The sequence below is a fragment of the Anopheles funestus genome, chromosome 2RL (assembly GCF_943734845.2).
Source record: "Anopheles funestus chromosome 2RL, idAnoFuneDA-416_04, whole genome shotgun sequence".
NCBI classification, from domain to species: domain Eukaryota; kingdom Metazoa; phylum Arthropoda; class Insecta; order Diptera; family Culicidae; genus Anopheles; species Anopheles funestus.
The window spans coordinates 7,017,925-7,125,278 of NC_064598.1; the positions used below are offsets into that span (position 1 = coordinate 7,017,925).

Genomic DNA, 107,354 nt, shown 5'->3' on the forward strand with positions numbered 1-107,354 from the left:
CGCGTTGCTATGAGTCATTTTTGTGTTGAAGCCAAAAGTCACAACACTCACAGCCAGTCACAGCACCACAGTTTATCGACATCAATTTTCAATGAAAGAGAGCGCGCGTCCATGCAAACGTGGGTGCAAGTCGGGTCGGTCCGGTGTCGATGGGATCCATTTTTTGTTGTGCGCCGTGCTCCTTTTTGTACAGGTTGTTGCCAGTCATTTTGCACTGCCACCTTCCACAACCAGGACGAGCCTTTTTTTTCGAGTTCGAGTGGAAAATTATCGGTGCATTTGTGATGCGATGCGGTGTGCCTTTTTGAAATCGACTTTTGTGGTTTGTATGTTGCGGCGTGGTGAATGGCAGAGGGTTTTGTGAAATATTTAACACCGGTGTAACCGGTGGGGCTAAACATTTATATCGCATGTTACGGTATTGTATGTTTTATTTGATACTAGTAAAACTTTTAAAAACGCATGCCGTTGTGCGTGGAATAGTTTGTTTAATGATGAGAAACTGGTGAATGAATGCGTGGTTTTATTATTTTGTCAAATTTATATTGAATTCTATTCATTCATCCATGAATACTATGTTTACATAAGCTACAGGATTATAGTAATTTAAACTAGATAATTAATTAATTCAGACTAACTACAGCTGTTATACGCCAAAAACCGCCTGAAAGTATACAATTCGTTTAACATCATTTCGTTTCGTTGGGTGTCTTTCGATTATTAGGTAACAAAACATTAAAACACAAGACGAAATATTGATGTTAATATAGATTTTTAAACTACCAATATCTAGAGTTCAGAATATCCGAAATAAAATAGTTTAATTTGATTAGTTTGTAGTTTGATTACTGGAATCAAACTTAATTGAATGCAAAACAACCGCATTAGTATTGTTTAATTAAAACTGTCTTTATCACACTTCAAAAATGTATCAAAGCTCAGCTGCATTTGATGTTAGCCATAATGGAGCCCGGCCCAAGAGGTACTAACCGAACCTTAACCTTGGCAAACGTGCGCACACCGTCTCCACAATGTCCAGGAGACTCTGAATAGATGGAACCAAACCTCAAAACCCGTAAACTGTGAACTCGCTCGGTAAAAGTCCTCACTAGACGAGTGGAAAACCTTCGAAGAATAGTGTTCTACATTATTCAACCAGCAACCAAGATTTATGTCCACACTCAAAACCTAACCTTCTTCATCAGGTTGTTGGTGTTGAAACCGGTGAAACGACTGTACGACCAATGGTCGATGATTTTTCACCTGGGCCGGTTCGCTCCCTCGTCCTTTCGCCCCTTTTCTAGTCCAGGGCTTGGGCTGGAATTCCTCTGGCAGTAACATTACTTTGGCAATTGCAAGACAACCAGCCGGGCCGGTTGGTGTACCGGGTGTCCCGATGGTCGTCTCGCAGCCGCTAAACCGGAAGGTGCCCGAAGCTGGTACCGGGATCGCCCGGCAGCTAGCAGAAAATATGTTTCCTGTTGAAATGGATATTTCCACTCATAAACAAATCACTTTGCCCCCGAAACGTGGCGCTTGTACAGGACCCTACGCCGGGTAACGTCAAATACGCACCGTGCGCTACTCCGTTTCTGCGACATTCGTCTTCGTGGCCCCGAGCTCCATTTCCTGGACGGTGAAAGGATTTTCAGGTGCAAACCCATAGCGGAAATGGTAAAGTGAGAGTGGTCCTGCTGGTAGAACAAAAACAAGAAAAAACGCATGCTTCCTGTCTGGCTAGCAGATCGCATGATGACGACGGTGATGGCGACGGTGTGGCGTCATAATTCTTTCCGTTTCCGTTCCAACCGCTGGGCTGCTAGTGTGCGAATGTTAGCCGTCCTGTGGCACTGTATGTATGTGTTGACGCGTCTGTATTAATTTTCCTTTTTCATTGGACACTTTTTTTCCCTTCGCGACGGAAAGAGCTACGATACGAGCATGACCGAACAGATTGGTCTGTACCGTGTGTTTCATGGTATGGAAAATGGAATGAATAAAAAAACAACCGAACCGAACCTGCGAGGCTCTAATCGAAACAGGAAACGGCAATTCCACCTACCTCTTGTGCTTTCACCCAGTTCCCCTGTCAGTATCACTTCACCTGGGACTACAGGAAGTCTAATGACAAAAAATAGGGCTCCAAAAAAAAATACAAATCGACCTAAAGCGGGTTGCATCGTGTGCATGCCGGTTCTAGTATTTTTTAAAAGGTTTTCCCTGTTTCGAAACTAATTTCCCGCAGCGTTTTGGAACTTTGCCGTGAAAGAAAAAGGGAGACGGAAGAACCGAAATGGAAACGAGTTTGGACATAAATACTCACCAAACAGCATGGCAAAGGAAGGGCTCCATACATTGTTGGTAGCGTACGAGAAGGAGAAAGAGGAAGCAGGATATGTTTACGAAACAGCGCGTCCACATGATGGAAATGGTTGGTACGCGTGTAACAGTGTATACGTAGGTGTGTCCATCCGTGTGTGCTAATATACGCCTGCCCGGCCATCGTACATGCGGGCATTTTGGGGACAGCTTGCGAGAAGAAAGGTGGGAAAATTTTTCACTCACAATGCAGGAACAGCTTTTTTTGTTTGTTTGTGCTGAAACTGTTTTTTTTTTTGCAACATAAAAGCTACCAGAGTTTTCCTACCATATGACCGGTCAGAAGTAAATTTTGTAATGAAACAACTTTTGCAAAGCTAGATGAATGCTGCTAGCAGCAGTGAAAGAGCCAACCGGTGACCGAAACTACAGGGAAACATATTAACCCCATGATGCCAATTAGCAGGCGGCGCGCATAATAAATGCTTTGTTGTTGGCAACTTTGTTCATTTGATTTATTCCTGCCACTGTGAACCGAGTCGCTACCGTTCCGCTCATTAATGGTTCGGTTCAGCGGTTCTGGTCTGGCACACCAAACCAACACCCTAGCGCACCGAAACGGCGCGTAAGCTTTTTGAGGCTTTGGTTTTGTTGTAAGTTTGTGGCCGTAAATTAGGTAAATCTAATAATGTTTATCGATTTTAATGAGTACTTGTCTGCGCTTATGAACAGCTTTAAAGTATAATGTAATTAATTGTGGCAAAATATGTTACCTCAGATCTACTGGTGGAGGATATCATTTCCAAGCGCACAAACAAATGTAAATTGCCTTCTTTCAAACCATTTTGTTGGGCAGATTGCATACTTTGAGGGTAAATGTTCGTTTTGCCTTCGTAATGGCTTCCCCACTGTCGTGTAATGAAGCTTATCAATAGCGGCATGGTTCGTTAACATTCCGCTATCCTCGACAAGAATCAATTAGATGCTTATTTCCACACAAAAAGCCTATCGCTTCGCTAGAGCCTAAATTGATCGAAAAACAATTCTTACTCAAGCAAACACACGAAATCTATTTGTACTAATCGGTCTGTAATTAACAGTTCCTTCGCTGGACTAGTGTATCGCAAACGTTGTATCGCTTCTTGTCGCCCGTATCGCGAGCCGAACTGGCACGCAAAAACAATTGAATCGTCACGCTGCACCCTGAACAGCACAATGTGCGAAATGAAGCATCCAAATGTTCCATACGGACGGTTCGCGGGACATCTAGCTGAGATGTCACACATCCAGGCCGGTGGATGGTGGATACAGGAAGAGTTAGGGTAATTTAATCTGCATGACTGATGGGGAAGAATGAACGCTGTGTGTATGTGTACTTGAATTGGTTTCATCCACTAGCTGGAAGCTATTTGTTCCCATCGTTCACCTTCAAGATGTTCCCTGTTGCTGGATGTTATTTCCATCACAAAGCACACACACACACACATATCCAACAGGATACGCATTGCGTTCCGGGCATTCAGCAAGAGCATCAGTTTTCCGGAAGGTAGCACTCTGGAAACGGCAATTCAATTCAGCTATAATAATTCATCCATAACTCAATCTATCGAAGTTACTCCCGCACGTACGTACATGGGTCGAAACATCCAATGTGCGACGGTGATACTGCCCTGAGGCAGGATCTTTCACAGCATCCTAGGAAGCAATTACAGCCGTCCATATGCAAATGACACTGGCTTTGCTGGTTAGACTTGTGGATTTTGCCTGCACCGTGTGATGTCAGCAGAAATGCAGTGGTCCAATTGATCGAATGGTCAGAAGTTTGAACGGTTAATGACCATACCGAGGAAGTTTATGGGCAGCTCTTTGAGTGCTTTCAATGTGTTTTGCGGTATTGCAGAAAATGAAATGATCGATCGTACAGCGATGGAGTTAGTTATAGTTATGTGAGTTAAATTTAGAAATTGAAAATTTTATTGCAAATTCATTTATTGTATCATTATATTTTATGACTCAAGCATCAAACTGTCATGAAACCTGAAAAAGGTAATTTTCAATCAAATTAAATTATTTTCGTAGAAGAATGAATATTTGATTAGAATTAACGTGAAGTTTTTTTGACAATTTGTAGAAATTAATTTTGATTTTTTTACTGTTTTTTGCCTTAAAAATTTCGTTTTAAAATTTTTATTTTGATTAAAAATGGCATCTATTCACAGAAATGCATCGAGCAAAATGCATGTTCGTTGCGGTCCAAATCGTATCGATCGTGAGATCCACTCAACTCTCGCACACACACACAATCGTACACAAACACGAACCCTAGACTGGCGTCAGAGTGGGCACTAATTTAGATTGCGCTAGAATGGAATCCATCATTTATTCATCCTAATGAAGGATAATTGAGATATCGACAACAGTTGGCGCTTTTCTAATGTCTTGGTGCTTTGCGTGTTACCAGTTGCAAGAAAGGATTACCAATACAAAACACTCACATTTTGACTCGTATGAGGTAATCGGACGATTTCATTTGAAAAATCCTGGTAGAGTTTACGCTGCCTGGTGGAGATTAGTTAATGGAAAAGAGTCAAGTTTGGCCATGCGCTGGCATAAAGCAGAAACTAACTGCAGGTTGGTGTTAAAAATAACTAAAATCTTCTTTATAGCACTTTGTTTAGTAACGTAAGGTAATTTTGTTTTGCAGGTTAGCCTGCCTTTAGGCGCATACTTCAAAAGACTCCATATTTAAATAACGATTTTGTTGCTTTTTACAGGTTCCCTATCGAAGGGAATGTTCAATATTGGATGCCCAAAAATTGCAAAATGCTTTATTATTTCTGGCACCTTTAACGAACCCTAATTCCAGCTTTACAATCCGTTAAATCGAACGAACGAATTGATTACCTTTTCATAGCGCTTGCTGTAAGTAAAGTGCAACCGTTTTACTCACACGAAACCACTTCGAATGTTAGCCTCCGAACAGAACAGACCATTAAAACACCTAATTTAGAGCAAACGCTAACCGTTTTCCACCCGCTTCAGCCCGCTGGTGCCAGAAGGACGAGGCGGTTATCAAAAAAATCGTTCGATCGTCCCTCAAATGAACATCTAAACGGGGTGCACGAAACGATGGAATGTTTTATCCTTCCATTTTGCTTTCCCCACCCCCACAAACGTGCCCCACTGGGAATGGATGACGCGGCCAATCCATTAAGATAACAGTCCAACGAACTGATGCCCCCCCAACTACTGCTGTTAACCGGGGCATTGGATGTGTCCCGCAGGAAATACCGTCCCGTATCACGCACGCCATCACGTGTTACTCCAACACAAACACGAGCGCATATATACACACACAGAGAGGAAACCTTCAGGACCTCCAAAAACATCGCTAATAATAATCATCTAAAACTATTATGAAGGAATGTCGCCGTACTGCCAGACCCTGATCCTTCGGCGCCTTCTACTGCTGACCTTATGTTTTCTTTGGCACATGTTTTAGAGTTTCCAGAGTTTTTGTGAGCCTTGTTTTATCGAATAGTTAGAACAAAACATAAAACTGACTTCACCACTACTTCATTCTTCTTGTAGTTAGCTGCCAGTGCGAGGCAAACAGGTAGGAAAAGGTTAACCCTTGGCACTACAAATTGATAGTGAACTATTTTGAGGACATCTCGTCCACTCCATAAAAGCTGCCCTAGTTAGAGGAACTACACTAAACGGAGCTAAACGGAGCAATACACATACCCCTGCTGGCTTGATTCTTGCCGTACATAAACATAATACACAAGCGCTCCTAATGTGTGCGTATTAGAAACACTTCACTACCAACGATGACATAATCGCATAATCATTCCAAATACTCCGTATTCTATTTCTGGGGCCCCTCAAGCCACACTAGCCACCCATCCGGGCCAACCTTCACCATTATCGACCGGCGGGTTGCGTATCCTTCCGGGATACGCAAAACAGGGGCATTGGTCTGGCAAGGTGGGCAGGGTGGTTACGATGGCGGGTGGTACATCATAAGACCACAAGACGGTAAAAGTTTTGCCGTTGTTTTTCGGCTACGTAACTTCCCGGCCCGGCCCGATGATGACGCCGATGATCATGATGCTCCTCTCTGGTAGCATGTTCCCCAGCCGTACGCATAGCATGACTCACTCGGAATGGTCCCCTTCTTCCCCAGCAAAGGCTAACGAGAAAACGGGAAACGATGAGGTTTGGTCGAAAATGAGCATTTTATGACGATTATTACCGTCAGGTTTTATGGGCTTTAATGGAGTTGTGTCAATGTTTTCCTCGAACGATTGGAACGAGGGGAAGACAGGGTCTGTTGGATAGGGGAAACGGAAAGGAGTAGAATTGTCGAAGAAAGAACATCCCCTCCGTTAGTGTGTTAGTTTGGGTTTTGATTTCGATTTAACGTTCGCTTTCGAGCGGCTTGCGGCCACAGCGGGATGGCCGTACGTGATGATTTCGATTTTCCGTACACAAGCACCATGTTTTTCCGCACCATGAGGGGTGAAGGTTCATGTTCGGGCAATGTTTTAAGAATTATTTCTTTTACTTCGTTTCATTCGCTTTGTTTTTGACTCACTTTTAGTTCGACCGTTTGTTAGTGAGAGTTAGATGAGGTCGTTCAACAGGGTTAGACATCAGCGTTTTGTTGATTTTGGAAGGGGTAACTGAGCGATCGGCGATGCCGATGATAAGAAGTCGATGCAAGATGGAACCCTTACAACCTTGTTCCGGGCTACGGGCTACTCGTTAGGCACTTCGGAATCAACAGTTTGTAGTTTCGAGTCAAAGTTCAAGGTGAGCGAAGGTAGGTCCTATGAGGATTATGGTATCTTTTATAGTCAACATTATTGAAGGATCTTTATGAAATTGGCTGATCTTAGGGAGATTTTTTTTAATATCGTTCGTGCCCCTTGAAGAGATAAAATTAAGTTAAGCAAAGAATTGCATAGTTTTAGGCTCAATCTAAAGAATCTGCTTGTTTTTTTTAAGAACTTTGTGTTAGACTTCGTTTGCTATGAATATTCTCATGGTGATTCACTTCAAATTACCTTGATAAAAGAAGATGTTATGAAGCCAAAAATTATGATGATGAAAAAACCAATAAAAATAAAAACCTTCTACAAAAAAACACAATCATGGGTTTCACTGGCTGATTGATTTTTGATATTCCCTGCAATAACAAACTACATCCATGGTTCTGCGTTGCGAAATCAATAAGCTGCCATAAAATATAATAACACGGTCAAAAGATTCCTTTCGATCGTCTTCCCACGGATGCTGTAAGGATATTTTTTTCTTTCTTTTCTTCTTCTGGGTCGTTCTGGGTAGAACAAGTGCAACATCACCAAAGAGAAAGAAATGGATCAAACGAAAAGCGAAAATATCAATCGCTCCGGTCCGGACCATTCCTCTTTCGGTCCAATCAATTGAATCTTTCATCGCGAAACCAACCAGCGCATCGAGCGCCGAAAGGATTTTCGAAAGGGAAAAGTTTGAGATATGGGAAAAAAGAAGGAAAAACAGCATCCCATTGAAAGATAGCAATCATAAACCATTTTTCTTCATTCGGGGTTTTGGATTTCACAAAGCGCCCACCGTTTTGTTCGTGGAACACGCTGAAGATGAGATGAAAATGCCCGAATGCCTCCGTATGCAAGGGAAATCAGAGAGAAGAACAATGCAAAATAGAAGAAGAAAAAACTCCCCAAAAACCTCGAAACGGGCGAAACAAGCAACAAGTGCCGGTTAACATAAATCAAACAGTTGTGCAACGGGCTTTCCGTATCCGTTATTTTGTTCCTTTTTTTTGTAGTTCCCATTACCATTGAGAGTTTCGTCTGGAATTTGGTCCCCCACCCGAAAACGATCCCATAAACAGTCAATCGGACTCGCGGAAGATTGATTGCGTGTTCGTAGCTTAGCTCCTTCTGTATGTTTTTCTGTTTTTTTGCTGCTGTTGTACTCATCTCATAAAAGGCGTATGCAAAGGATGAAGTCATACGAATGGCACCGAGTGATTGTAAATCGTTCTGGAAAATATTTCCACCCTCTCTCACCCCCCGGGGTGGGGCGATTTATTTTGGACAGCGCACGGCGTACTGGAAACATCTTGTCCATTTTATCACTGGTTCACTGTGGGCACGCTTAACAGGAGTTTATAAATAAATAAAATTCGACATTCAAAAAACCGAAAGCGAAATCGAATCGTTTCCATCACCATGGAAGCAAACAGAATCAATATTTCGTGTGGGATATAGTGGGCCACCTTACTGACAGCAAAGGATTCGACACGATCAATCCTTCACGCCCGGCGTCAGCTGTACCGGAAGTGAAGGTTTCCGTCCATTTTGCTTAACCCGCAGAAAAGGAAACTTTTGCCGCTTCCTGCTGTTGATGGGGATAGATATCATTCTTTGGCAACTGTTTCTACAGAATTTTATCATGTTTAAACACAATAGTAATATGTAAATAAAAATCACAACCAATTTCTTTCTTTTTTTGTATGACACTGTTTTTCCTGACATCAGCACACATTTACTTACTTACTTTAAAATTTTATTTCTATTTTTCTCACCTTCTTCACACTTTATTCACATTGCGACACGGCTTTTACAGTGGATTTTCGGGATTTTCTTTACTGTTGGTTTGTTAAATGCATTCCCCTTTTACGTTTCCTTACATATCGTAACGTATCTCACGTTGCACTTTCCTATTGGTGTACAGTTCCGTTTTCTTTAAATGCCGATGCTTCAAACTGTGGTTTCACTGTCTTTTGGTTTGTTTCGCTTGGTTTATTGACTTATTAGTTTTAGTTTTTTTTTTTGTTCTCTTTTTTATGTTTCTTTACCCATCTCTCTTGTTTCTTATATCGTATCAGTTGCAAGGGGTTTCGTCTTCCAGTGTTTTCTCTCTATCTTAAAATCTATTTATATGTTTTCTGATTTGTTTGTTTGTTTTTTATTATAAAAAAGAAAAAAATGTTACCCTTGTCAGATTTACTGTACTGTTTCTACAGCATGGTGAAACAGCTGCCTTATCGAACCATACTTTTCATACAGTGCCCAACCAGTAAACGTGGATGCTGCACAATCGATCAATCTTCGGAGTATCTTTTGGGGAGGAAGGAGTTTTATCATTGTGACAAATGAAGAACAAGAAAAACAATCATCAAATGCAGCGCTTCATGGGTTTAGGTATGTGATTTTGTGATTGTATGATTGAGAGTGAGCATGAATTGACCCACGGTTGACTAAAATCTACCAGAAAATTTCAAAAGGAAAACATACATTCCGTCCCCTCTAATGACCGATACACACTACTTATCTATCGTGTTCTGCTAAAACGCTACGAAATAGGTTGGCAAAATTGTCCCTCACTTTCGCTATATATTACATTCACGGTGTAGGGTGTTTCGCTTCCGCTCTCCACGATGTGTGCGTGTGTGTACTTGTGTGTTTTGTCGAAAAAATGTATTAAGGATTGTATGGGGAGGAGGGGTGTACTGAGCGGTGATGGGGATGTGTGGAGAGTGAAAGCGTTTTAGTAAAGGCCGAAGGATGCTCAATGTTGCTCGACGTGTGAATAGTGATCATCCAAAAATGGGTGGGTGAAAAATAACCGAACGAGAAAGAAACACGCACCCTCACTACGAAAATAAGTTATTTCCTCTCCTCGCACTTAACAGCTAAGCGTTCTACGTACTACACCGAGGCCGGCGGTCACTATCGCTAACAGCACTATACTACTGCTGCCGATGCTGCCACCATATCGATCACCGGCTGCCGAACTGTTCCAGGACAGATTGAACAAACCTTTGGATTCACGTGGATTCGGATCACCGGTCGGTCCGGCCAATTCCTCCGGACAGGGCAGTTCTTCGCGGCCCAGCTTTAGCACGTTGACGGTTTGCGGTGCCTCCTTAGCGAGTGCATCATTCTCGCTGGCCGAGTCATCGATGTATTCACCGTTCTCGTCCAGCTGGCCGAAATCGTACGAGCTGGCCAGCGGTGAACGGGTCGGTTCCTCGGGCGTTTGGCCGAGGATGCAATCGATTCCCTTGAGACTTTCGCGCAGCTCCTCGTTACGCGTACTATCGCTCAGGTCGTACATCCACGAGAGCCGGCAGTCGCAGATCAAACGATTATCTAGAGAAGGGTGCAAAAAACGTTGGAAATAAATTTTTAGTATGTTTAAGGATGTTTTTTAAAGACGTATTCAAATAAAGATTTTATGAAAAAAAATTAATTAATTTGTTGAAGTTTTAATTTTTCAAAAAGTCGACATAAGTTTGAAACCAATCAATCGTAATAAGCAGTCCTAAATAAACTTTGCACTACTTGCAATAAAATTGAATAGAATAGAAAATAGTTTTGCTACGAAAAATCGCAATCAAAATCAATTTGTTTGCCGGAAGTATGCACGCAATACATTTACACCACATTTCATCAAACAATTCAACAATTCAAGCTAAATCATCAATCCGCACAATCTGTTAATAAAACTAAATCCACAAACATCTCTTTCGCTATCTGTTTTGCACACACCGGTATACTGCATAGACTCACTTTTATTGGTAAACGATAAACAAAAAAAAATCAATCAATCGTTCGAAAAATGCATCATATTTGGTTTGATTTTGCCTCGTCCAATTTTCCGGTGCTTCTTAGCAACACGCTGACATGTTGAAAAGCACTGTGAAAACATGCTATTCTGTTAAAATAGGTATCCCAGGAAAAAACAAGGGAAGGGACCAGCATGCTGTAATACTGGGCACAAGTATCAGCCTTCCCGTCCGTTCCAAAACATTCCAATCCACCGGACCTTGTGGCTGAATGTTTGAAAAGAATCTAAAATACCGTTCACCGGCTTCGTCCCTTGAAGCCCACAAAAATGTATACAGGATGAAGATACCTTCCTGCACGGTACACCCACACGTAAGCTGTAAAACCTTTTCATGTGTCAGCTGTCAGCGACAGTACCGACGAGACCAGCGTCGAACTGACTGGTGAAATCAACCTTTCATCATACACATATACACTTGGTCCCGGTGAACAAAAACCACCCCAAAAACATCCACTACGGCAACAGTTGTCGAACGATGGCCGGAGATGAGCTTCGTTGAACCGATCGACTGTGGACGGAAGGACCATTTGCCGAGCCATGATTTCCATTTCGGCTCCCATCGGACAACAGAACTGTACGGCAAGAAGGATGGGTGGAAAACTGATCAGACAGAGCAAGAAAGGAATCATGTATCCATTTCGGGGTAAAATTTGCCATCAGTTTCGAAAGAAATCACTCGGTATCAGTTACGTTGCAAACTTCGCACACGAGTCTCAGAGACTCGGTGACCAACGTTAAAGCATGTGCGACATGCAAAATCCTTACACACACGCACGAATTCGTCGATAGATGTGACCGACGAGGATGTGTATCGAAAATCCAATCATATTTCGGTTAATCCACCGTACTGGGTGAGGGAAGTTTACGACCGTTTACCCGATGAATGGACGATAAAATGTTTCGTTTAAAGTTGGCACCGATCCGTACCAGTTTGATGATGGTGCAGACCCCTTTGACAAGTTTGCTTCAACCATTCGTTACGGTTCAATTTTTTTTTTTGCTGATCTGGTTTTGCTTCGTTTCCGAAAATATAAGACGGAGTTGAGTTTCAAAACGATAAACGATTTTTTTTTTGTACGTAGGAAGATACTTACCACGCAGTGACAGTAGCGCACTGTTGTTCACCAGATTGTCCATCAGCGGAACGATGTGACCGTACGTCATGGTGGTCAGACGGTTAGAGTCCAGATTGAGCAGCTGGAGTGCCGACACGCTGGTAAACGTGGCACTGTCGATGGTGGTGATGCGATTGTTTTCCAGATGCAGATAGTTCAGGCTGGTCAGTCCGTCAAAGGCACGTTCGTCGATTTTCTATGACAAAAACCAAAGCGTTTTGATCAAATCGCTTTTACTAAGCAACGTTTTTGCATACCAAAGCTCGTCTATTCGCTTCAACTCACCTCAATTCGATTGCTGTCCAGGAAAAGCATCTGTAAGCTCCACAGATCAGCAAACACGAACGCACCCAGATATTCCACATCGTTGTACGACAGCTTCAGGATCTTCAAATTCTCCAACCCCTTAAAGTACTCCCGGGCCAGCACAGCGATCTGGTTCGACTCGAGGCGCAACTCTTCCAACTTTGTCAGCTCCTCAAATCCATTGTCATGCAGGTTGAAGATGCTGTTGTTCGCCAGGTTCAGCTTGATCAGCTTCGGCACATCCACAAACGCGTCCCGATCGATCTTCTTGATGTAGTTGTTTTCCAGCATCAACTCCTCGAGGGATTTGTGATGCGCGAATGCGTTACCGTGTAGCGTTACGATCTGATTGTTCGGCAGATTGATAACCCGCAGCTCCGTCAGGTTGCCGAATGCGAACGGATAGATGTCACCGATGATACCGTACTCGATCGTGAGCGTACGCAGCTTGTACAGCGTTGCGATCACGTCCGACGGGATGTACGTTAGGTTGCCCGATTTACGCACGGTAAATTTCAAATGCTCCAGCTCGGTTTGCGTGTGAAACGCGAGCCAGTTGTAATCTTTGCGCGGCAACTCACCGTCAAAGATGGAGCAGGAAGCTTTCTGCGCTTTGGCGTGACTTTCTGGCGAACAGTGACAGGCAAGCTTCATGTTGATGTCTTCCGAGCAAAGGTCCATCAGTGGCGTTGTGATCGTCGGTGCGGACGATATAATCTGTGCCGATTTGCCCTTGCGCACGGTTTGCTTTTCATAGCTTCGGGCAACGGTTGTGCAGGGCAGTGTTGCCAGCAGTACCAGCATCAGCCCTGTCAGGGTTCGGTCTATGTTTATCGTCCTCATGGTGTAGATCCAGAGAGAACCCTTTCCGATTCGTTGAATGTTATAATTCTGAAAGAAACAATAAATTACACAAAAAAGAGAATTAGTACTTTAATAAAGCTGATTGCATAGCGATACGGCCAGGCCGTTCTTTATGAATAAAGAAAAAAAATAACTGTAGAACCATTAATTAATTTCACCCAACGTCAGAAGATGTTAAGCAAATCGTAATCGTAATCTCTCTCTGTGTGTTGCAATTCCTCTCCCAGCATATGCGAAACGCCCCAGTGTGCCTGGTAAAATCAAGAATCTGTAGAGTTTCAATTAAAATAAACAAGATTTGTCGCATTTGTTTACCGACTTTCCTTTCGAACGCAGCACTAACCGAATCTCATTTTCGACTTTGTTAGCATTATTTTTCACCCCTTCCTTCACCCCTTAAAATTTAGATCGCAACCTTCTCCCTCCCTCTCATTAATGTCACCCAGCGGGATTGCCATACCGGTACCGAACGCTCGGTGACAGTGAGCGATGCCAAATGCAAATAGACAAACATTTTAATATCCCTCGGCGAGCGTGAATACGTACCGTAGGAAGCTTTCAATTTACAATCCACCCCCTTAAGAAGTTTCAAGTGAAAATGGCCGCTCGGAAAGGGTGCCGGTTTGGTACCGGCGAATAAAAGCGGCAAAAAAACAAAAGCCATTTTACGCTGGTTCGTACTCTCGGGAGGAGAATGTGAAGGAATAAAAAAAAAATACGCCAAGAAAGGTTCTTTCTTTTTATCTTTGATTGTGGTGCGTCGCGATTCGATTACGCCCTATTCCGGTTATCTCTGTTGATTCAGACCGGCTGCCAGCTCGAATGTCTGTGAAAGGTACGGTTACCGCCCGGAGCATTAGTACGCCGTCGGTACGAGTTTTTGGGTTGAGGATGCGTTTTACGGGCAAAATATTTCGCTTCCCTTTTTAGGGATTTATTTATTTTTTCATTTGTTACCACCCTCGTTCGATTCAATCCTATCAAATTAGCATCTGATTTACTTAAGCAATTTAGCGCGCTTGTGTCAAGCGAATTTCCGATAGCAGCTTGTGGAAGGTAGGAGATAATGGGAATTAGTTGCAACCCTCCATTTGTCGGTGGCAGGTTTTGCCGTTTTGCTGGTTTAAAAGCATTTCCATTTCATCTTCACCGGAGCGTTCCATGAAGAGTTAAGAGTGTAAGAGGGTTTGTGTTTTTTTGGTAAATAAAAAAAAAACACAAATTAAAATAGTGAAAATTGTAACAGGCGACATTACCAGTGACATGTGTTCATTTCTGTAAACGATTCGTTCCAAATAAAAATTGGCTACAAGCAGCACACTCGACAAACATTTCCCATTTACAGCTGCTGCAAATTTTACTAGTTCCAGTAAAATGGTTCCTCATCAACTATTGATTCATCTGCGCAGCATGGCCACTCGCTCCCTTCCCATCATCGATCGTTTGCTGATTAACGAAACCTGCATCATTGATCGGTGACATTTTCCCAGCTCGTTCGGGTAGCTTCCAGTTTCTCATTGCATTTTCCGAATGCACATGGTTCACACACCGTTCGTGCGAATATTTACACACACAGCTGGCAGTTTTGTTGGGCCGTTAAATTTCCTCTACTTTGTTGGTCCTTTTCTGCAACGCAACACGGTCGTGTGTCAGCGTCCCCTTTCTGATCATGATTTTTGCCCTAAAATTCACCCCCCCCCTGGTGAGCGCATCATTTTTCATTCAATTAACTGCATTGCCAATTTTAGGTCTGGCGTCCACCGGTGGACTGGACAAAGGGTCAGAGCATGAACATAAGGTCGGGAAACGGGAAGTCATATTTCATGTGCGCCACTGTCCCGGTGTTATGTTTCTATTAAGAAATTAAAACGAACCAAACCTACGGACCACCGTGGCTGTGTTTTCCTGATACGCACGTACAGCCACATTCGGCCTAGCATAAACGATTAAGAACCCTGCCGGTAAAGATAGTGTATTTTTATACTTTTATTTTCTCACACGCTGCAATCCTGCGGTGCAGCCTGACGCCATTTATATTGGGCCACGGTGATGGGAATTGCGATAATGGAAATACGGCAAATAATAAAACAAAAAGTACAACTTTACCGTAAAACGTTTTCCTTTCTACTTTTTGATGCAATATTTTTATGACGAGCTTTTAAAACATTTCTCTCTATTTATCGTTTTTCATTATGAGCAATTTTATTCGTGGCCATTAACGGGAATTGTTCTCTACTCTGTAGAGGAACGATTTTTGTTCGCAACCGCTGATAAGATTGTATCGATTTTTATTATTGCATTCAATTTTTACTTCATTTGTTAAGGGGGGAATTGAAAGTCAATAAATAAACCTTACAAAAAAGCTATACAGTACACGCATGCACACAAAAAGCGTGATCGAAACTGAAGGTAATTCGGGTTAAACGAAGGTAAAAAGGATATTAATCATACTAGCATGCGGCATTTGTTTGCCCGAGAGTGATGAGGAGATGAGGGTTTTTTGGGCATGATGGGATATAGTTGCATCGACATGCATTTTACATTTTGCTTCCCCGCTACGATGCATTCTGCTGCCCATTACCGTACATTTGCCGTGTAACATCAGGCAAATGTCGCGCTAAAGTCACTTTCGTTTAGTGCATATGTTTCGATTTTGTAAGGCAAAAAGCACTTCCCGTCATGAAAGCATTTTTGGTGAAGGGAAAATATAATCCAACGACGACAAAAAAAAAATCCATGGGAAAAGTTTCAAAACGCTTCAAGTCGTTGCAATTTTATCCCTTTTTTGCGTGCTCGTTCATGCTCGTCAAACAACAGCAAGAGAAAAAAAACTAATGCTTTGATCGAATTTTCATCGATCCAACAGCATGTGCGCATTAATTCTTGTATATCCGATGCAGGAAGCCTAGAGCAATAGCAACAAAAAACTGATACCAAAAAAAAGTGTAATAATAATGCAACTTCTCGGCAACTGCTGAACTGTCGACAGCAGCTTTAATTGTATTTTGATACCCACTTTGCGAAACTGTACACCCGTAACTGGCCGGAAGTGTGCAGATGAAGATGCTTGATGCCGAGCTGCATAAAAGAAGCAGGAAGATTGTTGTTGCATCAACAGCTCATTACATGCAAGTGCGCCGGAGTCTCCTTTTTGGCCACTGGGTAGGGAACGATTGTGCAAAAGTAGAGAAAGGATAAAGAACCCCTACTTGAGAAATAACTCACCTCTTGAGTGTCTTAAAGAGAGGAGTGGCATATTTCTTTCTGTTGAATAGAACGCACCGGGGTAATGCAATTTTCCCCCTCTTCATATTTCTTACTGCAAAGCGAAGTTTGAATTCAGGACCCAGGACCCAGCCAGACCCCTCTATTTGCTGCAGATGGTAAAGGGAACTGTTGTGTCACTTCCGTTTCTCCGTCCGTGTTATTTTAATGAACAGGCTTTTTTGTTGTTGCTGTTGCTGGTATTGCATCTTGTTTCTACGATTCTTCCACGAGCATGGAAACGTTCGAAGCGACGGCCCCCGGTGTCAGAAACAAATAGGCACTTCAGCCGGGCTTCTCAACGGTAGCTTCATAGCTTCTTGATTGGAAAGCAATAGACAGCTCAGCTGTACCGGCCGTGATGTACCGCCAGCTTGTCAAGGGGTCCTCGAGAGCCAATTCTACGCAGCAACAGTTACCGATGAGGTTCAGGCTGGGAAGAACGGTGAGAATGGGTCGACCGGGAGAATGGGAAGAATGAAGTATAAAAGGGAATAAAACCCCTCGCGTGTTCATTCATCACCATCTCATTCTCATCAGCATCATGCCATTACGACCGAGTCAAAACAGCCGCGAGTGATGAAGTGAGAAGGATCCCGAAAGTGCTATTCATGGGAAAGGGAATGTTATCTAAAGGCCGATGAGATCATCGAGTGACGTTCCGAGCGCTTGTACCGATATGATTGGGAAATTAATGATCTAGTAAAGGATGGTGCTTTGTTCGTGTTTTTCTCCATCGGGTTGAGTTTATTTTATTTGAATGAGTTGCACTTCATGATATTAATTTTGTTTTAATGAAGAATTTTATGCGAGTTCTTTTAATTAATTGTAACTGTTCGTTGGAAAATAAATCAAATCAAAGATCTTACTCGTTAGACAATATGGTTGAAAGTATTAGAAAAAGAGATTGGAAAACATTTTCTAACTTTCATGGCCAAGATGATGTGACATTGCATACTTTCCGGCTGTTACAAATAATTTTCATACATATTATATAGCTTCATGGAAATTAACAGGGAATTTTGGTAAGGCCAATTAAATTAGAATAGAGATTGTAAATTAGGATAATAACTACTAGAAAACAATACTCGTTTGAAAGGTTTGTATTGACAACTGTAATTTCACAGGCAATCAAGCGTATCGGAACGAGATGTTTCTTATAAGAATTTAAGCTATTTTTACCCTCTTTAACCACATGAAAGCACTTTGAGATGAAATTGAAAAAGATTTTAAAACGGTATAAAAACAGAAACCTAGCAAAAGGAAACGTAAAACACGTCATGATCTAATGGATGGATGCTCAGGCATGCTTACCGGCTGACATTTCTTCGCCCTTTTTTTTGCCAATTCTAAACTTTCTAACCGTGCCTTTGCTTCCTTTGCCAATTAGCCAAACCGTGTGTTCCTTTTTTTTGCCTTCTATCGAACACTGACTGTCGATGCGGATTTTTCGTGATTGCTAAGTATTTCGCTCCTTCTCCGTTGCGAAAACTTTTTGCTTCGCTACGATTTGTTGTTGCGAAACAAATTTACAGCTCGTGAGAATCGGTCCAACGGTGGTGGACGTGGATTGGAACAGCGAAGAAAAAAAAACGATATTTCGCGACCATGGCACCGGAACGACAAAGCGTACCAAATAAAAGCAAAGCAGCAAGACCGAGGGTGGAACGATGAAGAAAAAAAAACATTCACTCCAATCCTGGCTTTTCCACCAGACGTACCCCATTCCCCGCGAAAGGAACTCTTTCAAGCAACAATCAACGCGGAAGTGTGTATTCAATTTGTACAAGCGAATCCTCCCGCTCCCGGTGGACCGATTTCACCATCGCCGTGTAGCACCGGTAAAAGAAGTTGCGATGGAAAACCAGATTGAGGTAATTTTTTTAACGCTACTCTTTTGGCTTCTGTCGCAGCCCGGTGAGTGGCGAGATGTGGGTGAGCTTGCTGGCCCAACCACAGCTGCTACCAAAATGCCATCGGCCGTATCGTGTAGGCTTTCGTCGATTGTTAGAATGCGTCCTTCGGGGGGACCGCGTACGCTCCAATCTCTTGATTTCCTAACGAAATTTCTAAATTCAATAATACGCTATCGGGGACGGGACAAGCCAACATTGGCAGCGGCACAACACAATCGCACACGCAGCGGTGAAAAAAAAGGAACAAAATGGAAGAAAAATCCTACAGCACAAAAGTGCACAGAAAAGCGAGCGCGCTTACGGTAAAACTGGCTACCCAAACCCCTCGGAAATTGGGTTGGGCTGAAGTTGATTACCGTCGAATGGTGCAAGACAACGCTCGAACACTGGCAGACGTTGGCAAGGACAGTGGAAAGTCCTTTCGGACGGCTGACGAAGGCAGTGGCTCGAGAGGTGGTGATGATTGAATTAAGCTTTCGAAATGATTGACTTTTGCCAGTCAATTGTTGACTTCGATTATGTAGATCAGTGAAAAGCTGCTTTCAGCCCTGTGGTCCACCAGTCAAAAGGGAGTGTGGTGAATCCTTGATGGTTTTTGTAGTTGCTGCCTTTTTTGTCGCTGGTCTGCCCTTTTACAAGGTTTAGACATCTTGGACGGATTAGTGCTCGTATGCCACTTACGTGTTGAGTTGCCTTTTGTCGAATTTGCCATTCCAGCGCACCTGATGTTCGATTTAATCCGCGGAAAAGCGTACTCAACATTGAAGTGCTGGCACAAGTGAACAGGGGGGTGGAAAGAATGATAGCCTTCTAACGTGGCTGTACGTCGTGTGTCTAGGGTGTAAGACTAATGCATGAACATGTGAATCTTAAGCCAATTAGGTGATATTACTTTGATCAATCATTAAGCTAGGTTCTTCTAAGGTATCGGAATATCAGTCAATGACATTCTTCTAATTGGCAGTGATCATCAAAATAGATAATCTAATTAAGTTTATCAACATATGCGATAGAGAGGAACGAATAACTGTATTTTTATTCGATTGACAAGATTTTTGTCATTTCTCGTTATTCCGTTAGAAAAGTCGTATTTCTAAAACACAGTTTCACTATCTTCAATACCTTGCTGTGAAACAAAATTTCACTATCTTCAATATCTTGCTATAGATAATAGAACAAAATAATGAACTTCCTTCAAATACGCCTAAATGTATGCAAACTGAAAAAATTGTGTATAATGAATTTGAAAATAAAATTTCTATAATGATTCTATCTAGCGTAGGAGACAAAACACGCGAACTACATATAAGTTCAATGAACCAACACTCTTAGTAACCCCTATGTCCAGTACGAACAAACAAACGCAATGGTCAACGATCAAGAAATGAGCACGTCCGACAATGAAGAAATGAGTACGTATAGAAAAAAAAATCCCCAATATTAATACAAACCGCTTCATAGCACTCTAAACCACATCATGATGATTTATTTATGTTCCTGTGAGAAACTTGACACCGCTTGAAATATGACCTCCCGAGGCAGGATCCCTTGTCCACCACACCTTCCGCCACACAGGGGCGCAATCAAAAGCGCACTTGAGACAGAAACCGCAGAACGGGCTGAATGCAACGCGAATGCAACCGCAGCACCATTAACCACCGAAGTCTTAACCGCTTTGGTCGAAATGGATGGAATTGTGTTCTTTATTTTATTTTAGTTTTTGGTCCGTGAAAAACATTCAACATCATGTCAGGCTCGTACAATCTAGTTGAACAACGATCGGACACGCTCGTTTTGACAGATGGATGGATATGAAAGAATTCAATAACGAATCGGAAATTCGATACCGTTCGTAATATGATGGTGAGCCAGGGAACAAAAAGGGGGGGATAGACAAGTGAAGAACGAAGGTAAATCTTTGTAAACTTCATGGTCTTATTCCTTAGCGGTCTTTGAAGCTCGTTCGGCTTCAATAACGAGAAATCCTCCGTATCCTGTCTTTGATTTTCAAAGGAATTGATTAGATATAGCAAGAGCACTCTCCACTCCGTGACTGCTTTCTATCTACCTTCCGTGTACTGCCCTTCGCACTTCAATGGTACAGCTTCATCAATGACGTAGTTATAAATTATGGCATTAATTTTCGAACAGCGAGCTGAGCTCGAGAATTAAATCATTCGCATCACTAGCCACTGCTACAAAGAATGCGAATAAAAAAGTGAACTGGAACGAACTGGTTCGCAAGCTTAAATAAATATCACATAAAAACGGCGCATGCTAAACTGGGGAAATGGATTCACCCTAACGTCCACAGCAGCACCCCACAAAGAATGATGTTTGATTAGATTGTGTCTTCCCCGCTGAAGAATATTTTCTTCCGAAGGAAACGCTTCATGACTTTGCAAAAACCGTGACCGATTACGATTATCTCGGCCGGCCACAGCCGACTCCTTCCTTCACATCCTGGCATGCCGGTTTCGGCATGATCAGTGTTCAATGTTACGATGGTAAGAATAGAAAATGAATGGTATTAAACGCTTGTTAAAGCCAACAGCAGCAACGGAAGGTTCAATTTTTCACGCACTGTACATGGTTTTGGTCGGCAGGATTGAATGCAACATAACCGACCGTTCTGATTCCAGATTCTCATTCTACAACTACACCAGACGTCTTAGTGTTGCCTTTTCTTCCCTTAGAGAATGCTCCGACGGGAAGGAATGTTTGATTCATGATTCTGTTTTTCCTGAAGTTTTCCTTCTTCTGCTCGAGAAAAAACAGTGAACGAAACGAGCAGACGAATGAAGTTCTGTTCTCCTTCTTCCCGTTGGCAATTTTGTACGGCTTTGAATCGTTTCCTTGCACACGCGGGGGTGATGGCTGGCATGCTACATCCAACAGTACACCCCGAAGGCGATTGTTTATTTATTTTTATTTCATTCGATTAGGCTTTCAACAACACTGCCACCGGATAGCGCCATCCAAATGATGATGTATGAACAGATTATGGATCCGCATGATAGATCGAGCATCGAGGAAGAGAATGTCCCCTTTCCACTGGGCAAAATACGACTGGCAGGATAGTCTTCGATGACGATGGTACGATTGCTTACGGTTGCTCACCAATCGTGACAGCAAGATGTGCGAGATGAAATGTTATAAATTTTGAGTGATGCCCGGATGAAGCGTTCCTGGAATTGTTGATACCGAGGGCAACAATGTCTCCATCCAGGGTAAGCGAATCCTTGCTAAGTCCTTTAACATCATCCGATGAAGCTCAAACGATTTGCCCCAAGACGTCAACAGTTCGGGGCAATCTTAAATGATGGACATTCATTGACGGCAATGGAAGGTTGGAGACGACACACAGTCGATTACGCAGTTTCATCTGGGCTCGAACATTGCTGGACAAATTCTCGACGATTGGAACCGTTTGTCTATTCACTCAATTAAATTGATAATGAACCATCGTGAAGGTTGTGGAAGGAATTGAAATTTACATTTTAATTGAGCGATCATCAATTGCTGCTGTTACTTCGGACGGAGCACAGACTTGTGTTGGCGAATTGGTTCATCCTCTATGTTTATGAGTGTCACATTCGTCTTGCATCTTGTGTCCTTTGTAAGACGAGGTTCGTTTTCCTATCATGTTGATTGCAGAAAACATCCCACCATTGTGTGTTGGAAGATGACAACCTACTCTATACCTTGTGTTCGATCCATTCCAAACGATGTCCTTTCAAGATGGGATGGAGAAACGTGCACGAAGACATACCATCCCGCAGTAAATAGTTAATTGTACCTGGACCTTTTCAAACCCGTTGGCAATTGTATCAAGCTCAATAAAGACATCATCGAAACAGTACGAAAGATGTTAACCGATGGAAGAACATCTTTCGTGTCTTCTACCCACAAACAACACAAACATGGGAATCAATTCTCCAACCAATTTATCCTTGAAGCACCATCCCAGGGTCAGAATTAATTTCTTTCAGTTTAATTGCACACTTTCCAACATTCCAGCAGACGTGGTATGGGGCTAACTGTGTTGTAAAACATCGCCCATCGCTCATGCGTTCCCGGGAGAGTAGCCCATAAATTGCCCTCCTCATGCAGGGTGGCATGGGCCGTGCCACAACCCAACCAATTGACTTCGGACGTCGCAGAAAACTGGCCCCAAACCCCGTTCGGGAAGGTTGTAGAATTTTCGGGCACATTATTTGCGGATCGAAGACAAACAATTTTCGTCCCTTTTGCGGAAGCGTATCGTAATGCGAATTGAATTCCCCGCGTTGTGTATTTGGTCGTGTACCGGTTGGTACCGTCTGTTTAAATATCATGCTCAATGTCAACAGACATTACCGAACCATCGTCGTGGTATGGTTTTTCGGCAAAATCTCATCAAAAAACTTTTCCGTTTTCATGCGTATGTGTCCCAGCGGTTGACACGTGGCAGATGTACGCTGAAATATGAGCGACGATGTCACCCAGGTGGGTGAGCAGCACCGGGGTTTTCTAAATGCTGTGCGACAGTTCATGCAAACAGACCGTTAAAACCTGGATCCGTAACGGAGCTAATGGTGCAATAAAGAAAACAAAACTAAACGAAGCCCCGAGCGATGAAACCGCGCGCCGGTGTGCCATTTAATCAACGTTACGTCACACCGACCGAAGGAAAAGGGAAAGGGCTTTTGTTTCGCGGAAACATCTTTTTTTGTTTTGGGAATGTTTTTTGGTGGAAAACTCGGGCAGTAATTCCAGTGTGTGACGGCCTGTTGCGCACAGGAACGGGATGCGTGCGTACTTACCTAATTGTGTTTAAATGTCAGCCGTGTTTCGGTTCCTGGGAGATCTGTTGTGTACGATCTGGTGGTGAAGGGAAGATAAGAGTGGAGGGGGAAAAAGTTAATTAATACATAATTCACAAATTATTGAGCGTTTCATTTTGATGGTTTATTAAAAACGGGAAATTAAAGAAGGAATGTTTCCTTACGCGAACAATCATGTGCACGATAGAGAACAATGCTCAAAACAGTGTTCCGCGGTGTTTGACGTCATGCTGTTAATGTTTCATATGTTCGGTGTTTGTACACACACATTTAAATATTTATGCATTTGAAGGACACATCGTTAACGCCTTTTGATTGAGAATTGATTGAGAACTATGTTAATGATATAATTTGATTTTATCAACTTGTTTCTTATTAAATGATCAAAATCGTTGTACAATTTAAATTACTTATACGTGTAATTTTGCGTTTTGCGTTGGATAGTTATTTTCCCAAAAACATTCGTATTAAAGCCCCACGTGTATTGAAACTTCTAATACGGCATATTCATTCATGCATTGTATCACGATTTTCCACTCAGTAATTGAGTATCACCTATCAACAATGTTTGACTGCTTTAAATCCCCAAAAATGTACTACTCTAATTTGATTATGAAGCAGTTCACAACTATCCACAACCATTTCACTCTCAATGCCATATCTGAAATCGTCATCGATACGCACATTCTAGTTCGATTGACGGAATTAGGATAATGCATGAAAATTAGCTTCATCGAACGTTTCGAAACGTGGTCTGTATGGCCCTTTTTGCCGTCCCGTTCCAAGGTTCTTGCGAGGTAACATACATTTAACCATCGCATAATCGATAGATTACATATCAAAAGCCACACTAATTACCAACCTTCCAGCACCGGGCGGTGCGTGGTTTAATTATTCAGTAGTTCTGCCCACCCGACACAACACTGCCGACTGTCGGCTCGACGCAAGCAAATACACGCACGCGCCCATCCATCCGAAACAATCATTAAATGTCTCCTGCAGGCGTAAATGGAATCGAGTCGTGAATTGGCATCGATTTGTATCATGTTGCAACTCCGATTCCTTTTTTCGTGCAGTTTGTGCCGCTGTAATTATGTGGCGCACTGTTTACATTCGTTTGCGACAGGCGATTCGTGTAAAATGTACTATTCAATATCAAAATCTGCTTCAATATCAAAATTGGAAACAAGCTGACGGGTGGGAAAACAAAGGAGGAAAACCACATTAGATGCAGGTAATCAGTGCGGGAGTAACGGACTCCTCCGGCACAGTCTGATCGATTCCTTTGGCTCATATTGCACTCTTTACCCATACATCAAAACATAGCGTATGCTATTTTACATTCAAACAAACCTTCTGCTCGAATCAAGACAAGGCTTCGCTACGGTTTCATTCGCCATTCCCTGCGGCACCCGTAGATGAAGGAATACCCGCAAAACCTTTACCTCGACTTGCTACTGACAGCTCGCAGGCACAAGTTCAAAGGCAATGGATTTTAATCCGATCTGACAGCTTCAAGTGGTGTACCGCCCGGAGGCATCATTTTCCCTTTCGATCAGCAGCAGCAGCAACAGCAGTAGTAGAAGCGAAAAGGGTACCATCGGGGTCGCATTACGTCGATGTCACAACAGAGCGAGCGTTCAATTCCTTTCTTCTGTCCCAGCTCTGGCAGCTCGGTGAACCCCTTTTGGCTCGTTCTGCCCATTAGCATCGGCGACATATGTATGCATTTGGTACTGTTGCCTACGGTTGTGCTCGAGGCATCTCTCGGTTGTTCTTTTACACTCTCACCCTTTGTACTGAAAGTAGTATGTCTTAGTATATTTGTTTTTCCCTCCCATCCATTCTCTGATTAAGCTTGTTTTGGGTGCAATTCGAAGCTTATTAAATATTTGATGTCGTTCGTGTTTTATTCTGCTTGTAAAATGCGCTTTGACACGGCATCAAATTGCTCTACCCTCTAATCGTGGCAAACAGTTCACCATACGTCACCGTATAATACAGGGTAGTACTTTAGAGTTCTTAAAAATAGACAGTTAAAGAAAGAAGTTTTCTTTTTCCTTTCTTGTTTCCAAAATCAACCTTTTGGCATTAGAATATTTCTCTGAAAACGAAACGAGAGCATCAAGATTAGGCCATCCATAGCAGGGCAATAAGAAACTGGATGCTACCGTCATCGGTGAATTCTCACAACACGTGATGAGTCTTTTTCCACCTTGCTCGCATATCCTTCTGTATCTTCAGGTAGCTGATAGCTGGGCTGAAAAACAACTGATGCTGACCCATCCGAGACGTTAAGTAATTTTTAATTAACGTTCCAAAACGCTTGCTCCATCACGAGTTAAGTGGAAAACGTGCGGAACGAAACCCAGGCAACGGCTGGCCTGGGACAAAATGGTTGATATGCACAGGTACTGCTAATTATGGCCGACATTTAAGTTAAGCAGCATTCCACCGAATCCACCAGTAGATCCTGTATCCAGTGCCCGATGCTGGATGATTGCTGCAGAAGATTGTTGTACCCTGCCGGTAGGTTAAGATCTAGACCGAGAGATTCCATTATAGTTCGCTGCTTAGCATGTCGTCAGATGGTTTTGATGGAGCGCCAGTGGAACGGAATGAGATAACGATTAACAAACAGCTGAGAAAACGGGTCCCATCCCCACCGGTACGATTAGGGCTGTTCTCAATCGTGCTAGAGTTTAAGCAAATGGATGTTCTTCGGTCAATTAACTGACAAAAAAACTGGTTCTAGCAAATCGCACGTTGGAATGTAAATTTCAAGGTCGTGTAGAATAGACATTAAACGAATCTCTTCAGAACGGTCCGTAGTCATCTTTAAGGGATGGCTCGGATTCCCATCAGACCGATGCCGGTGTTTGTTCATTAGATGAAGAAAATCACATTCTGAAAATCAAACTAAGGGTCGGCTGGTGCTGCTGCTGCTTCAACTTTAATGCGATTCGAGACCCACTACCCACTCGGGACATTTCCCTTGAGGTAGGCTCTAAATCTAATTGACACCAACCTCACCTTAGTAGATGGAGTAGAAAATTGTGAAACAAACAAACAAAAAACACAACCTAGCACGTGTGATCCTCATCACGTAGGTTTGTTAAATATTTCACAAGGCGTCCAAGCTTCCGAAGTCCGACGATTCGGTCAGCTGACCGGATATTCACCGAGCATCGTGGGAACCTTAACCGAGTTGGACTTCTGTCGTGTGTTTAATGTTTAATGCTACAAACAGATGGCGCTCTGGTGATGCTCCGGTTTTAATTCCTGAGCTGACCCAATGGACGAGAAATATGAGATCGTATTTTTGTATCCCAACGTGTTTTTTTTTTGTTGAACCTCTTTGGAACCCTTAGAAATTGGTTGACATCTTTAACCAGTGAGCTATAGCTGGGAACTCTTTCTTTCCCCGCTGCTCGGACGCACCGGACACTATTTCCGGTGTAGAAAATCGATCGACTTTAAGCGTCGAGTGAGCGTTGCTGAACTAAACCAATTTTAGGCCTTTTGCTGTCTGCATCTTAAGACAACCATCCACAGCGATGTTGGATGAATGTGGGCAAGGCGAAACATAAAACACCGAATCTACCGTGTGCAAGATTATCGATTCTCGTTAGGCCATATGGTGGACGCTTCTTAACGGTTCAATTAACGTTTAACGTTTCTCCGGGCGCCCAAAATTGTGTTACCGGAGTAGCCGAACCGAGCTTTCCCTTGATCTTCCGGCACCCGATGGTGCGAGTGGTTGAGGTAAATCGAAAATGAAAAGCACTTTGTTTACACGACGTACGGCTTTTACACTCGAGCCGTGGAGCGGAAGCATCTGGAAAAGAGGAAGAGAGTACGAGAGAGAGGGAGAAACAGAGGGTAATCGGAGGAAGCCACCTTTAGGTGACGGATAAATCCCTACCCGGTGCACGAAACGCAAAGCTGGAATTGGAACTGAGGTGAACTATTCCGCCCAGAACTAGCCGGGCTTGGTGTGGCTGGATGGATCGTTTCGGGCCGTAGCTACAATCTAATTTATCGGATTAGTTGTGGCCAGAATGGGCCGGGTCGAATTGATCCCGCAGACTGGAAAAACGAACCGAATGATCCGGACGCAGTTTGGGACGCGTCTGAGCTGTTCGACTTGATGTGGAGTGCGGTCTATGGAATCAGCTTTGGATCAAGCGATTTCCTATGGTTTCACAGAGCCGATTCGATACGATTCGACGGTGGGAATAGATTGATTTTGGGGTAAAAAGACTGCTGAACGGTAACTAACTATTGGTACGAGGATAAAACGACGACGCTTGGAACATAAGCGCCCTGGACTGGAGCAGAGGAAATCGGGTGTATCAGGTGGGTAATGCAAGTTAAATTTAATTTCGAGCATAAATTTAATGTGCTTTTAATCATTTTTTCGAATTGTATAAATACTATTTCGTTGTATTTGTGTAATATAATTAAGGAGACAGTTTTCGAGAAGACAGTTGAAATGCCTAAAAGTATGCAATGTATTTGTTTTTGACTCAGTTTTAATTATGCAATTGGTGCAACTGGTTTAATTTTCCATTAAGTTCAGAAATTTGCATACTTTTAGGAAAGGATCAGGAAATGAAATCTATACTATTGAATCAACAAATAGATAATTTTAAAATGCATGCTTCAAAGGGAAATTTGGATGCTTCAAATAAAACATTAATTAACTACTGCTATTACTAACTGTTTGCACTGCAATAATCTGCTGATAAAACGATTTAATCTGTATGGCATTACACCTGACCAGTACAAAACGATACGGCCACGAATAGAATCCACCTGTCGGCAAACGATACTATCTTATCGCACTGTTTGCATCTTGATTTCCACCTCTCGATTCGTGCTCTGTTGCCATTTAAAATCATCACGTACCTGCTGGGGTAAGTGGGGTAAGAACGCCGGGGATGATTTACATCGGCTCTTCCTACTAACAACTGTCAATTGGTTTGAAAACGAATACGAGAGACAGCGCAAGAGAGAGCGAGCGACTGAGGGAAAAAATACAAAACAACGAGCTAAACTAAACCAAACGTCAAAGCTTGTCCACGCCGGGCAGAAGCCGGCACGGGCACAATTGGATAATGCCACAAGCTGTCATCATTAGCGTCAGAGCGTCGTGTGGCACCGTTCTGCCACCACCTTGCCACGGCTTATTCGCAATTCGGTATCCTCATGATGTTGGTGGCGCTTCATTAGAATGAAACCTCACGCGCAAATGTCACACACGATGACACGCGGCGATCTCCCCTCGAACAACCCCCATCCAACCTTCTTCTAGTGTCAGAGCACGTAATGTGTGATGGTGGGCATCGGGGCTGCTTGGGTACGCCACAGCGGGAAAGGAAATCGTTCGAGACACGATGTTGAATGCATGTTTTACGCGCCTCTCAATCATCCATTGCTTGCCGCTGGATCATTTTGAGGGACGTTGAACCTTACGCAAAGTGTACCGGGTATTGCTACAGTAGGTTACAAACGAGAAACAAGCGTGGAAAGATGATGGCGATTGATCCGATGCTTTGAATAAATTTGCTTCAGATGAATTGCGTGTAATTATAAAATTAATCTACTTACAAAGGTTACATATGTTTAACTTACCGGCAAAAGCGGTATTCAAACATTTAAAGATGATTCGAGTATGTATTCTGACGCCTAAAAATATGCAATATCTAGTTTGAATTACCTTATTAAATTCGTTTTGTTTTTATTTTAAAAATTAAATAAGGAACTACTACATACACTTCTCAAATCAAACCAGATCTTTAAGGTTTTGCAGATGTATTAGAAGATATATATTTTTCCTCCTCAAGAGCAATGAAAACATCACCTAAAAGTGGATATTTTCCCTGTACCGCACTGTGCGTACAACCTTTTAACTGTGTCGCGAGAGAGAGATTTGATAATGTCGCTTCTATTTGTCCTTTAAGTGCTTCATCGGTGGCCGCCTGCGGGTGAGTACCCCTAGCCACACTAACCCCCCAACCGTCCTTCCACTTGCTCCATAATTAAAAACGGTCACGTACGCAACTGAGCCACGTTGATCTCCTCGTTCGGATGGAAGCGTTTACGCAGCGACGTGGGTTGCATTTGCCATTTTGCAAAACACCACTCACAGCCAATTGGTTTTGGGGTTGTTTTTGTTTTGTTTTGTGTTTTTTTTTCTGTTTTGTTGCTTTTTCTCGTTTTCTTCTGATATCATTCGCGGATGTTAATGATCCTTTTTGTTTGTTGTCACTCAATAACGTCGTACAAAACGCATCAGCAAACACATTCGCTTTCGAATGATCTGCAATTAAATGTAGCCACCTTCACCGTCACCGAACGTTGCGGATGCATTCACCAATCGTCGTATCAGTAGTAGCTCAAAAATTCATCAAACTACGTACGACATAAAAATGATAGAATCGCATGAATCATGGTTTTGATGGGGAATGAGCCCACGGATACGATTACGTGTTGATTGCCATCCGGTACATTTGGCCTTTCGGATTTTCCACTACCGAAAACCCAAACCGTAATGGCGCTAATGAGTTCTGGCAGCAAACATGACACACTTCTGCCCGGGGCGTGTGTGCATGTTGCACGCGATTTCACGTCCCGTAAACTAGCAAAAGGATACGGCGCCAAGGTAGGTCACGACAAGATGCATAAATTAACAAGGCTCGCGCGAGAACTGCAGAACATTTTTTCCTGCTTTCCTTTTGTGACAGTTGGTTGGTGTTCATTTAACACAACAAAAAGAAAGGAGTGAAAAATTGTAAACCACAATCGTTGAGTACATTTGCATCGAACAAAAGATAGATTTTCTGTCCGTCTGTCGATTAATGGTAACTCTACCGAACGATGGTTGACATATGATGGACAGAAGATAACGGTCGACAGTAGCACGTAGTAGCCGAATTTCTGCCTGGATCGTCTGTGGCCATGATAACGAAACGTAAGTTCATAAGCTGTCCACACATTTTACCAGTGCTGTCAAAAATGTTGACTTTCATATTTTCCGTACGCATGTCATGAACCATGCATGATGGCGATAAAACCATCAAAATGGGCGCATTTCCAGGAAACGGTTTTCGGGCCAATGGACCAATTCTCCCCGAGGGACACCATTGTTTTGCTGCTCATATGGTTTGTCAAAACGTCTTGTCATGATTTTACCATCATTTGCATCATACTAAACATAAAACGACTGCACACGGTCCAGTAGCCGCACACACGCGCGCACGCACGATCGTCTGGCTGACGCAGTTTTGCAACTGCTCATGCCGACCACGATTGTTTGCGTTCCATTATTTATAATTATTAATAGTTAACCGGGTTTAATTGTTTACCGATCCGTTCAAACGTAACGGAACGTAGGGCACAAAAATAAAACCATGGAAAGGGAAGGTAAAATGAGTTACCACCCTGTTAATGTGTGTGCATCCTTCCTATGGGGGCCCGTTCGGGATGATTGCACAAAATGGGCGGCAGAGCTGTTGAATGCGAAACAGACGGTGAGAAGGCTCGTTTTGTGGGGGTTGTTGGCAGTAGCCCTCGGGCGGGCGGTTATTGGGTTTGGTTTGTTGGGTTTTTGACTTTGACTTTGCATGGGTGCAGCCTCATCGGTGGGGTCGAAGCATTATATTTTTAACATTAAATTAAATGCCTATATAGGCATTCGGTAATCGAACGATGCTAAAATTTACTCAAACAGTAAACGTTGATGAAAGTCACTAAAGTGAATTTTATGTGTGCAATTACGTCGCACACAACGCAACGGAACTCGCGTTTATGCCTTCCGGTGTTCTGCACTCCAAACATGTTAATGTTCATGCTTTGGTACAAAATTTTGAAATGACCCATCCCGTCCCAGTAAAAACATAAACCGCCCCAAGGGAGACATTTTCGACATTCGTGATGTTTTGATTTCCTCCCCCTTCACTCGCCTCCCTCACTGACCATGCCGTTACGCTGCAGCGTACCGGGAGTTTTGTCGCTATTCGGAAAAGTAAAAACATTTCGTCAGCCCCATAAACGCATCTCCGTTGTTGCAGGCGGTGCAGCATAACCGTTGTTTTTACTGCCAACCAACAAAATGGGAAAAAAGGGGCAGCCCCGATAAACATTTGTAATTGAAACAATTGAACCACGACATGGCTGGCCACGTGTTCGGTTTTGCCGTCTGCCCTCCTGCCAGTGTACGCAAACAATACGCACTGGAAGCCCTCTAAAGGCATACCAAAAACAACACGAAAACCCGCCCGTAAGCCAATGAATGAATCAAAAACCTCCCTTTTCCAAAAAAAACAAAGCAAAACAAGCGTCTGATCGAGCGAAACCAACGTCCTCGTCCTGCTTCCTACTCTTTAAAACCTTCGGACCGATCGGACCAATGAGTCAAGCATAACAGAAGCAAGTCAACAATAAACACAAAACGCACCCATTTTTCCGAAACGCATCGGCCGGCCAACGACACGTAAAATATGCGCTCGATAAAACGGTAGATTTATTGTTCGCTTCCGGGTTGTATATACATCTTGTTTTTTTTTGTTTTGTTTGGTGTTTTGGATGCCTCGTACACTCCAAACGCACCCACGTCCTTTCAGTAGTGGCTTTCAGAAAAAACGGTGTCGGGATTTAATGTAACGTAGTTGTTTTTTATGACTCGTTTGCATGTCACCACAAGGCAACGAGTTGTTTGAGTTTGGCTCACCGTATGGTCAGTTTGGTGTTTCTCCATTATACCTTCGAATAGGTGGATTCAATCAATATTCGTTTTGTTAAACGAAAGGTTTAAGCTCTAACTGCAGGTAAGGTAAAGTGCAATAAAAAATGAACCTGAACATTGAAGGAACTTAAAGTGCGGCATTAGCTAGCTTGAAAAGCTCGCCCATTGGTTGCCATCTTGGAGGAACTTAAACTTAAACTTAAAAGTTAGTGATTTCTTATTGAAGCATATTCTATAGTAATCTAGAAAGTTACTGGATCAGTAATTTAAAGAGTGTATTTTATTTAGAAATAGCATTTTAAATTACTAACCCCAAAAAACCTTGAACGTATAATTCCGTTAATAAGATTTTTAGTTCTTTTTTTGATATGTGCATGGCATTTAGGATATTTACCCTTGAAGTTTGAATATAAATCTTTCATCAGAAAAAAAATGACCTGGAAATAAGTTTTCAATTCCATTTCCAACACTAAATTGGATCCGTTCTTCCAAAAAGACTCTCAAAGCGGTTTTCACTCTTCTATTGATCTAAGCCCGTGAGATCAAACCACGTGTTGAAAATCCGCTCCGTTCCCACAAAACTACCCAAAACGCGACGAGCACTCGTTTTAACGTCAAGTTTAGTGATTTGTTTATTTTTCGTACGTTTGACATCAACCACCCGGTACTTTAGTAGTGCGCACCTGTCAAAGCAATATCGTGTGGCACTGTCACCGTTAAGTCGTCGAAAATTCCAGCATCATCCGTTGGGAACGAGAACGGAACGCAAAAAGGGTTAAAAGGCAGGTTGGAGGTAGGTGAAAATCACTAGCAAAAGCATTTTATTGAACACCCATTGGCGGCGTATTTACGGTTGACTTTAGCACCTCATTTTGGGTTGGGATCGGAGTACCATTCGCACGTTTTTCAATAGTACGCAGCGATTTTCCCGGTGGCTGTCGATCGAGGTGGGTCGAACGCCTAATGCTTTTCCACGGTGTGAATTTGGTGGATGAATTTATTTGTGTTTGTCCATCCAAACTGTTGGCCACCACGGACACAAGGATACTCTCGCGGTCTCCCCAACCACCTTCAACTCAGTCGTCCTCCACCGCCACATATTTGTTTGCATCGCAGCAATGTAGGAGCCAGCACGCAACCAAAATGTATGGCCGGAACGACCAAATGTTGTATGGAAAATGTTGCCTTTTATAATCTTCCCCGTTCTTCCCCATTCACACACACACACACCATTTCCCTTCCCAACGCGGTCGGTCAAACGCATAACCATCGCCACACACACACAAATACACGCTTGCCGAGACGCCACACCGATGCGTGCGCGAGTCCCCGCGTGCGTGTTTATTATTATTATTTTCACTATTTATGTTACTGGAAAAACATAGCCATTTATAAACGCGTTTTTCCAGTACGCGGGGCGTGTGTGAGAACCGAAACCCATCTCCCTTTTCCTCACGTAAATACTCCAACAATGCTTCACGCTGGGGGAAAAAAACCCTTGCTGCTGTTGGAATGTTTCCGATTCATTTTTCTAAATAAAAAGGCACCTCACATGCGGACGGAAAATTGCTAACGGTTGGAGTTTTATTCGTTTAAATGAAGACGAAAGAGGAAAAAAACCTTGCGCTCCATCAAATGCTTCAAAACACACTCGAATCGGAAGCGCACGGATAAGGAACCTGAAAGATACCTTTCCACCCAGGTGGATGGAATCGAAATTGTGCGTGAAAATGTGATCTTATTTTGATGCGATTCCATTTATGCCTTCCCGTGTGTTTGAACGCCCATTCCCTGGGTGGAAATGTGCTGTCGTATATCCCACATGGGCAATTTTGTGTTTTTTTGGTTGTTGTTTGTTTTTTGCTAAAAGCAGCCACGGAATCGACCGAAGGGGAAAATAATTAAATGATGAAACCGATGATACGCGTCATATTAACTGGTAGGTTGAATTTATTTTAATTAAATAAATGAGCCTTTTAATTTAGTTGCGATCGTAACGTTTTGGTTTCATCGCTCTGCTTACCGAACCTGCCGTTGGCGTTACGTTTCCTAGTCACATTTGTCTAGTGGCGTGTGTATGCGTAGGAATTTCGAAAGGAAAAGTTTTTATTTTGCAATAAATTTTTCCCTACGCACAGGCCGGCTCCCCCTACCCTAGACGTAGTTTATTATGCACTACATCATACTAATAGGAAACGTAAAAAGCCACACGTTATTCTACTCTCGGCCTGGCAGCATTTTCTTCCTGACGCAACGATACCGAACACAAACACACACACGTGCTTCGCATAATGTCTCGCGGGAAATTTGGGAAAGTGTGTTCTGGTTATAGAAACAATTATCGACCTGCGAGGAATCATCGTGGGTTTTGGGGGTGGGGGTGGGGGGGCGTTCCATTTTCCCACTGAATCCGCACGAGCATTATTGATATGCATGCGAATGATGAAGCATAGAGTCAGTCGTACTGAAAATGGCATTTCTATTTCCCGTTTGCTGTTCGGGTTTTGCGATCTCAACCTCACTCACGGTGGCTCACAAGTCATCCCGGTTTGGAGCATTTGTTTCTCTTCTTTTTTTTTGTTTTGTTCTACTGAAAACCATACACAACACTATTTTTGGAATTGTGTTTTTCTTTTCCCGTGAAAACATTCCCATTTGCAAGGAAAAACAAAAGCAAGCGGTTCACGCGAGTGGCCCGTGCAGAAATAGCAACCGACCAAACCGGCAGCTCCAGATACTTATCGGGGGTTTATGTGCGCTGTTGAGCCTGCAGCTGCTTCCACTTTGCCGTGGGTGAGTGTATGTGTGTCTGTGTGTGTTTTCCGATTGTGCATGTAATGCACCAAGCGATAATTACCTCCATCTTTGGCGCACAATCGACTAAATTATTCATTATTACTGCATCATCTGCATCTTTCGTACTCGCGGCTCCCTTCGTACGGAGGGTTTGGTTTTGCATTTGCACCGAAGCACGGAGCACGGAGCACAGTTTTGCAGCAGAACTCGAAAGCACGAAGTGGCCGTATGGAAAACTAAAGGGAAAATGAATGGAACATAATTCTATTGCAATGACCTCCTGCACCTACTGCACACTTGAAAGTCAAGGGGTGGAAGAATGAAATGAAAACGAAAATGCATCACATTCGTGCTCTCTTTTACGTTATCTCACCATCTTCCTTCTACACGAAATGGCAGTATTTATGGATGGAGTTCTTGATCAGAAGACATGGTGTTGGGTGATGCGAAGTCTGCGAAAAGGTTCCGTGAGTAAAAATGCTACCCACGATATGCGATGGTAAAGCTAACGTTTTTTTTCGAACGCGTATGCTCACTTCTCGCACAAGTGAAGCTGCTTTAAGCGAAGAAGCAAACTTTTGTGGAATTTATGGATCGTGATTACTTTAATGAACGAGCGCATAAAAACAAGTTCGGTTGCGAGGGTTCATTTAGAACAATTAAAAATGGTCAACTGGTAGGAGTTTGTTTGCTCGGGCGGTTTGGGTTTTCGGTGGTCGCTTATTGAATGCGATTAATAATTGTACGATCGTGTCTTGCAGTTTTGTCGCTTTCGTACTCACGCAGTTTCGAGTATTCTATTTTTGCTTTTATAAAAGGTGGTTGATGTTGAGCTACCACTTTTGTCATTGCTAAAAATGTTAAAATAAAGAATTTTTACAAACTATCTTTATGTTTAAAGATATGAGGGGAAAATCATTAAAATAAATGCTAAAGTTTTAATAACCAAAAAATTACAGGCGTATTGCATATATTTAGGCGCATAGTTTTAAGAGCTTATTGCGAATGTTCCAGGTAAATAGGAACATGTTTTGACAAATCTGGCGAGCATCTTATTTATTAAAAAAATTGGAATTGATCGGAAAGCTTCTGTAACATTTATCATCATCTAAGATATTTATAAATTAAATCAATTAAATAGCAAAGCTTTCAGAATCCAATAACTTATAATCATGAAATCCTCTTCTTCACAGTTATCTCTACTGTAATGGAAAATAAGTCGACATAACTTTCAACTACGTCCAATGCGTCTCCATCCTGCTCCTGATATCCAATTAGTTCATTTCATTTGTGTGTGTCTCTAGCTTAAACACACCTTACGTAAAGTAATCCTATAGAATCCTTTAGCCATGCTAACCATGGTTCTATGGTTTAGTTTAAAGCACATTTGCTCTACACATGAACGGTAGCACGAACAAACTTGCCTTGTGACATTTCTACGGTCATTCGTTTAAATCTAGCAGCACATTTTAAATATCATTCCACCATATCATTTGATCAGATGTAACGATTTGGTTCCTTCCAAGAAAATCTCAACATCAACCCCCGTGGGTGTTATGTCAAATCGGTTTACTTTACCTCTTGAACTGGACTGAACTGGACCACCTTTAACCGGGTCTTTAAGAATAGCAAAGCAAAGCAAACAAACTAAAAAACCACAAGATAGAACTCTCCGTTTGCTATCCTTATTTTTAGTATCCTTCGATTCGAGGCTAGGAAGTGTTCTTCACAGGCAACTTTTTCACTCGCTTCTCACACACTATCACACTTTACTTAGTGAAATTTTAACTAGCTTTGTTCAAACGGGCACGTGCACACATACACGAAGCACTACATAAGCACTCACATAATCATCACAGCAAAAGTAAAGTGAAACATTTTACCACCGATAAAACGAAAAGTAAAATAGGAAGATTGGTGGTGATTTATGCTGCCTCACAAACGGCCTTTATGGACACCAATATTTTGCACACACTTTCGGTTTAACATTTGTTGTTGTTTCTTTTCTTCCCTCTATTCTCTTCTCTTTGTCACGCGATCGATAACTTCTACTAGCGGAATATCATTTACGCCACAATTCACGCACGTGTACGAGTTAGCCACGAGGAATTAAGTTGTTTCTTTTGTTGGTTGTAAATAAATTTCAAATCAACTTGAACTAGGTTTGCTGTTGCACTGTTGAATAAAGCAAGGATTAAAACTACACTTTACACTACAAGCAAAAGTTAAACCAAAACAAAAAATGGCCTGGAAAAACCATCCGTCACTGATCGTATATCACGATATCCTTGCTTAGCACAAGCGAGCGGAGTGCAAATTTGCCGCGGAAAAGCGTTCGTCCTCACGTTGAACGCACGGAAAAACAACACACGGGCTGCTCGGAAAAACGTTCGAACGCTCCACACGCACAGCTTCTTCGGAACTGAACGCTGTTTACCGCGCACCAGGACGCGTACACATTGTTCGGCAAAGGTTCCCAAGAAGGCTACGACTATCCTCTCCCGCTCTCGCCATATGTCTATCTCATTTTTGCCGCATGCTTTAGCATATCATTTCTTGCGCTCTCTCGTACAAGGCTCTCAGCGCAATGCAGTTGATGGAAGCATTTATTTAGCTGCCTCCCTTTTCTCTCCCATTGCAAGGCACGCAACATAAGTTTTGTTTTCTCGCTTACGCTTTTTCATTCTTTTGATATGATTTCCAAGAAAATGATGCTATCAAAGCATTTTCTCTTGCAGCATAGTTTCAGCATTCTCGATCGCTCTCGCTTTTTGGCGGTATATCTCCAATGTTTGCATTCTCGCCTTCTCTATCAAGCGCGGGCTCGTAGCGCAACACTATGAACCTTTCGCTCTTTCCCATCCACCAGGGCACCAGTTTCGGTTAGTTTTATGTTGAGGAAAAAGGTATTTTGTTACTTAAAAAAACTATTTTCACGCATTTTACAAAGTGGAACAAGGGAGTTGCTGCGCTAGCAGGGTTTTAGCAGGGAAGAGTCATTGCTGCCCAGGTAGTGCAGGAATTAATTTCCTTCCAGTTGTGGTTTTCTTCTTGCGAGGAATGTGTTTTCTTACACTGCCAAGTGCAACCACCTTCATTATTATCCTTCCCAGGTACAACCTGAAGCGTACAAAGGTTAGCATTTCAAAGATACGGGGTAAGGTGAAGAAGTACATATAAAACGTTAAGAACTGTCGGAACAGTCGGTTCGGAACGCGCCTTGCAGACAAAATGAAAAGACATCCCTTTCGTTTGCCGCACCACAAAGGCGTAAAGGTTGGAGAGATATTGCAATTTAAGCGTGCGATTAAGCGAACCATCATTTGCATTTCGGTGGCCCGGGAACCGTTCGTTTCGGAATCGTTTCAGTGTGATGCTGTGCTCGTTCATCAGATGAAAATGATGCGCAAACCTACAACTTTCAGCTCTCCCGCCGCTGTTCACGATGGTGGCCATTCATTACCTGAAGTCCGGCTATGGTGTAAAGTAGGGATTCGGAGATTTCGTTTTTCAAGGATCTGCCCTCATCATCAAGCCATTCTTCCCTTTTTCTACTGCTCACACAGCCAAACGCACTGTAGCACCTGTACGAGTTGGACAGGTAACCTTCAAAATTGCCACCATTCTCCGAAGCAACCAGCAAAACCCATAAAGGAGGATCAGCAAGGAGAAGACAAAAAAACTCCTCCTAAACATAGAACTCACGGTCACAAAGGACGCAACCGTTGGGTTTGAAAGTCGGTTTTAGATGAGGCGGATGGGCTTTCGAACCGTGCCACACTGGGATGGGAATAAAACGTAAAATAAAATATCTAACACTTAGTTTGTGAAGAAATGTGTTCTGCTGCTGCTGCTGCTGGCCGGAGGTTAACCGCTCAAGAAACGCCCTGCCGAAATGGACCGGCGCGCAGTCCATTTTGGAGCAGTTCACTTAGGGCTTCGACTGCGGTTAAACTGGCGAATGCGCTGCGGTTATGGGATGTGGGCGTGCATGTGTTTGTGTATGTTTTTCTGCTCAAGAATCAAACCCAATGCTTAACCCCCACCCGGCCGTGCTAAACGAGGCTTTGCGACACGTGAAAAGTTTTTGGCGGAGTATGGGAAAAAGCAAAGACGGAATAGGCGAATGAATTTTTCCTCCTTCGAGTGGAAGTTGTTTTGCGGGCAAGTTTCCACTGCGACGGAAGTAGTTTTTTAAAGGTATGAAATTATTTACGAGCTAAGATGGTTGGATTCGGTTTTTTGGTGGAAATGAAACTGGTGCTGCAGCAGGGCAGAAAAGGTGGGGGGAAGGGGGACATCTTTTGCAGACATTTTTATATCTACAACACATATTTTCGTTTTAAATTGAACAAATGACATATCTTTATTTCAGTATTTTATTAAATCACAACCAGCAAAACGGGTGGCTCTAGGGTCCGTTGAATGTTGAATTAAAATCACCAGGAAGCGCAACCATTTCGTTGTTTTGTGGAATTGTTTCAATTTAAAATCTGCCATCTTCACCGGGTTTGGAAAATTTCATTTCCTTACTCTCGTGCCAAGACAACAGAAGAAAATACAATAACGGAAAAAAGTGGTACCCCGCTAACATCGAGTGCAATTTAACTCACTTCAGCAAAACACGAATTCGCTTCCTGCTTATGCTTTGAAATCGAAATTTATTCTCGAAAAATTCGACTGATACAACCGCAACCCTCACAGTGAGGGAAATTTAATTCGTTGTGCATCGTTCGCCGCTGGTGGACCCCCCTTTGCCCGTTGCCGAAGCGAGAACCGGGTATGGCTGGGCAGGACTTTAAAGGGATTTTGGCGTCAGCGATGTCGCTGCCGTTGTTTGAAAATCTCACCACAGCCACATACCGACCGAGCGGACGTAACAATGTGTGTCTTTTGTGTGCTTGTGCGCGGTGATAAACCGAAATAAGGGAGAGGCAGAAGTAAAGGGAAAACTAATAATTCCTAACAAGACCATTCACTGTTCGTACTGCTCCTCCCGGCAGCATAACTGTGACCCGGTTGCCATTGGAAGCACTCGACAAGTGCTGGCCGGGATGCTGTACTTGGAATTGCGGTTTTATGGTGACTAGGCGAAGGAAGGATGGTACGCGGCTAGGGAACATGAAGCAGTTTATCGTTTCTTTGACCTCCCTAAGCATTCCTCTCTCAACGGAGCATGGAAAATTATCAATTATTGCTTTTTAGCAGTGATGTATATAAAAATTATTTAACGATTTTCCCGCTTGGCGAGTTTGGAATTCAGAAGCGCACTGAAGGCACCAAACTCGACGGACATACTCACAAACCAAACCGTAAGCACGATATTATAAAGAGACGCACGTTTTGGGAGGGAAAAAGAATGGAAATCTTTATCGCTTAAACATGCCTTCACAGCCAAGTCTTCGTGACGCGCGCGTCCGAAGTCGTTTAACTTACTTCGAACAATCGCTTTCCGTTGTTAGGGCGTAACAGGCACCGTGTTGGTGTCATAATTTCATGCTCAGCATCAGTTCATGAGTTTCACCGACCGTTGTATGTGTGTCACCATCCATGCACGACCGCGTTCCTTCTAATCTTCAAATGAAGCGTAAAATTAGTCGTCCGAACTAATTACTGTGGCCCGGGTTTTCCGCATCGAGTGAACCGTTGCTACGGCAAGAGAAAACATGAGAAAATGACCGTTTAGCTGATGTTCGACCGATTCTGCGGGTTTCGTTGGAATGGTTTGAGCCCCTTTACCCGGCCAGGGGCTAGTTTCGCTAGGGCGATTAATTGAAAGCAGCTCTGATTGGAGGCTTCCGAAAACCGAAGGAAGTTTCTTCGTTGCGTAACAACGGTGGTCTGTCACATGCAACGATGCACACATTCCCTTCCCGCGTAGGGAAAGCATTTCCAGTGAAAGTGTGCTGGTACTGGCCAAGTCCAATCTAGTTGGTTAAAGATGGTGTGTGGTAAGAGTATTGATATATGTTATGTTTGTTGATTGGTTAATGTAGTTGGTTTTATACTTTTCTCCGAAAACTTGTCACCAAAAATAATGTTAATATTTTGCTGAATTAGAATTTAGTTTTCCTGCAACAAAGAGTGGTCAATTTCATGGTGATTATCTATCAAATATCCTAATAAAGACAAAATCCTAACAAAAACAATAACATTTCAAGCGTTTGACAAACGGATCTTACCAGTCTATTTTGTGATACTCTTTGCATACTTTTAGGCTGAACTAAATCATAACTTAGTAAAATGTTTTTATGGCTTATTTTTGTAAAATGATGCATATAAATTTCCTTTTAATAACTAGAAAATAATCTTATCCTTCAGGGGTTAATAAAAGTTGTGATATTTCGAAAACATTTATTATAATTTGTATCGGATGTCCTAAAGCACTCCTTCCACAAAACAGACCTAATTTTGTCCTTCTGGTCTCTTTCAACGGTACCACTATCCATACGCTAACGCACAATCTCGAAGGAATCGAATGCGTCATCCGTCAGCAGTGTGCATCCGACTGCAATTTCCCACTTTCCACCCACATCCCAGAAGAACCCTTACCATCAACCACCGTACCAGATGGCGGTCACATTTTCCATCCCCTTTCGCTTCGTTTGCTTCGAACATATGTAAATGATTTTCCGCGTTAATTGATAATGAATTATGAGTGCATTGTGTCAGTTCTTTTATGATCCTGCGGGTGCACACGCTGCGCTCTCGGTGCACACTCATTGTGTGTGCGGATGGGTTGTGGTTGGGTGGGTGGATTGGATTGGATAGATGACAATAATGATGAGTACGTGTGTGCGTGTACGGTGGTGGGTTTATTATTTCGATGCAGTCACCAGTGCTGTGGGACGCGTGTCCGTCTGGTACTGGTGTGGATATCATGTAACAGCATAATTTCCGCTGTTCGGTGTGATTCCCTACCTTCATCTGCATCGGCCCCGGGCGTCATAAAATCTTCCCCAGATTGATGCCTTGCCGCACGAGATACGCTTAGGTGGGCTGTTTGCGCATTCAAACACGGCAGCAAGAAGATACGCGATGATACAGGCATTATCACATAATGTTGTACATGTATGCCCCGTTTGCAGAGGCCGTGCGGAAGCTTTCAGCTCGTACCCAATGTCACTCAATCCTTTATCGAGTCTGGTGGGTCGGATTCCTCCTACTCCTCCGCACACCTTTTCAGAAGTTTTAGGCTGCACATCCGACCGGGGGGACCGCTGTCATATGCCACTCAAGCCGTAGTCTATCGAATTTGCCTGTACCGAATTGTCCGCTGCCAATTGTTTGATTGATTTGTGGCCTCTCTTTCTCTTACCGGATTGTGCCGGGTTAGCTGATGATGCTGGATGCAAGGGAAGCCATGGAAAAAGGAGGAGCGGAAGGAGGTTCACGTGTACTACCACCGATCTCGAGAACAATGCGGCATCATTAATCCAGCTGTCAATGTTAATTTGATAGCCATTTTAGATCCGAGGCAAAGCGCAAGCAATCAACTTGTGACGCGCCAAGCGGGATTTAATTAAACCGGTCCAATGCTATACTCCTGGCCCCGGACCTTTAGACCCAAAACCCACTGACGAGCTGCCGCTCTCTTTGGAACGGTGTTTAGGGGCCGGATTTTCTAAGTGCGGAGGGGTTACACACACCAAAAAGGCACAAAACCATCCAGAATCAAGGTCTTTTTTATTGGTACGTTCCTTCGAGAAAATCAATAAATAAAAATCAGGATTTGTCATAAAAATATGTTCTCTTAGGGGAGTTGATGAAGAGCACGACAAAGAAATACAAAAAAAAGCGAGGGAGAGAGAGAGTGAAAAAAGTGTCTCTTAAGATATACCCTTGAGATTTGTGCTGTTGTTTTTCACCCTCCGATAGACCTTTGACCCGGCAGAGCCACTTCCATGTGGCGCATTTGCAGGAAGCTGTATCGCAGTGACACAAATCATTAGCTTCCTTAACCTAGTGGGCTATTTGTCAGAGCTCCCTGGAGGTGACCCAACTGAACCGTGCTTTGACACTTCACCATACCTGTGCTGTTGGTGTTTTGCATTCCAAAACTTCCCTGTCCTCATGCCGACTACTCGTTTCCAAGCCTAGGTTTGGTGTGTTATTTGCGATGTTCAATATTTACCCGTCGGCTGGAGGGTCCCTTGGAGGGTTCCGCTTCGGTGCGGCAGTGAGTAGGGTGTTACACACCTGTGTTCCACCCATCAGGGCAGGTGTATCTGGCCAACAAACAAAAAAAAGGCCGACCCATTCGTTTTAGGATCGCCTTAAAGATTTATTGCTGCAGGCATGCAAAATAGAAGCAGCGAGTCAACCAACGCGGAAAGAAGAGAAGCCCTACAAAAAGGGACACAGATCCGGCAGGCTGTGCTCCTGGTCGAGATTTTTGCATATTGGAACACCGTAACTCAGGTAACGCTGTCGAAGCGAAACCCCCGTGAACTTTAAAATCGGTGAAAAATTTCGTCTCAACTAAAGGAAGACGACACCAAGGCCTCGCCTTGTGTAACCTTAAGGTGGAATGGATGGACCAACACGGACGGTCATACGTCAAGGATCGTACGGCAACATCCTGACAAAATCCATCAAGCAGAACAAAAGGGCTGCGTAAATGGTCCAACAGTGAAGGGAAGGTAGAATTATGCCGAAAAAAAAAATGCGAGAGAAAGGATCGACACAGAACCAACACGAAAGGATGTCATCTTTGGCTAGTGTAGCGTGAAAAGTGTTCTTGCTCTCTGTTCTTCCATACACCTCCACAGTCAAACACTCTGTTTAAAACTAACGAATTTATCCCGAACACGTCAGGCTGGTATTGTACGGAGACACACACACACGGTCGAAGATGTTCCGGCTCGTAAAATGATGCTGGTAAATCAAACACACCCGAACCTGCAGGACCCCGGAGGAGTTTGCTGTGTTTGCTTCGCCCTAGACATCACCGAACGGCCACCAGTGGGTTGAAGGTTGGTGTTTAGAATGAGATCGTTTGAAAAACCAACACAGCACCGTGTGTCCGTGGGTAGCTGTGGGCGGAAGGAACCGGTGGACCGTTTATGGTGTGGTCTATAAACAATTTTAAATCACACCAACTGGTGTAACATAAACGTCAAACGTAACGTACGGATTGATGGGTGTATTAAATGCTTGAATGCTGGTTTTTGGCCGGTGGACTAATGCAGTGGCCACCGTAAGAATGTTTGATGTATAAAAGCCCAGTAAATAGAGAAGCACGCTAGGTGCACGAGGAAGACGTTAATAAGATTGTTTAATCGTTGATCGCAGCCATTGCGTCGGTGCGGTTGTGGATGGATCAGTCGTAAAAATGGACCCTTGTTGATTAGTTCTCCGAAAGGAATGGTTTTATGAACTTTCCTCAGGAAACTGGAAAATATTTTGTGTAATGTCTTTTATGGGCTGACATCTTGTATGGGCTGAATTGTTTCAAAATTTAAGGAATTTCATTTAGAAAAATTTGTTGATTTTGTACTCTATTATTTTAGTTTTTTTTCTTGTATCTATTTCATTTTTTTTCTTAATTTTTTACAACGAATTGGTTGTTTTTGTCCCACTCTAATTGTCACTGAAATTTACACTCTCGACCCGAAGAAACTTGACACCAAACTTTGCACCAAACGATGCTAATTAGGGTCTGCCTTACGCGTCCGGTTATCGAATCTAATTGTGGGATTAAAAGATCCTTTTTGCGTACAGATGAAGCCGTGGATTTGTGGAAGGTCAAATAACAGAAAGGAAATAAAACTCCTACCGCGAGAATCAATGGTGCTGGTGGTAGACATTTATGTGAAAAATGAACCAGTTTTAGTTAATTATTTCGAATGCTAATAAAGGTTAAGTTGCTGTGAGAGAGGGGTATATTATCGACTGACTTTTGTTTGGGTTTTTTTTTTCAAAGAATTTGAAAGAATAAATTCCATACCAATTATGCAAATCCGTATACTTTGTTTGGTTATTGTTGCTTAGAAATAATATGATTGAAATGCATAATTTATATTTTTTAACTCTAAAATTTCTAACTTGAAATTTATATGAATTCATCTAGAGTTTTTTTCCATGCAGAATCAACTCAGATCACCGTTGCCGGAATGCGTTCATTGAAATTCAACACACAGAAGCTCGTTCTGTCAAGCGTCATTCACCGGTTAAACTTTCATGCAAACTTCTCAACCAGATGACACCAATCCGGTCCCACACCCGGAAGTATGGAAACGCGTCCCAGAATCCTTTTCCACCCCCTCTCGAACCTTACAGCTCCACAGCTTGGGGAGCATTTTTTTGTCGGTTTTTTTTGTTTCTATCTTTCGCTTTTCAGTTAAATATCCTCGCCTCGGACCACCCGTAAGAAGAAGCATTGCCACAGCTGACACTATCCTGCCAATGAGTATGAAAAGTTATCACTTTTCGCAAACTGTAAACAGGCGAACACTGGTTTGTGCTCACACCGAGAGGCGTAGAAAACGGGGTAGGGACGAGTCGCCATTGTCGGGTTTCGATTCGTACACTACTGTACGCTCCGTGACACTGGCAAAGGTTGTGACTTTTGCGAAACGAACGCTAAGCAAACAACACCGATGACACTGATCCACTTCCGGGTCGGAAGTCATTTGATGCGAACCTTCGTTTTTTTTGCGCTTCGATCAGAGGATCATGAAGCGTTCTGCCTTTACCTCACTAACTAATTTAGCTCGTTCACGTTCCACATATTTCCAACTATGGTGGGGTTGTGCCAGTGACGCAAGTGCTGTTTACCCGCCCAGTGTGGGGCATCGAATCAAAGGTAGTCGCAAACAACTTATCCCGGATAATGTCATTCCTTTGCTGCTTTTTTTCTTTTTTGCTTAACAGGATTTCTTTCGTGCGTGGGAAACTGCTTTGGGAAGATGTGTCGAAGAGAAATCAAATAAATTTAACCGTCACGAGCGCAGGAAAATGTCAGGAACTTTTCCGATTTAGCTGACCCGTTCCCGTTTGGTCGTATGAATTTTTGCGCAGCGCACTGTTACGTCGGTGGAAAAGTGTGAGAGCAAAGTTGGGCATCATTATTGACATAACAAAAAATGTTGGTCATATCATGGGGAAGATATGTACAGGGGTTTTACAGAATAGTTATGCTTGTATTTCGATGTGTAAAAATTACTATAAATTTTAAATTGAATTTAATATTTTTGTTTCATGTTTTCATGTTCACACCAAGACACCATCCGTTAAAAAAAAATAAATAAATTCATTATACTTTGAGAAGATGTATTAGTAAGGAATCTTATTTTGTTATGCTTTTAAAATGCAAATTAAATAGTTAGGATATTTAGTTAAACACAATTAATTCCTCTTCAATCACAGCACAGCGAGAAACCCTTTAAAAGACAATCACTAAGTGAAGGTGCAAAACGGAGAAGCAAAATATTAGTGAAGAGTGTTTTTTTACACTTGGTCGACTGCACTTCGGTGTGATGCAAAGTTCACCGTACGGCAGAGTTGAAGCAGATTGCTGCTAAACGCATATTGCACGTCTCGGTGCGTTTGTTTGTGTGCATTTTATGCACGTGAAAAAAAAGGAAACCCCCCGACTCCCAAACAACAATAAAGCAAAAAGTCAAAGAAAACGCCAAAGTGCATCGCACTCTCTGAAGCATCGCACTCCATCAGTAAGTTTATGCGTTTTTGTGTGTTAGTTTTTGTCCGCTTTTGGTGGCTCATCACGGCACGGTTGAATGGGGCCGAAGTTGGAAGTAACACAAATATTTATGATGTTATTAGCATCAGCATTAGGCGCCAGCCAACGGGTAGAGGTATGTTTGAAGTACGGATAATGAAATGTTGTTCGTAGTGGTGTTGATTTATTCAAGGTTTCATATATTGGCTTTTCTTCTCTTGACCTTTTCCTCGGAGGTGGGCGTAAATTTCCACCCAAGTGATAATGTGTTTTTGTTTGAGTTTTCCCGGGATATTCATTCTGCGAGATGCAGTTTTATCCGAACCCCTTTTCACGAAACGCGTTACAAGAACGGGATAAAAGGTAAAGTGTATGTACACAGACGACCAGCAAAAGCTTGCAAATCATCGCTCCGGTAGCGTTCTTCTCAATCATTGCTACGGAATTTAAATCTCCCGCTGGTTTATCCCATGTTACGGACAAGCATCGTTTTTTTTTTTGTTGCTACGTCTTTTGTAACATGAATGGAAGCTTTTGTAAGGGACACTTTCGTTGTGTAAAGAGAAACGGCTTTTTTACTACACAGCGAATTTCGGATAAGACGAATGAAGCCGATCTATAACGGAAGATCGTAAAGCACAAACATAGTATAACAAAGCAAAAAAAAAACTGTAAAAATAAATAAGTAGAAAAAACACGAGAATCCATAACTGGTAAAGGAAACTGACCGAAACATTCCCATAATGTTGAGAATAAAGCCAAGAAAATGGTAAAATAAAACCAACGTGCAGAGAACGAAAATAGGATCGTAAAGTTGACCGGGTGATACGATACAGATCCGATCCGTTGTCCCTGCAACCGATGGGTTTCGGGGTCATCCTTGACGGAAGGAAAATCGCAAAAAGAAAACGTAAAAAACGCACAAGGATCAACGAAACAAGAGTGACCCACCGTCCGGTGGACTGGTCAAAAGAATATTATTTTCCTGTCACTTTCAATCCTTGCTTGGCGTTTACTTCGTGCATGGGGTGCGGAAGTGACAGATAGGGGTTCTATTCTCACCTTTCCTGGACCGGATGGAGAAAAACAGGGCAAAGGATGATTCGTTTCCGGGTGTGGAAGGCGCTATTTCGAAGATGATTCATCGCATATAATTCACCCGGTTTGGTTTGGGATTGTTATTTTTTGTGTGGAGGTTATATACAAAAATTCAACAAAAAAAAAATATATTTTTCACTTATTTTGAAACACTTTTCCAGTTTAGCTTTTTGTTGTTGCTTCGATTGTATGTATCACGTTTTAATCGCTTCCTAAATTATTCAACTGCTGTTTGTTCGGCCGGCTGAACCTTTGGAGACAAATAATAAATATTTGAACCCACCTTGGGATGCTACCGTTTGCAGAATTTTCGATTCCCCATCCAACACCGTCTCACCCAATATAATGTGTTTGTCGAGTCGGCAGCACCGAAGAAACAGGTAAATATGGCTAAAATATTTCTTGGGACGTGCAGGAATTTGTTTAATGCATGAAAACGCTGACACTGCCTTCGAAAGTGAAACCGAAGGCGTTGTGGAAAGGATATCCTCTTTCATAAAAGCATTATGGAAAGATATGAAAGACCAGCCCAGTGCTGAGATTTCGGGGATGCTCTGGGCCCATGGCTTCAATAATCATTGATAGCTTCTTTGATTTGCGTGAGGACAAACACCCTCGGGTTATCGAGGGTCTTTTGTGACCTTTCATCCCGTATCGGACAAGGATAGTAACCGGGCATAATTTTTGCATCTGGATACTCAAACAAAAAAAAACTTAAGAAATACACAGAAGTACCAAAAGGACATCACCGAAAAGGGTGGCGCGATTTTCGAAAAAGTGTTTTTAAAAACGATGATTCTCAAACAAGAATCACAGAACGACTTTGGATTGTATCCGTTCCGTTAGCTTTTTGGGGAAGAATGGTTTTGGGGTTGTCGTTTGGGAGGAGGTTTGAATTATTTAGCATGTTTACAATTCAACGTTTAAGTCACTGTGTAAGACCTTTTGGGAACAGGGCGCATCTTCGATGTTATGGAGAGTGATACTAAAGAGTTGAATTTATTTTGAAAGTACTTTATGAAAGTAGCAATTGCCACTACTTTGAAGCGGGTACACGTGACTTACGGATTAAAGGCACCAAAGAAGAGCATAAGATAACATTTTATGATTAAAGGGTTGACGTGTTTTTATAGTTTTTGGGGTTCGTTTTTATTTGCTGTTATAAGTTTTTGCAATTTCCTTATATTTTAAAGGATTTTTTCATGAAGAGATGCTGTATATCATGAGATGACCTATTATTGACCTGTAATTGAAATGTTGTCTCACTGGAGCATAATAACTCTTTATAAAATGGCGTAAACAACAATCATAGATCCATCAGATCCACTATGAATCTATGGTTAATGAATGTCGGACATCATGCGATCGTAAAGGTTTGTCTAATAAATCTGTATCCCTGTTTTTCTTCACATCAGGTTCACAAAAACCTTTCTTCGTTTGGAGTAGCAAAACCTGGTTCAATACAAGACAAGTGACACTGGCTTTGAAGCAAATCCAAATTCGAGTGACAGCAAACACACACCCACGATAAAGCGTGCACATTTGTTAGCGAACTTCTTCCCGGGGTGGTCAGGGATAGTGGGTGAAGAAGAAAGACGTAAAACCCACAACCTAAATCTAAGCAAATCCTGGGACCTGCTTTCGACAAACGCGTGTACCATCCGTTAGGTTTGTCATTCCGCACGTTAACAACTGAACGAAAGAAAAACTGCGTCATCTTCAACCGAAATGAAGGAAGTGGCTGCAAAGAATGTTGGAAGACTTTTCTTGTTCCTTACACTCCCAACAGAAAGCGAAGAAAAACTTCAACCGAACAGCAAGGCTAACCTGCAATCCGGTTCATGTGTTTTCTTCACACTTTTCTTCTCTCGAGCACGTTGGTACGTAGGAGTTTTGGGATGTTGGGATGTTCCTCCAACACCACCACCATGGCCGTGCCTCGATGCCGGGTGAAATATGTTGAAATGCGAGATTCGTGCAAGAGTTTTTCGCTGTAGGTTGGGCAGTGTTAAAGGTGGGTGTCCAGCTAGTTAATATTCCTCGAAGGCTGCATCCTGGTACCGAAAACTGACGTCGCCATAAAGCTAGCAAACGCAACACGGAACTAGGATGGATCGTCTTGCGGTGGCGCAAGAAAATATATGGTGTGAAAATCTAACCCCAGATGGATGGGATTTCTGGTTAGTGGGGAGAAAAAAAGTTGCCGCAAAGCATGAAAAGAAAAGCGAAAATAAGATAAAGCAGCAGCTCACGTTCATGCAACTCGCTTTGGCCCTCGGGTGAAAAAGGGTGCAATGTTTGCGTGTGGTTTTATTTATTGAGACACTTTATTACCTTGCCGGGAGGCTAAACTTACAAAAGGGATGAAATCGCGAATGGCATTGCCAAAGTGAACGGCGTGGGAAAAATAAAAACGGTTGTCCACTAACGTCCCATGTGCCGCGTGACTGCGAGCGAATGCAATTTCCCAGCGCCCGCGGCTCGGCGAATTTTCCCCGAGTCGGAAAAAGCTGGCGGCATTTGTTTACCCTTAAGTAATCGAAATGAATCTGTAATGATGGAACCTGCTTGACCCTGCACGGATTCCCTTCCGTCGACGAGCGAACATTCCCGAGTGGAAGCTCGTCGGGTTGAACCGATCCGGAGGAAAAGAGGAAGGATCAGCCCGGAAAAACCTGCAGCGCTCGGCATGCAAAGAAACACCCCGAACGAGCGAAAGATGGAAGCGAATGCATTTTACCACGCTCTTTGCAGGATAAGCATCGTGTTGTGGAGGTGATGCTAAGCCGGGAAGGCGAATCTCATTTGGTGAATGCATTTTATTTTCCTCTCTCTCAATTCAATTTCAACTATTCATTGCTTTTTATGGGACGCTCGCAGCTTAATAGGTATGCCCTGAGCGTGTAAAGCTTGTGCCATACTGTTAACGACATCGTCAATTTCGTCTTGATATGCATACGGAAACAAGTTGTTGATTGGTGGGCGGACAAAACAAAAAAAAACAACAAAATGAAATGAAACTACAGAAATTGGCAAAAACAACGCTCTCGAAACGGGAAACAAAAAATCCACTACGTGAAGCAAAGGCAGCATTTAAAAGGGACGCTGTTTTGCACACTTTTTCCACACGCAAGTGTAATTTATTTCACATCAAACGTGCTGTAATTGAATGGCATCTGCAAAGTGCATTTGAAATGCATTAAAAATAAAAGCCAGCCTCGCCATGCGTCAGCTGTTAAGCAGCTTTAAACTCACTCCGATCCACTGTTAAGCAGCTATTGCATGTTGCAATAGCTCTGATGCGAACTGCATGAATAATGCTATGCGCTCATCAATATGTGCATATACGCGAGGGAACAGGTGAGGTCGTGCTGGGTCTGGCAGTGGAGTAAGTATGATGAAGCAATTCCAATGGCAAGTTAAAGTTTTTCGCTCCCCAACCGTGTGCGCGCGCGCTCGTTAAAGCGCTACAGTTCGATTGGACCCGGGCGCCCGTAAGGGATGGGGATAAAGTTTTCGAAATCTATTCAATCTCTCGCCAAGGCCTAGTAAGATTGGGATGTGCAATTTCGTAGTGCCCGGAACAAGTTGCTCCATGGTCGTGTCGGGGAGCCGTGTCTGACGATGTTGTAGCCTTGTTTGCTGAGTGAGTGTACTTTCTTGGGCCTTTTTTTTCTTTCCGCCACCGTAACATTCTTTCTCCATATTCAATCAATTGCAAATGGAGCTTGGTTTTTTTTTGCACTCTATTGCTCGTTTTTCCTCCTGGCCGGGCCAATACGATGGGCTTGGTGCAACATTCCCAGGGTGGATTGTCGAGAAGGAAAAAAAAAGCCCCGGGAAGGAGCACGTATCTTTCTTCCCGCGACGATGCCATCCTGAGCTGAAGACGATCGGCGAAGAGTGTTGCAAAACAAATAAAACCAAGATACCTCATCCCTTGTCCGGCACTCAATTATTTAAGGTTCCAGGTTCGCTTATTAGAATTTTAATTAATTTCTAACGAAGGTTGGAGCAATATTTTCATTACTTTCTTGCCGTTTTGCAGCGGATGGTGGAATTCTTGATTTTTTTTGTTACATCTGTTTTCTGCCCACCCGGGTGGTTTCCTTCTGGGATCGCGATTGCATTGCTTTCATCCACATGCCGTGCGCTTCCGGGTGCCGAAGTACGGAAACGGAAAATTAGTGTTCCCTGGTGCGGGCCGCTTGCACCAGCGGAAGAAATCGTCTTTTATTTCTCGCACTATGGGTTTTTTTTTTGGTGGTGCCTGGTGCCGTTGCGGTTTAGTACTGCTTCTTAAGATCCATTCCCTGTTCGGAAGTGCTCTTTGAAGAAGCGAACCGAAAAAAAAGATACTTCCTGCTAAGTTCGACGCAGCGCTGTAGAACGCAAAAGTGTACGATCGGTTTCGGGCATACGTTCAATCCCGCAATGGCACGGTGTGCAGAACTTTCCTTTCCACACATCGGAAACGAATACAAATAAAAGAAGAAAGAAAAAAAAGAATGCTCTCAAAGGAAAAAAAAACACATACAACCGACCGACGTTCGTTCGTTAAGACACTTGCTGACTTTCTTCCAACCATTATCCGTGGCTTTTATTACCGGGGATCCTTTTTGAGGCGAAATATATGCTCGTTAGTGGGCTGCCGTTAGTAGTACCATTTGCGAGCAACCATCATCAAAGGAGTCAAGAAAATGCATCGCTTATGCAAAGAAAGAGAGAGAGAGAGAAAGTTCGTTTTATTACAGCATTGCTTTCGTTTTGGTTGATCTTCATCCTCGTTGCGAGCCGCTTTCGATCGATCGACCCAGCAGTAGCACGTTCCGAATATCCTCCGAACGAGCGAATGTGTTGAAAGTGGTACACTTTTCTGGATAATTTTCTGCTGAAGTGAACTGGTTTGAATGCTGTATCACTTTTCTGGATACACACTTTCCAGAATTGTCTGCTTCAAACGGATAAGCAAAGCGCTAAGTAGACTACTTTTTTCAGAAAGACACCCAAAAAGACGTTACCATTCGGTGCGCAATTAATTCAGTACCGGGAAGGGAAATTGAAAATTCTTTGCAGTACAAATTTCTTACAACATTCCACAGCCTGGCGAGAAAGTTCAAACCATCAAGCCGAATTCCGTATCCCGCTATCGAGTTTTGTGCTGATTTGAGGTTATGTTATCGAAAATCGATCCGGCACAGAAATGCCGTGTTCCGTTCGTGTACTGAAAGCATGTGCGGGAAAGTGCTCTTAAAAAGCAAATAGTCGACACAAAAGGACGAAAAAAAACAGAAATCCTACACACACTTCGTGCAATACTCGGCCCCCCAAAAAAAGCAAATGAAATGTACGTGCACATGAGCTGCGTCATAAAATGAATAAAATTTTATTGATGATAATTTTCACCCAACTACTCGTTCCCTTACTATGCTGGAAAATACCTGTACCCCGTTGGGTGGGAGCGATTGAATTCTGTGCAACATATGCAATGCTTTTGAGCTCCGCAGAGTACACGGGTAAAATCGGTTCCGATTGCTAGTTTAAAGTGAATTGAATTATTTTGGAATTAACAACCCGATGATGGTTCTACCGATTCTGGGGTTTATTTGGGGCACATGCTTGCAGGGTGATGTTCCGGGTCGGGTTGTTTTAGGAGTATTATGTTTACAAACGCATTGGTGGCTGGTTCACAAGGTTAATCAATGAAATGGCTTTAAAATGTATTGTGTTTGTGGAAGCTTAGAGTAGCATCCTGATTATCTGGACCTGAGTAGCAAACTGATGGATTATCTGCTGAATCCTTGGTATCATTTACTTATTACACAATTAAGAGATGTAGTTTCATGTTTAGCTTAAGAGCTACATGATCTCAATCGTGTTAAATGCAATTAAAAATTTGTGTCGTTGGTTGCACCGAACTGCAATAACTAATATTGAAATTCAACAGAAGGAAGTTCATGGTGGATGTGGTTTTTAATATTGAGCTTGTTAATAAAAAGGCAATTGGTTTAAAAAATGCGAATTTTCTTATGTCATCACATTCCACAGCAGAACGTCTATTACACTGACGTCCCAAACATAGACATATAGGAGATAGGTGAGAAAATCTGTTTTCCAGCACGTTTATCACCTTATTCATCTTACTTTGGTGAATGGTGTAGGGGATGGGGGTTCACATATTACGTAACGCAAAAATTGTTAATTTTTTAAATTAAAAAAATAAAATTCAACAGGTTTTGGCATGCTAGTGAACTTGCTCGATACTTTTGCTTTGCTTGTATGTATCTAACCTAACCATGGACGTTCACTATATACACGTTCACACTATAGATCATATGTTTCCTAGCTGATATGTTTCACGCAAACATTAAAAATCCAGAATTTTAAAAGTAGGTATCTTATTTTATGTTAGGTAACACAAATTCGAACCATTTTTACGTAATAGTTGAATGATACCGAATCCTTTTTTCTATCTATTTCTTCCTGTGTTGAACCTGTCCAAAGATCACAAGTAGTGTTGGGTCAAGAGCGAAAGAGGTAGCTCAATCGCTCCACTCATCTTATTGTGCGCGTTTCCGCACAGCTCACGCGAAAAGGTGGTAGCTCCGTACGGAGCGCAACACACAGGAGCGATTGTTCGATGCGCTCCCATTTGAAATTTTCCTAAGACTATAGACTTGGCATTTTTTTGAGGAAATTTGCAAAATTTTATAGATTGCTTTATTTTAATGCGAATTTGTTGCAATAAGTTTCACTCAAATAATGCTTAAAAAGAAACAAAGAATAAAAAATCAGAAAAAAAATTTAAAAAAATTTTCAACTCGAAAATTTCATAAGGCTTACCCCTTACGATTTTTTTAGGAAATTTTGCAAAAAAATTTAAATTGTTTTATTTTAATGCCAATTTGTTGCAATAAGTTTCTTTTCACTCAAATAATGTTTTAAATAAAAAAAAGAATGAAAAATAGAGAAAAAATCAAAAAATTAAAAAAAATGAAAATTTACTAAGGATTATTTTTGCACAAACTTTTGCCTATAACTCGGTCGATATCCAACGGATCGCCAATCCTTAACCTGTGGTTGATAGATGGCACCAATGGCTACATTTTCTTCTTGAACGGCCAAGCCCTCAGATGTCTGTGCCAGAAGTTATTCGAGGATCCAAGTTCCATACCCTGTTTGAGAAAATGTAAAATTTTCCTCATTTTTGCACCAAGTTTTGCCTATAACTCGGTCGGTATCCAACGGATCGCCAATCTTTAACCTGTGGTCGATAGATGGCACCAATGGCTACATTTTCTTCTTGGACGGCCAAGCCCTCAGATGTCTGTGCCAGAAGTTATTCGAGGAACCAAGTTCCTTACCCTGTTTGAGAAAATGTAAAATTTTCCTCATTTTTGACCAATGTAGCAAAATTTTTAAATGTGATATATTTGAATGCGAATTTGTTGCAATAAGTTTCTTTTCACTCAAGTAATGCTTTAAATTAAAAAAAGAATAAAAAATCAGAAAAAAATTTGAAAACAATTTTCAACTCGAAAATTTCATAAGGCTTACCCCTTACGATTTTTTTAGGAAATTTTGCAAAAAAATTTAAATTGTTTTATTTTAATGCCAATTTGTTGCAAAAAGTTTCTTTTCACTCAAATAATGTTTTAAATAAAAAAAAGAATGAAAAATAGAGAAAAAATCAAAAAATTAAAAAAAAAATGAAAATTTACTAAGGATTATTTTTGCACAAACTTTTGCCTATAACTCGGTCGATATCCAACGGATCGCCAATCCTTAACCTGTGGTTGATAGATGGCACCAATGGCTACATTTTCTTCTTGAACGGCCAAGCCCTCAGATGTCTGTGCCAGAAGTTATTCGAGGATCCAAGTTCCATACCCTGTTTGAGAAAATGTAAAATTTTCCTCATTTTTGCACCAAGTTTTGCCTATAACTCGGTCGGTATCCAACGAATCGCCAATCTTTAACCTGTGGTCGATAGATGGCACCAATGGCTACATTTTCTTCTTGGACGGCCATGCCCTCAGATGTCTTCGCCAGAACTTATTCGAGGATCCAAGTTCTATACCCTGTTTGAGAAAATGTAAAATTTTCCTCATTTTTGCACCAAGTTTTGCTTATAACTCGGTCGGTATCCAACGTATCGCCAATTCTTGACCTGTGGTCGATAGATGGCACCAATGGCTACATTTTCTTGTTGGATGGCCATGCCCTCAGATGTCTGTGCCAGAAGTTATTCGAGGATCCAAGTTCCATACCCTGTTTGAGAAAATGTAAAATTTTCCTCATTTTTGCACCAAGTTTTGCCTATAACTCGGTCGGTATCCAACGGATCGCCAATCTTTAACCTGTGGTCGATAGATGGCACCAATGGCTACATTTTCTTCTTGGACGGCCAAGCCCTCAGATGTCTGTGCCAGAAGTTATTCGAGGAACCAAGTTCCTTACCCTGTTTGAGAAAATGTAAAATTTTCCTCATTTTTGACCAATGTAGCAAAATTTTTAAATGTGATATATTTGAATGCGAATTTGTTGCAATAAGTTTCTTTTCACTCAAATAATGCTTTAAAATAAAAAAAGAATAAAAAATCAGAAAAAAAATTTTAAAAAATTTTCAACTCGAAAATTTCATAAGGCTTACCCCTTACGATTTTTTTAGGAAATTTTGCAAAAAAAATTAAATTGTTTTATTTTAATGCCAATTTGTTGCAATAAGTTTCTTTTCACTCAAATAATGTTTTAAATAATAAAAAGAGTGAAAAATAAAGAAAAAATCAAAAAATTAAAAAAAAATGAAAATTTACTAAGGCTTATTTTTGCACAAACTTTTGCCTATAAATCGGTCGATATCCAACGGATCGCCAATCTTTAACCTGTGGTCGATAGATGGCACCAATGGCTACATTTTCTTCTTGGACGGCCATGCCCTCAGATGTCTGTGCCAGAAGTTATTCGAGGATCCAAGTTCTATACCCTGTTTGAGAAAATGTAAAATTTTCCTCATTTTTGCACCAAGATGTCTGTGCCAGAAGTTATTCGAGGAACCAAGTTCCATACCCTGTTTGAGAAAATGTAAAATTTTCCTCATTTTTGACCAATGTAGCAAAAATTTTAAATGTGATATAATTGAATGCAAATTTGTTGCAATAAGTTTCTTTTCACTCAAATAATGCTTTAAATTTAAAAAAGAATAGAAAATAATAAAATAAATAAAATAATGCTCGGGCTCCGTTACGTATGAAATGTTCTGTCTTCTTTCGGGGCCACTCCAAACGACGGGTCCCTAGGCGCCAGCCTACCCCGCCCACCGTTAGATCCGCTGCTGTTTGAAGGCGGATAAAGCCTACATAGTTTTTTCTCTCGCGTTTTTCTTATTGCTTGGTGTTATAAGAGCTTACACATACTTAGAACTATTACGTTCTTTCGTCACTTGATTTCCAGATTGAGCTCTACGTAGGAGTTCTCCCAGTAGGTTTATATGTGTGCTTTGTATTTATCTAAAAGCACGGATTTATTTCATACGTTTATTTGCAAAAGGCTTGAGGTCACTAGTAGGGAGAAGATGGTAGAGAAAATGATGTACCATTGATGTCGATTTTTTATAAATATATTATCCATTCAACGTTTATACATTTTTACAACCTGGAAACAGTAGAACAATGCTTTCGTAACCCATCGATGAAAACAACCTTCTTTTCTCAACATTTTATCAATTTCTTACGTATCTCAAATAGATACTCGACCTAGCCTTAGCATAATGTGAATGTGAATCTTATTGCTGTCATCAGCCATGTCTTATGTACCCTGCTTATCAATTTCAACGCATCCATGTTAACACATACACTCGATGGGATTACGGAAACATCGGCTGAACGTCAATTTGTATCAATCGTATAGATGAGTATAGGTTGCATTCCTTTCCTTTATCTCATCAAATGCAACGGATTATGCTCCATCATAAGACGCCCCGAAAACGACGGAAATGCACTTTTCTCTACGTAACGTTTGACTTTTGATGTGGGAAGCTATTCTTCACATTTAAACGTACATCCTCGAGAGAATCGAACACACTGCACACACACACAGCGGACTTTCGACTTGAAAGACAGTTTGGATGGATATCGACTGTCGGATATCGAAACTTTGCTTCTGACGAATGATCTAGCAGCACTTATCCACCAGCGCTGGAAAATGGTTCCTGGAAGATAGCGCACAAAACTCAACCCAAGTGTACAGAGAAAGAAGGAGTTACATGAGAGGTGAAAGTAAAAATTCCCCCCTTTTGCTTGGACGCTTCACTTCCTGTTGCTCTCGTCGTTCAATCGTGTCCGTGAGCCAATTGACGATACTCATTCACAATTCAGCACGAAAGCCTGGAAAGCTGTTTTTGCTACCTCGGGAACAAGGGAAAACCCTTCGGTTTCCAGCTCCGGGCTGGATTGTAATCGGCTTATTCCGGTTGATTTTGCCCTTGTAAGTAACAGTACTTGCTTGGTTTGTGTGTTTTTTGTGCCTGTTTCGCTCCCTAGCACTTTGCGCTGCCGGGAAACGGAAGGCGCTCATGTTGGCGAAAATTCGTGCTGCTTCCTGCGTGCTGAAAAACGTCGGGCGGATGTGTCGATGTGCTTTCTTGACGCTTTTCTTTCTTTCGTGTACTTCACTTCCTGCTGGACGTCTGCTGTTGATGGAGCACCATGGTACGGCTACCAGCGCTGTGTTCGGCTTCGAGGCTATCCAAGACCAGTGCCTCGCCATTCTTGCCCTCCCCTGCCCGTCTGGTGCGGTGCAAAGTTGGAGGTTTTTGTTGGACACGTCCAAGGATCAAGACTGCCAAAGTGCACCTCGCGGGAAATCAATCTTTGCTAAAGTTGTACCACAGCGAAGTCCAACACAACGAGAGTCCCGGGTCTGTCGGTGACGATCGGTTGCGATCAACGGTTTTAGAGCGTCTTAGGGATGAATTACCTCGTTTTTTAGTCGTTCTTTTATTGCTGTGTTGCTGCTACTCATTGTAACAACCACCCCAGCGTAGGTGGGAAGAATTGCAAGTAAAAGTATGGTGGCGATACTTCTTTCCGTTTCATACCGCGGTACGATATCGTCCGAGGAATGTTGGGCAGCAAATAGTTTAAACTTTTCTCGTCACGTCACGTACCGGCGTTTGGGTGGTGGATTATGTTCATTGCATCCACGCTTCGCCGAACAGCGAAACGAGCGAAACTTTGCAGTCTGATGCTGATGGAGACGCCCCGTTTACTGGGTACGAGCATCTTTGGACGGTGATAATGGCCGATGGGGCAAGCATGATCGCTCAGTTCACAAACGATTTCTGTCGGCTAATAAATTGATCTTGATGCATCCTGAAAGTTGTGCTTTGAGGGTGTTTCAAAAACAGCTCAAAAGGATACATGCCGTTCGGCCGAGACGTATGCCAAACGATGGAAAAGGTTCCATCAAATTATTTCGACAGCAAATATTCACAAAGGCTACCCATGTGTGGTCAAGCGTTAAGAAACAATCTCATTGATGGTCAATTCTTTTGTTCAACTACCAAAGCTCAACCATGACCATGACGTTCATTCCGAATGCACCAATGTTTCGCACGAAGTGAAGAAGGGAAAATCTTTTGTTCTTGTCCATGTAACAAAAAGAAAAGCACCTCATGATTTCGTAACATCGTTACGAAGCGCTCAATCTTCTGGCCGTTTCTGTACCGAAATTGTCACAATACGAAAACAATCAGATATTCTCCATCCCGAAGGCAAAGGAATGTGTACGAGAAGAATCTCAAATCCAATTTTTCTTCCGATCCGATAACGAGGCGCCCACAATGCGAACCATCGCGTCCAACCATGGTCCGCCCGGTGAACAGTTCCTCAGTGGTGTACGAAATAGCAACAAACGTAAACGGTATTCGATTCCACACACCCAAGCAGCTGGACAGCTAGGACGATCTGGGTGATTGGAAATTTATATGTTTTCCAATCCGGTAACCAAAAAGCTAAATTATTGGAACACGCTCGTCTGGCAAAAAGGCGGGTCCGCTCACTTGTCAGTCCTCTTCAAAGTCCCAAAGTGTGAGTCTACTCGTGGTCCGTTTGGGTCCTAAGATCTAAGATCTTTAAGCAATAGTTTTTGGCAGTTTCTTCCTATAGGTACGATATCATTTTTTATCTTGCGTCCCTGAAATTGGTCCCAAGAAAAGGGACACCACTGGACCCTTGTCTCTTCTTGGCTGTGTATAGAGAACAAATAAAAAAACGAAGAAAGATCCGATAGATAGATATTTCATGCCTTTCCTGAGAAGAAGACAAACTTCAAGAAAAACCTTTCGATCATTCAAGAAAGGAGGAAAAAAAACAGCGAGCCTTACACCGATTGTGATCGCAATTACTGCGAGAAGATTGTTCGCAAGCTGTTCGTCCACCTTTTTTGCTTCGGAACTCAATCAACATGGGCTACAGGATGAAGATGCTGCCAGTATGGTACCATGGACTCGCGAAAGGCGTAATTGGAAACCGTTCAAAAAGGATCGCTTCATTTACCACTGATTAAGGGTAATGGTAAGCGAACAGACGGATGAAGATGAAACAGACAGAAAGCATGAATCATCTGAAGTGAAAGAGAAAATTACTAGAAAAATTGTACTCACTGGCTAATATCGTTCAGGCGAGTAAAGGCGGGGAAATGGAGACGCTTCCCCGGGCTAAGAAACAAAGAATGAACAATTAACGAAGAAATTTTCGCCTTCTAAATGAACAATCCCATCTAGCATTGTGTGAACTCGAAGTTACTGTGGAGACTCTTTAAGCAACTGAAAACCTTTGAAAGGGATGAGTCAGTCAGTCTTTGGTCACCAACATTAATTTTCAAATGAGATCGATGTGTTTGTATATTTGCTGTGTGGCTCATGTGGTCTAACCGGTGTGTGGCTATTCCACATGTACCACATGTGGGAATCTGTTCGGAAAATAGATTTTCCAAACTAGTCCGAGCGAAAACTGGTTGAGAACAAAGTTTCCCCAGAAAGCGGTTTGGTGCCTAATACACATTCTCGACACCTCAAAACCACTCTCGGCTAAGCTTCGCTATCTGTTTGAGTTGATTGTTTGATTTTAAAGCCGAAAATCGTAGCCTTCCGAACTGTTGGTACCTCCGGCGTCTCGAACCACACAAAGCACAGTTTCTCGGGCTGATATTCATGTCGAATGGTGGTACGCTTCGAAGAATTACCAGGGACTTCTTATCGTACCTGTGTGCACACTGTCCCGAAAGAGAAATGGCTAATTCTTCACCAACCGTAGAGCCGTTGCGGGGAATCGATTTTTCTTCAAACTGTCCACCATGCTCACCATTGTACCTGTGGGCGTTGAGGGAAAAGGCGGGACGAAGTGGCAAGAGGACCAGAATCACTAACAGGAACACGTCCCGTTGGATGATGGCTCGAACTTTGAGCTTTTGTTCGAGCTCAGCCCGTTTCGCATCGTTTAGCAGTACGATCGTGGTGAGATTTCCGAGGAAAAATCAAACCAAAAATTTCTCCGCAACCAGTTTCTGAGTCATTAAACCGCAAAATTGCAGTCACCGTTCGCATCGGAAAGTCATTCACGGGACAGCAAAATTCCACCGAGCGGTCAAGGTGACACAGACAATCTGCCACACGAATGTGTCGCTGTCGCTCGTGCCTGTTTGAAACTAAAAAACTACAGAGGGTCGTCGATTATCGTTCGCCCAGGTGCAGCACCTGTGAGAGTTATGAGTGCGTGATGAGAAATTTAAACACAAAAATGCATCTCTTTGGAGTGGAGTGGATGAGGGGGAGAGAATTCGGTGGCGGGATGAAATCGTTTTCCATTGTCCATTAAATTGGCCCAATTGTCATCCTCTGCGGGCAGTGGTCCACTTTTCGAGCACTGGAGATTCAACGTCAACGATTAAGAAGGCTTGGATTACGTGCTTGGTACACGGATTTGGGTGTGTTTTTATTCCCCTTCATTCCGTAGCATCGAATCGACTCGTCGACCAGCATCATTATGATATTATGAAGTTTAAAATTCATGAACCGTTGCGAACAGTCGAGATTCGGGGCGAGACGTTGACGCGTTCGGCTGGACGTTTGCTTGGTTAAGTTGATTAAAAACGTGCTGGTTCGAATGTATGTTTCTGTCTCGAAGATTTATGTTACCATTTGCCAGGGGCTTTAGTGTGATTTATTGTACGGATTTTTCGTTTCATAAAGCAAGAATTCGTCCGTCCTTCCGCAGGAAACGAAGCACAACTCGTTGGTAAAATAGGGATCATGCGAAGAACTGTGAGTTAGTTTACGTTTAATTGAACTTTTGGACCATTAGGCAAAGAAAGTATTTTAGGGTTATTCATTAAGGTTCATCATTATGTCGTTAGGCTGAAGAATCAAGAAGATCCTTTCGAAATTCTTAGAACAGCTCTTTTTTATGACAACATCACACTCCAGGAGGTATCTTCTGCTAAACCGCATTGTTCAGTTGGACGTCCATAATATTGACATATGTGCCCGAATTAGCATAACCGAGCAAAATCTATTTCACTCTGTAATGAAATCATTATCTTCTCCGGTGTGTGTGTTTGTTCGAGAAAAATACAGGCATAAGCAACAATTGAGTACCAGAGTTCTTGGAAAAGAGTGTACAGGCATTTGTTCATTTTCTTGTGCGACAGTTCGAACCCGGCCTGTGTGTCTTAAGACCTTAATTAACATCGGAACACACTCCCTATACTGGAGCCTGCATCGTACGTGAGTATTATTCGCAATCAGGACGGCAGACTAAACCGAACTACACAGCCCCAAGTCCCAAGATGGGCCGAACAATTTCATCAAGAGCTGGAAATGTCTTGCTGCCTTGCTGGTTAGCTACTAAGCTTTTAATCTCCTGTTTCCCGCCCTCAGCCGGACGAGCCGATCCATCGGTAAAAACAAATCACAACCTATCGACCAAACAGCCCAAGGAGGAGTTTTCGGTCCCGAGATACGTTACGAAACGCACCATGACAAATGAAACCGTTTCGGCATGCCGTCGTGTTGTCGTGGTTTATTGCACACTCCATAATCCTTTCGTGTTTGTGTTGTTGTCCGATGCCGATGAGAGGTAATTTTTTTGTTGTTGCTTTGCTCATCTCTTTGAAGATGTTGAGCGTGTGGACATGGTATTCGATTGGTGTGGCTCTAATCAGCATACTCATCACGGTAAATCTCCCTTTACCTATCGATTGCGAGGGGGACACACACCCGATAAATCTTCTTGTGCACGGTGTGGGGCTTTAATACTTCCGGTTCTGGTTGATCTACGGAGACCCGTTTTCCCGGTTACAAGGACATCCAGGATGATGATTAGGCTCTCGGTTGGTTGTCAAGGGCAGCTGATGGTAAAGACTCGAGATCCATTTTGTTGTTGTTAGGCGCTACGGTACGTGCACTGTTTGATGTTTCCCTAATAAGTTGACCCATGGCGTTTTCCCGCAAAACTGAAGGTGTAATTTTGCAAAACGATACTACCCCAAACCCTCGTTTTGCACGGAACCTAGAACAAACGGGGAATGTTTTCAATAGCAAACAATATCTGCTATCCATTCCCGGCAGATATACCGCTGCGACATGTGGATGTCGTGTAATTGCATGCCATCGTCAGCATCGAAACGGAAGGTGTAAGGCCTTGCCGTAAGAGTCACTGCTCTGGTGAGACAGTCTGGTGCCGTGACCAGGAACGACGGCAAAAAGGTCTGTCCGTTTTCTTCGCCACATCCTCTAGTGTGAGTTACGTTACGTGGAAGGCGACGAGGAAGAATTAATCGTTTCTAATATCCTCATAACCCACGGGACGGCACTGTCAGCTACACGTTCTATTGCGAGTGTGTTCTGGTTCGTCCTGCGAAATGCTTCCTGGCACCTTGTTTGTGTGGCAGCACCGTACGGCCGTATTGTTGGTGCAGGCTTACATAACCGAGCAGGATCAGAGTACCGGGAGAACGGTACACGAGCATTCAAGCTTAAACTATCCGTATCAAATGGCACATAAACATGGGCATCTAATATTATAGTGGAAGCACATTGCACAGTGAAAATCGCATGCCTGATGGAAGGTTAAAATTTGTGGATATGAGAAGTCTTCAAGAATAACCGATTGTTGGTAAACGTTTACAGAAAAGGAGCTTTTATAATTATTTAAATTTCATTCTATTAGTGTTCCAACAGTTGTACTCTCTTAAATATTGTTTTATTTATTACAACCTGTGTCTGTGAAATGTACACAAGTCCATAGTGAAGTGTATACGTTTCTCCGTCGGTTCGTACGTACCCTTTTCGTCGAACGAACAAAATCATCCGTTGTATCGAAATTGATGTTAGTTTTCGAACCGATAGACACCGTCGGATGTGTCCGGGATGAGTACGTGCGGGAAAAGATTTGCTTTAAAATAGGTCCCACCGGAGTCAATTCTCCATGTGCATGAGAATCTCCCATGCCTGGGAGTATTACCGTCGCTTTCGCAACGCTTAGAGCCAGGACGCTTCACACAGCGTGCCTGTATCATGATCACCGCAACAAAGGTGCTAACAAAACATACGTAAGTTGATACGGAACAATAGCAAAATCCGACCTTCGCCAGGAAGGGTTGAGATAATCATACCGTTCGTCGTCTACCAAAGTGCCTCCCGGTGGGGAGGGCGGGTGCCAAACTTACCCCGAGCCATGGTTTCGTATCGGTTTCGGGGCCAGTATCAGCGATTGTAGGGTACCGTTCCACCCATTCTATGTAAGTGTGGTTCGGTACGGAAGCTGGGACAATTGTGCTCTAGTACTCCCAATGCGATACATACCGTTTGAAGTGGTGTTCCGATTTTGACATGGAAGTTTAAGGCGAAATATTCTCGTGCGTTTCAAAGTTTAATCCTGCAAGGGTAGGGGAGATTTTTTTCCTTACATTAACAAAAAAAAAACTTGCTCAGATTGGCTGGACCTTCCATTGGAATAATATTTCTGGAAAAGTATTTTTGGACCCATTCGTTTTGAACGGTTGATTAGTTTCGTGCGTAAATGAGTGAGTGTGTGTGGTTTTGTGCACTCTAACTCGGCCAAAAACTTTCTCCAACAGCAGTCCATTATCCATAATCATTCGGTGCCCAAGGAAAGCCTACCGGTTGTTACTGACAAAGGGGACAATATTTCCAGGACCTTTAGGTAAAGGGCAAGCAAAGTACTTACGTGATTGTTTTCTCCTATCTCTCGGTGTTTTAAGAGAACTTTGGTACGAGCGTTTCCGGTGCTGCTGTTTGATGTTGCTGATCCTTGTTTGTCTCGCTTCCGATGCACTTTGTGGCTGGTAACATCACCTTTCCAGCTTACCACACGCCCACATAAAACACCCAACTTCCTGTTCCAAGGTTTGTGGTTCCAGGCAGGGGTAAAATCTGCAATTAAAAAGTGGAACAAACATTAGGTCCATTGCATTGCGCACGGGAAACCTTTTGCTTCCACGAGAAGAATCCTGTACCCATGTCAAACAATTGTAATTATCGGCCGTGTGGAAGTGAAATTAGTTGGAGAGAAATTGTGTATATAACAACGCCTACCCGGGGTCGATCCGATTCGTGTTTTTAGAGGGTGTTTTCTAGCCCGACCCAGCAACGGGGTAGACGCTGCAGATACATGTCACGTACGCACTACGCACATCAACCCACGGGCCCAAAGGTGTAATTAAAAGTAAATTATGAGCATAGGAAGTCGATCGATGAAATCGAAATTGACCTCCCGTACCGGGACCGTCAGCTGGGCCGGGTGTGATGTGTTTTTGCTCCGGCGATACTGTTCAATTCATTTTATTCACCGGAAGGGACTTTTTTTTGCTCGTGCTGCTTTGTTTTGTGTGGTTGAGTTTGAAGGCTTGAAGGTATGCATTGTGTCCGTGCAAGGTGTGGTTTGCGGTAGGATGAAATTGTTGAAAAATATTTAGACTTTTGCGGTGCTCTTGGTACAGAGCTAATTGTATCCTATCGGTGAGGGGGGAAAATCTTTCCATCCCTATTTGACCTGCCACAAAGCAATCACGTTTCTGAGTGTTTCCGGTTCTCGGGTTCATAGATCCGTTTGGATGGTTTATTAGTTGAATTATTGACCGTAATTAATTTTTCTATCGTTTGCTTTTGTAGCCATATTGTAATAATATTATGAAAAAAAACCATAATTTTTCTTATTTTAGTTTTTAACTATAGAAGCGAGATTTTTTGTACCATCCTTAATGAAGATAATTTTATTCATCGAAAATACTCTCCCTTGACACTAGGAGAGTCTATGAAATGAGATTTAAATTTCACTATTTTACACTGTAACGAAACATACCAAAGTTTGTAGAAGGTCCTTAAATACTTTTACCCATTGATTGGTTAAGAATTTTTGTGGGATTATTATTGATTGAATCGGTTAAAGTTTAATCTCGACAAAAAATGTAATCTGCCTGGAATTGATGATAAATTTAAACTAATTCTGGATCTTTCTGCAGGTGCTCTCACGTAATGTCGCCCTTCTCGACCATCGAATGTTAACGATTTCTAGCAAATCACTCTTTCACTGATCCGATTGTGCTCGATGTGAAACGACAAATTCGTGCAAGTGCTCAAAATAATCCACTCGACACGAGTATGCCAAGCCAGTGCAGCAACCCAGTGGAAGGCAAAAAAATGGAATCGAAATAAAACGGAACCGAAGTTCACCGTCGCACAAATATCGATTTAAACGGCTGTCACACAGCGAATGCATCGCGGTCGGTGTGACCTGACGATAATTGATATCGAATATTCTGATCATTTTTCATAAACCCTGCGCACGCCCATCAGTCCGCGGGTGGGCAAGGCGATGTTACGACCACGGGTGACACGGGTGCGAGCGCGTTTGTGGTTGTGGTTGCGTTGATTGATGCTTCCCTTGACCCTTCAACGCAGGGACGCTTGACACAGGACACTCGCACCACTCGGGGAACAGCCAGTTTGCAAACCAGACGCTGGCTGGGGATGCTTCCCAGGCAAAGTGTTCCATTTTTTATGCGTGAAGCCGGTTTGAAGCTTTCCGACGGTTCTCCATTGGTGATGGGACAGGTTTTTTGGATAACTTTTTGATGAAATGATGAATGATGACTGTCCGTACAGTGTGTGCTGGTAGAAAATCAATAAAATGCTCCTGTCAGGCCAAAAGCACTGTTCGAGGTCAGGAAGAACAGATAAAACGGTGCAGCTTTTAAGAGTGGTTCTTCGTTTCTGGAATCTTCCCGTTCCTGTTCTCCATTTTTTGACAGGTCAATGGACACGCAGTAAAGGGCCGTTGATTCGTGAACTAGAATTTGAATGGAATTGATCGAATAAACTAATGTGAATAGTCGGATAGCGTGTCGGATGAAATGTTGTGCTCGGGACCATGTCGGAGTATGCAATGAGAATGCATTTGTGTTGATTGAGCAGCTGTCTGCTGGTGATGTTTAGCAGTTGTATCCCACGTCGACTTAAATGTGCTCCATTTTGTGTTTTTTTTTGTAATTACAGTTTAACATTTTTTTCAGAAAATTGGTAGATCTATCATCTTATAACGTCAATATTGGTATAAACAATATTTGATGAAAAACAAAATAATATATCAAGGAGCTGATTTTTGGTTTTGGAACAAATTAATCAATTTAGAGTTTTAAAGGATTTTGCTCTTAAAAAAAGAAGAGCTTCAGCAAAGATTTTCAAAGTCTAAAAATACCATTTTATCTGAAATGCAATAACGTATATATTATTATAATGTAAAACCTTATAACGTAACCCCGCCACTAAACGCTAAACATTGTCGCGTTTGCGTGTGAAATTATTTTGGAAAATTGAGCTACTTTTGTCGCGTTCGCAAACGCAACAATTGCTAAGCATGTAGTGACGGGGTAACGTATAACGAATGTTACCCCGTAATAAATTGTAATAAATTCATTAACAATGCTGCAAATTTTTGAGAGAAAAGAAACTTATTCCAACCACTTCGCATCAAAATAAATCAATTTTTAAAATTTTTGCTAAATTTCCCAAAAAAAACCATGGCTAACCCCTTAGAAAATTTTCGGGTTTTCAGATTTTTTTTTTTTTATTTTTTATGCTTTCTTCTATTTAAAGCATTATTTGAGTGAAAAGAAACTTATTGCAACCAATTCGCATCAAAATAAATCAATTTTTAAAATTTTGCTAAATTTTCCAAAAAAAAAACCAAGGCTAACCCCTTAGGAAATTTTCGGGTTTTCAGAATTTTTTAATTTTTTTCCTTTTTTTATGCTTTCTTCTATTTAAAGCATTATTTGAGTGAAATAAAACTTATTGCAACCAATTCGCATCAAAATAAATCAATTTTTAAAATTTTGCTAAGTTTCTCAAAAAAACCAAGGCTAACCCCTTAGAAAATTTTCGGGTTTTCAGAATTTTTTTATTTTTTTCTTATTTTTTATGCTTTCTTCTATTTAAAGCATTATTTGAGTGAAAAGAAACTTATTGCAACCAATTCGCATCAAAATAAATCAATTTTTAAAATTTTGCTAAATTTCCCAAAAAAAACCAAGGCTAACCCCTTAGGAAATTTTCGAGTTTTCAGATTTTTTTTATTTTTTTCGTATTTTTTATGCTTTCTTCTATTTAAAGCATTATTTGAGTGAAAAGAAACTTAGTTCAACCAATTCGCATCAAAATAAATCAATTTTTAAAATTTTGCTAAATTTCCCAAAAAAAACCAAGGCTAACCCCTTAGAAAATTTTCGGGTTTTCAGAATTTTTTTATTTTTTTCTTATTTTTTATGCTTTCTTCTATTTAAAGCATTATTTGAGTGAAAAGAAACTTATTGCAACCAATTCGCATCAAAATAAATCAATTTTTAAAATTTTGCTAAATTTCCCAAAAAAAACCAAGGCTAACCCCTTAGAAAATTTTCGAGTTTTCAGATTTTTTTTATTTTTTTCGTATTTTTTATGCTTTCTTCTATTTAAAGCATTATTTGAGTGAAAAGAAACTTATTGCAACCAATTCGCATCAAAATAAATCAATTTTTAAAATTTTGCTAAATTTTCCAAAAAAAAAACCAAGGCTAACCCCTTAGGAAATTTTCGGGTTTTCAGAATTTTTTAATTTTTTTCCTTTTTTTATGCTTTCTTCTATTTAAAGCATTATTTGAGTGAAATAAAACTTATTGCAACCAATTCGCATCAAAATAAATCAATTTTTAAAATTTTGCTAAATTTCTCAAAAAAACCAAGGCTAACCCCTTAGAAAATTTTCGGGTTTTCAGAATTTTTTTATTTTTTTCTTATTTTTTATGCTTTCTTCTATTTAAAGCATTATTTGAGTGAAAAGAAACTTATTGCAACCAATTCGCATCAAAATAAATCAATTTTTAAAATTTTGCTAAATTTCCCAAAAAAAACCAAGGCTAACCCCTTAGGAAATTTTCGAGTTTTCAGATTTTTTTTATTTTTTTCGTATTTTTTATTCTTTCTTCTATTTAAAGCATTATTTGAGTGAAAAGAAACTTATTGCAACCAATTCGCATCAAAATAAATCAATTTTTAAAATTTTGCTAAATTTCCCAAAAAATACCAAGGCTAACCCCTTAGGAAATTTTCGAGTTTTCAGTTTTTTTTTACTTTTTTCGTATTTTTTATGCTTTCTTCTATTTAAAGCATTATTTGAGTGAAATAAAACTTAGTTCAACCAATTCGCATCAAAATAAATCAATTTTTAAAATTTTGCTAAATTTCCCAAAAAAAACCAAGGCTAACCCCTTAGGAAATTTTCGAGTTTTCAGATTTTTTTTTTTTTCGTATTTTTTATGCTTTCTTCTATTTAAAGCATTATTTGAGTGAAAAGAAACTTAGTTCAACCAATTCGCATCAAAATAAAACAATTTTTAAAATTTTGCTAAATTTCCCAAAAAAAACCAAGGCTAACCCCTTAGAAAATTTTCGGGTTTTCAGAATTTTTTTATTTTTTTCTTATTTTTTATGCTTTCTTCTATTTAAAGCATTATTTGAGTGAAAAGAAACTTATTGCAACCAATTCGCATCAAAATAAATCAATTTTTAAAATTTTGCTAAATTTCCCAAAAAAAACCAAGGCTAACCCCTTGGGAAATTTTCGAGTTTTCAGATTTTTTTTATTTTTTTCGTATTTTTTATGCTTTCTTCTATTTAAAGCATTATTTGAGTGAAAAGAAACTTATTGCAACCAATTCGCATCAAAATAAATCAATTTTTAAAATTTTGCTAAATTTTCCAAAAAAAAAACCAAGGCTAACCCCTTAGGAAATTTTCGGGTTTTCAGAATTTTTTAATTTTTTTCCTTTTTTTATGCTTTCTTCTATTTAAAGCATTATTTGAGTGAAAAGAAACTTAGTTCAACCAATTCGCATCAAAATAAATCAATTTTTAAAATTTTGCTAAATTTCTCAAAAAAACCAAGGCTAACCCCTTAGGAAATTTTCGAGTTTTCAGAATTTTTTTATTTTTTTCGTATTTTTTATGCTTTCTTCTATTTAAAGCATTATTTGAGTGAAAAGAAACTTATTGCAACCAATTCGCATCAAAATAAATCAATTTTTAAAATTTTGCTAAATTTCCCAAAAAAAACCAAGGCTAACCCCTTAGGAAATTTTCGAGTTTTCAGATTTTTTTTATTTTTTTCGTATTTTTTATGCTTTCTTCTATTTAAAGCATTATTTGAGTGAAAAGAAACTTATTGCAACCAATTCGCATCAAAATAAATCAATTTTTAAAATTTTGCTAAATTTCCCAAAAAATACCAAGGCTAACCCCTTAGGAAATTTTCGAGTTTTCAGTTTTTTTTACTTTTTTCGTATTTTTTATGCTTTCTTCTATTTAAAGCATTATTTGAGTGAAAAGAAACTTATTGCAACCAATTCGCATCAAAATAAATCAATTTTTAAAATTTTGCTAAATTTCCCAAAAAAAACCAAGGGACACCCCTTAGGAAATTTTCGAGTTTTCAGATTTTTTTTATTTTTTTCGTATTTTTTATGCTTTCTTCTATTTAAAGCATTATTTGAGTGAAAAGAAACTTAGTTCAACCAATTCGCATCAAAATAAATCAATTTTTAAAATTTTGCTAAATTTCCCAAAAAATACCAAGGCTAACCCCTTAGGAAATTTTCGGGTTTTCAGAATGTTTTTATTTTTTTCTTATTTTTTATGCTTTCTTCTATTTAAAGCATTATTTGAGTGAAAAGAAACTTATTGCAACCAATTCGCATCAAAATAAATCAATTTTCAAAGTTTTTCAAACATTTTCTAAATCGCGTTCGCAAAAACGACATTTGCTAGGCGTTTAGTGACGAGGTTAGTTTGAAAAAATCATATCTCTTTTTTATAGTTTGCATCCACCTTTCATCTTTCACCAGGGCAGAAATGTTTAAGGAAAACTTGTCCATGCTTACCGCAAGAAGGATTCTCACAGCTCAAAAGTTGAAACTCATCGTGTTATGGTTCTTCGAAGGCACCAAAATCCGTCGTCTGGTTGCGATCAGATCAACCTTAAACGAAACGTATAGCGGTTTTTACCTGGTTTCAGAACATTTTCAATGGACCTTTCTATCTTCATCGGCCATCGGACCGGCAAAGCGTGTAGAACCAAAGCAATGTACGATCGGGAAAGATACCTGACAAGGTTTATGAAAACAAACTCAACGAAGAAGAAGGAAAAAAACAAACGAACCCTGCGACGATGGATGGCCAGTGGTAATGGTGGTGACGTGCAGAGGATGCAAAAAAGGATCCATCGACATGTTGCGCACAAAGCCAATGTCAGCAGCAGTAGTATCAAGGATACACGTCATGCCTCGGCGTGAAAGGTACGGATGACGGTGGCAAGGTGCAACGAGAAAAGGTTTTCCACTGAGCAGCACACATTTGCAGCTGAAAAGGATCGCCCATCCGCTGTTCGGTCACACAAACACACGCACGCATATCCAGGTTGAGCACAGGTTGAATGGACACGGGACGGCCGATTGACTGGTTGACTGACAGCTGTATGAAGTCGATGTTTGCCGTTTCGAGGGAGACGCACAACTTTCGCTCATCGACCGGTTTGCACTTGGACATGGAACGATTTTCGTCAGCCTGTCCTTTGCAGCAACATATGCTTGCCGGTAACGTCAAGTGCGACGTATCTCACAAAATTCTCCTCCACGCAGAATGGAACGTTTTGTGCAATCTTTTGTTTTCATGTGCTTTAATGTTTTCTCCTCTTCTGAGTATAAAGCTCTTAGCGGCAGGCAACACAGGAATAGTAGTGCTCGAAGCGTGCTTTTACCTTAAAATGCGTCTATCGATGCATTTGCACTTTTCGCGAGTACACACGAACACTTACGCACACCAATCGAATCGAAAGCAAAACAAAAGCCAGGAACAAAATGGGACGGAAAAATAAAAACAGAAGAAAGTGTCTGAAAAGCCAAACTACCGCAAAGAATTGAAAGACGACGGCTTTGGACGTTTTCATTTTGGGGGAGAGCGAAAATGGTTAGAACAGCATCACCACCAGCCACTGCTTGCAGCTGCAGCACAAAAGCAAAAAAAAACGATCAAAATCCTGGTCACGGCACCAGTCAAATGACGTCGCCAAACGTTTCGAACGATGCGAAAACATTTGATCTCGCTTCGATAAGGCATCCCACCGAGACAACAGGCAATTGCAAACGCGCGGCTTACGGGGGACGTAGGCCATTTGCACTTTTCTGGCTTTTTGGCCTTCGAGAGTCCGGAGAACGCTTTGCACCTTTTGGGTTAAAAGAAAAGAAGAAGAAAAAATCGCATTCGACGGTACGACCACAACATTCCTTTGAAGGTAAGAGGTAGCTTGTTTCGTGTTTTGCTGTTTTGTTGCTGTTAGGAAGGAAACAAGCAAAGCGCGACTACAAAACAGGCAAAGTTCGCTCTTGTGGGACCGATTTATTTTGCAGTCGGAAACCAACTGCTTGCCGTTTGTAAAAGGGAACAGCTTGAAAAGGTGTTCGCAACTGAGGAGAGCGAAAGAGCGATGCAAGAAACGCCGGCGAGGCAGTTGTTCAAAGGGCGAATAAATAGCATTAACGCTAATCTGAGATGTGGTTTTGATCGAGAGTTGCTTTCAACTGATGTTCTGGTGACAAGGGTTTTTGGCCAATAGAATCTGGCAAGCAAGTAATTAGACCACGGCAAATGCAGCTGTTTGCGAGGGTTCAATAATTATGGTCACCGGTTGATGGATGTTCATTCACAACAGGGCTTCAGTAAACACGGCGAGAAATACGTTTTGTAAGGTTAATCCGGTATGTTTCGTTGTTAATACGTTTGTCAAACTTTGGCTTAACCATGTGTACAGGATCAACGTGAGATATGAATGAGAAGAAAACGAGTGAATAATTTTGTAAAACTTCTACAGGAGCGTTCTAAAATTTTTACCGACTTGGGATTCTCAAAGCTAATGCACGTTACCGAACAAGCTTTCACAAAGCACAGCACAACACTGAGCTCCTGCGCTCAAAATTTGAGGCATAAAAATCGGACTTTCGCAAACTAGAACATTCAGTGGAAAATATTACACAAGGATAAAAGTTTACGATCCCATCGACTTTGGGGAATTACTCAAACGGGGCCGCCCCATTGGGGATAATGGGGATAGTTTAATAGCACGACGCAAAACGTTGTCCTGACGGAGGGTGAAACGGAGTGTCATGGTTTCAAGCAACGTTCGTTAGCTCGCTTCAGCCAAAAACCCAGTGCGCCATAATTGAGACGCATTAGCTCTCGATCGTATCGGTGGCCATCTGTGGAAACGGATGAAAAATGAGAACCCATTTCGAAAGGCTCCTACGTTTCCTGGTGGAAAAGGATATGCTTCCGTTTGCCTGTTGGCCACCAAAAACCAAAGCCACTGTGGCCAAGAATATTAACCCGTTGTTTAACCTTTCCCTCTCACTTGTAACCTTTTTTTTTTCGTTCGCTTCTCCTCTGACTGCTCGCAATATATGGTGTATGCGAGTGTGTAGGAGGTCCTTTTACCTCGCACGATGGTTTCGGTCACGCAGTCGATAAATCACCGCCCGAAAATAGGTGAGCCATGAATTAATTAACGCTCGAGTGGATTCACTTTACATGCCAAAGCTGTCAAAACTCGCAACACGTGACCCCGTTATTAATGATGGCGTCCAGACTCCACCACCGGCCGTAGATGAACCTGATGCTGGAAGACACTTTTCCTCCCGACGTCGAACAGATTGCATCCACAAAAGGGTCGGTGTTGTGATTCTAAGGGAAAGCTACGGAAAGAACCGACGACTGGTCGAAAAACAAACCGGGTAAATGAAGCGAGAAAATGGCCGGTTGTGTCAGCTCGGAATGTCGTTATCGTTATTTGCTGACCGGTCGTCGACTTTCCACCCTCTTCCCGAAGGCGGAAAGAATATTTTTTGTTTCTTCGCCTCCACGGAAAAGAAGGTTGTTTGTGTTTTCGGATGTTCCGTCCAGCATACAAATTACACGCACCCGCGCACACCGCACCTTTGGCCAACCGCTCGGCCAACAGCAAGTGTTTAAATTTAAATTTGTTGGTGTCACTGCCACCGAGCGGACGCGAAGCAAACAACAACCCGAGCAAACAGAGCAAGCAGGAAAAAAAGGGAAAGTTGAGAGTACCAGGAGAAGAACCCGTGGCGCCAACAGGCACGGAAGCAAACCTTGAACGGAAATGAATAAAGAATGGAAACGAGTGAGTTCCGTTTGATCCGGGTTTCTTTCCACCAACCAATCGCACACAAACCGTCCCTGCACGTGGATGTTATGTTTTGCTATTGAAACGAACGGTTATTTTTCTTCTTCTCTCTCTCTCTCGACTAGCTGCTAGAAAATATTACACCGGAACAACACGATGCACCACGATGGGAAAAGGGTACCGTACCAGGGCAAGATGAAAAATTGACGGAAGTGATGCGCGTCTTATGATTTACGGTGGTTTAGATTCATGGCAAAGCGTGTGCGTTCCAACAGTAGTGGCATGATAAATGGGAATACTGTCTGCAATATTAAGCAATAAAAAATAAAGGTTGACGGGATAAAACTGCAATAAGACGAATGTTATAAGAAGATAGTGAAAAGAAAAAGAAAAAGGAATGGGAAAAATAGATTTGTTGAGAAAAACCAATTAAAAGAAAACAATTAAAACGAACTTCAAAACACTAATCAATATTTTGAAACATATTAGCACATAAACGGTTTTAAACGAGTTAGTTAGAGGTGTATAAACGACAAAGGATTAGAATATTTATTTGAGATTTTTTTAGAAATGGATTAAGAACATCGAAATAAGTACAATAAATTAGATATTTTTGCCTTCGGTGTGATTGTTTCTAGTAACGAGATCATATTAAAATATCTTGATACAAAATAGGTTTAAATAATCGTTAGGTTGTCATGAGTGAGTATTAAATTAATTGGCAACGAGGCATAGAACTTTACAGTTAATTTATTTCCACCAAACGATTCCCATGCCTAATTACTCCGCCAAACCATCATATTAAAAGCATCTTTGATAGAAAACATCACAATCAAGCGCAGCCTAATTCTGCCCACTCTGTTAGCGCACCCGAAAAGTGAAACCAACACTCCGCTTAACCCTAATTTGTAGCAAAAGTTGTTTGACAAAACCACCCACAGCGTTTATTAATTTTACTGCCCTTGACGCTTTCTTTGCCAACTCCTCAATGACCTTGCCTCTGCATCGTAAGAATGCGGGGCCTTATCCGGGTCGGGATTGGGCCGTCATTTGTGCGTCCACCGTTTTGGGGCAAATGTCATTTCTTAACGCCGTCCCTATGGGCCGTACGGGCCGTGCTGCGTTGGCATTGCCGGCAGACTAAACCGGTAAGGAAACAGGCAACACCAAATCTTAACGATTAGGCTCGCAAACTTGGCCGTGCGGGGTTGAACCTGGGTGATGGTGAGAAAGTACGGTCGAGGGGCGGATTTTTTCCGAGTGAAAGGCGAAATAACGTGGTGTTGTCTCGACTGGGAAGCGTTGATTTTCATCGTCGGCTTCATTAGGACACATGGAGAACTGGCAGTGTCCCAGTGCAGCATTATGCTGTGCGTTGCTTTATTCTTATTTCCTTCCCGCTCGTTTTCTCCTGTCCATCCTGCGCGACACATAGTCGCGTCTTCTGTTCCGTACTACGGTTCTTCATATAGCCATGGGGAGCGTAATATTGCCATCTGGTTTCGTTTAACGGACGGCGTGAACAGGCTCACAACCCGTGAGACTCTCCCGTTGCTGGGTAGGGACGGGGAGTAAGGGAACCGAGCTGAGGGATAAATTATTTATGTTGCCGAGATTTTTCTTGTTCCGTTTTTCCTTGTTTACATTATTAAAATGTCATTACCAGAAAAACCGTCCGCAAGTCGCGTGAACCATTCCCTTTTTGGGGGTTCTTTGTACGTGTGTTTTGTGTTTGAAAAAAAAAACGGTTTTTGTATTGTTTTTATATCTGTTGGGGGCTCAGTATTTTTTTGTGTTGCTCCAAACGCCGGCGTCTGATTTCTGCGGAAGGTTATGTTGTTCTTCCATCGGGTGGAAGTTTTTGTTATAAATGCAGCACAACAAAAGTATAATTAATATTATGTTTAACATAAAACACAATGTTATTGGGTTACTTTGAAGTAGAAAGAAATTTAATATTTCACGCAAATAAGCAGTTAAATAATTAAATTTACTTATCATATGTTATTAAACTCTTTGATTTTTATTTCCCGAAAACGAATAAACGTTCATTGAAACGTTTTTGATAAATAGAAACCATTCAATTTGAAGCAATTTAACAGGAAATTTAATCATTTTCAACATTCACTTGTTAAAACGAATGCAATTATGCACGGAATGCAGTTCTAAGAAATGCTCTTTTATGTACGTATGAATGTGTAACGCATTTTTGTATTGCTCGTTATAACGTTAACCGATTGATGATCAGTAATTTCGAGCGTATAAATTAAAATTCTTCTCGTGTAGCTTTGCAGCAAAGCCTGGGGAAATAGCTTCACTGTAATGTATAAATTTCATGGCATTAATCAAACAATGCTACTAAAAACAAAAAAACACGAATTCCAACCCGCCGACAGGGATGAAATAACATGCATGGCACAGCAAGCGGTTCAAAATATTTATCATACAAAAAACATTTTCCGAACAATGGAAACACCAACAAAAGAGTTCTGTCGCAGTTGAACTCTTGTCAAGCGTTTTTTGTTGTTGCAAAAAGTACTATTAAACCAACAGAGACAACAACGGGCGGATGAGATTTTGGGATTTGGTAGGTGGATTTACCATATTTAATCCGTGCCGCAAAATAATAATCAATTTTCGACTGTTCCGACGGTCCGCCACTGGCATAATGAGCCAATTTGTGCTGTCGGGCGGCTTCTGTCATTTCCATATAATTTCGCCCGGAAAAAGGAACCGGAACCAACCCGGGGTGCGCTCCATTCTCCGGCTCTGATCCACACTGATAATGATTGATGAGATTTGGCGTCTGAGCTCCCTGGTGTAAAGCCTGACAAACCGAAGTCGTCTAATTGGTAGCAAACGGCAAAAAGTCGTCCATTTTATTCCGAGCGAGGTTGAGACGGCGTTACGGCTTTGTTACGCTGAACCGGGGGAGAAAACAGATTGACCTACCTATTGCGTTAGGCTTCGCATGATCGTTATCTTACGCTGCTGGTCGTGTAGGAAATCCTGGACGATTTGCCCCTTAGCTCCCTTAGCGCGGGAAGTGGGAATTGTGCAGCGATACTTTGTAGCCACTTTGTTGTACATGGTGCAAACGTCGAGATGTGTGTTAGGATAAAATTGACAGCAAGTGTTATTAGTGCTGGTGTTGCGTGCCTTTTCTGTCTATTTCAAGGTATTGCAAAAGGTTTTTTTTTTGTAATAATATGAATATTTGTGGAGTTTTTTTTTCTTCTCTACCACGGTGGAAGTTGATATTATCCCTCGGGATCCTATGGGGGATTAGGTCATACGGTCGATATTTTGGCTCGATATTTGACATCTAAGCCGTAAGGCCTTTTATCGCGTGCCTGTCGTGTATGTGTGGATGTACGTACAATTTCCCTAGGGAAATTATTGCGCCCTCGTTTTCGGGGGTTGACCCTGAACACACGCGCACGGGAAATTTATCAGCCTCCCATACAACTAGTCTAGAGTATAATTGAAAAATTAACCTTGGGAAAATGAAAAACGGGAACTGATCCTGGCGGAGTTCAATTATGTTTTCAATTATTGTTTTTTTATTCCTATTGCCGCTTCTATTCCTATCTCACATTCACTTAACGTTTCGATTGCGAAATTGAGAACCATGCCGCTAGAATGTATCACTGTGTGCGGAATATTTTTCATCGCTTTGTGCTAAAAATAAACCGATGCCATATCGATCGCATATCACTTTCAACCGCTTCGCCATAACTACATTATGCTTTTTGATAAAAGAAGGACTGGCCCCAAAAACTCGAAACAGAATACGGCTATTTGCGAAACGGCACTGGCCAATAATTGAATATTTGCATAATAATTCGTACTGCAACTATGCGGAGCGAGAATGGGTTTGGTTGGAGGCAAAACAAAAATTCGAACAAGTCGCTTTTGCTGCCCCTTCCTGCACTTTCTCGCGTGTGGCTGCGTTTTTTGGACTGGTACACAAATCACGTCATGTGTTTTAGAAAGCTATATCACGTTAACATAAACTATGCGCCACGGGTTCGGTTTTTCGCGCGTCAATGTGTTGTTGCCGTCGCACATAATTCTACGCAACACTAGCGCACGTCTGGAAATAATTGAAATGTTTGAACAATGGTGTACCATTGTAGGTCATCTTCCGGGCCGGTTTTTAGTGTAGTGTGGGTAGTGTGTTGTGGGTCATGTTTGGAATTTTCGGTCAAAGAGTAGCAGAATGAATGCCGAACGGCCAGAGTTCAGTGCACTTTCGTTCGATCGCTTTGATCTGGTTTATGGATTCCGGGACGCAGAAGGTTAGGCACACATAAAAAACAAAGACTATTGATGGAAAATATTGTAAACAGTTTTGGAATATTATTTAATTTTTGATTTTTTTCGATATAACATAAATTTTAAATGGCGCTTCACATGTGCACAACAATGTAAAACGGTGTTTTTAAATATTTTATAAATGGAAAAGAGTGAGTTTCATTCCACTGACAGTTAATGTGCGTCGTCGTTAGGGTTGAAAGGTTGATGTTTAATTCAAAATTCCATAGATTAAGATTAATTTCGAAATTATTTCGTATCCAAAACTAAATTCGACCATGATTGACAATTATTCTACATTGCTTAAATGTTTTGAAATGATAGAATTTATTGCAAAAACAAAATGTCCGAAAAAGCGATAATGCACTGAGCTGTCTAAAAACATTGTGCTGGTCGTTTCGAAAAACAAGAATTAGAAAAAAGCTTTGCATCTTTAAATGCCTAGATTCTATATTGAATTAATTTACTACATTTTTCATATCAAAAAACCAAAACACATATTAAAGAGATTTACAAAGAAGAAAGCCTAGCCTCTGAGCCACACATTCGTATCGATTTTTCACATTCCATTATTTGCATAACCGGGTTAAAAGATACGTGTCCTTCCTAGTCACTCGCACCGGATTACCCTTAATGCGGTTCATCAACATAAACGATTGCAGAAAAAAAAATACTTCCACGTTAAGGATGAAGCAAACCCGAAGACATAACGTAACGGGTTAAGAAATCCAAACCTCTTCTCCCTGGAGAGTTTAGGAATCCTCTGGGGGATTTCGTCTGCTATTACACCCTTTTTTGAAAAATATCGAACGCATCCCTCTAAGCCCGAAACCGAAAGCTGTCAAAATCCTGCATGCTACGCTTACGGCAAACACATTCATCTAATCCTCGGACGATGCAGGACGGTGAACATGGGTACGGAACCATGTTTGGCGCCGAGTGACATTTTAGGAAGCGCAAAAAGGCACTGATTTTCACCGGAATGCTTCCTCGGCCTTCTCCTCCGTGTGGCCCCTTAGATAAAGTAGATGCTCAAAGAGCAACGGCAACGGAAGTGAAGGCATTCCGTTCACAGCACTGGGTGGAAGAAATTTATTCTAAGCTCGTACTAGTGGCTGTGTATAAAAACCTGTCCTGACGCCGCGACTTACCGCTTGACTGACTTTTGAAATATTCAACACGATGTCAAGGGCACGAAAGCCGGAAGTGTGGTACTGTTTCTGCTGTGACTTTCTTTTCCTAAGATTATTTACTAACCCTAGAACGGATACAAAACGCACGTGGATCGGTTCCTCTTCCCCCTTTTTGCTTCGCCTCTTCTCGATGGCACACGAGAGGCTTGATGGAAGCAAGAAAAAGTGAAAAGCGAAAGTATGCTCTTTATGTGTGTGCGAGTGGATGGGTGGAAATATTTTGCAGAAAACCACCATTAGAAGCTCCAGACCGTTTACAGACCTCGTCACAGTTCATCCGACATTCACCGGTGGGATTTCAAGGGTCGTTTGAGCTGTCACGGCAAACACCCCACCCGACGGTGCACGATGTACGACATTTCCGCGTTCCAGCGGTGGAAACATGCTTCGGGTGGTTCCGTTTTCCATACCGTTACCATGCAAATGAGAAGTAATGGTGAGGATTTGCGATGATAAATATTGAAAAGCCATGTATTTTACGAGCGAAGCGTAAGAGGCGTGAAATTAGGTGTAGATTATTTGCTTAGCATTCATTCATACCGTTTTTTCCGTGCTGTTTCTCGTGCTGCCTGTGCTGCGTTTGCTTTTCACCTACGTCACTAAAGTCCCGGGGGTGCCTAAACTATGGTGAAACCAGCGGACGTGTCTAGCTTGTGTCTGGTATGGTTATTTTGCGTTTTATTTTTGCTCCTGCCTGCCTTCCGGCGGGAAAAACACAGATGATTATGTTTGTGTGCCCGATCAGAAGGCTGGTCCGTATGGAAATGGTGTTCGAGATCCCGAGCGATTCCAGGAATTCACCTGAGACCCACCTACCACATCCCGAAGAATATCAATTTCATCATCACGGTGCGTGATCGTAACGGGACGTAATGGGTGCTATTTTCTATTCAATTGCTTTTGCTGCGTGTCTTTACATCCTTCCAACAATTTATGATAAAATAAACGGTTTCTTTTTTCTATCCCTCAGTTTTTGTTATTTTGCTGCTCTTCTTGCACGAAATATGCAGTATGTGAATGGAATTTAAAATTATCGTTTACTGAGAGCCTTTTTTATTGGCCATACTTGAGTTGTGCGCGATCGTTCAACTCTTTTATATTCCAACAGGTTCTGTTTGCTCACCGATAGATGGCGCGCGCGCGCGTACGTTTTGCATGCTGATGCAAACACGGGAGTGTGTCATCGAAATGAGATTAAACTTATCGAACGGCACACTTGGGCGGTATTATGTATGAGATCGTGGACGATATGCTTCCTGTTGAATAATTCTTACCATGCGAAGCAATCGGATTACAGTTTGCATGGAAAATCGCCCACGGTTGAATGTATGCAGCCAAACAATGCTTTTGCATGCCTGAAAAGTTGATGTTTACTTTTTCTTTCTTATTAAGTCTTTAAGCTGAAAAGATTTAGTCGTTTGCTCTGGGAGAATTCATTTAATTTCATTAAAAATGATGCTTTAATCCGATTTATTATATTTCAGTTCGATTTAATTTTGTTTAAAACAAACTTTTTTTATTGAGTTTGTTTGTAGTATGATTATATTTCAGTATAATCATATTATTACCTCAAAAATTGCATTGTTAGCATTGTGTATTTCACTGGTGTTGCATGCGAAGAACGTTCTTCACCATCGCATCAACCTCATCCAAATTTATGACAATAATTCCTCGAATTAATTTAACTCGTCAATGGTAAATTCTACAGAGAAATATATAAAAAACCATCTTCTGGTAAACTGAAATATGGTGTTTGTCAATTATGATGAGCATCAAAATACTCTTACAGTGTAAAAGATTCCCCTTTGATTGAGTGTATCCGGCGAATATTTATGTGGAAAATTAATACTATTTATTTTTTATTAATTCCGAAGCAAACCCAAAATTTTCTTCACATTTAATGCATTCTGAAACACGACAATGTGTGAATTGTACTTTTTTGTACCTGTCCCGAAAATGATGCATACCGGAGATGCAAATAGTATAAATTTGAGATTGTTGTTCCGCGAAGCGCACGCGTTTGAACATAGTTTTCAATTTAGCTGTCAATTTAGGAGATTGCCTATTAAGCAAATAAATTTTCATTATTTATTCACTTCCTGCATCCTGGCGAATGCAGTAGAAACAATGAATATTTGTCATTTTTTTAAAAGAATAGTCTAGTTTCGAATTTTTACATAGCTTATAAAATAAACTATTGATTAATGCAACAATTATAGCTTAAAACGCACTGTTGTTTGTGTGAAATCTAATTACAATTTTCAACCCATGAACAAAACACGATGCAATGTATACTGCCAACGGTAGAAACATTCACTTCATCTAACCAAACGCAACAAAACCATACTTCAACTTCAATCGCACTGACCATCAATAATAACGGAAAGGGATAAATCAAAAACCCATTAGATTTCCACTCGACTTCAGTGCGAGCCCTGGCGCGATGAGACGCAGACCCACACCGGACACAAATCAATTGGAAATGGTTCGCTTTTTCCGCACAATTAGCGCAACACGCGAGTGTGGGAGACCAATTAAACTGGCACTGATTTATCGTCCGTTGGGAGTATTCGTTTTTACACTACACTTTCGATGCTACCAAAGGTACACAGGTAAGCTGCACCCGATGCAGATGACGAAAGCGAGAAAAAAGCAGTCGCGTTAAAGCATGGAAAGTCGTTAAACGATCAAATAAGCGATCGAATTAGAACGGATGAACGATGTTCGATCGTTTGTGTTGTGATGTAACAAATCCAGATGTTTCGAAACGCACGCGACATAACCCCAAACAAGGAAATTGTAAGCTGAAGAAAACACAAACGTCCGAAAAGCCAGCGAACGAAAAAAAGGGGATTTTGTATGATTTACGATGCGTACGACGACGCAGCGATCGGGCGGCCTTCTTTTCAGCCTGATGTTCATTGTGCGTTTGCATTCGGTTTTGTTTGGTGTCTACAGAGATGAACTGTGGCTTTTCCATTTCCATTAGAACTGGTTGGTAGTCTCCCGAAATCGGGAGAATCAAATTTCCCGACTTTCCCGAACAGCGAAAGAGCAGCAGCAGCCGTTTTCGTCGAACAAACGCCACAAACAACAACAAACCTCGTTTCCCGGTACGATGGTGATCATCTCGGCTAACTTCTTGTACTGGTTGGGTGCATCTGCAAGTGCAACGTGTTTGGATAGCACACACTCACCGTTCCTTTCGTTCCTTCCCGCACCCTAACAACGCTGATCTCATTTTGTCCGATTTATCAACATCAGCAACGGCGTCGGCGTTTCTTTTGCACTGTCTTGCCTTACCGATTATCACGGTTGGGTTTTTGTTGTCGTTTAGAGATGGAGCATTGCATCAGTAGCGAAATGTGCAGTAAAGGGGAAGTTTTTTTTCTTACTCTACCCCAGTACACTATTTTTTCTAAACCTTGTCATGCACGTTCGGACGTTGCGAACCCTTTTATGTTGTAAGAAGCATACCATGAAATGAACAAAAACAGTACAAAAAAAGTCACCAACCCGGTTCAGGGTGAAATGCATGCGGCCATTATGGTACAACATGGTGCACGGTACAGCAAACACTATAAATAGATCAATAGAAACGTCAACGCTGGTGCGCTGCTTAATTTTCGACGAACCAGAACCGAAAAACCGAGAGGAAAATTTTACTCCATGGTTCTGACGGGGTAAAGTAAACAGGAAAATGCCACACAATGTTTTTCACCGTCGTCTTCAGGTTATGACGGATATATATTTTTGATAAATCATTGCTTCTTCTCCAATTGTAGTAAATTATTTTATAAACATGGTAAAGTTTTTAATTATAAAAGTAGAATCATATCAGATTCTTTTTGAGATTTGGTAATAATCGCTAACACTTCATCTCCTCCGTCATCGATGATGAGATTAGAACAGATTAAATTCAAAGATTATATCATGACTTTTTTATCTTTTTGCAATCTTTGTTGCGATCGTATACTTAATTTCCACAAGACCCGAAGGAAGTAAATCTTTTTCGAGACTATCTACCTATCCACTGACGCAGCAGATGTCTTTATCAGTTGATGTTGATAAACGAAAAGTTTAATCAAATTTTACTTTTATGTCAATTAGTTTAACAATGTTTTTCTTATCCGCAAAGATCAGATTTCCTAAGCTACAATGTTCAAATGAGTACAAAACATTGAAAGCATTTGTCTGAGTATGTTCATGTTACCGCAGTAGTAACCTCAACCGAGCAAATGAACTTTCATGTCTGTACGCACTGTTATGATATTTCCATTAATTTATGTTTCTCATAAACCAATCTCAAACAAGTGTACCACATGATGCGCTAGCATAACATTTGTTTTTCACTTGACTTTAACAAAGAACATTCCCATTCATCAATCGGATTAAATATTCGACTCTTCGATGTACAAAAAAACCGCATGATAACAAACTGCACCGCAGGAGGATGTTTTTCGGTAGTGATGTTTTAATATTGCACGTACAGGGACCCGTCACCGTCTGACCACAGGCCGCTCATCAACGGCTGATAAATCAATCAGCACACCAACACGCATGTTTCTCACCTCATCACGATCACTCGCGTTGGGACGCGCACGGTGGGACAGGATCATCGGGAACATACCGACCGGATCCGCTAGTGGCATAATTAATTTCGATCACACGCTTCACTTGCATTTCCGGCTATACCATGGAAAGCGTTTGGGAGCCTGCTTTGTGCCACCCCCACCCTAATTGAATATTATGATAGCTGTCTACTACCGACCGATTATTTGCGATCGAACAAATAGTCTAGCGTGCCGGCTCGTATCCCAAAAACCTCGGGTGCAAAAGTGCGCAAAAGTACCGGGGAGATACCACGTGGTGAGTATTAATGCTTAGCAAAGCCTAAAATATGTAAACACCTGGGATTAGCCGGTCCGGGATCCAGACGCGTCAGCGCGTGGTGTCGCGGTTTTTGACGTGTTTTTGCGCCTCATCACCGAATGTGTGGCGCCTGCAAGCGACGGTTATTTTGAGAGCAGTTAGTTAGAGCACTGTGGACGCAAAGTAGGTGCAACTAAAGCATCCCTCCCAACGTAGAGGACGAAGTTGGTAGAGTTTTCCAACGCGCACACACACACACACACACACACACACACACACACACACACACACACACACACACGGCTATCCCCTTTCCATATACGCACAAATACAGGAGCAGCAGCAGCAGCGGCAAGCACCAAAACAGCGTACACCATGTGTTCGGGCTCGATAATCCGCCGGTAAAAAGTTGAGCTCGATTTAATTAAAAACGAAGTTTAATTAATTTTCAAAATTTATAAAGTGTCACTTGTCACGCGGTGGCCCACGTTATACGGGACATGGGGGCCTGCGCTGCTGGTGTACGAAGCTAGAAGGGAAGGTATTTTAGTTGTGCGGAACGATGATAAACGGTCCGGTGAGGTCAGTCGCTTGTTCGGGGTGTGATTTTGACGCAATTTTCCACCCCAAAATGGAGGCCCACACTCGTTCTCTCGCCCGGGTTTTGCTTTCGCTTCAACTTCGGTTCCTGGCAACTTCCGGGCGTTCGGGCGAGAGGATACTGTTTGGTCAGGAAGTCAACCACCATGTGCCCGAAATGCCACCATTTCGTCTTTAATCCTTGGTCTCTATCCCAGACCTTTCCCAGAAGTGGAAAACTAACACACCAACATGCGCCGACGTGGCATCGGAGAAGTTTGGTGGAGATTTCCGGGTGGATTGAAATTTGCGATTTCAATTAAATTATTCACCAACAGACTGACCCGAAGCATACTGTCGACAGGGCTGGAAATGGTGCACTTCAGCTGTGCGTGACTTGCGGTGGCATAATTATTTCTGATTCGATGCGTAATGCAATCCACGTACGAGGTGACAATAGGTGCATGCTGCTGATGAGTCGTTTTTTTTTCTCCTTTCTTTCTCGAGCACGTACAACAACGAAAAGAGGAAGCCATTATTTAATGTTCACCTGTTAGTCGAATCTCTTTTGCCAGTGGATTGTGCCAGAAAAGCTGATTGGTGAAATGATACCACAAAATAAAACTCCTCTTTCTCTCTTCCTCTCTTCCCTCTTCATTGTCTCATTCATCTGCAGTGGTGCGCCTGGTAGTATGCAATTTGCGCTTCTAAACCACATCAATTCGACATTTTCCCGCGGAATCCACCCCTAAATGAGGCGAACTCGTGGTGAGAAAAACCTCAAAAATTCATTTGCCTTTCAGTGCCGCTACAGACGGGGGGAAAACCCCCCTACGACGGACGGCAATATAAATGATGCTATTCAGTAGCAACGGCACAACATTTGCACGTGGTCGTGACGCCAAAAAACCGCATCTGACCACGGTGCAAAACGTGGAAAGTCGTCGAAATGAAGTGCATGGATTCGTTCGATTGCGGTTGCTTCGTTTTACGACGATCAGTTACAGTTAGTGAGGTTGTGGTGCCGGCTGCTACCGTTGTACGTTTGGACAGTAAATTTCATTCCGTTTGATCTTTGATACTCGCAAATCGAAAACGCTGAAATGAAAAGAGCTATCGAGCTGTGGTGGGAAAGTGTTTTTGTACATCGTTCGGTAGTAAACCGAAAGGTTTCGAAAAACAATTGAATCGCGTAGGGGGTTTTTAGACGGGGTGATTTAGATCCGTTTGCGGTGAAGTTTGAATGCAGCTATCGTTTGTCATTTAATTAGTGTAAAAGTTTCTAGTGAACCATCAGTTTGTTGTTTTATGACGGTTTCAACAACACATGTTGATGCATCCTTTGATCAAATGCCAATGTACAATAAGTGGTCGTTGGTGTTGTCGTTTCTAATGAACGAATCATTTGATTACAATCGTAATTAATACATCAACGACATTTAGTTTTGTTAATCGATAATAAGGTATATAAAAAGTCATTCTACAGAAATAATAAAATAACTTTTAAATATACGGGAGTGTTGGTAATTAACTTCAATGAAAAATTAAACATTCTCTTGAAATTCATATAAACACTCAGTTGATTATTAAAAATAATTCAAATTTCCTGATAATACGTAAGCGCTATCTACTTATCGTATGATTTTGCAGAACATTTCTAATTGCTTTTATAAAAATAAAACAATTGCCCGTATAGTTTTAATCCGCGCTGGTGTATGCAATAATTTAAAGTTTAAAAGTTGTAAAAAATAAACCTTAAACTTTTATTTGATTTACCAAATCCCATCTGTACCGTTCTCTCATAGCAAGAATCGTAAAATAGCGTCTAGTTGGTCAGACCAAAAATCACGTCTAATAGTCACAGCCATATCCAATTTTTAAACTACTTGCAAATGTTAAAGTTAAACAGTAGATCAAAATAAATCAAATAAATGTATTGCTCCCCCTTTCTCTTACTCTCCTTCTCTCTCTCACAGCACCCTTTTTTTCCTCCATTCCTCCAAGCACGATGGGTGTGTTTATTGAACTGGTTTTATTTGTTTTGCCCTGACGTCGGTACGTTCCAAGCACAACAGCTGCACAATGCACCGGTCGAACAAACCGGAACCATGTGATAAATTTTATTAGCTCGTAATGAACAGAACCGTACCGCATAATCACCATCGAACAATCGGTGAATGTCGCCCTAGTTGAAGAGAAGTTGAAGCTCATTCAAATCCAACGCAACCAACGTACCAGTGTCATTCTTTTGTCCGTTGTCAGTCCGGTCAGTGGATGCCAGTTTTCTACCCAGAGTGCAAGACAGATGACGGAACCAATGCATACAGCCTACTGGGCCTGGGTTCAGGTAATGTGATGCATGGCAGATCTGCACCTGCGTACGATTTCGCACCGGACCTCCGCATGTACGGCAACAGTCCGTGATAGAGGATTGCGCATCCAATTAATCTGGGATTTCCTGCCCACTCACCAACCGCCCCCGATTGTTTGCAGTCTTGAGGCCGCTTTGGCACGACCATCAAGGCTGAGCCTTGACCGAACCCACCACCAGACCGATCAGCACCACTGTGCAGCAGCAAAGTTCCGATCCCATAATCCTTCCCTGTTGCTTGACCAGCACCAAGTGTGGGCCGCTTTTGCAAATGCTGGTGACGGGTACGTACTATCGGTCTACCCGTACGGTGTTCGTTATTGCATCCGGAGACCATCCCGGAGCATCGGGGTAGGTGAGTGCATCCGTTATCTATTTCAGCTATAATGATATTTGTTCGAGTTATTTTATTATAATTAATTAATTTCACAAACTGCTCCGACATGATTCTTCCGCGATGCTTACACGCACCGGTGCGAATGTATCCCGGATGCGGGTGCAGATGAAAAACAATGACAACCTCGGGTAATGTTGACGGTCGGGTCTCTGTTGACCTTCGTCCCGCTGCTGCGCGGTTCACACGTGGGACGTGATGTGGGGCTGTTGTGCGGGTGGTTTCGGATAAAAAATGGGGAAGCAACCCAGAGCCGATACCAGTTGGGCAGATGATGGAAAACGAGGCTCATCATTTTAATGTGGCTGTGGAGGAGTAAGCGGTTTGGGATGGGATAAGCAGTGGAACAGATGGATGGGGATTATCGGGGACACAATTTTAATGAACGTCAGGTGGGGATCCACACCCGCAATGCAAACAATCGGTTGTAATTAATGATTGTTCATTAAATGGAAAATGCAAGCGGCAGATATTGCAGCTGAGTTTGCTAGTGTCTCTTGAACGTGGGTTGGACAGAAGAATTACTATTACGGGAAATTTTATTTATATTTTTAAATTCCAAAGAAATTGTTATGCATATGTTTTGTTGCTGTAATAGATTTAGTATCTTTATAAAAAATTATAATAAAAAATATTCAATGAAAAAATCGCTATAATTCTGGCGTTCAACATACTTTACTTTAATGAGTTCAAAAATAAATTAACAAAATTTCATTCATGCGATAATTTCTTTGTGCTTTGAAGTAGATTGATTTAGAGGTACAAAATTGTCTCACTGAAACTGTTTGACTATTATTTATCGAATTTTTTACTTGACTTTACAAGCGTTTATGTTACTCTTTTTTAGGAGAAATAATATCAGCAAATCTTTATTCTTTTATTGAAACAAAAATCAATTAATAGACCATTACCACATCAATAACAATCCTGAACGCTTGAAATGGTTATTTACTGTTTCTTTGAATTTCGTAACACCAAATACGTACTTCATAATTGTTGCAGCCTTTGATTGATAAAGCTGTCAACAAATGTGTTAAACGCCCACACACACACACACACACACAAACCCACAGGTAAATACTTACCCGAAAATTTACCACCCACTTGTCGAGGGAGATAGAGAGAGCGGAAGAGAGAAATAGGGAGAAAATTTAATTAACGTGTCAAGTGAGTTCGTAACCGCTTGTCTAACGATCTGTTTCGAGTTTATCTACGGTGCTTCGCACCCACTCCGAAGAAAACAAAACCAAACGTAACAGACACACACAAAAAAAAACTCCACGCCAACAACCAAATCAACAAGTACTCCCAAACAACAACACTTCACTGTGAACTGTTCGAAATTGAAGCCCCACGGGGTAAAGGTAAGTGCGTCTGGCGAGGTCGACACCGTCACCGACTGCGTGCGCTTAAACCATCCAACTTAATGTCTGTTTCATTTTCATTATATCTACTCGGCGGGTCTACACGGGTGTTCGTTCGAATGTTTGCCACGTTTTTAAAAGCCAAACAGTGAGGCCCTTCAAACTCATCCTCAAACGGTTGCACATTATCGATAATAAAGGTTTTAATAAAAAAGCTCGCTTTGGAACTGGAATTTAGTGCCGCACGATAATCGGCCATCGTCATCTTCGTCACCACCATTACCATTTTCGACGGGTGTCATCATCATCATCGTGATGGCGCTGATGTTATTGTGCGGAGAGAACATTTAGCTTTTTTTTGGAGTGTGTTTGTGTGTTTCGTTTGCATTAATTTCCTTCCCCAACGATCGAAAGATTCGGTTTCGGTTCGTTTGGTGAGCGACAAGCACATCATCCCCACAACCAAACGACTGTTTTAAGCGGCACAATTTATACGGACCTTCCGAGCACGAGCAGCAAATCGTTTCCGTTAATGGTCGCGAATAAAAGTAAAGCATTGCCCGCACCACTGGCAAGCCACATGGGTGTGGTTTTTCCACCCCCGTTTTGTCGAATGGTTCCCCCGAGGTTGTTACATGGGGTTAAAAGGTAGCATGATTCGCGCACTTCGCTACGCACGATAACTTCCGCGTCATGGTACAACATTTGCACCTTGTTGTTTTGTCTGCGAGATCCCTTCGGAACTTTGGTGCTTCCCTTGGTTTTACAATCCCACGTGTAAGCCAATCTTTTGCTGATCATCGCAGCGTGAGAGTCGATAAGAATTTGGTGGAAGAAAATGTCATTTATAGAACAAAAAAATAATTTTCCAACTTTTTGTACCGAGATAGCGGACTACACTATTGTTTTTTCCCCATTTCTGTGTATCCTGGCGTGGGTAAAGCTGAACTTTGAAAATAAAAAAAAAACTCGTATCAAAAACAATACCGATGTGTCAGATCAAAATGAAAAGCCACCCTTCCGTATCAGATATCATCAGGTTCGGGCAGGAGGATTTCCAACGCAACCCGATCGTAACGGAATGATAAGAAAAGCCCACTTTTTACTATTCCTGCTTGTCAAAGTCTTTGTTCCATTTATCCGTGCTGTGTACAACTGGTATTACTTTTTAAGTCATTATGAGTAATCCTTATTGAATGTTATAATTATTTCCTTACAAAACAAAGATAGTATTTTTTCTCTTAAATTTAATAAGCTTTTAAAACCTATTCTTTTTAATTTTGAAATTGTTTTATATGAACTTTTGCAGTTGAACAAATTACACATTCCGACATTTAAATTCCGCTCCACACATAAGGGTTAACGTGACATTCCGTAAGATTGAAAAGGTACAAATAAGGGTCACCGGGTTGAGGGATGGGGTAGTTTGCGAGCCCGGGAGGGTGAAAAGCGAAACCCATAAAGCAGGAAAATCGCCGTGACGGAAACGACGTGCGGTGAAATACAAATAAGGAACTCAAGAGCGCTCGTTCTAAAAGACGCACTGGAAAGCAAAACGAATGGAATTACAGAAAGCGAACGAAACGAAATGAAACGAAAAAAAAACACCTCCACCCAAGAAAAGGAAAAACAAATCATTCCCCAATTCCATCTCTCAGCGAAAAGCGAAGGGAAGTTAACGTCAAACAGCTTGGGACACGCAATTTTAGGATTAATTTGTGTCAATCTACGGCAAACAAAAACAAAACTGCGGAAAATTGCGCTACAACTCCCCGCACATACACGCTCGCACAATCACACAAATACACGTGTGCGTTGAAAGCCGTTGCAAATGGGGCTTCGCCACCTTTCGTTTCAATCCGCCACGTCCGCCCGTCTCCGATGGTAACGGTCGCGGGACGCAACAATCCTTCAAGAAGGTCTTTATTTCGTCCATGCCTTTAACGTGTTTTTTTTTGTTCGCCGTTGCTTTGTTTCGCTTTGTTTGTTATCGCTTTTCTTCAGTCGATGAGTTTCCTTCTCATTTCATTATTTGCTTATTGTCGCGGGGACGCACCTCGAAGCACCTAGGCGAACTGTTCCTTTGTTAAGGATCGCGAACGGTCGAGTGCGGTGCGATGGAATGGGAAAGCTTTTTCGGCTTTTGGCTCAATAAAACATATTGCCTCGTTTCGCATTGACTTCGCGGTAAAGCACTTGGTGCCTGTTGTTGTTGTTGGTTTTTTCTCCTGCTCTTTCTCTCGCTCGGGTCGATTGCGTGGTGATAGCAAATGTGGAAGGAAGCGTTACTGAGGTTTTTGAAGCAAGGAATAAACGAGACGGGTGATATGCCTCGTCTATCGAGCGCGTTAGCGTAAGAAAGGGAAAATTATTTTTCCATTAGTCTGGCCATTAATAAACCGTTTGATTTCCTTTTTTTGTGAGTGTGTGTTGCTTGCGTCCTTTTTAACGTTGCAAAGTTCTACCGTCATGGTGGTGGGTAGATCGTGAGGTTTTTTTTGTCATCCCCTTCAATCGTTGGGAATGGAGGGGAGACACGAAGGAAAATTAGCCTGCGTCATATTTTCCACCATCCAGTCATTCATCCTGTACCGGTTTTATTTGTTTTAAACCATCCTTTGCTTCCAACCGTTCGTTCGTTCCTGAACGAAAGTCAACCTGCCGCCTGTTATCGGCATCAGCATGCCCTACTTCCTAAAAGGCGCTACGGAAACAGAATACCGTCGTCGAAAAATGGTGGAAAATTGAAACATCATCAAAGTGCCTCCGGGCATGGGAAGGTATGGGTCGGATTGAAGGCATACGCTTTCCATGAATTGCTTTACGTTTCATATTTTGAACGTTTTTATTTTCGTTTACCAGTTTTTGTTCTAGCCCATAGACCCCCCCGGTACTGACCGACAGTCGGAAGTCGTCGGTGGGTGACTTTTCACTTTTGTTTCATAGCTTTTTTACCTCTTTTAATCAGCCACGAGGTGAAAACTTTTTAACATTCGGGATGATTTGCCCACATACACACAAAATAGCTTGCCCTTTCTCTCATCCTTCAAAAGACATACGAATGGTGGAAGCTAGTCTGAGTGAGGTTGGTGAGTTTTTGTGAGCCACCAACCCATTTTGAGTCAATAATGCACCAGTCGGTCACAAATATCCATTCTGCTGTTGAGATTCCGATGGAAAACGACACGCAAACAAACGAGCTGGGAAAAAGGTTATTTCTATTTTATGTTTACGCATTTTGCTTCTCGTTTGTAATTTTTTTGTTCTCCCACAAACAAATCAGTTGACCAGTGGAGAGACTATTTTCGAACGGTTACCAATGGTGCGGGACAATTGAGTTTGGAACAATTTTGTGGCGGATCGTTTTGACCTTTTCGAATGGTAACAGATGCCGCAGCTTTGATGTAGGTCCCTCTGGGCGATGGAAATAAGAGAAAACAAAACAAATCGGGCTAATTTTGTTCTGAACAATGTTTTTGTGGGGTGGGTAGAAATGTGACCCATTGCTCTATGATTAGATAAAAATTGCTGGCATATACTTTATTGAGAAGCTTTTCTGAGTTTTAAATGTCTTTAAAAGGTGCTATGAACAGTGGTGAAGTTATTTCACTAATGTTAAGGAAAATTTGCAGTTTTTAAATTTTCACCTAACTTTCCATAAAATATTTAATAAAAATGTTTTCCAAAATTTTTATTAAAAAAGTTTTTCTTTCTTTTTTAACTTTTCTTGAAAAGAAACGTATTTTAACAAATTCGCATTCAAATAAAACAATTTATAAAATTTTGCCAAATTACTCAAAAAAAAGCTAAGGCTATAGTCTAAGGAAAGTTTCAAATTTTTAGATTTTTTTAATTTTTATAGTTATAGGCAAAACTTGGTGCAAAAATGAGCCTCAGTAGAATGACAAATTTATAGATTTTTTACGATTTTTATTATTTTTTATTCTTTTTTGAATTTCAACCATTATTTGAGTGAAAAGAAACTCATTGCAACCAATTGGCATTAAAATAACTCAATTTCATTTTTTTTGCAAAATTACCCAAAAAAATGGCAAGGGGTAAGCCTTATAAAATTTTCGAGTTGAAAATTTTTTAAATTTTTTTTTTTGATTTTTTATTCTTTTTGTATTTTGATGCATTATTTGAGTGAAAAGAAACTTATTGCAACAAATTCGCATTCAAATATATCACATTTAAAAATTTTGCTACATTGGTCAAAAATTAGGAAAAGTTTACATTTTCTCAAACAGGGTATGGAACTTGGATCCTCGAATAACTTCTGGCACAGACATCTGAGGGCTTGGTCGTCCAAGAAGAAAATGTAGCCATTGGTGCCATCTATCGACCACAGGTTAAAGATTGGTGATCGGTTGGATACCGACCGAGTTATAGGCAAAACTTGGTGCAAAAATGAGGAAAATTTTACATTTTCTCAAACAGGGTATGGAACTTGGATCCTCGAATAATTTCTGGCATAGACATCTGAGGGCACGGCCGTCCAAGAAGAAAATGTAGCTATTGGTGCCCTCTATCGACCACAGGTTAAAGATTGGCGATCCGTTGGATACCGACCGAGTTATACGCAAAAGTTGGTGCAAAAATTAGCCTTAGGAGATTGACAAATTTATCAAAATTAATTATTTTTTTGTTATTTTTCATTCTTTTTTTTATTTAAAGCATTATTTGAGTGAAAAGTAACGTATTTTAACAATTTCAAATTAAAATAAAACAAATTAATTTTTTTTGCAAAATTTCCCAAAAAAATCGTAAGGGGTAAGCCTTATGAAATTTTCGAGTTGAAAATTTTTTTAAATTTTTTTCTGATTTTTTATTCTTTTTTATTTTAAAACATTATTTGAGTGAAAAGAAACTTATTGCAACAAATTCGCATTCAAATATATCACATTTAAAAATTTTGCTACATTGGTCAAAAATTAGGAAAAGTTTACATTTTCTCAAACAGGGTATGGAACTTGGATCCTCGAATAACTTCTGGCACAGACATCTGAGGGCTTGGTCGTCCAAGAAGAAAATGTAGCCATTGGTGCCATCTATCGACCACAGGTTAAAGATTGGTGATCGGTTGGATACCGACCGAGTTATAGGCAAAACTTGGTGCAAAAATGAGGAAAATTTTACATTTTCTCAAACAGGGTATGGAACTTGGATCCTCGAATAATTTCTGGCATAGACATCTGAGGGCACGGCCGTCCAAGAAGAAAATGTAGCTATTGGTGCCCTCTATCGACCACAGGTTAAAGATTGGCGATCCGTTGGATACCGACCGAGTTATACGCAAAAGTTGGTGCAAAAATTAGCCTTAGGAGATTGACAAATTTATCAAAATTAATTATTTTTTTGTTATTTTTCATTCTTTTTTTTATTTAAAGCATTATTTGAGTGAAAAGTAACGTATTTTAACAATTTCAAATTAAAATAAAACAAATTAATTTTTTTTGCAAAATTTCCCAAAAAAATCGTAAGGGGTAAGCCTTATGAAATTTTCGAGTTGAAAATTTTTTTAAAATTTTTTCTGATTTTTTATTCTTTTTTATTTTAAAACATTATTTGAGTGAAAAGAAACTTATTGCAACAAATTCCCATTAAAATATATCACATTTTAAATTTTTGCTACATTGCTCAAAAATGAGGAAAATTTTACATTTTCTCAAACAGGGTATGGAACTTGGTTCCTCGAATAACTTCTGGCACAGACATCTGAGGGCATGGCCGTCCAAGAAGAAAATGTAGCCATTGGTGCCATCTATCGACCACAGGTTAAAAATTGGCGATCCGTTGGATACCGACCGAGTTATAGACAAAACTTGGAGCAAAAATGAGGAAAATTTTACATTTTTTCAAACAGGGTAAGGAACTTGGTTCCTCGAATAACTTCTGGCACAGACATCTGAGGGCTTGGCCGTCCAAGAAGAAGATGTAGCCATTGGTGCCATCTATCGACCACAGGTTAAAGATTGGCGATCCGTTAGATATACATCGAGTTATAGGCAAAAGTTGGTGCAAAAATGAGCCTTAGTAAATTTTCATTTTTTTGAATTTTTTGATTTTTTCATTATTTTTCACTCTTTTTTTTATTTAAAACATTACCTGAGTGAAAAGTAACTCATTGCAACCAATTGGCATTAAAATAAAACAATTTAATTTTTTTTGCAAAATTTCCCAAAAAAATCGTAAGGGGTAAGCCTTATGAAATTTTCGAGTTGAAAATTTTTTTAAATTTTTTTTCTGATTTTTTATTCTTTTTTTAATTTAAAGAATTATTTAAGTGAAAAGAAACTTATTACAACAAATTCCCATTAAAATATATCACATTTAAAAATTTTGCTACATTGCAACAAATTCGATTTTATTAAACGTTTCTTCACAAAAAGAGGGGCAATGTATCAAAATACTTGAGATGGAGGCGCCCAGTGGTTTAAAGCAAGCTAGATAATATTTTTATTCAACCATTGGATGGAAACAAGCGCCTTTTTTATGTTATGTTTTTGTTTTTTTAGTTTTATGAAATATTAACAGCAACCTGTTGGGTTTCCACTGGAATCAACATGAATTCTGGAATATATCATTTTTCGTGAGATTTTACAAACATTGAATAGCAAAATCAGCACTGCCATTCATCCTGCTCATAGCTTGTTAAATTTGCATCCCTCTATCATACAATCATCAAGCATGGGGTTTCCTTTTTCGCTATCGATTGCAAGTTTTCTGTTGCACGATAACAAAAAGCGAACGAGAAACGGATTGATGTACCAGCGTCTCAACAAACGGCACAATAAATACGAAAAGAATGCAATTCTTTTCTGCCCTCGTTCCGTGAACCTTTCATCCTTTCCGGATCGACTGCTGATTGGATTTCGTTCAATGGATTCCTTTGCTTGCGATTTTCACTCCGCTCATCGTGAAGGAAAAATATTCGCACCAGCTTCCTGACTGCGGCGATGAAGAGATATGAAAAAATCATAAAATGCGCACATATTTTTCCTACCATCGTGTCGGTAAACGACGTGCATATCTTCTTCAATTGCAGTCAGAATGTTATAGGTATTCACGATGGTCGGCCACAAACCATGAGGTTGAGCAGGAATGGTAAATGAGACGTTTGTACAGTTTTCCGACCGTTTGCATGCGAGTATTTCTATCCTCACACGTGACTACTGAACCGTGGTATGCTGGGTTCGCGGAAAATCAATCCAATGATCTGAAAGAAAGGATAAGAATGTAAGTGGGAATAATGGAGCTTCGTGTTTGATTTTAGCTCATCGATTGAAAGGATGTTCTCTGCGGTAAGTTTGTGAGACAGGTTAGTATTGAAAATAATTTTCTTCTCCAAATTGATGACGAACAACGATTACTACCTACAAGACTTGTAGAAATTCCACTGAAAATGTGTACTTTCATCTTATCGCACACCTGGCCTGCTGTCAGCTTTCGTTTGTGATTTCACCAAACAAAACTGCTGAACTGTGCAGAAGGTACATGTTTCATTGCGGCCTGTTATTGTTCGTTCGTACCGACGGGAGTTTTGTGGTGAACATGTTGCTGCACACGTTGATACTGTCTCGCAGACAAAGGTCACTTTCCGTACAGCCGGTGCCGTGAGCCTGATGATCGATTCGACTGGTGTTGGAATTTTCGTACCCATGAACCGGAAGTAGTACCCGGAAGAAATCTCGAACCGAACCTTCCCCATCAAGTGTGATGCTGCTAAAAACGGAAGGAAGACAAGAGACTGTATCGGAATGCTTGCACCAGTATGCTTGAACGCAAGCATCATTTCCTGCGAACAGTTTCACCTTACCGTTCGTTCGGTATCAAAACCCGACAAGAGTAATATTTGCACCTTTGCAGCATTAGGGAAAGAAGGCAAAAAGGTGTCTTGCTGGTCGGGAGTCTGTGCAGCATCTTTGCTACCGGTGATAGCTTGTGCAATCAAGAAGCATTTCCACCGTTAGCTTCATTGGAGAGTGGTGAAAAATTCTGTGTATTAAAGCACCGGGCTACAAATGGCTGATAAAGTCGATAAGCGCCGTACGTAGCAAAGCGGGCAAACAGAGAATGGATTCCACTGCTTAGAGTGGATTCAGTGCAGAATGGTTGATTTGTTTGCTGGGAAAACCGAAATGGTTTGAACCGATTTGCAGCTATTTGTTGCACAATGTGTGCACGTCGTGTGTTTGTGTGGAGTTGGGAATTTTCACTTTAAAGCTTTCCCGTTTCCCGTTTTCCAGATTTTGTAAGACAATCAAAGTATGTACGGATCGCATAACTGTTTGTTTAGATTAAAGAGAAGAGGTACAAAGTTTGTTAACATGATTTTGAACGTCTTAGTGAAGATTAACCAAATGTAATGAACATTGAAAATTGTTACCGCATATGGAAGAGATGTTAAATTCATTTTTATTACCAAAAGTAGTAAACTTCTTCTTAAATATTTTCTCTTCTTCTATGTCTATGACTACAACCTGCAATTTGTGGCTTTGAAAAGGAATGATAGAAAATTAATAATTTCTCTCTATTAGTGAAGTATGAATCACAAATTATAAAAAAGTTATTGCTGTATATTACAATAAAAAAAACGCGAGTTTCTGAGGATTCTTCAGAACATAATACGATAAATCGTACCAATCTCTATGTTTTTTTTTTTGGAATACTACATTTCTACTATCACCTTGCGCATTGTGGTTGCAGACAGTTGCATTGACTGTTTATTGCTGTACCACAGTGTTGAAATGAAACTAAAACGGAGCACCATATCTGAAATGAAAAGATGGGTCACGAAACAGTGCAACGTAGTGCAGAACTCATTTCAACGTTCCTTTTTCCAATTTTCTTCTTCAGTTTGCCAACATGAAGCATGCCATCTTTCTTCGAACATCACAGCACTGCTATCGCTACACGGTGGAGACGCCCGGTCTTTCACGTACGGTTCGCAAGCGAACATTTAGCGTGTTACATTGTGGTTCCCCCTTTCGCTTCATTCGCTACATGTATGAACCGAGGGGTAAAGGGGATGTGTCATGGACAAGAAGGGCTAAAAAATGTTTGAAAGTAAGCAAGTGTTCGTGCTAAAAGCTTTTCATTTCATTTCACGTTCCATTTCACTTGAGCTGTCCGTGTCATGGTCGACCGTGCCCGCATGCTTAACGCTCTCTCTGTCTCATGGTGGATAGAGATAAGGATAGGGCGAAGGAGAAAAAAACCTGACCTTCTGTAAAGGGGACCAAACACACAGTAACTCTCCGTGTCGGGAACATACAGCATGTATGAATCTAACAATTCCGATTGAAGTCTCTGGAAGCTAATAGTGAAAATTTAACAAATGAAATTTTCTACTTCTATTGCTTTATGAAATTCTCTCTTTCTTCGATGGATTCAAACTGAATGCGCACCGTGTGTACGAGTGTCGCTCCGTTTAAACCACTCCTGTGAAGACGACTAGCTACAAATAAAATTAATTAGACGTATGTCTTACGGGGCTCAAAGCTCGGTCAAATAAAAACAAGCGGCGAGTGCAGCGTCGTGTGCAGCGAATGCAGCGAAACAAGGTGCTTGCAAAAGCTGAAATGTGCAAACATCGTTGCAGCACACACCACTCGACGCTACTCACTGCACAGTAGCCGAGTGTCAGTGCCAGTGTGCACGAAACACGGACGACCTTCTGTCCGGGATAGCAATGGGAGTTGTCTTTTCTTTGGGATTTTTTTTTTTGGTTCTCTTTGCTCAGCTGCCAGTACGCCATTACGCTAGCGCACCGTTGGTGATGATGGGAGCTGGGAGTGTTTTAAGCACCGCTGCCACCATATATGTATGCCCTGATTTTCAACACATCTTTCGGTGTGAGTGTGTGCAAAAGGAGGAACTCTTTGAAATTGTAACAGAAACGCTGTTGCATGCGAAGGCCACGCGGAACCCAACGCCAGAGATCAAGGACCAGGGACCGGGGAAAGACCATTCCATTTTCACCACATTTTGAATTACTTGACCCGATTCCCGGTACACCGAGTGAAGTGTGTACACCAGCAAGGGCGATGCACGATCCAACCGGACACTGGGCCAACCGGTCCATACAGCCGTCCAACCGTACTCGTCCGGTAGAGAAACATTAATTTAATGTTCACTACATTTCTTGTGCCTTCATCACGTTCTCACGCTGTTCTCACAAAGGAAAGCAAACCCTTCTGCCACGATTCCTTTTTCTCTTTGTTGCCTGTTTCTTGCCTTCTTTTTTGTGCTGCTTCTAATGCCTTCCACGGGAGAAAACAGCGGCATCAAAGTTAATTTTTATTATTTTACACTACACACGCGCCCCACAGTACCGTTCGTTATCCTTTGCGCGCCAACAAAACAGCAGACTGGTTGCGGGTACAGCGTTCAGGGTTGCATATTTGCTGCGAAAAACATCATTTGCTCGAGCATGATGCTGTAGAGTGTCCACCTCGCCCGCCCGCACTCTATCGGAGCAGTTCCCGGTCGGAGGGAATGTAGTTTCACTGTACGGCAAGCTGGGTTTTTCTGGCATTTTCTCACCCCCCTCTCTCGTGTGTTTTATTTGTTATTACTACTTTACCTCCAGTGCCGTTATGTGTGCGCATGGTTTCATTTCCTAGTCACTGCACCCACCTAGGGTTCGAAGGAGAGGGGGGGAGAGTGGAAAAAAAGGAAGTTGAATTATGAGCCCGGGTTTTGGTGCGGACGAACGAAACGATGCGCGCGTACTGCATAATGCATTTTCCGGCTACCATAGATTACGCGAGTGTCATAACGCGGCGTACCTTTTTCTTTAAATCATTAGCATGCCGGCAGATAACACGACACCCTAGCATCGGTACGGTAAGGTAGAGTCCCGCGTGTGGACATGTTGATGCCAACCGGATAGCAAAACAGCTGACATTTAATTAATGCTACCCGTGGTACGGTGAAGGGATGCAATTTTCTGGTTTTTGTTTATTGCCACTGGCTGGCTGTGTGCAGTGAACAACAAATAACAAAAAAGAGAACGCAATAGATAGAACATCTGTTTAATAAAGGGCAGATTATGATTTAAAGTATGTCTGACTAAAATTGCAATGTTGGTGGTGCAGATAACAGTTTGTATTAGTTGTTTAATTCTAATTTTACATATATGATTAGAATAATTATTTTCGATAAAATTGCACAGATGGAAACTTTTTGAACCATAAGACAGTGACTGAAATTATGAAAACTTTCACACAAAAATGCATTAATTTAATGTTTTGTTTCATGTATATATACTGTTACGTACAGATGAGCCTTAAAGTATGCAATCTTGAAGTTTAAAGACGCAAATCTCAAAAGTTGATAATTTTCTCCTTTAGTTTAGATCAAATTGATGACAATGGAGTGGAGTGCTTCTTATCCTACCAGCTTTCCGTAATAAGTCAATGATCCCTTAGCTTCAGAGAAGTCGGCTTCAAGACTCTTTCAGCTGTCAAATATCAAAATCTGCGTGCGTTTTTTATTGATCGATTTAGGCATAAAAGTAAATTTACAATAAAATGTACAATGTGTAAAAAATTGAAAAACAATATCCATTAGTAAAACACAAACTTATAAATTACTATCTACTCCATACCTTCAACGTTGTCGTGCTCATAACTTGTAACAAGAAAGCAACCCGTACCATACAGCACCAATGAGGTCGAATTTCAATTAGTGTTAATTGAGAATTCTCACTCTGAAAGCCAAACATTGCGACGTCCTTTCGATGGGAGAAACCATTAACGGTCTCATCATCGTTTCCACACTCATGGTCACCACACCACGGCGACATGCAACCGGTAAACCTTGCACCTTCGCTATCTTGATCTTAGATTAAACTATCATAAATTTAAAAAATCCACTTTTCCACCATACCGCACTCGACTTTTCCTCGCCGCTCGAATCAATTAATAATGTACCACCGTCGTCATGATGGAGGCTTGTGTTTGAGAAGTTAATCGAAAAGGCAACAGCGTTACTGTATGCGATGGGAGCGAATCGGATAGGCGGAAGCAAAAAAAAAAACACACACACACACAAGTTCCCTGACAACGAAGGACAAGAAATGTTGGTCGGAAGGAAGGAAAAATTAATCAAATAAACTATCGCATGCAATCTGCTCCCGGGAGAGCCCGTTTGCCCAACGATTCAGCTTCGTACCATACTGCCCAAAGTCGGAAAATCAGGCACGAAGTGAGTAATAGTGCGAGCGTGTGGGAAAGAATTTTTCGCTTTTCCATTCGAGCTGATCCGGTTCACGCCAGACGAGATTGTTCAGCCATGCACTAGAGACCATTGGCATCAACATCATCTTCACTTGGGAAAACGTTTATTTTCTCTCTTTCTCTCTCACTTCTCGCCATCCACAAGGAGAACGGGACAAAAAGGAAACGAGAAAAATGAAATGAAAATTGCATCGTGTCGAACGTGGGTAAAGCTGAAGGGTGGTCTGTTCGTTCGAGATGAAAGGAAAATTATGTTTCGGAAGCTGCACCAGCACGAATGAATCGAAGAAGCTACAGTGTATGTGTGTATGTGTGTCCCGTCACCATGTCCATGTAGTTTTACGTCCCCACTGCCGACGGGTATGCGACGGCATGGTGGGCAGTTATTCGATAAATGCATGCCAGTGAAGAGACCATCGAAGATTTCCATCATCCTCGGGCAGTTTTTCCCTCGCATCGTTCCGTTCGTACCATCATCAGCATTAGGGCGTGAAAAGTGGGGAAGCAAAATTATGGCTCATGATAGGTGGCAGCTCCCCACGGGATGGAGCTCCCCGAAAACCGTTTTGCCACCATGTTCATGGTCCGCTGGATGGAAAAGACTTTCTCCTGCGCAGCATGATTGAAAATTAGTTTCCGGTCAGTGAAGATTTATCGCAAATTGAGCCTCCACCGAAAAGTGTTCTTCTCGACTCTCTCGAGAAGAAAAGTGTGTCTTTGGGTAAAGGATGTGGAAGCGCTAGCTGAAACAGGTTCAGTTCATGCTGGCCACGATTATGAGATAAGAGCACTTTAACCTCTTGTGCTCAACTTGCAAAACTCGTGTTTAATTACCCACTTGAATTCCATTTCCTCGCAAAATGAATTAAGGTTCGTTTTGTTTTCCGTGCAGGTTGGCACAGAATCTTTTCTAGGTAAGTGTTCAATGTGATCTTGCTTTGACCGTGCTAGCAGTAAGTGAAAAAATGAGACACACTTCTACAAAATCGTTCAATAACTTTAATAGCAACATTTTTAAGTACTAGACACAATAAGACTTACAACATCTTGACCTATTTTTTGCATTATTTCCTACCATCTTGTGTTCGGTGTGAGTGCACAACAGTTCGGAGACACATGTTGTCTAATACTTTCAATGAATGCTAACCGTAAGTCAACAACATATGACACGTTTCGCATAAATCAGTATTCCAGGAAATTCTTCCATGTTCAACAATTTTACGACGAATGTCCTGGAATTGAAATGTCTCTTGTATGTTCGTCAAGTGATATATGCCAAATGAATATGAAACGGTTCGGATTAGTAGGATTCGCGATAATTGAAAGTACTTCTCAGAATGTAAATATGCAGAACTAACATTCCAACAAATTCGTAAGTCAAATTAGATACTTGGGCTTGGAAGACTTGGCTCTTCTAGCCGGAAAATCTAAGAAGAGCTAAATTAGTAGGAAATTTTATAGTTACTAGGAGATATTCATGCGAATTGCATAATTTTTAACGTTATGTTAAAGTTTTTCCTAACATTTCTTGTTAGCTTTTCTTGCAGTACCTTTCATCCCTAAACGATGATATTTTTTCAAGAGAGTTTTTTTATTCCAATAGTTTGTTAGGACTTCGCCTGATGGTATGCAATATGTTCTTGGTATGACCTCCGGAAGCTGTTTAGGGATGAACCAACGAGCAAGATTAAATTCGTAAACGTTTAATGATCGTTTCGCACACGAAATACGCGAATGGAATTGTTGCTTTATTGATAATTAGTAAAATCATATTAGTTTAATAAATTTTGATATAATTAAAATATTTTAACGAGTCGATTCAATCAGTTGTGTGTATAAACTACCGGCAATGATTTAAAACTTCTCGCACCCATATGTCCGTGCGCCCAGTCACTGAAAAGAGGCATTTGTCGGCTGATAAAACATGGCAAGAATATTTATGTCTCGCACACAGTCAGCGCTGACCAAGCATCATCCCTTGGCACACGCGATAAGCGATCCGCACAAACACACATATCGGGCACGGTTTTACATGAGAATAGCTTCGAAACGTTGCGGCCAGCACGAGTAAGGTGAATACATGGTCCCATACACACCCAAAACCACACCGTGTTTCGGAACACCGACCGCCGCCACTCTGCACAGGCCGGAAAACTTGTGCAAAATGGACCAAACACGAAACATATTCTATCGGTTACAGGAACATACACCGACACAAATACACACAAGAGCAACGCTTTTACAGCCATGCTTACCAAAAATGCATGCAAACACCGGTTTGGCTAACATGGTTAAAGTTTCGGAAAAGTTCCGGCCAAGTTGGAGGTTTTCGCTTCAACCGGCTCGTCGCTCCATCTCCTGTTCATGTTCGCATTTGTGCGTTTTTTTTCCTTCTCTTCTCTCTCTGTTATCATCCCCACACACACACACATATACACCAACCCGCCAGTGTCAGGGGAGTCAATGTTCCGCATGGAATGGAGGCAGTTTTCAGGTTCAGTAATGATCAAAGGTGGTTTTAGTGGTTGCTTGCGTGTTCCTGAGGGTGGTGGTAGAAATCCCACCCCGCCACTATACCAACTACACCCCCCAAACCGGTACGATGTCTCGTTATTTTCAATGGAAAAACTTTTTCCAACAAACCCCACCGCCGTATTTCAGTAAATTGGGTATCCTTTGCTCTCTCGCCTCCCTGTTTTTTTTTGTTTGCTCCCATTGAGAAGGAACCGGCATCGAGGGTGCGGTGTCAGTGGGGATGAGTCTGCGGTTGGCAAGCGATACATTGGCGTGAATGGGTTTTGTTCGTAGTTGGCCCCTTCCCCAACAAGGTGAAGGTGATGAAAAAGTTTCACCGTCCGGTGATATGTGTTAACTGATGAAAGCAGAATCACTGGACACCGGTAGCATTCAGTGATACGAGCTCTTTTGAAGCTTGATCCTGCTTCGAAGTGTGTGTCATGTGCTCTTCTTTTTCAGAAGATGTTTTGTTGAAGCGTTAGAGGAAGATGGAAAGATTTGAAAATTAAATAACGACAAACGTTATGACCGCCGGCGTGAGTACACATCCCCTTTCTCTGTTACCAGGGTTTTTTGGGGAAAAGTTTCAATTGAGTTACTAGCTCGAAAGGAAACCGAGCTGGAATGTATGAGGCGACATTATGTTTTGAGACGAAAAGTTTTCGTCTAGACCTCGTAATGATATAAGGTTAGTTGGACGTTCGTCGAGAGTTAATATGGCGTCAATGAAGAAGTGGGAAAGATAATTAACATTTAGAAGAATGTTGCACTTAATACGGTGATAGTGAAGCTTTATTGGGTAAATAAGAAAATATTGTTGAAATTATTGTTTGTATGTAAAAATGTAAAATACTGTTCTTTGTACTGCTAAATACGAAACAAATGCTAAAGAACAACCTTATATAAGACCGTGTATAAGATAAAACTGTTTTTCTTTGTGAAGACGATTTTGATGAGAAAATTGAAGAATCAAATTCAGTTTCTATTTGTATGATAATACTTATAAAGTTTTTAAACAATTTTAATCTCTACTTCTTCACTTCCTAAAACAGGGTATTTAAGAATAAAGTAAAATAAATTTAAAAAAGTTTTACGCAACATAACGAAATAAAAAACTTAATTAATTTCAAAATAACCATTACTACCTAAGGAGTAATGCAAGTAATTGCCTGCAGGAGTAATTGAAATAACGACGCCTAAATGAATGCAATCGGTAGTACGTTTGAGGCACCAAAAATTGAATAGTTAAGATACCAAATATTAGTTAAGTATGCAGTAGTAGCTCATTAAACATCAAACTTTATTTTTACACTGCTTTAATTTAAAAACAAAAAAAATATTGTCGATATTTGACCTTAAAATTCTATGGCGATTATCTCTTACCTGTTCTTTAACACCAAGCAGTAATAAAGTTATTAATTACTCCACTTCACTCAAATCACTTCAAATTATGAGTAAACCACAATAAACAAATTTATCCCAGAGTCCAATCTGTTACCAATAATTAATATATGAATGAAATAAAGCACGTATCAACACTGTGGAATCCATTCAACAAAATGGGAAGTTCACATTATTTTCTGGGAAATTGTTAGCAGACACTGTTAGAAATTACACTTTTACATCAGCAACACACTATAGGGTTTTATTCTTCTTTGCGTTTCAATTTACCACTCATAAAACACGCTACAAACAAGCAGTGATAGAATTCAAGCGAACGAATTACATTTTCCACCAAACACCATCACACTTCCGGTACCGGAAAAAATGCACCATCGTCAACAAATATTACGCTTTACGTACAGCGCAAGCAATACGCCGCTCGGAACAACAGCACGCCAGAAAGCCTTTGCTTTTAGCCACGTAACAGCGCGGAATTTTCATGCAATGCACAATTTTCACTGAAAGCACCATCGGAAACGTTCGCCGTTGGGACCGATGTAGATTTTCGCGGCGATTTCCCGGCAGGCTTCGTGTTCCGGCATTTGACCAAGCCGAGTGACCCGACCGCTTCACTTCGGCTGCTGTTTGAATCACATATCACGCACACACAACCCTGCTCGTGCGTATCCTGTGACGTGACGGATCGGTATTTTGTAGTGTAGCGTAACGATTTTCTCCTGCGTTATGTTGCGCTACAGCTGCAAGGAAATTCCCCTCCCTTGTATCGCACGGTACTCAAGCCGTTTTCCTCTTGTGAGAGATTTTAGAACATTTCTCACTTACTCGCAGCCCATTTTCTTCTCTCACGCTCACGCTTTCCAAGCCAAACGTAGGCAGAAAACTTCGTGAAAATGAGCGACCCGTTTTCTGCACCGAGCCAAACATTTGCGAACGATTCAACAAGTTGGAGAACCGTTGGCTGAGTTTTGTTCTCCCGATGATCGGAAAAGATATGGATGCTGTAGACTTTATTAGCCACACTTTGAACGGGCAGGGCAAACAAAGTAGATTCGAAGGGAAAATTGATACATTACCCACCGCCAAGGAATGGATACTAGCGGAATGTGCCGAAGGGGACCACCTTAGCCTCTTTTTTGTTCTGCGTCGCAAGCAAACTGAAACCACACGACGGTTGTTTGTGATTCCCTGCCCTTCAGACAGCTTCGATATGATACATTGAGGCTTCTGCAAACAGAATACCTAGAACGGAATGGATCCTTTCCTTATCTACAGTCCCGTGCTTCTAGCATGAAACTATTGAAATAAAATACCATTTTTATTACAAATCGTTTTCAATCTTCCATTGAATTGCTTTGCTCTTTGTTTTGGTGTTTTTTCTATGCGATTACTAATTACAGCATTTGTTTAATGACTCCATCAAGTGTCGAACGGATAACACGCAAACACATCCGAACACATCCGGTTTTCCCTTCGGCCAATTTCCTGTATCAACACAATATTGGATCAATAATTGACCATAAAATGAATTAATTTCATGACACCAAGACAAAGGTTCGCTTCACCGCACCGGAACGAAAGAACTAATTTCATTCCATCCGTCCATCCATGGTGCCCAATGTTTACTTTTTCATTATCCTCCTTTCAGTCGGATCGAACCACAAAAAGGCAAGGCAAATCGGGAAAGGTGAGGCAGAAAGCGTGCCTTTCTT

The 107,354-nt window shown here is 41.4% G+C and overlaps 1 protein-coding gene across 3 annotated transcripts; it reads right to left on the reverse strand.

Moving 5' to 3' along the window:
* Positions 1-8,876: 8,876 nt before the first annotated feature.
* On the reverse strand, positions 8,877-106,160 carry LOC125766414 (connectin-like). 3 transcript variants are annotated; one of them, XM_049432372.1, is made up of 6 exons: positions 105,625-106,160; positions 64,832-65,037; positions 23,236-23,293; positions 12,366-13,277; positions 12,060-12,276; positions 8,877-10,487 (listed from the first exon to the last, which is right to left on the reverse strand). In XM_049432372.1, the coding sequence occupies exons 4-6, from the start codon at positions 13,227-13,229 to the stop codon at positions 10,021-10,023; spliced, it is 1,548 nt and encodes a 515-aa protein (XP_049288329.1). In that variant the 5' UTR covers positions 13,230-13,277; positions 23,236-23,293; positions 64,832-65,037; positions 105,625-106,160; the 3' UTR covers positions 8,877-10,020. The 3 variants fall into 3 exon arrangements, with proteins under 3 accessions (XP_049288329.1, XP_049288330.1, XP_049288328.1); XM_049432373.1 differs by lacking the exon at positions 105,625-106,160 and adding an exon at positions 71,076-71,555; XM_049432371.1 differs by lacking the exons at positions 64,832-65,037; positions 105,625-106,160 and adding an exon at positions 36,380-37,236.
* Between the last annotated feature and the right edge of the window lie 1,194 nt (positions 106,161-107,354).

Coding starts and splice junctions, on each gene's coding strand:
- LOC125766414 (XM_049432372.1), bottom strand. CDS start 13,229: ATGAGGACGATAAACATAGACCGAACCCTGACAGGGCTGATGCTGGTA. Junction 12,277..12,365: donor TGGACAGCAATCGAATTGAG/GTGAGTTGAAGC, acceptor TTTTTGTCATAG/AAAATCGACGAACGTGCCTT. Junction 10,488..12,059: donor TGCGCTACTGTCACTGCGTG/GTAAGTATCTTC, acceptor ACCCTTCTCTAG/ATAATCGTTTGATCTGCGAC.